Here is a 109599-nt window from a genome sequence, read left to right as displayed (position 1 = left end):
GACCTGTACATTTTGATTTTCTTTCTATGTAGATGTAATGTTTTTTTAACTTGTTAAAAAGACTGTTAATCATATCTCCGCCGATCTTCCTTTGAACAATAGTAGAGCCATGCTGCACCTGCACTAAGTAAAAGGGTGCGGGGGGCAGACATTGCTCTGTTGAGATGGAAAATAAGGAAAGTCTGCCAGGAAAAAGATGAAGATGAGAAAAATGAAGGATAACCATCCCCACCAATATTTTTCTCTCTCTGAAGTTCAAACTTCTGCCCTCATTGACATTTTTCTCCAACACCTAATTGCATTTGTCAGTATATTTTACTGTTTTGTTTTCTAATGATTTTATAGTCACCTGAATCTAAAGGAAATTCTCACTGAAGCTTTGATGTCCCATGGATACTATAAGAGAGAATGCTGTTTAGGGAGAGAAGAGTGCCTGCCAGCCACGTGGGGCTCAAGAGGGCGTGACTTTGTTTCTCCAAGCACCCTACCCACTGCTGACAAAGGAGCAGAGCAGTCAGGTCACAAATAGATTATCCTGTATTCTCAGAAACAAATCTATTATCGCCCTCTCCCCTGGATGGCCCAAACTGAGGAGAACCAGTTACGAAGGAAAAGGAGGTGCTCAGGGAATGGCTTAGCCAGCACGAGTCAACACAAACTATTTGAAGATCAGTCTAATGCATAAAAAATAAATAAGTAAAAAGGCAGTATGCGGCTTTCCAAAATGTCAGCTGAAATGACTCACATTTTCAGCTAATAAAAATAAATTTGTTGGATAAGTTAAACATTAAGTGTATTGTAAGCATTGTTCTCAAGGCTTTTCCAGTGGTGGAAAAATAACAGACTTTAAGTTGGGGATAAAGAGGAAATATATTGGGGCTGTTCTCAGGTCTGTGCGTTGTTTTTCAAAGCTTTGGTGTTTTGCCAGATTTTTTTTCTATCACAGAATTAAGGCTTCTATTTTTGGATCATGTTGTAAAGCATTGTGTCCTTCAGTTTCAACAGTTCCTTATACAATGTTTTGCTGGATATTCCTATGCTTCTTTAATCTACATGGCTTAGAGTCTGATCATTATTTTTTCTCCATAAAGTTTCTGGTGCTTTGTGCTGGGTAAGCACACAGTAATGACACCTCTCGTGATTTTAACTAATACAGTCACTCAATACTTAACAGCATATAATTCGGAATGCTTATGAGCGAAGAGAAAAGGGTGAGTTCTAGGTGACATGTTATGTGATGTGGTTCTGAACAATGGAAAAAAGGATTCAATAATTCAGATTCCTAAATAGGTGACATTCAGATTTCCTTTTAATTTACAAGTTAGCTGAAAGTTTAGTCACATGAAAAAAGACATTATTAAGAATCCAACTGCAGCAGCTCAGGTCACTGCAGAAGGGCTGGTTTGATACCTGGCCCAGTTAAATGGGTTAAAAGCATCCGGCATTGCTATAGCCGATGTACAATTTGAAGCTGCGGCTCAGATTCAACCCCTGGCCTGGGATCCTCCATATGCCACAGGTGCAGCCATTAAAAAAAGTTATTATTGAATATTAAAAGTATCACTTTCTGAAGTTACTCTTCTGTACCAAATTCCTTTAAATATTTATCCTGCCATCACAATTTATAAACAAACAAAAAATGCAGTCACACACATGCATATACATCTATATATGTTCAAGCATTTTATATATATAATTATATATTATATATGTATGTGTATATATATATATATATAATGCTTGAACTCTGTAAGTAAATGGAAATAAATTAAAAGGGAATTTAAAATGGTGTTTCATATTTATAATAATTAGCAGTTTTAAGGTAATCAATTCATCATCTATATTTACACTGGAATATGTGTGATTAAGTAAAAATATGTTCTATTTCTGAGAAACGCTTATGGAAACCATATTCATCTATTATGTTATACTTCTGCTGCTAAACTGATTAAAATAGAAACTAATTCATCTTAGCTTGGCCACAGTCCACATTTACAGACCTTTTTATAAGAGTAGAGCTATTATGCATATGTCAAAGATTCATCTCTTTGAACTCTGAAAGGTATTTCAAAGGCCGTTTAGTAAAAACCTTATTTTTCTATATCAGGAAGCCTCTACACACTTTGCTTTGTTGGGGGAACAATGAAAATTTAAATATCTTAGCCGAGAAGTAGTAATTAGCAAAGTGATGAATTATTGTCCTCAGAAACCCTGGAAGATTTTAACTTTCCTGTGAAGCCAGAGTAAATGTATTTTCCTCCAGTCTCACCAGCAGAAGTTGGAATCCAGCACTTGAGCTCCAAGTGTCTGCCCAAAACAGTCCACAGCTCCTAAGAGCCTGTCGATACTTAAAGGAATCACTCTTTTCTAGTCTGTGAGGCATTACATTCTGAGTATGGCTGATACAGAAGAAAAGAGGGGAGAATGAGAGCCTCACAGGTAATTGTTGGAATGTTTTTTTATCTATTCTTGATTGAAAAAGCAAAGAACAAAGTCAGCGATGGGGATGATAGAGTGTTATAGTTAATTATACACATTCTCTTGTCAGACTGCCCAGTTTTCACAATTTAGTAGAGGAGTAACATTGAACGAGTCACTTAATTTTTTTGAATTACAGTTTTCTCATATATCAAATGGGAAAAATAACTGATCAATACACTCCAGGGTTAAGAAGACTAAAAGTATTACCTACCTGACAGTTTTACTCTGAACAGCAAATGGTTTGATGCAAGCGTTGTGCTCCAAGCAGTGAAAGGCATGTATTAAGTACTCAGAAACTGTAAGCTGATAGTGTTTTTTTTTAATTAAAGTATAGTTGATTTACAGTGTTGTATCAATTTCTGCTATGCAGCAAAGTGACCCAGTCATACTATATATATATTCTTTTTCTCATACTATCTTCCATCAAGATCTATCCCAAGAGACAGGATATGGTTCCCTGTGCTGTACAGTAAGATCTCATTGCTAATCCATTCTAAATATAATAGTTTGTGCCTACTTACCCCAAACTCCCAGTCCATCCCACTCCCTCCCCCTCCCCCTTCCCCTTGGCCACAACAAGTCTGTTCTCCGTCTATGAGTGTTTCTGTTTTGTTGATAGGTTCATTTGTTTTTGAGGTTGTTGCTGTTATTGCTGTGTTTAGACTCAACAGACTCAACAACTAACATGATGAAGCTCCTTATGTCCCCCTTGTGGAGATGTGATATATCCTCTGGCTGTGAATGCACAATGAAAAGAGTTGAAAGCTGGCAATTTCACAATCTGGATCAGCCTTGTCAGTTTCTTGCTTGGTAAATTAACTAGAGTCTCTAATCCCCCATTTTATAATTGTGAAAACAGCAACTGGTCCACTTTCCTCAACTAAGCAACTAGGAGGATAAAGTGAGAGATATCTGAAAGCTTCTCACACACTTTAAAGAGCTGCCCAGCTCTGTTCCTTATTGTCTGGAGCCAGTGAGTGAATAAACTGAGGATTTACGTAAGTACTGGTGACAAGTGACAATCTAACAGTATATCCGTTGCATCTAACTTTCCTCTTCAGGATCCTGTTCTTTTTTTGTGGAAAATCAAATCAAAACCTAAGTGATACAACCATATTATGCATTTTCTAACAAACATGTGTTAAAACTAGTGAAAAGGAAGCAAATCGTCCAGTCAACACATTTGCATAGAGCATGAGCTTTTTCTTTTGCTGAATGGGTGCTTTATTAGTGACATGAAAAGTTGAAACTCTCCTGTGCTGATGTGATGAGATCTTCCTCATTTTCATTGACATTTGAAGCCAAAAAAAAAGAAAATGCATTGAATGTACCCACTAGTTTGTTTATCAAACATGTATTTACTAAAGTGTCATTTAGAATGCATTAGAAGGATCTTTATCTCAGTGTGGTCTTCCTTCACAGGACAAAGAACATCAAAATGAAATACAGAAACAAAAACCCTACCCTAACCTGGTTTAACCAGATTCAAAGAGCCTTAAGGATGCTTCACTTGAGAAGCACCAATACCTTATTGAAAAGATTAGAGTATGAAACAATATTTGTTTCACTGGAATGAGTCTATACTCTTTTGTTTTTTGGTTGGTTTTTGCTTTTTACCTGCAGCATATGGAAGTTCCCAGGCTAGGGGACCAATCAGAGCTATGGCTGCCAGCCTACACCACAGCCACAGAAATGCCAGATCCAAACTGCATCTATGAACTACACCACAGCTCATGGCAACACTGGATCCTTAACCCACTGAGCGAGGCCACAGATTGAACCTGTGTCTTCATGGATGCTAGCTGGGATCATTACTACCGAGCCATGACAAAACTTCCTTAGTCTATGCTTTTTAGTTTAAAAAAAAAAAAAACATGTCTTGGAGTTTGCCTGTGGTTCAGCTGGTTAAGGATCTAGCATTGTCACTGCTGTGGCTCTAATTACAGCTGTGGCACATGTTTCATCCCTGGCCCAGGAAATTCCACATGCACCAGATGCGGCCAAAAAAAAAAAGTCTTACCTCTGAATAATCTTTGCAGTGTACTAAGTACGTTCACCCAGGTTATTTCCTGTACTTGATCTCATTGTCTATGCAGGAGATATTGTTTGGCTCATTTTTGGATGTGAGGATCTTAGGCTATGGGAGAGACAGGATCACAAGATGATAAGGGGCATCCCTCAACTTTCCATGCATTGACCCCATTGAAAATCCTGTTCCCAAACCTATAGCTCTTTCCTTATGATGTAATTCTTTTCCTTTATGTGTCTGTAGAATCAACCATTGGTTCATTTGTTTGATTGTTTATTTAGTTGTTAAAATGCTAATAGAGTAAATAGAAATCAAAGGAGAAGTTATATACAGCTTAGGAATTCTGCACACTAGGGGAAAAGTGATTGCCCTTCAATTTGCTTGTCTGTAAAACAAGGACATTATAAATAGTAACATTTACACCTTCTGTAGAGTTTTGATAAGAATCAAATGAGTTAACATATAGCAATGCATTTCATATGCAGTACAATTTAATGTGTATTGGATTTGCTATCTTTATTACATCATTCTCCATTTGAATTAAAAAAAAAATTTGAACCTTCTTCATGTAAGAAAATAACATGAAGGGGATAAGAGAAGGGGAGTTATAAGACTTCTGGCCTTTGGCCCTACTGTGGACAAGTTACTAAACCTGTGATAGGAAGGCAGTCATGGAGTCAAAATGTGAAAATATACATAAAGGACATCTTATAGTGCTTGACACCTGGCAAATACTCATCAAATATAAACCTTACAGTTAAGAAATATGTTTCTAAAAATATAAACAGTTCATTTTCACATGTGCTGTGTGTGAGATAATTCTTAAATCCCATGTGGGCGTTATAGAAAGTGTCAGCCATGGTTTCCGATCCCTCCTTTATTATCAACCCAGCCACAGGGATAGGAGCCAAAGTCAGCGGAATGAAGCAGCTCTAGATTGGTTCCATTCTATTATCCTAAGTCAATGAAATTCAAGCCACCCTGGGGTATGTTTTTATGTTCTAGCCACCAAAATAATGGGCATTCACTTTATTGAACTGCTCTCATTTCTTTCTTTTTGGACTCTGTTGCTTTCATTTTCATTCCTGCCAAGAAACCAATAAAAAAAAACCACAAATAATTGGCCATACTTTATAAGGCTGCCCAGACCTACTTTTTTGGCCTGCTACGGACATCTGCGGCTTTTCTAGACTCACCCAGGTAAAGGTGGTTTTAGGGAAACCAAGAATTTTCTCACATGAAGAAGAATGGTGGAGTCAGAAAGTTGTGGGATCCTGAGCTGTGATATGGATCCCCTCACATCTATAGCATCAGCTGCACCATGGCGACCAGAACACTGCCCTCCCCTCTCCACCTTCACTCACCGCCTCAAGATGCCTGTGTTCTCATCTCCATAGCCTGAAAATATGTCAGCTTATGTGACCAATGGGAGTTGGCAATGTAGTTAAGTCAAGAATATTGATCTGGGGAGAGTACTTGGGTTTTCTGAGCAGGCCCAGTATCATCATGAAGGTCCTTATAAGAGAGAGGCAGGGATGTCAAAGCCAGGAGAGATGTGATGGTAGGAGCAGAGGTCAGACAAACGTCATGTGGCATCATTTATAGGTGGAATCTAAAAAAAAAAGGACTAAATGAATTTATTTGCAGAATAGAAACAGACTCACAGACTTTGAAAAACTTATGGTTATCAAATAGGATGGGAGGGGGTGGACCAGGTGTCTGGGATTGGCATATGCACACCAAGGCATATGGAATGATTTGTCAGTGGGGACCTGCTGTCTAGTGCAGACAACTCTACCCAATATTCTGTGGTAATCTATTTGAAAAAAGAGTCTGAAAGATAATGGATATGTGTACATATATAACTGAATCACTTTGTTGTACAGCAGAAATTATTTCAACCTTGTAAATTAATTATACTTCAATAAATCTTTTAAAAATGGAAAAAAAAGAGAAATGTCAATCACCGTGGAAAGTCTCCCACTCTATTCCACATGTCCTATTACTAAGTGCATCTGTCTCTTTTCCTCCTGTTGGCTCTGCTGTTTAACACATATATCACACTGATTTACCTTATATAGAATGTAGTACTCCCTTCTCCAATGGATGGCCACATCCTTCTTTGAAAGAAGAATTTTTTCCCAGGACTAATTGTCTTGGAAATTGATGTTCTCTTGATCTCAGTTCTGCACTGCAAGCAGACGAAACTAGCTGTAGTGGACTTAAACAGAAAAGAAATAGGAATACCCAATAACTCACAAAATCTTGAGAAAGACTAGGAGAATCTTGGGAAAAGCATAAATTATGTATAATTCTACTTATTTTCTCCATGAAAAGTGACCTAAAAGAGTCGCTTGTGTTGCACATATTACATAAGTATGTGGATTTGGAGGGGGTGACTTTTTACCAGGAGTAACATTATTTAATAGTTTGGACATGGGGAGCTCTTGGTGCTGGTAGGTGCATTACAGGGTCTCACGCATTTTCCCATCTACCTTTTCACAGTTAGAAACCCTCCTTCCACCATATTGCATTTGGAGTTTATAAACAATTAGATCCTGCTGTATAGCACAGGGAACTGTATCTAGTCACTTGTGATGGAACATAATGGAGAATATTGTGAAAAAAAGAATATATATATATATGTATGACTAGGTCACTCTGCTGTACAGAAGAAAGTGATAGAACACTGTAAATCGACTATAATGACATTTTAAAAAAAAAATCTTTGGCCTGTTTCCCAACGCTAACTAATTTTTTCAGGCTTTTTTCATCACATCTGAACATCAGGAATATGTAAAAGGAGATGGTTCCCACCGAGAGAGTAGAGAATGTGGTTTGAGGAAGAGCCAGCAGGGAAGCTAGAAGGCTGGGAACAAGAAGGGGAGCAGCAGATGAAACTCTTCATCTTAGGGGCAGAGAAAAACCCAGAGGAAGTGAGTCACATTTCAGGGATGAGCTTGTGAATACAAATCAGAACATGGGCTGCACTGAAGGTACAGAGTTTACAAATGAGAACAAATGCAAAAAGCCCCTGTGGGCCAACTGGTTGGCATTTCTAGATCCTGATTCTATTTCCTCTTTGGTCTTATTGCTTCATGACCACCCTTGGCACAGATTTTTAGTGACTGTCATTTTCTCTTAGTCCCAGATGTAAAGGATGGTGTATGGTCTAGCATGTCCTGGCTGGCTATTGTTTCTGCTCTAGACTCAGAGTACCAGACCTGGCATAACATCCCTCTAATCTACAGAGCCTGGGAGAGGAATGTGTATGAGGCAGCTAGATGTTCCTCTGCCTTTATGAATGTGGCTGTGATCCAGGAAGTAGGAAACCGTGGGTTGAAATGCTTACCTCATAATCCACGTGATTGGAGAGGTATTTGGAGTCAGCAGACCTTGCCATTTAGTGGGTAAACACAGTTACCCAACCCTTTGAGAGGGACAGCAGTAGTCTTCTAAAATTGAAAATTCTGATTAAAAACAAAACATGTCTTGAGGCATTTGTTTAAAATGTAGATTCCTGGGCCCTGATGCTGCCATTCTAATTGATAGGTCTTTGATTGTTCCCAGGAACCTGCAACGTTAATAAGCACTCCCTTCCTACAGAGATTCTAAAGCAGGTCATACATATTTAGGGACCCCCACCACTACCGCCCAGTCCGATTCCCAGGGTAAGTCTCATGCATAGTTCTCCTGGCCTCCTCTCCTTTGATGCCAAGGTGGGAAAATGAATAGCAGGAACTCCCCGTGGAAAATTGAAAGAGGTTCTCAAACAGGTGTTATCAGCTATAAGAAAGTTCTATGCGGATTACATGCAGCCCTGGAAGTAATGAGCTTTGGTTATTGCACATTTGGCAAGGCTCCTGTTCTTAACACAAAACTCATCCTTAGTGTGTGGTTGGCCAGGTGGGAGACAGCCAGCCTGCAAAAACTGACTATCCAGAGCATGTGGTTAAGAGGGAATAAACACCTCCAGCGTCACTTTTCAGCCTGTACTGCATCCAGAGAGATGTGACAGCCCTCATCCACAGTCCAGAGCCTGTCAGAGGCACTTTCCTGCCTTTTCCAGGTTATGATAGGCTCTTTGTTTGGCTGTGTCCTCTCAGGGATGCCCTCCCTCACCCCCAACCTGGGAACCACCAGATTTATAATAGATGTGCTTCATCTCTCTATGGAGATAAGGCTTCCATACTCTGGTCCAAAAGATGGACCAGATGATGGGCATGGTTCAGAGAGTACTCTCCAAGGTTGCCCTGACTTGGGGGAGGACGGGGTACCTCACATTCTATGGAGAATTATGAGGGTTGCCACATTAAGATTCTCCCTTCATTGTCACCTACACTCAGCTTCTGGCAGCACAAATGACAGGCTTGATCTGGCCAAAATCATTCAGTATCCTGAATCTATGGAAATTTCGTGTAACCTGTGTCAAGGTGTTTAGATACTGGCTGGTATTGATCAAGGCTGCCAAAAAACACTTGGGCCAGAGCTAGAGATGATCAGTCAAATGAATCCCTTTCTCCTTAATCTCCCTTGCAGTGAGGCTGGCCATGTCCTATAGTTCAAGCCAATGCAGGGGCATGTTTACTTCCAGGCCTGGGTATATGTACTTTCACATATTCTTTCCCATCTGCCCAATGAGATGGGTGTCTGTGCCCAGAGAGACACTGCAGCTGATGGAGTTCTGTTGGTCCAGGCCTTGAATGACTGGTTGTGTGAGAAATAAACTGCTCGTGTGGGCACCAAAATTTGTGGGTTTTTGTGTTTGAGGATTAGCCTATCTTAATAAACACAGTACTGGCTGACAGCCTTGCAGACTGAAGATTGCTTACCCTGGTAATGCTGTTAGCACAAGTCCATGTGCCCAATGCACAGTGAGGCCAAACAAACTGAAATGTTGGAGTTTGTAGCAGAACAATGTTGCTTGTTGGGGCCATGCAAGGAGATGGGTAGCTCGTGCCCACAAAATATCCTGAAATCCCTGAAATGAATTGCAAAGCAATTTTATTTTATTTTACTTTATTTTATTTATTTTATTTTATTTTTAAGGTGGCACCTGTGGGATATGAGTGTTCCTGGGCTGGGGTCAAATCAGAACTATAGCTGCCAGCTATGCCACCGCCACAGAAATACCAGATCCAAGCCATATCTGCAAACTACACTGCAGCTTGTGGCAACTCCAGATCCTTAACACAGTGAGCCAGGCCAGGGAATATATGTCAGGTTCTTAACCCTCTGAGCCACAATGGGAACACCACAAAGCATTCTTAAAGGCAAGGTGAGGGAGGGCCATGGTTGATTGTTGTAAATTTCTTGATGCAGAAATCCTTTGTTCTTGAAAGCTGTCCATAAAGGGCAGGTCATGATGTTCCTATAACCTCCAAAAAGACATGTGTTATACTTCAGAGAGAAGTTAAGGAAGATGATATGGGGGAAGGGCCTACCCCTGGAAAGCCCCATAGGGTCAGGCTCAGTTACAGTGCCACTGTATTCTGCATCACACATAGCCTTCCAAGGGCAGGAAGCTGAAGAAATTATTTTCTCCAAATGCTGTCCATCCACACTGTGGTGGACCTATGCTTGCCCTTGTGTTGGGAATCCAGATTCCAGCCAAGAGGGCTACTCTTTCATAAACAGGAAGCAAAGGTGTGATCTAGGACTTTATCTGGTCTCAGAATCATCAGGCAGAGGGCTCATAATGGGTCACGGTAATTGAGCTATTAATACAAGGACCCTCTGTGGGTAGAACACAGAGCTGTTAAAGTCTGGACTTCAGGCAGCCCAACCAACACTGTGTCATGTACAAAAGATATGCACATGGCATCTCCTATCAGAACTATGGCAGAATTATCTTAAAGCAAACATCACTTTACAGAACTTGTATTCTTGACAACTACATATTGTTCTTAAGACCATGGATCAAGTCACATTTAGATGTGCTAAGGGAAGTAATTTAATGCAATCCTAATATGATTATAGACTATGAGGGTCCATAAAGGAAGACTCTTTTGACACAGTGAACAATCCTTTGTGTCATAAATTTTTTTTTTGTCTTTTTTCTATTTCTTTGGGCTGCTCCTGCAGCATATGGAGGTTCCCAGGCTAGGGGTCTAATCAGAGCTGTAGCTGCCAGTCTACACCAGAGCCACAGCAACGTGGGATCCGAGCCGCGTCTGCAACCTACACCACAGCTCACGGCAATGCCGGATTGTTAACCCACTGAGCAAGGTCAGGGACCGAACCCGCAACCTCATGGTTCCTAGTAGGATTTGTTAACCACTGCGCCATGATGGGAACTCCTGAGTCATAGTTTTTATAGAGCAAGTTTTGCTATACTAGGAACATATGCAAGAACCATAGCTCTAAATGGAAAATGACTCAGTTTGGCTAAGTTTATTATCAAGTCCACACTTGTACTGTTTGCTACACAACAGGACAATAAATAAGAGATGAGTCGTTGGGGCAAGGAATAGAAACTTTATTTGGAAAGACAACTGACCAAGAAGATGGTGGACTAGTGTCCCAAAGAAACATCTTACCAGAGTTAGAATTCTGGCTTCTTTTATGCTAAAGGAGAGGGGATGTGGTTGGCTGATGCAAACTGCTTGATGTCAGAAATCCTTTGCTCTTGCATCTATCCAGTAGGTCAGGTCACTATGTTCCTGTAAGCCTTCAACAAGACAAATGTTATTCTCTGTTCTGCAACTTTTTATCTCTATATGAGTGGAAAAGTGTCATACTCTTAAAAGGCAGAGCCTTGAGAATGGGCAATTCTGTATATTTCAAGTTATAGGCAAAATTCTTAACTTGAAGCAAAAGCAATAAAATACCAAGATTAAAGAAAAAGAAACAGATCCAGTATGGAGTCAGATTTGTTCTTTCCTACTACAGGTCTAAGACAAAAGGGAATTTTGGTGAATGCAGTGAATTGATGAAGATTTACCAGCCCAAATGAGGCAGCTGTGACTCAGGAACAGCCATGCCCTGATAGGACAGTGAAGACAAATGTACTGAAATTCCCTAATGAGGTCTGTCATCTGGATTTTTAAATGTTGGCATCCTGTCCTGACCATATCTCACTTGCAAAAAACAAGGTAGCCTGATGCTTTTTCACAGAGCCTGGCAGAAGACACAAGACTCCTGGGATATTCACCAGGGACTTTATCCCTCACAGCAACAGCATTAGATAGTGGCTAGTTTCCCAAGTCTCAGTTCCCACAGGGTGATGCACAGAGGGCCAGATGACAGCTGTGCCTACAGTGGGCTGTATTATGGGATAGGACCCTGAGCTTAGGGAGACTCCTAAGATTCACTTTCATACTGAACAGTAAGCATGCCTATCTTTGCTCTGGAGGTAGATACGGTTTTTATTTCAAGGCAATTAACTGTACCAACGTCCTTGAAAAGATGGTGTGGACCAAAGGCAATCAGAACCTCTGGTCATAAGACACGCATAAATCTACCCCTAGTTTCTACACCATCTTGGCATTTGGTGAATTCTACGAGTACAGCACTTTGATTAATTTGATTGAAAGAGCTGGGCCTAAATCTGTTCCTTGGCTCATCCAGCATTTAAATACAACTACAGTCAGCAGGACTGCAAGCATCAGGAGGCCACCCTGCAGGACTGAACCTAGTCCACCCTGCCCCCATGGCTCTGGACCCAGCCAGCCCGACAAGTGCCATTGACCTCCAAGCCTATGGTACAAGCCAGGCTTTCTCCTCAAGGTTCTTCACTGCCCCCTCCACCTGGTTGTGTTAGTGATCACACAGACCCTACCTTGACCTCAGGGGGAAAGCCCAGGATAATGTTATCATCTTTTGGAAGGACGCTGCCCAGTGGGTTGATATTGAGTGAAATGCCTGCAAGACCTGGGTAGTGTCTCCAACTGAAAGAAAAATTTCATAATGCCATTCCCATCATGGGATAACACCCTGCACAGTGGATACATAAATAATGAGTCAGTTACCCCTCCAGGAAGCTTCCCTGAGTAACCAGGGGTGGCTTCACTCTGGAGAGATTGGTCACCATCCCCAGGTCTCACCATCTTCTTGGGGTGCTGCATTGAAGATCTCCTATTTCTTCCTTATTCCTATCTCCCTACCAGGCAGGCTGGCAGACATCAGGGTTCCCAGTTTAGTCTGAATGAATGAACCTGATCTTTGCTAGTGGAGACTGTGCCTGAGTGCAGCTGGTCCAAGGGGAGCTATAGATTCACACAGCAACTGCAGGCATTCATTAGGGCTTGGAATGAGTGAGCAGCAGGTAGAAGGGGACCCTGATGTCTGCCAGCTTTCAGGCATTCATTAGGGCCTGAAATGAGTGAATAGCAACTAGGAGGGGGTGGGAAAGACAGGCAGCTTGTGAAGGAGCTGCAGGAACTGGACCCATGTCCTGCTGTGCCTGATAGAATCAGTCAGGTTGAAGGAAACAGTAATTAAATCATGTTCAGACTTGTCTGGCAGGAAATGGCAGGTCTAGGAGTCAGTACAATTTGAGGCATTTAGAGCAGTATGGGGAGCCATACTGAGGCATTTTCCTTTGATAGGCATTGTACTTATATAGGCTCCAGGGGTGGCTCTAGATGATAAAGATCATGAATATTCTTTCTCCTGCCATATCTCCTGGGGTTCAAGGTGCTTCCTCCCTCCCCAGGTGCCAGGATTTTTCTCCTTCTCCACAACAGCAAATCTGTGCCCCTATTTCAGCAGAAATGACTAGCTTCTCCCTCCCCCAATTTTCCCCTAATTTAAAAAAATTATTGCAGTATAGTTGATTTACAGTGTTGAGTCAACTTCTACTATAGAGCATAGTGACCATCCCAGTCATACATACATACGAATTTTTTTTCTAATATTATCTTCCATCATGTTCACCCCAAGAGATTGGATATAGTTCCCTGTGCTGTACAGTAAAACCTCACTGCTTATACATTCTAAATATAATAGTTTGCATCTTTCAATCCCAAACTCCCAGTCCATCCCACTTCCTCCTCCCTCCACCTTGGCAACCTCAAGTCTTCTTTATGTCTGTGAGTCTGTTTCTCTTTTGTAGATAGGTTCATCTGTGCCATATTTTCAATTCCACATATAAGTGATATCATAAGGTATTTGTCTTTATCTCCAAATGAATAGATTAAGGAGATGTGGTGCATGCATACTATAGAATACTACTCAGCCATTAAAAAAGGGCATAATAATGCCATTTGCAGGCACATGGATGCAACTAGAGATTCTCCCCTAGTTTTGCCCAGATCATTATCTGGAAAAACCAGGTACATGAAAGACAATGGCATTTTTAAATAAAATTTAGAGACACTGATTATATTTCCCACTTGAGCCTAAGTGGCCACTGTATGGCAACTCAAGAAAGAGATACTCAACCAAGAGGTATTCATCCCTATGATCTAGATTGATGTCACTCCAACAAGGGAGCCCAGGTGGCTGAACTAGAACTAAGTCTGAACTTTCTAGTCTCATTGTATCTGGGCCGCCAAACCCATCGGCCTGGGGTTTCTACTGGGAAACAGAAGCATCATGTGCAGAAAAGTTTAGAGCAAAATTCAAAATTTTCAAATTAGGCCTATTTACCCCATTATCCTTTTTTAAAAATTGAAGTATGGTTCATTTACCATGTTTTGTTAGTTTAAGGTCTACAGCAAATAGATAATTTTTCAGATTCTTTTCCCTTGTAGATTTTTACAAAATATTAAGCATAATTCCCTGTGCTATATAGTAGGACTTTGTTGGTTATCTATTTTATATATAGCAATGTGTACTTGTTAATCACAACCTCCTAATTTATCCATCCCCCGACCTTTCCCCTCAATAACCGTAAGTTTATTTTCTATGTCTACAGTCTATTTCTATTTTGTACATAAGTTCATTTATATCAATTTTGTTTTATATTCAACATATAAGTGATATCATGTGATACTTATCTTTCTCCATCTGGCTCACTTCACATAGTATGATAATATCTAAGTCTATCCATGCTGCTGCAAATGGCATTATTTTATTCTTTTTTATGACTGAGTAATATTCCATTGCATATATACATCACACCTTATTTATCTATTGCTTTGTTGATGGAGATCTAGGTTGTTTCACTGTCTTGACTACTGTAAATAATGCTGCAATGAACACTGGGGTGCATGTATCTTGTTGAATTATAGTTTTCTACAGATATATGCCCAGGAGTGGGATTGCTGGGTCATATGGTAGCTCTATTTTTATCTATCCTTTTCATCCTGTTCATTACTCAGGAAGAAACCCAGGGGAGGTGATTCCTTTCTTAAGACACCTGTATTCAGTAACAAACTTCCTTGCTATGGCGTGGAAATTGAGAGGTGATGAGGGTGTAACCAAAACATTTTAGTCAATTTTGAGAAGTCCCTTCTAGAAGTCAGCTGGACCTTTTGCTGATGGGTGACCTGAAGAGCTGTCAACACTGGTGGTGCAGCCCAATACCCTCAAGAGGGGTTGAATGAAGTTCTGGTGTGGTCTGTCTGCCAGGACTGGGAAGCGAATGCTCCAACCATTTGGCCACTCTCACCATGAGACAAATGGGTCAAATTTGGGTGGTGGTAATCTCAGCATCTGAACAATATCAGCGCCTGGAGTGTGATGGTGAATCTGTTATGTTCGGTACCGTGACGGATCCAGGTAGTAATAGTAGGAATCTGAGTGGTGAAGACTCATTTAGCCCCAGGATTCCAGTCAGTATCTTTGGAGAACAGGCCTTTGTCATAGGCATTTACATGAGTGATGCAAAGAGCATCAGCAATTGTGATTTGTTCCCACATTTCGTGACACCAAGTGGGGAGCCTTTATTCTGCTAATGTATAGTTTTTGAAGGATCTGGAACCTTAACAACAACCCAAGAAAAAGTGAAAATATAGCAGAACCCTGGGGTTCAGTGAATCTCGTCCAGAAATGCTGGAAATCTCAGTGAACCAAGGACTCCATTGAGCCCACAGTGGTGGGGGTGAGGGGAGATAAAGCTTCCCCAAAATTGACAGTGGCCAGTTTTTTCCTGTAGAGCTGAGTTGCTGATGGGGCCAAGCAAGCTGCATTTTTTAATGTACCATTCCCATTTATAAGGGAGGCTATGTGCCCTTCCTACCTTGTTAATCACTGAGTCCAAATCAAATAACCCCAAACAAAAATACTTGAGAGTCACAAGGCCATCTTAGGTCACGCATTCAGCTTTGACAAAAGCCTATTAGCAGATGGATGGGGCTGGACTCTAAGAGTTGATTAGTAGCTGTGTCAAGGAGGTGATAAGTCTAAACTTCAAGGAAAACTTTACCAGGGGATCTAATCACCAATTATCAGACCAGAGTCCTGCAGCTCCAAGATTTTCAGGTCCTGAGAGTTGTTGGGTCCTTCTCTGATTGGGTGTCTACACAAGGGAAAAGGAGCACATAACAGGTCAACCCCAAATATACATTCAGATATAGAGGTAACCACAGTACAATACACTAAGTTAGCTTAGAAGGCCCCAAGCACAAGGTAGGCTTACTTCCCTTTTCCACTCATTCTTCTCTAAATCCCGTTAATTTAATCCCACCAAGGAACCAGGTGGGGCAGTGACTTAGAAAGCAATAGTCGTAATATTTCAATTACCTTCCCTCTTCCTTCCCAACCTCTCCCCCGAATATTCAGATGGGTGCTTATGACCTGTGATAACCTTTGGTGGCAGGGAGAACTCGACCTCACCCCTGCCTTTCTCCTGAAAGCAGCTGAGGTCAGAGTGGGACAGGCCAAGGAGTACAGAGGGAGAAGGTGGCCCAACCCACTAAGTCATGGCTCAGCAAAATGAACATCCAAGTTCATCAGGCTGCCCAGCACTTTAGAGCAGGAGGCAGGGTATTCATCACTGACACCATCTATTTCAGCTTGGGGACCCTTGCCTCAGCAGCTACAGCAATGCTGAATTCCAAGTGAGGGCATGGGGCTTGCTCACTTCAGCTGACAAGGGAATGACTTGCATAGCACAAATTCTTTTTAAGGAGATCATCACTTTAATCTGGGGTGTGAGTTGCCCCATTACCAAGAAAGCATCCTTAAATTCTCGACCAATGTGCATTCAAGGTCTGTGGTATTTTCTAGGGCTGGTAGATCTGACTTTGATAATTTGTCTGTGTCTATCTCTCATTCTCTGGTGAGCCACTTTAATCATATTGTAAATCCAATTTAGGGCATTAAGTGTCCAAATATAGGTCAATTCCTACATTAGTTTGCAGAGTTGCCAAAACAAAGTATCCAGGTGATTAAGCAGTTGACATTTACTGACTCCCAGACTAGAAGTCCAGGATCAAGATTTCGGCAGTGTTGGTTACTTCTGCATGTTGTGAGAAATATATGTTCAATGCCTCTCATGCAGCTTCTGGTTGATTCTGGGGATAATTAATATTCTTGGACTTGTAGAAGCATCACCTTGATCTCTGCCTTCATCTTCACATGGGCCTCTCCCTCCATGTCTCTGTGTCCAAATTTCCCCTTTTTATAGGGACACCATTCATATTGGATTAAGGGTATAGTCTATCTACTCTGTATGACTGGTTCTTTCATATTTACATCTGCTATGACCCTATTCCCAAATAAGGACACATCCTGAGACTAAGAATTCAACATATGGATCTTGGGGTAACACAATTCAACCTACAGCAATACCTTATTGGTGTTTTCCATAGGAGTTTGTCTGTCTCCAGGGAATCTTCACAAAAGAACCAAACTCTTCATGGTATCCAGGACTACTGACAAAACTCCAAGCCCTCCTACTGTCATCTCTGCAGATACCTAAGTTTGGCATGAAGGTCTATAGGAAGAGCGAAGCCTAAGACTTCCAAGAAGTTGCTATCCTTCCCTGATAAGCATTATGGACCTAGCACGCTCACCTCCCATAAGTGAAGTAGACAAAGTTTTAGGATTCACCCAGTTCCTGTTCATAGGGCACATGGATTGTCTTTCTTTGCATTGAGTATAAACTTGCATTTCCTTAACTATGGTCTAGAGAGGGCCAGAAACTTCCTCAAGTCCAGGACTGTTCTCTCTCCTTCTCTCTTTCTATACTTAGGGCCACAACTGCAGCATAAAGAAGTTCCCAGGCTAGGGGTCGAATTGGAGCTGAGGCTGCCAGCCTACGTCATAGCCACAGCAACACGGAATCCAGGCTGCATGTGCAACCTACACCACAGCTCATGGCAATGCCAGATACTTAACCCACTGAATGAGACCAGGGATCGAACCCACATCCTCATGGATACTAGAAGGTTTTGTTACCACTCACACACAATGGGAACTCACAGGACTGTTCTTTGTACTAGTTATGAGAGGACATAGATTTGAGGCTGGCAGCCTGACCCAGGAGAAAGTCTTCTCACCCAGAGGACTGTTAGCAATAACCAAGCTACTGTACAGACTGCTGAATTTGAACCTCCTACCTGGAACTTGACATGAAACTCTCCCTAACCTTTCCTCACTAGCAGACAATAAAACTGAAGACCATCTATCACCTTGTTGAATGTATAACTTGGTCATCATCTTTGTTACCAATTCCAATGGACTCTTCTTTCAAGTTCTCCTGATCAGCCCACAAGACCTTTGTCCATTCTATCCCAGGAAGACATTTCTCTGTCAGCATCCCATTCTCATTGCCAAGCTGTCAATAAACTATGAAAAGTGAGTTTTACTCTACTTGCAAATTAACAGGTTAAACTGCCATGGTTTTACGAATGATGGCAGAAAACCGAGACCCCTGGGTTAGAGACAGAAGACTTCATTACTTACAAGTATGCCAGCAGACACAGAGAATGAGCCTTACCTTGCCTTGACTTTCTGGAACCCAGTTTCCACAGGACAATGTGATCTCTGCCTACACAGTGTGTTGCATCATGGGACAGAAGCCCTGAGCTTAGGAACACAAATCTTTTATAATGGGCAGTAAATATGCCTGCCCTTCTGCCCTGTAGAAAGCATTATCTTTATTTTCTAAGGCTGTACAAACATTCTTTATTTTTTATGGCCACACCAGTTACATGTAGAAGTTTCCTAGCTAGTGGTTTAATTAGAGCTTCAACTTCTGGCCTATGCCACAGCCATGGCAACACAGGATCTGAGCCTCATCTATGACCTACTCAGCAACTTGCAGCAATGTCAGATCTTTAACCCACTGAGCAAGTCCAGGGATCACACCCACATCCTCACAGAGAAAATGTGGGTCCTTAACCCGCTGAACCACAATGTGAGCTCCCTATACAAACATTCTTGAAAAGATCATGTAGAATAAAGACAGTCAGTACTCCTGTTTCTCTACAAAATGCAAAGGATTGATAGAAACATGTGTCCTAGCAGCATGTAGCCAGAACAAATTGACCCCAGAGCTTGTACTATTAACCGTTATACTTGGATAAACTGAGTACAGTTTTATTCTTAAATTTAGGTTTTTAAATTTTTAATTTTTGTGATTTGAAAAAGCTGAATATGAATATTGTTGAAAACAGGAGTTTTACATACCCAAAGAAATGTATTTTGATTACGTTAGTAGCATATTTAACAATAAGTTTTTGCAAAAGGATTTTAGACATATTGACCTGTACACAGCAAAAGCCTGAGCTGTAGTCTTGGTCCTGTTTCTCCCCAGTGTGGTGTTGAAAGTTTCTTCTTAAACAGAAAGACATAGAGAAGAACAATTTCATTAAATAGTATTTTTACTTGTTTCAACTGTTCATTTTCTTTTAAACAGAACTCATTTTAAATGTTAAGATTTTTATTTAACTTCCATTACAATATTTATGTGGCAGCAATATCTAACAAACTTCTGAGACTCAGGATAAATTTTTGATAGATTTTGCAACTCGCAGAAGCAGAACTCAAAATAAATGTGTTATTTAAAGCAACAGGGAAAGTAATAATAAAAGAAGTGTTGTTAACATCAAGAAGATTTTCAATGCAAAGTTCAACAACTATTCTATTTTACATGGAGGAAAAATGAAAAGTATTTAAACCAGAAAAAAAATTGTGATACCTAGAACAATGCACATTTACCAAAAGCTTGAGGAACTATATTGAGAGATATGTTAAATATTCATTGAAAAGAAAATTTTAGTTGCCCACATGTGAAACCCCATGTAACATTCTATAGAACAAGACCAAAAGAACAAATTCCTTTTACTCCTCAGAAATCAAAAATAGTCACATGTAAACCAAAATTCACAGACATCTTCTAGTTATCCATTCTCTTCTCATTTCAAATATGATTTGCTGTTTTTTTCCCTTCAGGGAATAAATTCTTAATGTGAGGGTCACTGTGACATCACTGGGGTGGCCTAGGAGTTGGTTTCAGAGAACCCCAAACCTCTGGAAATGCACATCTGTCCTGGCATGTAGAGGCGTGTGCACATGTTTAGAAGCGTGGTGGTCTATGTCCCTTATCTTTATCCAGTTCTCAAAGTGATATGACCCACTGGCCTTTTGTAAGAATTTCCAGAGTATAATACAAAGATGATTCACTAGAGTGAGTGAAGAAAATATTAGAATTTCTATTTATATTCATGCTCATTTACAAATCCACTTTACTATTATGTCGTAGCATACATATCAGATTGACAGCAGTATGTTCTATTTATTAATCATAAATATTAATAATACTTACATGATCAAATTTATTTTTATGTATTTATAATAGATTGCCAGTGTACTAAGTATTTTACTAATGGTGTACAGAATCCAAAAGGTTGGAGAATAGTCTCGAGATTAATGATTATCAAGCTGTGTCATAAGATGTTGCAGAGCATCTTTGATTTACATGTGTTGGGAGGTGAAGGAACAGTACATTCTCAAATACTAAAATATTTTTATCCACTTCAATTTTCCAAGGTACAATTTATTTGGGGAGAAGGCAGCTCACTGTGATTGAACAGCGTCCGAATGCTGCTTTGTTGGCCATCACTTTTTCCAAAGGCACAGAATTCTGTAAGCACTGTCACTGGAACTTTCCAAAAGCCTTCAGCTTTACCCTTCATATTCTGGGCATGTAATACATTGAATTTCCAACTTCTGGAAGAGCCTTTTTGTTTTGCTTTGTGTTGTTTTAGTTTTCTTTGGGACAACCTCAAAGTTCTTTCCTCAACACAGATGGGTTTGGCAATCTTTCAGACTAAACAAACATCTTAGCTGATACTTGGGCATTATGGGCAATCATTTTCTGCCAGGTCATTTTCTTCCCAATCTATAAGGTTTGATGGCAATTTAGTGTTTTGACATCAAATACTAAAACAAAAATAAACAGCAGTACCACCTTCTCTAAAATCTTCTACCAAAATATCTGAGATCAAGTCCTAGGTCTGGAATTTAAATTTGGTCCTGATTTCTATTCCAACATTTAAATCTTAAATATTAACACTCTCCTGAAACTAAGTTTATTATGATGGAAAAGAGTTTTCACTAAAAATAAAAGAAGCCTAGCTTAGAGAATGTCATTTTCCTCCCTTTTTGCTTAGTTTTTTTAAAAAATTGGAATCTCTGCATTTTTTGAATCTATGCACTTAAAAATTCAGAATCTGTGCATTTATGAAATATATATATATGTATATATATATATATATACATATATATATATATATATTGCAGGCAATGACTGCAGGAAGGATTGGCATAGGCAGAGGAATTGTTTTAGAGGTAAAAGTGTTCGGATTGTGTGAGCTAGTCAAAACAGATGCAGGTGTGACAGATCAAGGACAAAGCTGCTTCAGGAGAAATATAGGTGGCTAAGTGTAAAATGTTTGATGTGGCTTAAAGTCAGAACATCAAGTGACTGCACATCGTCAACATCATAAAAGAAGCATTTAAAGGGAGCCACACTTTATCTGCAATCTGGAAGTAAACCAGCAAAGAGCAGAAGGAAACTGAAGGCTACCAGGACTAATCACTTCCAGAAGCTCCAAGCTCTTGGAATAGGAAGGATTCTTCCCCTTCTCACGAGAGAATTTCAGAGATTTCCCAGGATTTGAGAAGAATTACAGCAGAGGACATACACGGATGGCAACACTGTAAACTTTGGTTGACATTTACATTTTTGTATTCTCTGCCTAATAAAGCAAGCTGTCCCTGCTCTTAGCCTGTGTTTAGACAAGGGGACTGCACTTTTCTATAGTCTGGAGCAAAGAGGTTTGGTGTTGCAGGAGATGCTAAGTCCTTCTTTACCAGCATTACAACACCTCTGCCCACCCCGACTGCCCCACCACCTTCCAGTGTGTCTCACTTCACTTAACTTTCCAAGCACAGCCATCTATAGAGGGAAATAGCACCAAAGCCCACAGTCAGCTAAATCCAGCTCTTTATGTTTTATTTTTTGGTGAAGGGCAGCGTTCTATCATGCCAACCCAAGAAATACACATCCTTTCCACTGTTGAATAAAAACATATCCTGGTAAAACCTATGGACTTACAACCACAATAATCTATTAACATATTCTCTTTGGGACTGTTTCCTGTTACTTTACCAGGGACGTGACTGTGGCTTTTAGGCTTTACACAGCCCTAGACCTCTTTGGGGCTCTTCATCTAGAGCTCTCAGAGGGATGTGTCTGTCTCCCAGCCATTCGCCCCTTGGCATCATTCCTCTTTCCCTTGCTAGGCGCCCCCCAAGTCCCCACAGAACTGCCTGCTCTGTCTCTGCAACTGCTCCTAACCACACCACACAACAGGCAGGACAGGATCTGCTTCAGGGTAACTGGCAATGTCAGGGAGAAGTAATTTGGAAGAAAGGTTAGTGAAGCATTGAAGCAATTCTTCTATCCTTCCCACTGAAGGATCTGAAAGACAAATGGCTCTAAGAGCAACATGAAAATCCCAGGCCAGGCATCCCAGCATTTTATCTATACTTGTGGTAAAATATTCAGGATATAGCATGAATCATTTTCTTCTGAGTTATAGATGGATGTTCATTTAGTCATCTGTGCTAGTAAATATCCACCCTCTCTCATGCTATTTCTGACAGTGCCTTTCACAAATGCAAGTCTAATCATCCCATTTCTTCATTTAGCACTTGACATCTCCTTTCCTGGGCAGTTTTTTTTTTTTTCTTTTTTGCCTACTCTGCTGTATATGAAAGTCTCCTGGCCAGGGATCAGATCCCAGCTGCAGTTATGACCTACATCCTTTGACCCACTGTGCTGGGCCAGAGATTGAATCTGTGTCCTGGAGCTGCAGAGATGCTGTTGATCCCACTGCACCAGGGTGGGAGCTCCTCCAGAGCAGTTTTAAAACTGTTGGGAAAGGAGGCAGAAGCCAATGGTCTGCTTATTCTGCTTCTTTTTTTCCTTTTTAAGGCATTTTGAACAAAGGGCTCCATGGAAATGAATAATAAGAAAAATGAGGATTAGTAATAATGGTAGTCACACGCTGACAAATGATCTTTCTGTCCTTATTCTTTTCATCCCCAACTCACGCCAGGCATCTGCTGTTCATAACACTCTGCATGCCCAAGGCTCCACTTCCCTGTGTGCACTTGTGTGTTTGTCTGGACCATGTCTTTCCCCCTTAGCCTGATGAGCTCCTCTAAGAACCAGGCACTTCTGCCGGGACCAAGTCTCCTACTTTGTGGTCCCACAGCATTTTGCAATTACTTTTATGTTTACCTTTCAATTTTCTTTCTTGATAGAACGGGCCATGCTTTGAATTCCCAAAACAGCATTCTTCCTAGCATACAGTAGTCATTCAAAAAACCGTAAATAAATAAATGAAAATACATAAATGAATCTCTCTGGTTCTAGGTTCAAACTGCATTTTCTTACAAAGTCCAGTAGGAAATAGAAAGATAAGGCAAAATGGGAAGAGACATTTGAACTCCATACATTTCTCTTTGCTTCCTGATGCAAATATCTTTAGATGTTGATGGAAGTCTATCCTTGCTTCAGAAGTGTATATGACAAGTGAATTTATTTTGCGTACTAGACACAAAAATAATGGAACAAGAAGCATTGGAAACAAAATAACCAGAAGAGGAGAGCAGCTCCTGGAATTCTTGGGAGAGACAGGCTGATAGGGAAGCAGTCTTGGGATCCCATATTATATTTTAGGACAGTTAAACTAGAAATAATATTCAGAAGTCCTGGCCCCAAACTCTGCAATAGACCTTCTCTGTCTGATCTTTTCTCCATCCTCAGTTCCACTGCCAACCTCAAGCCCCTGTATTGGTCCTTCATTGACCTTGTGAACTTACCCCCAGGCTCTCTGTCCCCAGCTACCTTCAGTGGTCTGGACCTGAATATGTCAGTGTCATTTTCACCCTCCAAAGTGTATAAGACAGAGATAGAAAAGGGATTCCTGAAAGCTTTTAGCATCCCAGTTGTGCATTCTGAGTGCATTCCATCATGGAAATGCTGAATGTTCATCTTGCTTGAGGTCTAAGCAGTATTCCACAGTTAATGAGCCTTCACAGCCTAGCCTGGGGAATCTATCACACATGATTGAATGTCTTCAGGAAAATACATTTTGGGGTAACTTTTTATTTAGATAAAATGTCAAACTTATACAAAGATTGCAGGACGAGTATGAGGAATCCCCATGTAATCTGTTCCCATTTCCCTCCATTGGTTTTGTGTGTGTGTGTTTATATAGACACAGACAAAGATAATATTTTTTTGCATTATAATTAATTTAGAACTTTTGTAACATTTAATTATTACCAAATTTGGGTCTGTTTAAACATGTGATAAATAACACATTTTATTTTATGCTTTTTTAATTGCCCTTAATTCCTAATATTTTCCCTGTAATAAGGGTTCGTTTCCAGAAAGAAAAATGTATTTAAGTCTTTATCCTTCTTTTAAATACTTTTATTAACTTCACATAACTGTGAGACTGTAACTATATTTTCCCAAGGCCTACAGTACTCTCCAACAGTAGGATTAGTATTTAATGAGATACATTCAGTACTTCAAGACATTGGTGTATCATTTAGTTAATGGTAGCTATGGTAATATTTACAGTAGTACACCAGAGATACTAGAGTCCAATCAGTAATGACTTTTTATTCCTGAGGTCACCATGGACTAGCCTGGGGTCTAAAAGAGATAATTAAAAATTTTTAAACTGAGTTGCTTCTCAGAACCCCAACTAAGTGTTCAGCATATCTATAGCCCTCCTGTTCTTCAGTCCTCTGCAATCCCAATGTGCTCCAAGGAGTCAAATCCCAAATACTAACAACACAGTATATATGTATATTTTAATATATCATGTTAAAAATATAATGTTCATCTTTCTCTCGCTTTGAAATTGAGTTCTTTTTAATATCAGATCCTTACCTGATATTATTTGGTTTACCAGGGATCTTAAGACTAACATCATTTAAAAAAGTTCAAGCTTAGCAAAATGTTTCAAAATTTCCATAATGAAATCACAGCATCATTTTCTTCATCAATACTAACCTCTCCTTTTAAAAAAATCATAGAGTTATTTCAACTAGAATTTAAAAATTCACAGATATGTATTTAAGACAAAAAAACTTGATGATTCTTAGGACATATATACACACCAGTGTTTACCACAAATACTTAAGAATAAGCTATCTGCTTAATGAACAAGTCTTATCTGTCAATTATGAACTTAGATTTTCTTTTTTTCTTTTTTTTAATTTTAATTTTTTCTTATCAAGTAGTCTTAATTGTAATCAATTGTTATTTCTCCAATACACATTTTTTTCTAATATACAGCATGGTGACCCAGTTACACATACATGTACATATTCCTTTTCCTCACGTTATCATGCTTACTGGAACTTTCTATGGCTCAGCATAGCAATATCTGCTGAAATAAGTCCAAATTACTCCCACATGTGTGTGTATATGTATGTCAATGTTTTGCTTTTGTACTTCATGGTGTGTTCCCTGAATGCTTCCTTTCCTCCATGTAGTTTCTGGTTAAATTATACTGTGTTTTAATACAGACTGTAAGCCTCTTTTATCTTGAAGATTATGACACAAAAATGAATTAATAGAAATGAAATTGCTCCTATGAATTAAAATAGCCTTTACCATGTGTAGAATTTTTTAAATGTCAAAAAAGGACATATTTATTATTATGACACATGTGTAGAATATTTTTATAAAATAATCCTTGATATTTACAGAAGAACTACTTTAAACTGATATTGCATCTAACCCATAATGGCTTATTTTCTCAAAAAAGAAAAAAAAAGATGCAACAGAAAAAAGAACTTAATCTACTTTGTTATACATGCTAACAGTTAAATGAGGAAATGTAATAAAATACAGAGTTGAAAGGTTCAAGGAGCTTCAGGTATCAAAGACTATCATTTCTATTGGAAGAGCTTTTTTAAGGCAACACTAACACAAGCACGAAGCCAAGGCATTCTTCCATGGCAGGAGACTGCAGGCAACTCCACCAGGTACTACAATTACCTGACATATGTACAATGTGCTGAGTACAGGAAATAAGTGTTATGTAACAGAGCTATTCTCCCAAAGTCACTTTTTGAGGTTTCTTCCTTTGTTGTTGGTTTTTTTTCCACTGAAGAGTTGAAGTACTGAAGTGAATACATTTTTTTGTCATGTTAAGTGGAAGAAAAAGTAGATCACTATGTTGTTCCTGAAATGTTAAAACTATTCTTCAGCCCTCTGCAATCCCAATGTGTTTTCAGAGGTTCACATACACTCCAAGGAGTCAAACCCCGAAGACTTACAACCGGGTATACATTTTGCTAATCTATTCCCGATGCCTTGCCTAGAAAATTGGCATTGCCTTCTTCCACATCTTTCTTTTGGAACCACGGTTTTGAAGTTGTTCCTTGCTGATAAGCTTCCAGAAAGTGACAGATTCCAGGAATATCACTAGGAAAGTTTGGTGGGAGTTCCTCCCTTGATCGAGGTGTAAACACAAAACCAGGACAGTCTTTGAGCAATCTAGAAAAAAATAAAATCCAAATATTTATAATCAAATCTAATACTGACATAACAGTCTATTCAAGAAAAGGAAACAAAACTAAATGAATAGTCCCATCAATGTTAATAAACCAGCCATCTTCAGTGTGATTGACAGAAAAATCCTAATGATGTTTACAAACATCTTCAGCGAACAGTGAAAAATCAATTCACAATAACAGAATGTTCTACCAAATACAAATAATGTATTTCATATTAGGAAAATAACTATAAAATATTTTTGTAAAGATAAAATCTCTAATCTATCTAACAGTACAATTCATAGTAGCAGGAAAACAACCCAAACAATACAAAAGTATGATAACAGCAAAAAACAAACAAACAAAAAAATGAAGATAATGTTATAGAATTGAAGGAGTTGAAAGAGATAAGACATTGTCTTTCATTCATTCATTTTATAAATATTACTGAGAAGTAATCATGGAAAAGAAGTTGTGAAAGAAAAGTCCTATATATATAAGATACATCATACATAAAAATCTGTGAGAATTAGTTTTGGATCTCTCGATAGAATTTTTATGAGTTCTAGGTTAGTAGGTCTAAAGTGAAATTTGGTTTATTGACACTATCTGATATTTGCAATACTTTTTCTTTTTAAATTCTTAATTAAATTTATTCTTAAATGCAAATGTTCTACTGACTTTAACCATTTGCTACAGTTGTCCATCATGATAAATTCGTTTTAAATTCTAAGCATACTGATTAAGTTACTGGCTCCTCTTCCCATTAGCTTCCCTAGGTTTCTGTCAAATGCAAATTTAATAAGCATCTCTTTAACCTATTATTCAGGCCATAGATGGAAATAGGCTCTAAATCAGCTAATACAGAAAATCATTCATGTCTTCCTTCCCACTCGCAGTCTGCAATGTCATGTTGAAGTGGAATAGAGTGATGCTGTGAGTTTGATACCGTGATACCCTCCTGTGTACTGAGGAAACTGCTGGGTACAAATGCAGGTCTCAAGAATTACAGACCTTGAGTAGAACACCAGTGAGTGTTCAGTTAACTAATTTTTATCAGAATGTCAATAAATATGTAATATGCAAAATAATAAAATTAATGAAATGATGTTTTAGTCATAGGTTTATAAATATCTTGAGTATCTATTATTTATAAGGCATAGTATTTAGTAATATATAGTGAAAAATTACAGAATTCTACAGAATTGAAAGTATAACGTCAAAGTCTGGTAGATCTAAGTTTGAACAATAGCAAAGATGCCAGTTTTCTAGCCTTTTGAAGGGGGATAATAATAACGTATGTCTCTTAGGACAGTAATGAAAATTAAACAAAGCAAAAAGCCCAAGATTTATTAAGTATAATTTAGGCATCACATTAACACTCATCATACTGATAACAATTAATAATTCTGATAATATCAGCTTTGGGAAATAGAAGCCTTCAGACAGTGTGGAATATAGATTGGTAAAATCAATTGGAACAGCTAATTAATGTTTAGTAAAGCTGAAACCGGGTATAGCCCATGATCTGGAAATACCATTTATGGGTATATTAACTAGAGGCATATGTATAAAATTGTTTACCAAATCACATTTGATAATAATGAGAAACTGGCTCCCTTCTAATTAACCATGGATAGAAGACAGACTGGTTTACTTATACTTTAGAATACATATTACATGACACGCACCCATACTAGGTTTGCTGGCTTGTGAGAACAACTGTTAAACACTCTGGAATTCTGCAAGCCAGTTAAACCATTGATAGCCTGAAATATGCCACAGCAATAGTATTTACACCTTAAAAACTGGAAAATGCTAGTACACTGATGCATTAGGAATAGGGTGTTTTTTGTTTTTGTTTTTGTTTTTTGCTGTGTCTATGGCATGCAGAAGTTCCCAGGCCAGGGATCGAACCCATGCACAGCAGTAACCTGAACCACAATAGCGACAAAGCTGCATCTTTTAACCTGTAAGTCACCAAGAAACTCCAGGACTACTGTAAATAAATGAACTAGATTTATAGGAACTAGATTTACTTTTCATCTAGAAAAAAATCTTGAAAACAATGTTGAACAATTTCAGGGCAAGTTGTAAAAGGATATGTACAGTTTGCATGGGAATCTATTTTTTCTCTAGTCTTATTTTTCTATCTGGATCATTTACAAGTGGCTTTAAAGCATATTTTTTGAATTTATTAAGTGCCTTGCTCAAGATCACACATCTGGTAAGCCCTGTACTTGGGGCTGTAGGACCTGTCTTCTGACTATAAATACCATGCTTTTTAAAGAAACTTACAGATAAACACAATTAGAGTGCCATGGAGTTAGAAACATTCATTAAATCATCTTTTTTAAAAGATCCAAATTTATAAGAAAAACAGCTGGGAAAAATAAAACCATTTGGATAAAAGCTTGATGGTGGTGAGATCCAAGAATAGCAGCAATAATCCCAGGGCAGATGCTCACAGGTGGAGGGAGGTTTTTCTTCACTCCCTCCTGACTGGACACCATTTCCTCCAAATTGCTGCATCAACTCTGCTAAGTCTGTCTGTCATCTCTCCCATTTTCCCTTTATTGTTCTTGTTCTTTCCCTTAGGGAATTTAAGTCCTACTTCTGTGTCATTATAGCCGTTCCTAGGTCAACTTACCCCCACCAACTGCCCACACTGGGCAGTGCTCATTTATAACCTCATCTGTCATTATTGTCTTTAATGATTCCTGGGTCACCACATAAACCACTCTCATTACCCCCTGACCTGAAACTCATCAAACAGTACTGAACCTAGTCTCTGTTAGTTCTCTGCACTTCAGTAAAAAATAAATAGAAAAGCAGACAACTGTCCCCTAGAAAAGAAATCCTCATGACATTTCAAAGAAAGGGATGTTTAATTGTCATTATATTGCTACATTCTCAATGGTTGATTAGAATTTGGACATGGAAGTTGGAAAGTAATGGCTATTTGGGGGTGTGGGTATGTATGATGTGTCCTAAATGATATTGATATTGGTACAGCTTCTCATAGAATCTATTGCTCGTCCTTAACTTAAGAAACCATTCCAGACATAGGAATAATGTGAGAAGATGAGGGTGACATGTGAGTAGAGGTGTCCCTTCAGCCAGGGAAGCTGAGGAATGTCTCTTTAAAGAGGCAGCATCTTACTTAAGGCCTAATTCTGAGAAGAAGGAAGATAGGGGATGACCAGGGAGAGAAATGGAAAACAGGCATCTTCAACTTAGGAATTAGTTGAGCAAGTCTGATGAATAAAAATAAGGCTGGGGTTTCAGAAGATCAGTGAAATAAGGGGAAAGTGGGAGAAAATGAGGGGGCAAGGGTTAGCAAGACATTGATCAGAGAGGAGAATGTGGTACAAGCTTAGCTTTTGTTTTTCTTTTTATAGTAGCATGTACGGTTTATGGAAGTTCCCAAGCTAGGGGTCAAATCAGAGTTGCAGCTGCAAGCCTACCCCACAGCCATGGCAACACCGGATCCATGCCATATCTGCAATTTACACTGCAGCTTTCAGCAATGCTGGATCCTTAACCCACTGAGCAAGACCAGGGATCAAACCCACACCCTCACAGATACTATATCAAGTTTATAAACTGCTGAGCCACAATGGGAACTCCTACAAGCTTAGTTTTACTCTTGTCTCAATGCGAAGCCATTGGAGGGCTTTTAATGGAGGGCTTTTAATGCAGAGATGACAAGATCTAACTTATGCTTTAGGAAGATAACCTTGTTGTTGTGTGCAAAATGAACTTGGGGTGGAGGCACACAGGAAATTGAGTGGACAGAAGGGTGAGGGTGTCACTGGACTGTTCAGGTGCAACATCCAGTGGGCTTAGATTGTAGCAGAGAAGTGGGTGAAAAAGTTGTGTGTAGAACATCACTGCAGGTGGAGTTGGGGGACCCTGAGTAGGAGAAAGAAAGAGCAGTCGAGGTTCGTGGACTGAGCAACTAGCAGATGGTGATGCCCTTTCCAGGAGACTGCCCGAGCTTGACTGGGTGAGGTGGATTTCACTGGGAGTGGGGGTGTTGGGAAATAATTTGTTCTAATATGATCACGTTAATTGTAATTTGTCAATTTGTCATCCAAGTAGAAATAGGAAACAGCATCAAAGAGTCTGTGGTTCAGGGGAGAATTACGGAACTGGCTGGAGATAAAAATGGTGGATAATAAAACTTTGGGCACAGATGAGAACAGGGGCAGAGCTCTGGGCAGGACATCCTTCCAAGGTTTTGTGGGGAGAGATGGCCCCAAGAAAAGATAACGAGGTATAGCCACTGGGGTGAAAAGAAATCCAGGAAGTCCGAAGAGGAAAATATTTAAAGGAGGAAACACCCAAGTCATTCAATGAACTCCAAAATGTTGAAACAGATAAGGAGACAAAACCAACCCTCATTTTAGCAAGGAATGCTATCCACCTCGACCAGGACCACTGAGCAGCATGAGAGGGAAGAACACTGACCAGAGTTTGCAGAAGAGCAAATGGGAGGTGAGAAAGTGGAGCCACTGAGTGCATGTAGTCAAAAGAAGGAGATGGCTGAGACAAGAGACAAAGAAGATGTTACCTTTAAGGACGTTCAATAATAAAATGTGTCTACATTTTGATGGGAATAATCATTTCACTGAAGAAACTGATACCAAGGAAAGGAATATTTTGGGGAGAAAAGTTTTTGAGAAGGTAAGAGGAAAAGGCACTCAGAGTAAAACTGGAGGGGGTGATCTCAAACAGGGGCAGGGCCGCTGGCCCACTGGAATGGGAGCCACGACCCAAGTCACAGGTGTGGGGACCTATGTCCATGAAACCTGAAGCATGAAGGTGGCATAGCTCTTAGCAGGTTGCCTTGTTTCCTGCTGTGAAATACAAAGCAAGGTTATCAGCTCAGAGTCAGAGCTGGACAGGAAAGGTTGGAGTTTTAAGGAGACAGGAGATGCTACAAAAAGTCATTTCTGAGAATGGAATCCCTAGTTTGCTTGGGCTAAGCTACCATATGGATCTGGAACACTTTTGTGTTCTTTAAGGATTTCCATTGTAATTGGAGTTTTTTTTTAAAAAAAGATACAATTGATACACAGTTGACGCCTGATTGAAGGGTATTCTTGGGGACCATGCCCTTTAACTTGTGGGTTATGTGCCAGCTCTGGGTAGTTGGTGAAAGAGCTGAACTATGGGACACTGGATAGTGTCAGAATACCTGTCCAAGTACTGTGGGAAGGAAAACACACCTTGCAACAAATAATAATGGGGAAGACAGGATAGGTGTCAAAGATGACAGCTACGTAGCCAATTTCTCAGAAAGGTTGTTCCCCTGAAGCTAATGAGTAGTTTCAAAAAAGTTAAAGTGAGGATGATAAAAGTTATCATACTTCTTTTCCTTTAAGGTTATCTAAGCAAGAAAAAGTTGCGAAGACCGAAAAAAGCCAATGGGCAAAAATGACAACTATATATAAATAAAAATAATAGATTTCAGGTGCTGGATGCAAATGGTACCTGTATGTGGTCGGGCTGACGTTGATTTTCCGTGGTACACTGCAGGACTCAAATTTGTTAGCCAGGGTGACATTGTTTCCAAAAAGGCAATAACGGGGCATTTTAACTCCAACAACTCCAGCAAAAACAGACCCGGAATGCAGTCCAATTCTCATCTGAAAGGGAAAAGTAACGCAATGTTCCAGGTCACTGGTAAAACACTCCCACTTGTCTCCTATTTGAATGCCCTGTCTAAATTATTGTACTATTTGCTCTCACCACACCTTCCCCCCTTCCTCAAAACCTCCAGCCAACTTCCTTTGACTCTTCACTTTCAATTAAAAATCACTTGTGCAGCATGGGTCACAGCTCTTAACTCTTCTTCATGGATGCACTTCAGTTTATTACACAGATCATCTTTATTTCAACTGTCTTCAGTATTTGAATCAATGTCCCACATATGTACCTATCACAGTTAACACAGAAACAAGACAGAGTGTCTGTGGACTGTTAATGTGAACTGCCCTGTCCATTAAGAAAGAGAGCTGAGAAGTTGTTTCCCAAAACATTATTGGGGGTGGGGGGCAAAGAAGCCAGTTCCTAGGATATAAACGTGGGTTTTTAGTTATTTTGCTTTAACAGAACTTTGTGCCAAACACTACTCACTAATCAAATGACTAACAAGTAGGGAAAGAAAATTACAATATTTAAGCAGAAAATGGCAGAAGAGGCAGAAATCTGGAGTCACTGAGGCATGGATCACAGCAACCATATATGCTTTGGTCAAAAACATCTGGATCTATGGAAAACCAGAAGGATACCATATCTGGATATAAGAAGCAGTCTGGGATATGTTGACGTTAAGAATTTAGGAATTCTGAAAGTTATCAACAATTTGAGAACAACAGTTAGACAATATTTTAAACTGGGATCTTCTAGAAGATCTGAATACTTCCTAATCTTAGAGGGTGCCTACATTTTTTTTTTTTGCTTTAAAAGAATTTTTAAATTATAGTTGCTTTACAATGTTCTGCCAATTTCTGCTGTATAGCAAAGTGACCCAATTATACATAAATACATATACTTTCCTTTTATTGCATTATTTTTACTGCTATAACAAAGCAAGTTAAAGTGGGGATATTGTAAATGACAATCAGACACTATCTTCCTTATTTTCAAGTTCTATGTTCAATTGAGCATTTAGAAAAAGTTTTACCAGATTTGTGTACTTTAAACAAAGCCCAAGTACTCAGAAACCTGTATGTAATTTAGAATCCAGAAGACTCCAGATCTCTCTAGTTTTACAGCTAATTTCAGATCTGTTCCAGAAACTTTTGAGAATCATTTATTTCCTTATAAAATATCAAATCACGAAAATGATCCAGTTATACATATATATTTATACATTTCTTTTTCTCATACCATCTTCCATCAGCTTCTATTCTAAGAGCTTGGATATATTTCTCTGTGTGGTACAGTAGGATCTTTTCATGGCAGCCCCTCATCACAGGTGTTTTGGACAAGGATCTTTCCAGAGCGAGTTCCAAGGTCACATCATACTTTCTGACTCCCCTGATCCTGACTGCCTGGTTACTGGTCCCTCTCATAAGACAGAGTCCATCGATGGTTTTCTTTTCTTCTTTTTAAGTTTTTTATTATTGTTGATTTACAATGTTCTTTCAATTTCTGCTGTACAGCAAAGTGACCAAGCTATACAGAAAAATATACATTCTTTTTCTTACATCATTCTCCATCATGTTCTATCACAAGTGATTGGATATTAGCTCCCTGTTCTGTACAGCAGGACCTCATTGCTTCTAAGCCTCAGTGAGTGGACATTAGTGAGGAAATCACTAGGAATTTCCTAGTAGGAATAAGTGAGCAGATGATTTATCTATAAGACATGCTGGAGGAAAACACAGAGTTTGAAAAGAAAAAAAAAAAAAGGAAATATTTCCTATTCTTTCACTTTGATTCCATCCCAGGGGGCAGGAGGGTAAAACGTGGTAAAAGCCTGGGCTATGCAGCCAGAAACACATGACTCCAAATCCAGCTGCTTGAGAGACCTGACTACTCTTGTTCATTGATGAATTGTGGATTCCTCTTTATAATGCTGTTATAAGGACTTTATTTTTTTTTTATTTTAATGGAGCACAGGTTGACTTACAATGTTGTCTTAGTTTCAGGTGTACAGCAAAGTGAATCAGTTATAGATATATACATGTATCCACTCTTTATTCCCATATAGGTTATTCCAGAGTATTGAGTAGATTTCCCTGTGCTATACAGTAGGTCTTTGTTTTTACTTTTTCTTTTTTTTTTCTTTTTATGGCCACACCTGAAGCATACTGGAAGTTCTTGGGTTAGGGGTCGAATTGGAGCTGCAGCTCAGGCCTAGGCCACAGCCAGGACAACATTCACCTTTTAATTACAAAAGCCACATCTGTGGAAATCACTTGTGTTATTGTTGATCTAGACACTTTAGGCATCTACTTTGATGCTATGAGTTTCCTCACCAAAACAAACAAAAAACCCCCATAATTCTCCTGTTAAAAATATAGAAATTAAGCATCTGGAAAATGTGGTGGTGTGATGCTTTTAAAATACTGTGGGGAATTATTTCATACTCTTCCTATTGAGACATGGGGTCTCAGTCTTCTCCCTCTGGGCAGGCTTAGGGTTGCCTTGACTACTAAAATAAAATGGGCATGTCCCTATATATCTCCAAAGGCTTGGTCAGAAAAGGCCATGCAGCCTATACAAGTCTTGTTCACAGGGACAGAATTCTCACCTCCCATCCCCAAGAAGTGTGATGGCTCTGAGGTTGCGCAGCAGGAACCCCACATGTAAGGACCTGAGCTGACAGTCCCAGCGGAGCCTCTCCCCCAGCTATCTCCAACCGTGGCACCAGGTAAGTGAGTGAAGCAGCATCTTGAAATTGGTCCTCCACTTCAAGCGGGGGTAATTCCAGCTATTCTACTCACCCTCAAACACTGCGAATCCCCAGCTGATGTACCAGATAGTATGAGGAACGACAAGGTGCTACTGCCAAGCCTCATCCAAATTTGGATGCACAGAATCAACACATAATAAAAGCTCTGTGGCTGTATACCATTCAATTTAAGGAAGCGAGTCACATATCAGTATAACTGGGACAAGAGTGGATTAGAAAATAGTTCTGAAGGCTTACACATGTGGCTTCTATTAACATGGGAGAGGGCCTAGGCTAAAGTTCTAAATTTTTTCCCCCTCTTTTCTTTACATTTTATAGCATGGCAGCTAGGAGTCTGTATTATTTCAAAGGCCTGTTTCTAAAGGTCATTGGTTGTTTTACAAAAATTAAGTGGTAGATTCCCTACACGTGGGACAAATAAAGATATTCTGCTCATGTGTTATCTATTAAGCCGATGCCTAGCACGTTTAATTCTATTTTCTCATCTGCAATAAGATGTTATTATTCTTGGATCTGGCTCATCTACACATTTTGGAATTTTATGTGTTCTGGAAAGCACTGGCGAATGAGCAGTCCACATTTATTCTAGTCTAATTTCCCCCCTGCAAGTAAACATGACATTTTCCAAACTCCCTTGAAGTTTCTAGCTGTATTCAGGCTGGGTGAATCAAATACCCTTGCATGAGTTTTGGTAGTCTGGATTCCTGCCTGCACTTCCTCTGCCCACACGTGTGAGCATAGCTGGGAAAGCCTTGGTGCTTCCCATCACATGCTCAGCAGGGAGCCCAGTTTCCAGTCCCTCATTTTCTGAGAGTCATGATGCAGGATTTCCACGTTGCTGATTGAAATCACTGTAGGTGAAATTCTGTTCTGCAGCCAGTCCAGAGACAGCGGCTTTCTCAACACCATGGTTTAATCACTGACTGTGGCTGTAAAGTTCTGCAGCCAGCTTCCAGCTCGAGAAGGAAGCTCTGGTTCTGAAGTGTGGTTTGGGGAGCCATTCTTTGAAAGCTCAACTCACAGATGGCTTATTTGGTCCTGTTAGTGAACATTTAATACCATGTACTAGAGTTCTCACTGCGGCTCAGCGGATTAAAGACCAGACATTGTCTTCCTAAGGATGCGGGGTATGAACCCTGACCTCGTTCAGTGGGTTAAGGATCAGGTGTTGCCATGGCTGTGGCACTGGCTTCAGAACCGCCATATGTTGCAGATGTGGCCATAAAAACAAACCAACCAACCAACAAAAAACAAAAAACAAAAACCCATGTGATAAATTTCCTCCTGTTTATACAAGCTGGAAGTTGCTGTCTGAATAAACCCTGACTGTTGCACCATTCTTTTGATAAATAAGAAACCAGCATCTACTCTCAGGACAGCTCCTGGACAGCATGTGATCTGCCTCACCTTGATGGGTTCTCCGTGGGGGGACATGACTTCATCTGAGAGCTCCATCATCTTCAGGGCCATCAGTGCGATTTGAAACGCGTGGGTGTCACTCTCTTTGTGTAAGCCCCCGGCCACACAGTATGCATCACCGATGGTCTCCACCTGCACACAACAGATTTTTCATTTCAAATAGAAGCCGAGGAAGCATCATGGTATATATCATAGAGTAGAAATTAAAAGTCAGACAGCAGAGATCTCAGCATTAGGCAATGGAATATCAGTAAATCACAGACTCTTAGAAACAGCTTTCCTTTCCAGGAGATCCACAAGGTTTCTATGCTGAGAGGCATCACTGCCCTTGAACACAACATCAGGAGGGGTTTCTGCTCCCCGGCTTGCCAGTGGCCCCTCACACTCGATCCCCTTTTTTCTCTACCATGTAAAGGGGCTTTGTAGAAGCGAATGATAAATTTTGAATTTAAAATAAGCTGTTTAAGGATTTCCTGTTAACTGCTCAGCAGTTAACAAATGTGACTAGCAACCATGAGGATGCAGGTTCAATCCCTGACCTTGCTGAGTGGATTAAGGATCCGGCGTTGCCGTGAGCTGTGGTGTTGGTCGCAGATGTGGCTCTGCTCCTGTGTTGCTGTGGCTGTGGAGTAGCCCAGCAGCTACAGCTAGATTTGACCCCTAGCCTGGGAACCTCCACATGCTGTGGGTGCAGCCCTAAAAAGCAAAAAAAATAAAATAAAATAAAATAAAAATAAAATAATAAAATAAGCTGTTTAAGATACTGGATGCTTTTATATCCTCTCAGCATGAAGCAGTGTTTCAAACAAAGTCACTACTGAATCAATGTCCTATGAACTTAGTAAGGATGTGCCAGGTTAAAACTGATATTTGAGATTTTCAAAAGAACTTTGTTTTTTTTCTCCTCTGCAGCTTATGGAGCTCCAAGGCCAGGGATCAGATCTGAGACACAGCCTCAAACTAAGTTGAGGCTGCAGCAATGCCAGATACTTAACTCACTGTGCTGGGCTGGGGATCGAACCTATGTCCCAGCGCTCTCAAGATGCTGCCAAGCTTGTTGTGCCACAGTGGGAGCTCCTTCAAGAGAACTTTTGGGGTTCTCCTGGCAACAATAATCCATCTGCATGAATATTAATCATGGATATAGAAACCAAGATATCAACCAGGAAGCAGAAACAACTGTGTCAGGAAGCTATTGGAAATTAAAGAATTATATAAATGTCATGTACAATTATTATCACTGTTGTGATTGTTGTTGTTATGAGTGATTTTTATCTGTCTGGCACACTGAGTACAGAAAGCTAATGGTTAAGTTAAATCCATAAATAAGCCGCCCAATTGCAATGGGTGCATTTTTCTTCTCCTCTAAATATTTACTGTAACTTATTGGATCAAATCATCATTCTTATCCAAAGCCTCCAATCTGGAGGGAGGAGGAGAGGGAGGGACGGAGAAAGGGGGATATCCTTCAGTGATATTTCACTCAGAATAAATCCTGGGGCCCTTAAAAGGCCCCTGAAGCTCCTTCCTTGCCTTCCTACTGCTCTCTGATTCTATCTCCTAATCCTCCTCCTCACTCACTTTGTCCCTGTGTCACTGGCCTCCTGTTTCCCCTTAAGCATACCAAACACGCTCCCATTTGCTATTGCTCTGCCTGGAACAATCCCCCTGCTGATAACCACTTGGCTTGTCCCTGGTTTCATCAGGCCCTGTGAAAGCTCACCTCGCTAGAAAGGCCTGTTGGGGGCTGGCCTGTGTGAAATGCCCCCTCCTCTCTCCCCCTTCACCTGCTCTGTAATCCTTCCAGAATAGCACGGCAACCAGAGTGTGTAAATCTGCACATACACTTGTCGTCCTCCTTTCTCTCAGTGGAATGCAAGCTCTTGGTGTTTGCCTGTCTTATTGACTCCTACATCACTGGGGCCCACAACATTCATGGGTGGGTGAACCCAGCAGCAAGGCTTCCCAGGAGCAATGAGAGACATGCTCAGTGCAGGGTAACACGTCCTAGAGGCTGAGTAAGTGTTACTAGGAGAAGGGGTACCATCACCTCTGCTAGGTGTTTGGTGCTGCTCTCTGTGCTGCTATGGCCCCTACACAGGTGAGAATGGACTCACACCTGTCATGTCATAGGGAATCTGTCCTGTGCATTGGTCAATGTGTCCCTCCTCTGCCCACGACCACTGGACTCTTCTCAGAGGGACTGTACCCACTCACAGTGGCAAATGCTGGAGGACCAGCAAATACTAGCTAAAACAATCAATAAATAGATACTGGGAATTTGAGGTTGGTATATACAAACTATTACAGTGAGATGGATAAAAAACAAGGTCCTACTGTAAAGCATAGGGAACTACATCCAATCTCTTAGGATAGATTGCGATGGAGAATGATATAAAAAGAATGTATGGTATGTTCAGGAAATGGTGCTGGGAAAACTGGACAGCTGCATGTAAATCAGTAAAGTTAGAACACACCTTCACACCATGCATAAAAATAAACTCAAAATGGCTTTAAGACTTAAGACACCATAAAACTCCTAGAAAAGACATTAGGCAAAACATTCTCTTACATCAATCTTACAGATGTTTTCTTAGGCCAGTCTCCCAAGGCAATAGAAATAAAAGCAAAAATAAACAAATTAGACCTAATAAAACTTAGAAGTTTTTGCACAGTAAAGGAAACCATAAACAAAAAGACAACCTACAGAATGGGAAAAACAGTTGCAAAGGATTCAACCAACAAAGGTTTAATCTCCAAAATATACAAACAACTCATATAGTTCAACAAAAACAAAAAACAAATAACCCAATCAAAACATGGTCAGAGGACCTAAATAGACATTTCTCCGAAGAAGACATATGGATGGCCTGCAGGCACATGAAAAAATGCTCCACGTAATTTGCTCCACAAATGCAAATCAAAACTATAGCGAGGTACCACTATAAAGTTTCTGCACAGCAAAGGAAACCCTAAACAAAAGGAAAAGACAACCCACAGAATGGGAGAAAATCTTTGCAAATGAATCGACTGACAAGGGATTAATCTCCAAAATTTATAAACACCTTCTACAGCTCAATACCAAAAAAAAAAAAAAAACCATCAAAAAATGGGCAGAAGATCTAAACAGACAGTTCTCCAAAGAAGACATATGGATGGCCAAAAAACACATGAAAAGATGTTTAACATCACTCATCATTAGAGAAATGCAAATCAAAACCACTATGAGGTACCACCTTATACCAGCCAGAATGACCATCATCCAAAAGTCTACAAACAATAAGTACTAGAGAGGGTGTGGAGAAAAAAGAACCCTAGTACACTGTTGGGGGGATTGTAAATTGGTGCAACCACTGCGGAAAACAGGATGGACATTCCTCAGAAAACTAAAAATAGAACTACCACTTGATCCAGCAATCCCACTCCTGGGCATCGACTCAGAGAAAATCATGACTCGAAAAGACACATGTACTCCAATGTTCATTGCAGCACTATTTGCAATAGCCAAGACATGGAAACAACCTAAATGTCCATGGATAGAGGAGTGGATCCAGAAGATGTGGTACATATACACAATGGGATATTACTCAGCCATTAAAAGGAACAAAATACTGGCATTTTTAGCAACATGGATGGACCTAGAAATTATCATGTTAAGTGAAGTCAGTCAGACAATGAGACACCAACATCAAATGCTTTCACTGACACGTGGAATCTGAAAAAAGGATAGACTGAACTTCTTTGCAGAACAGATACTGACTCACAGACTTTGAAAAACTTATGGTTTCCAAAGCAGACAGTGCAGGAGGTGGGGGGATGCGCTGGGGTTGTGGGATGGAAATCCTGTAAAATTGGATTGTGATGATCATTGTACAACTATAAATGTAATAAATTCATTGAGTAATAAAAAACATAATAAAAAAGATGCATGTCCCTGCATATTCACAGCAGCACTATTCACAATAGAAAAAAAACATGGAAACAACCTAAATGTCCATAGACAGATGAATGGATTAAGAAGATGCAGCACATATGTATAATGGAAAACTACTCAGCCATAAAAAGGATGAAATAATGCCATTCGCAGCAACATGGATGCAACTAGAGATTATCACGCTAAGTGGAGTAAGTCAGAAAGAGAAAGATAAATACCATATGATATCACTTATACGTGGAATCTAAAATATGACACAAATGATCCTATCTACAAAACAGAAACAGATTCACAGACACAGAAGGCAGACTTGTGGTTGCCAAGGGGGGAGGGAGTGGGATGGATGGGGAGTTTGGTGTTGGTAGATGCAAACTATTACATTTAGAATGGATAGACAACAAGGTCCTACTATATATCACAGGGAACTATGTCCAATCTCCTTGGATGGACCATGACGGAAGATAATATTAAACAAAAGAATGTACATGTCACCTTGCTGTACCGCATAAACTGGCACGACATTGAAAATCAATTATAATTTAAATTTAAAAAATAAGTAAATACTAAAATAAGCAGAAACGACTGACTGAGGCAAAGAAAACAAAACTGAGTAAAGTCCTGGTACAATCAGGGCCTGGAATGAACAAGCCTGGCTATGCACTGGAAGTTGAAGCATGCACAGGTCAGCCCATGATTAACATTCTCTGTATCTTAAGTTTATTCCATGGTGAGCATCCTTCCTTGTGTATTCACAGCATCTCCAGGTTTTTTCATGCTTTCTTCATGAAATGAGGATTCAGACCTACTCAGTGGAGTGGCAGTTGGGTCACCCAGGGTACCTGTGTGCTCCCAGCCTTGTAATGAGAAGCAGAGATTCTGAGCACTTGAGAAGAATAACTCAATGTTTCAGTTTCAACACAGTGAAACTTGTGGAAGTGAGCTGCCTCTGCCAGCAGTCACAGCAGTTTGGAAAAAAGAGAGTGAAGATTCCTTCTCACAATTATGAGGGAGGAGACATCTCAAGATGTAAACTGTCTACAAATAAATAGAGTGAATTCCACAAGAGGCCATCCAGCTTAACCTAACTGAAGCCAATTATTTTATCTGTAATTATACATGAACCTCTTCCCACCCCTCCCCCCACAAGGGAATCATAGCTCTGTCTGGAATTTCCTGTTAGAGATTTTTAAAAAGGAAAGTTTTACTTTGAGCATCTAGATTGGAACCAAGCAGGGGTTTATGTATTCCCATAAATAATTTTTGTTTCCCTTTCAATAATTTATTCATGTCATATCAGGTTAGGCTCTGAAATGTTAGATCTTTATGTGGCAAATTAAAAGATGATTCAAGCCACATAAATAAGAAGCATGCTTTATTCCTAATGCCAATACGTGGGACAATGCAAAATATATCAGTAAAAAAATGTACTTCTAAAGAAACAGGCGAACACAAAATCTCTTCATTAGTTCTCCTATTAACAAGTTACATTAAAAAATAATGTACTTTAGGAGTTCCCGTCGTGGCGCAGTGGTTAACGAATCTGACTAGGAACCATGAAGTTGTGGGTTCGGTCCCTGCCCTTGCTCAGTGGGTTAACGATCCGGCGTTGCCGTGAGCTGTGGTGTAGGTTGCAGACGTGGCTCGGATCCCACGTTGCTGTGGCTCTGGCGTAGGCCTGTGGCTACAGCTCCGATTCAACCCCTAGCCTGGGAACCTCCATATGCCGCGGGAGCGGCCCAAGAAATAGCAACAACAACAACAGCAACAAAAAAGACAAAAAGACAAAAAAAAATGTACTTTAAAAAAATATGTTATTACCTTTCAGGGACAATTTCTGCATCCCCGGTGATTAAAATGATGCCTGGTACATTGTAGGGACTCAGTAAATCCTGCCACTGCTGAATGACAGATATTATTTACCATAATCTTTATAACAGTGCTGTTTATGGAGATTATGGTTTATAATACATGTTATTCATGCAGATAAATTCTGTGGGTAGATATTCTAGTATCTTTTTTATTGTTATTTTTTTAGCTGTACCCATGGTATGCAGAAGTTCCCGGGCCAGAGATTGAACCTGTACCGTAGCTATAACCAGAGCCACAGCAGTGACAATGCTGGATCCTTAACCTGCTGAGCCACCAGAGCACTCCTATTTTCTCAGTTTTACAAGTGAGAAGTTAACTTCCTTTCCTTAGTGAGCTGGAAGGCAGAAAACAAAATTTGAAGACCAGCTTCCTTCTGTCCTTGGCCTCTGTACAACAACCTCTTAAGCGGGTGGTTTGGATTTGTTACCTGGCCATGAAAAGTGTCACATTACTCTGTACTTAATTAATCTGCTTAAAGGCAATGTGTATAACCCTCACACTTCTGCACTTTTGCAGACAGAAAGGCTATACATCTTTCCTGTCTAAGTCAGACTTGGAACAGTTTCAAGTTTAGTAACACAACTCAGCGTTCGGTCACGTGAGGTTTACTGACTTTTAAACTTCAGCTTCCCACGGGTCTCACTCTGTCACCGCCCACCCCCCTCCATTCTGTGCTTACTTTTTGGGAAGACTAAGTGGCAGTCCTTTCATGGAACAATCATATCCGTCTCTGGGCAGATTCAGAGTGACTTCTGGCCGGAGAACACTCGCATGATTAGTGCATGATGCCTGCTCCCAGCATGGGGCTTAAGGGCCTGTACAGGGACACTGCCCTGCCCCCTACCTTGTAGACGTCCAGCTCCCCACACTGCCGGTCAAAGCGGGTGTAGAGTGCGTTGAGCATGGTGATGACCTGCAGCGGCGAGCACTGGGAGCAGATGGCCGTGAAACCCACGATGTCTGAGAAGAGCATAGTGACATTCCTGAACTTCTTGGCCTGCACGACCTGGCCCTGCCACAGCTGCTGGGCCACTTCGCTGGGGAAGATGGAGCACAGCAGGTCCACTGTCTTCTTCTTCTCCTCCTCCAGCGCTTGGTGGGCCTGCTCCAGTGTGGCCTTCAGCTTGCCAAGCCTCTTCTTCAGGCCGTCCTGAGCCCTGGCCTGCTCTCCAATCAGGACCACATCCCTCAGCGCGTTGTGGATGGGGATGTCAGAGAGGTAGAGCCCTCGGCCCGTGAAGTCTTCCAGTCTGTCCACACAGGGCGACCCCAAGAACAAGATCGCGCTGGATTCAATGATGTAGATCATCTGGCCTTTGAGGTCCATCACCTGTGTAGCCAAGCAGAACCAACTGTTGTGGCTTATTCAAGTTTCCAATGTCTTTCTGAGACAGTGAGGAAGTAGATACAGTGATAACCCTTTTATTTTTAAACTTGATTTTTTTTTCTACTTGTCAACAAAAAAGCAATATGCTTCCTTATAGTTCGAATTTACTATGAGTTTTAAAATGGGGAGTTCCTATTGTGGTTCCGTGGGTTAAGAATCTGATGTAGTCTCCATGAGGATGCAGCTTTGATCCCTGGTAGGTTAAGGATCTGGCATTGCCACACTTGCAGCATAAGTTACAGATACAGCTCATAGCTGGTGTTGCTATGGCTGTGGCATAGGCCTGCAGCTGCAGCTCCAATTCAACAACTGGCCTGGAAACTTCCATATGCCACAGGTGCAGCCATAAAAAGTAAAAAATAAAATTAAAATAAAATAAAATAAAATGCATGCAGACATTTGAAGAATATATTGGAATATACACTACATAGAAATCATGATTTTTGATCAACGATGCAAAAAATTCCTGCTTCAAAGCTTTTTAACTGTGTGGCACACTGACGCTTCTCATAATACATTCTTTTGTCAGCAACAATAGCAGAAAGGACTGTACCAAGGAGCCCAGAGGAAGGGGAAGCTTCATGTGACCATCCTGGATCACAAGGTCTACTCGTGTGAGTGGAACAAATGTGTATATGTGTGTTTACTTCAGCAGAGAGTCAAAAGCAGGCCAGATAACCCTTCAGTAGTGAAAGGTTAAATAAAGTACAGAACAACCATACAATGGGATACTACACAGCCTTTGAAAAAGTGAACCAGGTCTATCTGATGACATAGAAGGATGCCCAAATATGTTGTTCATGGATTAAAAAAAGAAGTCATAAATAGCATTTTTTGTCTTAAATGAAAATGTATAAAATTAAAGTTTTTGATTTTGCAATGAAGACCTTTAAGGGTTCCCTGTTTTTTAAACATCTAATTGTATTTTTTTCAATAAAAAAGTAACAAAACAGTGTCTCTGCTGGGTTACGTGTGTCTAAAAGTTAGATGTGTTATTAAGCCTCTCTCTGAGCTCTGCTTGTACTATTGACTATGATTTTGCAAACTTTCTAATTAATTACCATGGTACTCTATTTTAAGATGAGAGCATAACATTTTCCCCATATTTTCTAAGAGTTAGTCAAACAAGTTATTGATTTTTTCTATGTCTATTAAATATTGACTACAAAAATCCATTTAGTTGCCTCCTATAAGAAACAAGACATTCTTGTTTGCTGTAAAACTCCTCCTATTATTCCAAATTAAGTCAGCTATTTCCTGATGATTGAAACCCTATTTTTATAAAGATTTTTTTTTTCTGATTCAGTTACCAAATACTCCATAAGGATTTTTTTTTTTCTTTTTAGGGGTCCACCTGCAGCATATGGAAATTCCCGGGCCAGGAGTGGAATCAGAGCTGCAGCTGCCAGGCTACGCCTCAGCCACAGCAACACTGGATCCAAGCTGCATCTGGAACTTGCACTGCAGCTCAGGGCAATGTCGGATCCTTAATCCACTGAGCAATTGAACCTGCATCCTCATGGATACTAGTGAGGTTCTTAACACACTGAGCCACAACAGGGACTCCTCCACAAGGATTTTAAAAGGTAGACTGTATTCAACAAATATTTGTGGGAGTAATGGGTTAAGTAAGCAATGAGTACAAAAAGAATCATGTTTTAAATTTATTCCAGCCTTAAAAGTATTTTAGAGTTGTTTTAAACTGAAACGTCTTATTAAAACATTTGAAGCGATACATACAGTTTGAGCTTTTTTACTTCTAGTCTTTAAATATGAAATCATTTATTCCATATTATTCAAAACAGTTTTCTGTTTCTCTTACCCTTGATGATTTCTTCACAGAGTTGTCCCATCTCCTCACCCGAACAACAAACTGCATGTTCAACATGGTCATGATTCCGCTAAAGGTCTGGCTGATTTTTGGAGTCAGGATCTCGAAGTATTCTTCAAAGTTAGGCTTTCCTTGAAAGTCTCTCCTGTTCATGAGTCTTCGGATGCCATTGCCGAACTGCAGGATTGTCATGTCTTTGTCAAACATGAAATGGAAGGGGAATGTCTTACAGAAGAGCGAGGCAGGGATCACCAGTGAAGACTGGGCCCCCCCGGGGGATGGGGACGGTCTGGTGCTTTTGATGTGAACAGAGTATAGCAGACAGGGCTGATTCACAAACTCGCTGCAGTCGTGATGGAAGCAGGGGGGCATGGAGGACACCTCCACTTCAGTTTCGTACAGTATGTGAGCAGCTGCCTTAATGATGCCCGGCAGAATCAGGGAAGTGATTTTCTTAGGGAAGAAATAATAAACATTTAAGAAGTCGTGATCTTTATCCAGGCAGAGGATGGACGCATCCTCGAACTGGCCCTTCTTTTCTGCTTCTTGGCAGTGACTGCTCTGCTTCAGAAGGGTGCCAAAGCTATTTAAAAAATCTTTGAGGGTTCCTCCAACCACACCGAGGATGTATTCATCTTCCTCATAACATATTTTAAAAAGCTCTTCACCAAGAGATTCTTTGATGATCTCCACTGGAACTCCTGAAAGTATATAGTACATTTTCTGCCATATCAAATGCGTCATTTTGGAAGGGCTGTGCTGTTAACTACTAGTTTTAATATTGTTTTATCTGATGATTTAATTTGCCTTCTATCTGCTAATAAGAATTTGAACCAAAATTAACCACCTATATTCAAATGATCTCCTGAATTAATTTCTAAAATTCTGATAAGTCCGAATAGAAATCCCAAATCAGTTATTTATGAAAGAATGATCACTTGGAGATAGTATATGACTTTTTATCTCCCTGAAACTTTATGAAACAATTGGAATTATAGGACCAAGTCCATTTCAGAAAAAGCTCTCCTATCTTGTTAACAACAAAATTAGTAGTGCATGTTGGTGAAGAGGTACTGGCCCCCTTGGAGAACTTCCAGGTGTATAAGCATCAGACACAGGAATTAATTTGAAATCACTGGAAGTGAAACTTAATTTTGTATTTTTCCTTAGCGATGGTATAAAGCAATTTTTCTCAAGTAAAATAGCATACTTATTGATCAGCGCTACCTGAAAGAACATGTGTTTGGAATACATTATTTTCTTTCTACGATTTCCCCTCACCTAGTCTCCTTTATTTTTTAATAGTTTTTATCTAAAAAATTTTTACTTCTATCCTTTATTTTTTAAACTGTGTGTACCATACCCTTCTCATCTGTGACTCATGAAGATCAAGAGTGCCTTCTTCACAGCACTGCTGTGGTTCCTGGGGTCTACCTGTAGAATCGTGCCCAGCCCAGAGGAAGGGCTCAGTATAAGTCAGCCATCATCATCATTATCAAATTCTTAATATTTTGTACTTTTAGAAAAATTTAACCTCTCAAAATCAAACTTTGAAAAAGACAGTAGGAAAAAGTCACTCATCTGCTTGTTTCCCCGAAACTAATTATTAATATGAGAGCACTGCTCACCCTTTTTCCCTACAAATGCTTCTAACCTATTAAAATTTACTTATTTTACTTTGTCTCATAGGATTTTTCAGGCATAAATGAGGGACATTTAGTTAAGTTCAAGACCAAAGCATGTGAATGTCTATGAGTCAGCCTCCGAGTCAGTTTTATCTACTTCTCAGCAAATAAACATTATAGGAAGAGGAAATGTTTTAGGGGAAACAAAGGTATATACTATGAAAGAGAGTTATTCTTTACATTACATTAACACAAAACATGATATTTAATAATTCTCATTGGAAGTTACCAACAAGTAAATATGAATATTATAGAAGAAAATATTAGTTCTACAGGCAAATATTTTACAGGAATAGAAAAATCTTAGTTTAAGGGTAAAATGTTAGATCTACAAGTATAATTATTTCCTAATCACATGCATTTAACTCTATTACCTGCTGCAGTTGCTTGCTCTGCAATTATTTTTTCAAAGTCTTCTCTTTCCAAAGATTTCCTGAAATTATTTCAATATCTCAAATTATAAACTGACAAGTGAATGCTAAAATTTTATATTATAACATATAGAAATGATGACAGAACATAATTTAAATTACCTTTTCTGTAGAGGCAAATTTTGAGTGTCAAGTTCACAGGAAAGGGAGCAGTGACAGTACGAACCCAAAATAATGTTGGGAAACCCCCAAATACACCTGATATAGATTCCTTTATCAATATTTATAAAGTAGGGGAATTCCCGTCGTAGCTCAGTGGTTAACAAATCTGACTAGGAACCATGAGGTTGTGGGTTTGATCCCTGGCCTTGCTCATTGTGTTAAGGATCTGGTGTTGTCGGAAGCTATGGTGTAGGTTGCAGATGTGGCTCGGATCCCGGGTTGCTGTGACTCTGGCATAGGCTGGCGGCTATAGCTCCGATTAGACCTCTAGCCTGGGAACCTCCATGTGCCGTGGGTACAGCCCTAGAAAAGACAAAAAACAAAAAAATTTATAAAGTATATTTACCTTTTAAGCTAACTTTACATAGGCTAAAGGTAGAAGAAGTTTGCACTGGCAGAAAACCAGGGGTATGAAATGGCCTAAAAAAGGATGGTAATAAGACATCCTAGGGTTTTCTGATTACCCAGCCATGCAGAAGCATCACTGTATTGATGGATTCACTTTTAAGTATGTTTATTTATTTTCTAAACCAAATACATAGTATATACTGCTTTTGAGTTTCAGGTTCTATATATTTAATTCTCAGACATCATTACCTTAAACTTTTACTCTTGATCTTATATAAAAACTAGTAACTAATGAAATCTATTCCTCATTCAATTACTGCACTGCTTTATGTAGTATAGAAGTTGACAGTATATTATTATACACTTTGATTGATAGAAGGTTTTAGTAATTTCATCTGGACAATTTGATTCACATTTGCCTAATTGTTTTTTGATGATTACTTTCTTTTTTTTAACATGAAAAGATGCCAGAAATCATTAATTATTAAAGAAATGCAAATCAAAATTACAACGAAGTACTACCTCATACTGGTCACATAGCCATCATCAGAAAGTCTACAAATAATAAATGCTGGAGAGGGTATGGAGAAAAGGGAACCCTCCTACAATGTTGGTAGACATGTAAATTGGCGCAGCCACTATGGAAGACAGTATGGAGTTCCTCAAAAAGTTAAAAATAGAGTTGCCATATGTTCCAGCAATCCTACTCCTGGGCATATATCTGGACAAAACTATAATTCAAAAAGACACTTGATGATTTCTGATGGTGATAACTGATTATGACCAAATTTGCCAAACTACTAAAGCATATTGAAAGACATCAAGTTCTATTTGTGGTTCAGCTTGCTATTAGACAAGCTAAGATTACAAATAAGCATAAATTTAAAATATTAAACAGATTACAGTACGATACATTTAGAGAAGTTTCAAAAGGAAACATTGATGAGAAGGAAAATTGCTCTGTTGGCTACTTAACACATAAAAGTATATTGCTGGAGTTCCCGTAGTGGCGCAGTGGTTAACGAATCCGACTAGGAACCATGAGGTTGCGGGTTCGATCCCTGCCCTTGCTCAGTGGGTTAACGATCCGGCGTTGCCGTGAGCTGTGGTGCAGGTCTCAGACGCGGCTCGGATCCCGCGTTGCTGTGGCTCTGGCATAGACTGGCAGCTACAGCTCCGATTACACCCCTAGCCTTGGAACCTCCATATGCCATGGGAGCGGTCCAAGATATGGCAAAAAGACAAAAAAAAAGTATATTTCTTATAATTATTATTTTTTTAATTTAGTTGTAGTTGATTTACAATGTTGTATTAATTTCTTCTGTACAGCAAAGCAGTTCTTTTTTATATTATGTATGCATGTATATGTATATATACACACACATACATATATATATATATACACATTATATATATTTGTATTCATATTCTTTTCCATTATGGTTCATCACAGGATATTGAATATATTTCCCTGTGCTATATGGTAGGATCTTGCTGCTTATCCATCCTATATACAGTTTTTATATTAATTGACATCTCTTTTTTTTTTTTGATTTTTTAATAATGATCATAACAATCTGATTTCACAGGATTTCCATCCCACAGCCCAAGCACATCCCCCAACCCCCCATATCCATCCTATATATTAAAATAGCATGCCTCTTCTAATCCCTAACTACCAAACTTCCTCTCCCATACCTCCTTCCACTCTGGAAATCACTACTCTGTTCTCTATATCTGTGAGTTTCTTTTTGTTTTGTAGATATGTTAATTTGTATTGTATTTTAGATTCCACATAAGTGATATCATATGGTATTTTTCTCTTTCTTACTTATTTTGCTTAGTATGATAATCTCTAGGCCCATCCATGTTGCTTCAAATTACATTATTTCATTTTTTATGGCTGAGTAATATTCCATTGTATGTATGTACCGCATATTTATGCATTCATCTGTCAATGGACATTTTTTTCCATGTTTTGGCTACTGTTAATAGAGCTGCTATGAACATAAGGGTCCATGTATCTTTTCAAATTATAGTTTTGTCTGGGTATGTGCCCAGGAGTGGGATTGTTGGATAAAATACTAGTTAAAATGTATCCTTATCTAAATAGGTTGAGGATTATGATATGGTGTTACGTCTAGTTTGAATCTAGTTATCCCAAAACCCCTCATTATGTATTATATTAGTTAGTCTTTAGATTTGCTTCTTTTTCTCATTTCAGTAACTTCGATTTTTTTCCTAAAGACTGAGAGCAAATCTGCTTAGAGAACTGTTTTGCCAATTCCCAGGAAAGCTTTGTTAATCCTATTGCCTTTCAAAATAAGTTCCCTATCTCTACCTTCAAATTTTTTCTCAAAAGGAGAAGGTGTAAGCCTGTCTATCCACCAGCAAATGTGTGGTGTGTTGTGCACCACACATACCAGACATGAGTTCATACATGATGTTGTGATATGACCAAAAGGTCCTAAAAACAGAAGAAAAGCAAAAGCTCTCTGTGTAACCAACCCACAGAAGTATCACCACAACTGTACTAAAACTCACTCACTTAGAAAAGGTGGTGTGGGGGAGTTCCCTTGTGATGCAGTGGGTTAAGGATATGGTGCTGTCACTGCAGAGGCTCAGGTCACTGCTGTGATTCACGTGGGTTTGATCCCTGGCCCATGAACTTGCACATATTGTGGGTGTGGCCAAAAAAACGGGTGGGGGGGGGAAGGGGGAAGGTCTCCAGTCCTTCGTTAGGGGCAGTTTATTGTTTAACATATTGGCTTTTTTGCTTGTTAAGTCATGTAAAATAATAAGCAGTGTAGAAAAAGGAATAAAGTATATTCAGCTTTTGGCAAACTAACAGGAGGAGAAATTTCAGACAACCTGCCAAAAGGATGGGGAAAAAAAGCCCAATATAACCAAGAACTAGAGAAAAAAAACAGAGAAGCCCTTTAGCACATCAGCAGAATGTTTTCTTTTTATAAGAAAAAAGATGCCTCCTCTTACTTCAACAGTGGAATCATCATTAGGGTAATTTCAAAGTATGATCAATTCTTTAAGGAATCAGGAAGGTGACAAAATCTTTTCCAAGATTTCCAATTATTTTTGAGTTTTGAGGTTTTTGGTTTTTTTTTTTCTTTTTTTTTTTTTTAAGAGCTACATCTCTGGGAACACACCCTAATTGAATATCTGCATCTAGCTTAGGAACGTTTTCAGGACACAAATCCCTGAGAATGAATTTTGGGTAAACTGTCTGCCAAGGACTTAAGGCAGACAGACCCAGTAGCAGAGCTGCAGGACCCGTTGGCTATCTTATCAGACTGACTGAGAATTAAGGTCAGAGGCGTTTTGGAATGCTTTCCAGATCACTCTGTAAACAAAGCTTCTGTCAGACACATAGATTCACACTCTCTCCTTCTGGCCCTGTCTGTGACCCCTTCTTAGCTTGCCTGCTGCCTAAAGTCTGGGACCAGTTAGTCAGCAAGCAAAATTAAACACAGATAATCCAGAGAGCAGATTATCCACTCCTGAGTAGTAGACAGATGAATGAATTTATACAATATTCCCAACAATGGTACTAGTCTGCAAAGCTTCAAAGTTTAATTCTGAACATTGGAACTCAAGTAGTTATTGTTTGCAAATGAAATAATCCTTTGATTTCAGAAAAACAAAAATGAGGGCAAATCAAGTTATCCACCAGCAGTAAATGTGCTATACACACACACACACACACACACACATACAGAGATAGACGAATGTGTATATATATATATATATATATATATATACACAAATACATATACATACAAGTATATGTACATATACAAATATATATATACAAATGCATGTATATATACAAATGTGTATATATAAATATACATATATACACATAAATGTATGTATACATACAAATTATATATATAGTTTTGGTTTTACTGGCTGCACCATGGCATGTGGAAATTACTTCCTAGGCCAGGGATCAAACCCGAGCCACAGTTGCAACCTGTGCCACAGCTGCAGCAACACCAGGTCCTTAACCTGCTGCACCACATAGGAACTTGCAATTAAAAAAAAATAATTACAGGAGTTCCTGTCGTGCAGTGGAAACGAATCTGACTAGGAACCATGAGGTTGCGGGTTCGATCCCTGGCCTCGCTCAGTGGGCTAAGGATCCGGCGTTGCCATGAGCTGAGATATAGGTCACAGACACAGCTCAGATCTGGTGTTCCTGTGGCTGCGGCGTAGGCGGGCGGCTACAGCTCCGATAAGACCCCTAGCCTGGGAACCTCCACATGCTGTGGGTGCAGTCCTAGAAAAGGCAAAAGGACCAAAAAAAAAAAAAAAGTTATCAGGCTTTACAAAAAATCACCTTATATATGATGCCTCTACAGAAAGCTTTCTTAAAGAAAATTTCAAAGACAGAGTAGAAAGAAAAAGTATTAATGGAACTGATATTCAGCCAGTGCAACCAGTATAACCAGACTAGTTAGGAAAACAGTGAAACACCTCCCTAAGGACTGATAACAGCTGCTGCCCAATCTCCCTGAACTGCCCTCCTCCTGTTTTCCCCACCCTTGCCCTTCTCCTGATCCAGCAGCTAAAAGTTTAACCTATGGTTGAGGTGAGAGGGTTGCCGGGAGGCTGGAGGGGAACAGGAGGATGAAGGTAGCCCTGAGACCCGGCCCCAATCTCTTGGCAGTGCTCTTCAATCGAGGAGTCTGTTCTGATCCATACCTTACCTTTGTTAAATATTTCAGAAATGACCCCTTAGTGGGAAAGAATAGGCCATCTGGGAGCTGACTAAAAAGCAGCAGCACAGGGCAATATAGTTAAAATCATGGGCTCTGAAAAATCCAGGCTTGACACTCAGTTCTGCCTTTTCCTAAACAGCTATATGATCCCAGACATTTTATAGAACCATGGGTTTATTGATATATAAAATGTAAAAAGTAAATTCACCTGCTTTCAGACTAGTGGCAGCTAAAACACTTAGGCTAGTTCCTGGTACACCAAAGTGATTCAAATTACACTGATACATCATTAAGCACTGGTTATCAGTAGCTGTGCCAGCTATTGTAACAGGAGAGTCACACAACTGAAGTGATTCAATTTACCTGCTTTCCTTTATTTTGTGTTTCGCCAGTGTTCTCTGAAGGGCAAGGTTCAGCCGCTCAAACTGCAAATCGAAAAGAAAAGTTTTATATGTTCCCTTAAATCATTATTTTCTTGAAGATTCATAACTTTATAAAAATTTGTCCTGCACCCTTCTTATAAGGAAGCAGAAGTGTTATTACTTTAATGGTAAGTGTAGAGGCTTGACACTATGGAGAAGGGAATTGACTTTCTCTAGGATTTTCCTGCTCGGGGAGAAGCAAAGAGCTCAGACTAACTTGGGTGGGGATGTGGGATGTGTGGCTAACAGGCTTGGCCCTTGCAGGGGCGGGCTCGCTGAACAACAAAACAGAATCAAGCTGAGCTGGAGCCCAAATAGGAGACTCTGTTTGGTAAAGTCACGTTTTCTGTGGACAGATTGTGGGCATCATATCCTCAGGGTCAGGAAATCCCTTGGATGCACTGCCAAGTACTTCAGTCTCAGCAGGGCTCTAGCCAAGTGACTCCAAATCCTTCCACAGAGCTTCCACCAGCCACCCCAGCGACAGGCCACCCAACCCCTAAGTGCACACTTACCTCTCACGTACCATTCACGCTTGCTTTAGAAATCTCCCAAGTATCTGTCTTTCCCTTCTTTTATCCCTTAAATCCAATCTGTCACCAAGGTCCGCTGATCACTGATTTGAAATGAATCCTGGATTTCCCCAAACTTGTACTAATTTCCTTTCTTGGAACTAATAGTCTTCGCCCAATACTTACGGTGTTCTTCTCTCTGATTGATTTGTGAGTATTTCATGAATTTTCCTAGATTGCAAAATAGTTGTATGTCAGCCTGCATAGTTTCAAATACTGGTTGACCATTAATCTCTCTAACCAGTTGATAAGTGGAAAGTAAACTGTCAGTAAAGCAGTGCTGCCAATTTCTTTGCATTCCATGAAAAAAAATCATATGCATCTATGCGTATATACAGCCACTGATTCTTTCTGTAGTTTACCCAGAGGACAGTGGAGAATTCTCTGGCTCTGTCCCAAGTTGTGAAATTCCTTTTTCCTTAAGAACTATTTATATCTCTCTTGGAGTTTCCAACCGGTCAAGTGAGACAGTAGAGTTAAGCAAAATAGACTAGGCTCCTGTTTTAATAAAATGAGTTATGAAAGAACTTTTGATTTTTAAAGTGCATTGGAGCTTAGAAAAGAAATGTGAAATTTCTTGAAAGTGCAAGAGCCAAAAAGAAGAGAACGTTCTTTGAGCACATAGAACAATTTTTCTGACAGTTCAGATAAGGATGGTACCTTCCCTGGTGGTCTTGTGGTTAGAATTCAGATAAGGATGGGGAGGATACATCTGCCTCAGGATGCAAAAAAAAAAAAAAAAGGTTGGCAGGAGGCTGGGCCAGTGGGCAGATTCTGAGCAAGGGCCCTGGGGATGTGTGCAATGACAAAGAGCCAGATGCCTGGCAGGTGGGGATCATGTTGGGAAGGGAAACGCTGGCCTGTTTCTCAGCAGTCTTTTATATCAGGGGAAGAGGAAGAGAACATTAAACTGGAGACCATAAAGGAGGCAGATCGGCCTGGGGTGCACTTAAGAAGCTTCAATTGCTCAAGGGCCTTTTATTTTGTATAAAGTTACTCTGCCTTTACTAACACCAGCAAGTCAGTGTAGATTAAAACCCATGAAACCCTGGATTTCTGGGCCATCTGTATTTCTGTAAAACATACTCATGCAGTAGAGGGATCAGCAATGAAGTGAGAATTACTGCCTCTGCACGAGCTCTCAGATGTCTTTCAAGCATTTGCTACTAGATTCTTTTTCTTACTGTCTTCTCCACTAGAATAGAGGCTCCAAAAGGGCAGGGGATACCTGTTTTGCTCACCACTACATGTTTGGGACCTCGACAGTACCTGGCCACAGGAGATGCTCACAACATACTGATGGAATGAAGGAGTGAATGAATGAATAGCTGTGTGGATAAGCATTGCTTGCCCCCTAATCCCCATCATCTATCTTAAGTCTTGAAGGCTTGGTCTATAACAGTTATATCAGTGAAGCAATACAGCCCAGTACAGAGGTGTTAACTCTCTCAGATTGCTCACAAATACATTTAGATTGTTTCCAATTGTTCCTGGCCAGGAACTTTTGCTGAGCAATGAGGAAAGAAAATCCATCCAGTTCTGCCACTAAAGATATTTTCCTTCCTTACCCTTAGCACCAGTAGAGACCACTGTTCTCTTGACCTTTTGGTTAAAGCACCAGGTAAACACTTTCACTTAATTATCTTTTCACTTGATAGAGACAGATATATATTCCTTGCTAAAACAAGCACTGTCACACAAATATACCATTTATTAATCCTTCAGGACTAACTGCTATTGTACAAAATATTGCTGTGAACACTCTGAATGGGATTTCTTTGGTATGGCTTATGTGTAAGTGATTTCTTTTGATTTTTCACTTTTCTACAGTTTTGCTTTCTTTTCCTTTTCATTTTTTTTTCTTTTTATGGCTGACTTTCTACATATGAAAGTTCCCAATCTGGAGATCAAATCAGAACTGTAGCTGCTAGCCTACACCACAGCTCATGGCAATGCCGGATCCCCAAGCCACAGAGAGAGGCCAGGGATGGAACTCACATCCTCATGTATACTAGTAGGATTTGTTTCCACTGAGCCACAATGGGAACTCCCTTTTCTACAGTTTTTATTGTTTTTCTATAACAAGGGTATTTCAGTTCATAAGGATATTGTAACACTGCTTCTTTTGTTCTTTTTGCAGTCCAGTATTTTGCAGCATTTAGAGACTCCTGGAGTCCTCTCAGATCTTCTTAGTGTCACAAGATCTGATTTGGGATAATCTCCTCTATAGAAGCATATCTGACTCCATTCAATTCAGTAAGTGGGTTCTGATTTGCTACAACTGTGGCTAATATCATACTGTGATTTCTTTAAGGACACTGTGCCTGAAGAGCTTACAGGATTATTGGAGAGAATCCATGAAAAATGAGCTAACATTATAACAAAAAGAGTGATGGGTTATCAATGAGCTGCAGAGACCTTTGCAGCACTCCAGTTATCTCTTACTTAAAGCAAGTGGCCTTTTACATGCCTCAAAACAATGAAAAGTTGGCATTAGATGAGCAAAAAGGCCTCTGTAACCTACTATTCCATGACACTGTAATGACATCTCCCACTCCATATTTGCTAAAAATAATGAATAATACTTGGGCCCCATAAAACATAACTGGGGAGTTAAGTCTGATTATCTAAAATAAGAACTATGGGAATTCCCACTGTGGCACAATGGATTGGCAGTGTCTCTGCAGTGCCAGGATGCAGGTTCAATCCCCCAGCATGGCACAGCGGGTTAAAGGATCTGATGTTGGTGCAGCTGCAGCATAGGTCACAACTGCAGCTTAGATCTTATCCCCGGCCCAGGAACACCACGAGCCGCAAGGCAGCCAAAAAAGAAAAAAACAAAAAACAAACAAACAAACAAACAAAAAAAGAATTCTATTTGGAGTCTCTTCCTTTGAGTTAATGAACAGTAGGTGAAGAATGAAATATGACCACTTAAAAAGATTCAGTTAAAAAAGAAAAAGCCCTATTTAATCAAAGACACAGATGTATGGGCTGCTGATGAAGTAATCTATGTTGCTAGAGATGTCATTCCACTGCCCAAATGTATCCAGCACTGGGATATTTACTGTTCTAGTGTAAATGGCCTCAGCCATGGGAAAGAGTCCTCATCCATCAACTATACCCCTTCTACCTCCCAAAATTCCCATAGCCTCGCCTTCCCTACCATGTGACACTTCAAATCTTAACGATTATTCCTGTGAGTTCACCAACAAACAATATGGGTTATAAATAAAAGAAAAAAGGGGGAAAATTCCAGTATTCAGAATTTTTTTTAAAGAGATTCCGACATGTGTACAACTTGTATTGTAGGCACCCAACATTTATCAAACTGCATGATGAAGCCACCATGGTAATGACAGGACTCAGGGAAAGCCTGGGTGCTCTCCAGCTTCCCCATCCCCACCATCTGTTCATCCTGTGCACCTTGCTCTGCCCTTGGAAATGAGAGGACCATCTGCTTCCCAGACTGGGATGCCAACCCATGGCCTGAGAAGAGCTGCATCCCTCATGCCAGCAAAGCTGGCTGGTGAGTGACTAGAGTAGGAAGAAAATAATTAAATAGTTCCATCTCAAAACCCATTAACCAAAGTACTACTGGGTGCTAATATATTTGCATTAAAGTCCCTCACCTGCTATTTCTAAGTTACCAACCCTTCAAGTTTCAATTCAAGCCTCTTTTTTCCTCACTTGAGCCTTTATTGTTGACACACTAACCGCCCAGTCCTTCAAAAGCTCTGTGACTTTGGTCAAGTCACTTAACCTCTCTAGTCCTTCTTGAGAGTGAAACAAGATTACCTCTAATGTTCCTTCCAGTCCCTGGTTCTTCAGTGCATCACACCAGGGAGAGGGCTGGCGTTGGGACAGTTAAAAATCATCAGTGAATTATAACAGCTGGAGTCTGATTCTATCAATGCCCCATCTCTTAGATTAAGTGACTTTATATGAAACTGTGAATACTGACAAAGGAAGACACACCATGAACATTTTCATTGGCTTTTTTATTTTAGCCGCACGGGGAGAGGAGTGCCCCACCTGCTGCGTCTATTCCAAAGATATTTAACTGAATTAGGTTTATGCTCTCTTCCCAGAGTTCTCTTTTTCCCTTTTTTTTCCCACTTTTATTGGGAGAAAGTTGACATACATCACAGTATGTTTACAAGGGAGGGAGTGGGACAGACTGAGGTTAGTGGACTCAACCATTCCATTTAGAATGGATAAACAATGAGGTCCTACTGTACAGCACAGGGAAGTATATCCAATCTCCTGGGATAGAACATGAGGGAAGACAGTAGGAGAAAAAGAGTGTGTGTGTGTGTTTATGACTAGGTTACTTTTCTGTACAGCAGAAATTGACAGAACATTGTAAATCAAACATAATTTTAGGAGTTCCTGTCATGGTGCAGCAGAAACAAATCTCACTATGAATCATGGGGTTGAAGGTTCGATCCCTGGCCTCACTCAGTGGGTTAAGGATCTGGCATTGCCATGAGCTGTGCTGTAGGTTGCAGATGTGGCTCAGATCTGGCGTTGCTGTGGCTGTGATTTAGGCCGGCAGCAACAGCTCCAATTAGACCCCTAGCCTGGGAACCTCCATATGCTGCAGGTGTGGCCCTAAAAAGACAAAAGGCAAAAGACAAAAACAAAACAAAACAAAACAAAACAATTTTGAAAAAGAAAAAAGTTCACAGGGTATAGCATGATGGTTTGATTTACATATAATTACCATGATAAGTTTAGCTAACATCTGTCTTTAGATACAATAAAAGAAAAAAAGTTTACAGGGTATAACATGATGGTTTGATTTACATATAATTTACATGATAGGTTTAGCTAACATCTGATACGGATAAAAGGAAAAAAGGAAAAAGAAAAAAAAAATGTCTTCTTGTGATGAGGACTCAGGATTTACTTAACATTTTCCTCCACATCATAGAGCAGTGTTGGTTGCAATCATCATGTTGTATATTACACCCCTAGTGCTCCTTTACCATGGACCTGCAAGTTTGTACCTTCTGATCACTCTTGACTACCTTCTTCACCTTGAATTCCCTTCCCACACCCTCTTCCTGTAGGAGCCACAAGCATGACATCTTTTTCTTTTCCTTTCCCTTTTCTTTTCTTCTTTTTATGGCTGCATCTGTGACATATGTAAGTTCCTGGGCTAGGGGTCGAATCTGAACTGCAGCTGCAGGCCTACACCACAGCCACAGCAACACCAGATCCGAGCCACCTCCATGACCTACATCATAGCTTGTGGCAACACCAGATACTTAATGCACTGAGAAAGGCCAAGGATCAAACCTGCATCCACATGGACACTACGACAGTTTCTTAACCCACTGAGCCACAACAGAAATTCGATTATCTATTGTTCTTCCTTCTTTCCTTTCCTTCTTCCTTTCCTTCTTCCTTTCCTTCCTCCTTCCTTCCTTCCTTCCTTTCTTTCTTTCTCTCTTTCTTTCTCTCACTCATCTCTCTCTCCCTTCCTTCCTTCTTTCCTTCTCCACCCATGGCATGCGGAAGTTCCTGGGCCACTGCAGTGACAATGCTGGATGCTTAACTCCTGATCTCTTTTTCTCTGATTTTTTTGTTTTAAGATTCCACATATATGTGAGATCATACAGGATTTGCCTTTCCAGAGTTCTTGTAAAGGTGGTGCTCCAGATCTCCAAAGGACATTAGGATGTGCTGCTGGCAGAACTCTCTCCAGATGTGACCCAGCTCACCACATGTAGGTGTCATGGGCAAGCACTGGCCCATGACCCTGTATCTGGGAAACAGCTCAAGCCTGGTGTGAGCGGAGATGTCAGATTCAAAGCCAGCAGGACAAGGGGGGATTTCCCACCTTAACAAATTGGCAGGGAATATATGATGTTCTTTGGAATTAGAAGAGGAAAACCCAGCAGAAAATAGTTACTCTTCAAGGTATTTAGTTCTAAAAAAAATTAGCCAACAGCGAAGGGGTACTTAAAGTTGGCTACAACTACAAATTATTTCACTGAATGCATGTTCAAGCTCTAGGGCGTAGGTGTTGTGATTTTTTTTTTTTTCCCATTTTTCAGGTAAGGATGCCAAGACTAAGAGGGGTTAAGTCATAAAGTCATAAAGCTCATCAGACTTCAGGATGCTTTGGGAAAGAATGCAAGATCTTAAGCATTTTAAGATTCAACACAATTGAAGAATATGATTGCTTTAAAGAATTTTTTTATGGAGTTCCCCTGAGGACTTAGGAGTGGGTTAAGGATCCAGCGTCATCACCCCCAGGAGTTTGGGTGGCTGCTGCAGCACATGTTTGATCCCGCATTTCCTAATGCTGCGGGTGCAGCCCAAAAGAAAAGAACATGTTTTTAAATGTTTCCAGAAAATATTATATATCTACTATAGCCTGGAAAGTGAGAAAGCAAGTGTTCACATGTTCCTTAAGAAAATATTCTTTCACCATTTTCAAAATATCAGTACAATCGTGAAAGGGCAGGCACTTACCTCTGGGAAAATCAGTTTGCAAATACTCTCTGCCAAAGTGTGAAGATAGACCCGGCTGCGGCTGGTCTTCCTCTGAGGAAGACGTCCTCGTGGGTTCTTCTCTGGGACACTCTGACCCAGAGGCAGGGCTGTGGTCTGGGAGCTCCCTGCTACCTCCTCTGCTGGCTCTTGAGGGACCTGCCCTGGGGCCAGGAGGGAGAAGGGGCAGTCCCCTGTGATATGCAGGTCCTTCAGCTTCGCACAGAACATGGTGATCGCCTCCCAGGGGCTGTTCTTCGTACAGGGACGGACGGACAGAAACTACTATGGGATCAGGGGCACTGTGACTGGGGCATCCAGAGGCAGTGGAAAGTCAGAACAGAAAGAGGAGTGACTCTGTCCGCCTATGAAAACAGAAAAAGACAGGTGTGAAAAAGCCAAGGCCATAGAGTCCTATGTCATTTTCAAGTTAAAGAAAAATTCTGTTGGAAATGCCCAATGCAAACTATTACATTTAGAATGGATAAGCAATGAGACCCTGCTGTACAGCACAGGGAACTGTGTCCAATCAATCTCTTGGGACAGAACATGATGGAAGACAGTATGAGAAAAGGAATCTGTGTATATGTGTGACTGGGTCACTATGCTGTGCAACAGAGACTGACACAACATTATAAATCAACTAAACTCTAATAAAAAAAATTAAATTTAAAAAGGGAAAAAATGCACGGGGCCTTTAGTAAAGATCTTTATCTAATATATGTATTCTAGAATACTAGTGAGATACTTACTTTGAGTATTTTAATAGTTTTCAAATGGAATGTCTGATTTTCTTCAAAATGATTTTAGCACAAACTACTGATTCCCACTTTTTTTTTTCTTTTTTACCCCATTTGGTCTAATTTGATTCCGCAAGAGTGGAACACTATGGTCTTACGACAGAAGCCAGTTTCAGCCTATGTCATATCACTGCTATCATTACTCCTTTCTCCTCAGAATCTTTGTCTTTTCTGAACAATCAGAATAGCCCAACCAATGTCTCCTAAACATACTGAAAGAAAAAACATACATATGTGTATGTACATATGTATGTATATATGTATACATAATGTATATTTCTAAGAAAATGCCATCTGATTCCTAAGAAGATGTCATCAGAACCCAGACAACCCTGGAGGAGACCAGGAAGGCCCCCCTTCCTAGAGGTCTCCTAAAGTCACACGCCTGGCCATTCTGGCTCACCTTCCCTGGTACTTTTGTTTTTGTTGATGTTGTGATTCCCTCACAGTTCACAGCCCCTATCTCATTAGTTACTTTCAGTGGTGGTTGTAACTCCAGCCTATCACCAATACAATCATCTTAATTAACAGCATCCACCAACTTTTTCCATACTGGTAAAATAAAAAAGCATAGAAAAAAGGAGGAGAAAGAACCCACATTTACTTATCCCCTACCAAGCGCCTGGTATAGTGCTTTAAGCTCTGTGTGTACATTTAAGGCTCATAGCAACCTTTTGAAATAGGTATTATTATCTCTAATAGGCTCAAAGTTTAGGTCATTTTCTTTCCTTTGAAATGCTAGAAAGTGACAGAACTAGGGTTTGAATCCATCTGAATCACGTGTGAATCACAGCCAATGTGCTTCTATTAACCCAAACACATATAAGCTAGTTAGACTAGTTTCTAAATCATCAGGCTCAGCTTATACACTAGGATTAGTTTTTTCTTAAAGATATGGTTAAGTTTATATTAGAAAGAATGAGTTCCCGTCATGGTGCAGTGGAAATAAATCCAACTAGGAACCATGAGGTTATAGGTTCGATCCCTGGCCTTGCTCAGTGGGTTAAGGATCCGGTATTGCCATGAGCTGTGGTGCAGGTCACAGATGCAGCTCGGATCTGGCATTGCTGTGGCTGTGGCACAGGCTGACAGCTGTAGCTCTGATTAGAATCCTGGCCTGGGAACCTCCACATGCCTCAGGCGTGGCCTTAAAAAGATAAAAGACAAAAAGAAAAAAAAAAAGAAAGTGAACAAGAACATGTAACTCTCCTGCTCATTGGCTGGTGGCACTTGAATCACTTAGGATAAAGACTTGTATTTCAGTCTTTGGAACTCTCCTGCTCATTGGCTGGTGGCACTTGAATCACTTAGGATAAAGACTTGTATTTCAGTCTTTGGAGTTGGAGTTCAATTATGTCTTTTTTCTTCTCTATGCACATCAATACTCTCAATATGCTCCTACCACATAAAGGTAACAGCCTGTAATTTATTCCAGATCCATTACTAATAAGTTTAGAACAATGGTCAATTCATCAAACTGGGACAAACAAGGAAGCTAAATTTGCCTCTGACAGTCCCTGGGAAGTTCCTGGTTATTAGGTTTGGGGAAGATGATGGATGCCAAGACCCTCTTTGACTTAATGTCAAACCCCAAATCTGTGATCACAAGTAATTTATGAATCTTTAGGAAGGTACTAAGGAAGATTCTATGCACTCATGAGCAAAACACATATTCTGCCAGGATAGAATACGATGCTGTCTCTTGCAGCAGACTACTGACCAGTCCAGAGGTAATGTGGTGATGGAGGAATGGTTACTTGGATTCCAAAAGACCTAGAAATCCAAGGATCTCAACCAGGATTCAGTTAAGATTCAATTCTACCAATGTCTGTTTCTCAGTCGTGATGTCTCTCAACATAACTACTACTATTTATGAATCCCTGTCCTCATCCATGGCTTAGATCCGTGGTCAGGAAACCCTCCTGTAAAGGACCAGAGTGGAGGTCACACCAGCTTTGCAGTCCAAGACACGGCTCTGCCACTGCAGCAGGAAAGCAGCCATGGCTGACACACAAAGGAACAGCCATGGACGTGTTCCCAAAAAAACTGCCTGAATTGGGCCCACAGGCCATGGTGTGCTGACTCCAGTTTGTAAAAAGCAGAGCAAATTAAAGGAAGCATTTTAATCCAAACATAATTTCAACAATTGTTGTGGGAGTTACTTCTTGATCTCCTCTACCCACCTCATCCCCAAATACAGAGCCTCTGTGCATTCAGGTCTGTACAACTTGAAAGTAATCAAGGAAAGCACAATAGATAATATTAAGTAAATATTTATAAAAACTATAGTACTATTATTTTATATAAATTTTAAGAACTATATTAATTAAATGCCATGATTTCAGTGACATAAAAATATAATAACTAGGAAAGAGGGCACTCCAAAAAAAAGGAAAGCATTACAAAAATAGAAGTTTATATGTTGGAGTTGATGAAGGCCTGGAACTTTTTCCTAAAATAAACTATTCTGATATAATCACAGATCAATTAATAATACACACACACACACATATATATATATACATATATATATATATATATATATATATATATATATATATATATATATTTAGGGCTGTACCTGAGGCATATGGAAATTCCCAGGCTAGAGATTGAATCAGAGCTGCAGCTGTGAGCAACCATGGCAAAATCAGATTGGGGCCACAGACTATTATGCGGCTTGTGGCAATGCCAGAGCCTTAACCCACTGAACAAGTCCAGGGATTGAACCTACATCCTCACGGACACTATGTCAGGTTCTTAACCCACCAAGCCACAAAGTGAACTCCATACATATTATAATTTTAGTCTTGAACTTAGAAGATTGGCATAATGTAGCTTATGAAAATTCTTCCATGATGTTTAATCTTCTCATTTAAATTGAATTTCAACCCTTGTTCCCAAACCCAATATTTTAATTTACATCTTCCTCTTGAATCTCCCTAGAGCAGCATAGATACAACTTGCCAGTCAATCTTCCCTGAAATTCTTTCTTCTTTTAGATTGCACAGTGCTTGAATTTCCAGACAATGTGCCTACCATTTTTTTTTAATTAAAGTAAAAACAGCAACAGGAAACAAGTTGTGCTTACTTCAAGATCAGTTAAGTGTTTAGTCTCATTAAATCACATATGTATAAACAAACTAATTAGCAGTCTTCATCTGTTCAGCTGATGAAATTACACTATGAACAGATGCACCCAGTGCCGATACCTTGGAAACTTGCATTTGTCATGGGTTTGCCTGCCAGGAAGACAGAATACGTCCTTCAACTGAATGAGTGATGATTTTTAGGTGTAACATTAGCAGTAACTTCAGAAATGGTTTGGTCAGTTCCTGAATCCAGTACAGGGCTGAGTGGAGAAATGGTAGTAAGGAAAAAACAAATTAATTAAAGTGATAAATTTGGTGACAAAGCCTTGGCAGGCAGTAGGCTTTATATTCTCAGAAACTCGGGATGTATTTGTCATCCCCAAGGTTGATGATTAAACAGCCTCCAAATATACTGAATGCTCTCTCCCTTTTACTGGTAAGAGATTAACTCCTCAATGGTGAGAATAAGGAGTCATCCACCGGCCTCATATTAATAACCAGGATGCACTGCTATTCAGGTAATGAACACTAAGAGAGAATTAGGCACAAAATCCTTGTTCTCCACATGTAAAAAAATCCTGAGGCAACACGCACCCTGAGGTACTCTCTAACAGAGAAAGCTATTTTACACCAGCTGTTTATACACCAGATCTAGCACCCATCCATGCTGAAATCTGTGATTCAAAGAACTGTGTTTTCCAATTAAAATCCCAAGTCCAGATTTTGAAGAGCAGCTGAAAGAAAAGAGAACTTCAGAACACACTGTAGGATAAAGTGTGTATATTCCAGCCCAAAACAGAGCAACTATTTTCATAAACAAATGTCAAGAAGACAGTTTCATTTTCAGGTAGTCTGAAAATCAAACATTTTCATTCCTCAAAAGTGAAAAAAACATTAAATGGAGCATGATAATGTGAGAAAAAAGAATATATACATGTATGTATAACTGAGTCACCACGCTGTACAGTAGAAAAAAAAATTGCATTGGGGAAATAACAATAAAAAATTAAAAAAAAACAACAAACTTCATACGTCAGCCCTTTAAAATGTGTTTCTTTTCCCTTGGCAGTAAGAAATGTTCATCACACTTCCCCCTTTTGGGAAAGCAGGACAAAGTAGGAGGAAAACTGGTGAGAACATGAAGTCTCTCCATCACCAGAGTGGAGGAAAAATGTGGGCAAAGGTCACACTCCTTCATCTGTCACTCCTCTCAGCTTCACTGGGCTCTGCAACCCCTCCTAGTCACAGGCCCCATGTTCTGCATTCACTCCCTTAGACAATAGTTATTCCTACACCTACAAGGCCCTGGCTTTTGGTTCCAATGTGTCACCCAAACCTCCTGGCTGAATTCAACCATGAGCTCTTCAAAGTTCAGTCTCTTAACACACCTGACTTCCCCATGCCGTTTGCATTTTTTAACCTCCACTCCCCTAGATTCTCTGATACGCTGGATTGCTTCCTGCTTCATTCAGTCATCCCTCCACTTGTTAACTCACAATGATCTATGGATGTACTACTACTTGTATGACATTCTTCCAGACACAAGGGCAGAAATGCATAAAGGATCGTGTAAAGCTTACCATCCAGCAAGAAAACAACTTCTGACATGATAGTTCCAAGTGTGACATACTATCCAGAGTGCTCCAGGTATGCATATCAAAGATCTAAACCTAGTCCCAGGAGGAAGAAACATCCAAGCTGAACAATGACTGGGAGCCTGGTGAAGAGTGATCCTGGAGAACAAGAGGCATGCAGCATGCTTGGAGGCCCGGACAGACCCAGTCACGTTCTAGGAACTGAAATAACCCCCGCCTGGCTGCAGGTTGTGGTCAGGGAGAGCCAGAGAAAGGTAGCAGAGGTGAGACAGGCTGAGGTCAGGATGTTACAGACAGAAGGGTTCTGTAAAACATGCTAAATAAGCTAAAACGATCTTTGAAGCCAATCAACTAAATGACTAAGAAATGAGAATGTGATTGCATTTTTGAAAGATGATTTGGAAGGCAGAATGAGAGATGGGTCAGAGAGGGACAGGAGGCTGATCTGGGTTGGAATTAAACAGTGATCCTGGAGGTCCTATTGTGGCTCAGAGGGTTAAGAACCTGACATAGCGTTCCTAAGGATGAGGGTTTTAATCCCTGGCCTCAGTGAGTTAAGGATCCAGCCTTGCCACAAGCTGTAGTGTGGGTCACAGATGTGGCTCAGATCTGGAATTGCTGTAGCTGTGGCATAGGCCTGAGCTGTAGCTCCAGTTCAACCCCTAGCCCGGGAACTTGCATATGCTGTAGGTGTGGCCATAAAAAAAATAAAATAAAATAAAAGTGACCCTGAGGATAAAAAGTGGATCAATCCCCAAAGCATCTCAGAGAGAGAATCTGCAGGCTTTCACTATATGAGGACGTGAGGCTGAAGGAAAGGGCCTCGCATGGCCCCAGACTCTCCTTCTTAAGAGACAAGAGAACACACTAGGGACACGGAAGACAACCAAAATAGCCCACAGTACATTTCCCAGGACTTTGGTTATCCAGTCATAACTAAGCCCAGATGTGGGGTTTTCAATATTACATAACACCTTGTGGGAGCTGGAAAACGTCAATCCTCCTAGTGAAACCTCTTCTGGGGAAGCAATTCTTCCCTCTTCTAAAGCTCAGATACGGGAGAGCTAAGTCTGATTTAGATTATAGACAGGAGCATTCACATTCCCAAAAGACCGCTGGTGCACATCAGTCCCCAGCTCTCATCAAGAGTGGAGAGTGCTTACCTTAAGATCCCATACTGACCCTGTACTGTTCACCCTCCCCAAACAAAGAGGTCAGCTCTGAAGGCCATGGCAACCCAGCTCTAGGAATACCAGGAAACCCTCCTAATAACAGCTGCCTCACTAAAGCTACAGTACTGGACAAAAATTGTTTACTACACTACATTAATTCTTCTTCTTCTTCTTCTTTTTTTTTTTTTTTTTTTTTTTTTGACAGCACCCATGGCATATGGAAGTTCCCAGGTCAGGGATCAAACCTGCACCTCAGCAGTGACCTGAGCCACAAACCCACTGCACCACATTGGGAACCCCATTAATTCTTTCTTAAAGAAAAGATGTGATTCATACTTTTCTTATTGGGTTTAGGGGACAATTCAGTGACAACTTTGAAGCAATAGAAAGGTTTTAGTAGGGAGTTTTAATTCTTTTTTTTAATTATTTATTTATTTATTTATTTTGTCTTTTTGCTATTTCTTTGGGCTGCTCCCACGGCATATGGAGGTTCCCAGACTAGGGGTCCAATCGGAGCTGTAGCCACTGGCCTAAGCCAGAGCCACCGCAACGCGGGATCCAAGCCGCATCTGCAACCTACACCACAGCTCACGGCAACGCCGGATCGTTAACCCACTGAGCAAGGGCAGGGACTGAACCCGCAACCTCATGGTTCCTAGTCAGATTCGTTAACCACTGCGCCACGACGGGAACTCGGGAATTTTAATTCTAAGAATTATCTTTTTTGGCCACTGGTGGCATGCAGAAGTTCCCAGGCCAGAGATCAAGCCCACATCCTCAGGGACAATATGTTGGGTCCTTAACCCGCTGAGCCACAGTAGTGACCTGAGCCACAGCAATTACAACGCTGGATCCTTAACAGTAGGCCACTAGGGAACTCCAGAATTACCGTATTTTGATTCCTTTTTTTTGTCTTTCATTTTTTTCAGGGCCACACCCACAGCATATGGAGGTTCCCAGGCTAGGGCGTCTAATCAGAGCTATAGCTGTTGGCCTATGCCAGAGCCATAGCAATGCCAGATCCGAGCCACGTCTGCAACCTACACCACAGCTCACGGCAATGCCGGAACCTTAACCCACTGATCAAGGCCAGGGATCGAACCCGCAACCTCATGGTTCTGAGTTGGATTCATTTCTGCTGAGTCATGATGGGAACTCCTGATTATTTTTTGCAACAAAATATTTATAGAGTATTTTATAACTCATTAAGGACCAAAACCTTTGGGATTATAAATCCTAAATATCTATGTTTTTAAAGCTCTTTAGAATGATGATCACTGAAATCTGAATATATACAGTTAGTATCTTTTTAAATTCAGTATCACTACCACTTACGGTAGGTCATGCAGGTCATGAGGAAATCAGATAAACTTTTTAATATTTTATTTCTGAAATATATGAAATTACTTTTCAGCTATTCTTATAATTCCCATCCTAGTTATACTGCTCAAATGGTTTCTTGCTGACACTTAATCATAATACATCTACTGAAAATGTACTAATTATTATGAAAAGGATTAAGGGGGGAAGATAATTCCTTTTTACTCTATAAAAAGCCATTTTGGCCTTGGAGTTTGGGGTTAATAGATGCAAACTATTTATTATATTTAGAATAGGTAGACAACAAGGTCCTACTGTACAGCAAAAGGAACTATATCCAATCTCCTCGAATAGACCATAATAGAAAATAATATTTTAAAAAAGAGTGATTATGTATGTGCATACATATGAGTATATATATATATACACACACAGACATTCCTTTTAAAAATATATTATTTTCAACAAACCATCATACATATGACTGAGTCACTTTGCTGTAGAGCAGGAATTGGCACAACACTGTAAATCAACTACACTCTAATTAAAAAAGGAGAAAAAAGGCCATTTTGTTTTTATTTGCAGGTAAATACCGCACGTTTCTTTAATGTGACTTGGTTTGTACTCAGTTATCAATGGGGGAATAATGTCAATGTAAATCGGCATTCACACAGACCTTCATCCACTCCCTGTCCTTCCTCTCAGCTCAGTTTGAACATATATCCTGTCTTGGAAGAGCCTGCTATCCAGTTTTCTTTTATGTGCTGTCTCTGTAACTCTGCAAGCTCTGCACTTTCCTATAACTTCCCTATAATCCTTCCAAATGAGCTACCTTTTCCCTCTTACATCAGTTTTATAATTACAGTAGTGTAGTATTCATCAGAATTCAGCCTGTCTTCTTAACTGAGCTTATATATTTGTTAGGATTATTACAGCTTTTGTTAGTGGTCATAAGTGTTGATTGGTTGCACCCCAACATATTTTCTTCCCATAAGTCCTTTTATTTTTAGTGCATAGTTTTGTGGTATAGAAGATTTTTTAGGAACACTTGTATCTTGTTGTATCAGAAATGCCTGTATTCTCAAAAATGTCTTGATTTACAAGAAAGTTGAAAAGGCTAATTAAACATCTGGGAAAGACACCCAATGAGATCACTTTCTCTAAGACTCTACAGATTTCATTATGACTTAGGTCTTAATATACCCTGCTGGAATTTTCAAACGAAAACAAATCCATGATGATCAAACAAGTAGACTGAGAGATAAATTTCATTAAGTGGCAAGATAAAGTAATGACTAATGACATCACAACCTTTGCATGTTCTCTCTTCTTTTGCATTTTAGCCCACCAGGAAATCCTGGAAGCACATCTTTGACTTCATATGGATGCATACACACATCCGCATTTATTTGTCCTGTTCTGTAATGATGGTCTTTTAAGTATCTGATACATATGTGTGTGTGGATAGATAGATTGATTAGATTGATTGATTTCTGCAGATGACGATTAGTACAGTATGAGAGAGACTTCATGACTTGGAGAGATCAGCTTGCATAAATGCAGTTGTTCTCTGAAGTAGTTAGCACAACACGGCAGAGCTTAGTCAGGCTCCAGGACAGAATGTAAAGAGCTGAGTCAGGCTCTAGGACAAAAGGCTGTGTGTTTGCCTTGTGCCTCTACCATTTACCAGCTCTGTGACTTAAGTCAAATTCTGAGTCTAACTTTACCTCAACTATCTCCACCTGGAAATAGGGATTCTAACAACAACTATTTCTTACAGGTGTTGTGAAAGTAAACATCGATAAATAGCACTTAGGAGAGCACCTGGCACAGGATGTGATGAATAAATGCCAACCATCAAATTACTTCTCAGCAGGGGTGAGACACTAAACAAGTTTTCTAACTTCATCGAGCTTCTGTTACCCATAAAATGGTAAAATGGTGATGAAACAGGGATACATGGAGGATTAGAGACAATATGTGCATGCAAAGGCATCCTGTAAGACATTCATGCTCATAGCAGGTCACTGAATAAATGACTGACAAATGTATCCTATCTTCTCAGAAAGATCTGGTCATGTTTTAAATCTCTGACACTTTTTCTCATTACTTTTCAAAGACAAGGGAACTCTGATTTATAGCAGGTGTTTGGTGCCCCACAAATACAAAAAACTTTCTGCACTTGAAGAACATGACTTCATACCAAGAAAGTAGTATCTATGCCAATAGTTAGGGTTTCTTTTATTGAATTACAAAATAATAGAGTTTACAGCACAGCCCAGAGCACTAAGATTCTATTTTGGTCTCGTCTTATGTAATTCTATTAACAAATAAGTTGCATGCCAAATTTCTTTAATAAAATATTAGAATAAACACTGAAGAACTACGATAGATTTTAAATTTCTTTTTCCACTCATTAAACCAAACTCCTCACATCAGTCAAGCAGTTTGTATGTCATTGGAGTACACACTATTTTCTATAAATCCACATTATTCCCAATGTGGAAAAAATTTTAAACATAATAAACTCATAACCACTAAGCTGAAATAAAATTCCATGGCATCTGATTTTCTTTTCCTGGAATGCTAGATTGACACATGATTAAGTGTTTGTTATACAAGGGATCTTATCTCAAGTCACTGCTTTTATAGGTTATCTATTATTCTCAAAGTTGATTCAATGTTAACCCTTTTATCTACTTACCTTCTCAAACTTTCCTTATTTTGTAGAAAGGTTTGGGTGGTGAGGGAGATGTGAGACACCCACTGCAATGTTAATTAACATTTTGAACAATAAAGAGATAATCAAGGTGGCTTCTATTTGATGGGAAGAAAGGGGTGACCTTGTGAACACAGAATTCATTCTATGGTAGAGGAAAGTCAAATTATCTGGGCTCTGTTCTGTCATATTTGCGAGGAAGACTCTGGAAGAAGACACGATAGTGGCCCTCTATTCTTCTAATCCAGCTCTTGGAACTTTTCCCAAGATCCTTGAGAAAAAGACCACACACTAAGAGTCACGAAAACTTGAGACTGGTAAGTTGTGCTGGAGATGGAACCTTATCCACCCTAACCAAGAACAAATTAATCAAGACTTGTAGGCCTGGCCACTCAGGAAACAACAGAGAGAAAACCCAGGAGAATAGGCAGAAATGCACCAATGCATCAGTGGTGAAGGTGTGGGCAGTGGAGGAGATGCTGGCATTGGGCCAACCAGGAGGGTCAGCTAAGCTAAACCACCTCTGAGGAGGACTCTGGGCACTCGAGACACGTTAAGGCAGGGGCTAGCAAACAATGACCCATGGGTCAAATCCAGCCCATTTTTGTCCAGCCCTTGTGCTAAGAATATTTTTTACATTATGAAGTGAAGGAAAATTAAAAAAAAAAAAAAGTTTCATGATACAAATACACTGTATGAAATTCAAATTTCAGTGTCCATAAATAAACTTTCACTGGAACACAGCCATATTGTGCCATAATAAGAAAGATATATTTGGTCCCTGCCCACACTCTCCCTTTTCTGTTTCCTGGCACACAGCTCCCCAAACCCTGGGGATCTCCAAGGTGATGGTCTTTTTATGTGCTGATGAGGCAACAGGTGGCTTCGGACTCCTGAATAGCCTGGGATGGGGCCTCCTTGCCAGGGGAACCAACGTGGGATTAGAGGGTTGGAACTTCGCCTCCTACCCAGATTTTTGCGGGGTGGTGGTTGGAGGGTAAGTTAATCACTAACGGCTGATGATTTAATCAACCATGCATATACCATGAAGCCTCCGTAGAGAACCCTAACCTAAGGGGTTGTGGAGAGCTCTTGGGGTGGTGAATGCAAGGTGGTGTTAGGAGGGTGGCACTCCCAGAGAGGGCTTGGAAGTTCTATATCCTTTAATTTATGCCTGTCCCTATGTGTCTCGTCTATCTGGCTATTCTCACGGATGATAGAGTAAGTAAGCTGCTTTCCCGAATCCTGTGTGAATTCTGAACTCTAGTCTATTATTGAACCCAAGGAGGAGGTCGTAGGAACCTTCCATTTATAGCTGGTTGGTTAGAAGGACCAGGGGTGTGGACTTGTGATTAGGATCAGAGGTGGGAGCAGTCTTGTGGGACTGAGTCCTTAATCCATGGGATCAGACAGTAATTCTAGGTGTGGGGTCTCAGAACTGAATTAAATTGTAGGACACCCAGATGGTGCTTTGGATTGCTTGATGAGGAAAATACACATTTGGTGTCAGCAGTGAAGGCCTGAGAGTAGATGGAAAACAGGAGTTCTTAGGTTCTACAAACTCATTCATTTGCCTGTGGCTGAAGGCTGCTGCTTTGGAACAGCAATGGCAGAGCTGAGTAATTGTCACAGAGACCCCAAGGTGCAGCAAAGCCTAAAATATTACTGTCTTTACTTTATGATCTCATAAGACATACATTATTTTGTTTAATCTTCACAACCATCCTATGGGGAGTGAGAGTGTGTATTTTTTACAGAAGACTCTAAAACACAGATTAAGTAACTCATCCTTGGTCATTTCAGAAATAGGAAGTAAACCCAGGAGCCCGTCTGATAATAAGGCCAACATTCTAGTGACTTTGAAATATGGGGGCTGTTTATATACTATAAGGATTATTATGCCAATTCCTCTACCAATAAATTTAATCTGGGAAAACAAGGATTAAATTTATCTGCTAAAATAGAAGGTCAGATTATTGTTCCTATGGACTGAGGGAATGAACCTAGATATTTCAGAAGGGCAGGTGCTAGAGGCCCTTTCGGGATCCCAGTGAGCTCCTTTCTTTTCTTTTCTTTTCATTTTCATTTTCCTTTTTTTTTTTTTTTTGGTCTTTTTGTCTTTTCTAGGGCTGCACCCATGGCATATGGAGGTTCCCAGGCTAGGGGTCTAATTGGAGCTGTAGCCACCAGCCACAGCCACAGCCACAGCAAGGCCAGATCCAAGCCACGTCTGCAACCTATAGCACAGCTCATGGCAACGCCAGATCCTCAACCCACTGTGCAAGGCGAGGGATTGAACCTGCAACCTCATGGTTCCTAGTTGGATTCGTTAACCATCTTTTTTTTTTTTTTTTTTTTTAATGTATGGCCATACCTGCTAGATGCTAGGGGTCGAATTGAAGCTACAGCTGCAGCCTACATCACAGCCACAGCAACACCAGATCTGAGCCTCATCTGCCACCTACACTGCAGCTTGTGGCAACACCAGATCCTTAACCCACTGAACAAGGCCAAGGGTTGAACCACATCCTCAAGGATACTAGTCAAGTTCTTAACCCACTGAGATACAACGGGAACTCCCCCTGAACTCTTAAGGAGATCCCCTTTTACAAAATTTTACTTTAAGCCTCTCTGGTTTTAGGAATCAAAGAAGAAAACTAGAAAGACTGTGGGTGTTTGTGACATATTTAAAAGGAGGGTTATGGTAGAGGAATACATTATGGGAAAGTATACATTTTTTTTTTCAGCCACACCTGCAGCATATGAAAGTTCCTGGGCCAAAGACTGAATCCAAGCTGCAGCTGCAACCTACGCCACACCAGATCCTTAACCTACTGTGTCAGGCAGGGGACTGAACATCAAGCTACAGCAAAGATACCACCAGCTCCTTAACCTGTGCACCACAGTGGGAATTCTGGGAAAGAATATTTTTCTGAGAAATTTTCCTTTAAAATCCTAGGGAAAAGGCTAATAAAAGTGAAAAGAAGAGCTGGATTAGAATAACACTTACCCAGAAGAGAGTTACATCTTGAGTAAGACCTCTCTCTTCTACAATTCACTCAGTGCTTCAACAGGAGACCCAGGAGAAGAAGTTTCTCAGTAGCTCAAGGGGGAAGGAGACTCTGATTGGTTAGAGGCTAACCAGTCTACAGGCTAACCAGTCAGGATCCTTCTTGAGTTTTCAACAGTACAGCTCTTTCTGATCCCTTTTTTTCTTTTCTTTTCTTTCTGATTCTTGAGACAGAATCAGAAATGTATTTTGTGGCTGACATAGACAGATCCTTGAAGCCTCTACTGGAACTAGGCCAGCAAAAGAAATGCCACAAATTCAGATACAAATTCAATTCACTCTGAATTTTTATATGGTGATTAGTTCAGAAGAAATCATTACCAGCAATGCCATTTTGGCTTCTGAACATAGACATTGCAGGAACATATATTTGGATACTCACAACATACATGCTGAGAAGGCTGAGTTCTTTCCCATTAACTCTGAAACCACAACCATAGTGTTTTACTGGCTTCTCCTCTCTGACTTAAAATACAGAGCTTTCAAAGAAACTTCCCTGCTCAGAGAAAACCCAAATAATATTTCTTCCTTGTTTCAGTACCTCTTACATCAAAGTCAACATGGAGACATGGGCATTGACATAACAGAAGTTTCAAACTCTAAGAGACATTAGAGACTGTTTATTGCCAGCCTTCCCATTGGCAGATGGCATAACATAAATCTTATGATTTGGCCCAAACTGCAAGGCTCCTGAGGTACAGGGGTCAGACAGAAACTGAGGCAATTAATTTGACCTTGAGTTCAGAGTTCACTCCCATATTCTCAATCGCCTCCTCAACAGAGATGCAGAGACGCCCTCCCTTCTGTGGACCCCCCTCCCCACAATTGCTGCAACTTCTTTGATAAAAATTTTACCCTTTGTAATTTAAAGTTCCATCCTTGATCATTCAAGAGTTATCAAACATGCTCTATTTTAGTCCAACTGGAGACTTAGTATTCATGGACATGTTATACTAATATTAATATGCCCAATAACATGGTTTTGGCCATCCACGGTTTTTAAAACATTTCCCCAGGCTCTTTTTCATGATTTTATCATCATCTTTTGCACTTTCTCAAGAAGCTATCTTTAGTCCTTTTTAAATTCTCTAAACATATTTTTTAAATACCCATCCTCATTACCCTGTCTTTGCCACTTAAATGAAAGTTAAGTATGTTTCCAGCCTTAATCTATCTACCCAATGCAGATCACAATTTATCCAACTTTAGACTTGCAGTATGTTAATTTATACTGAAATTGAAAGACAGGACTACCAGCTTGAAGCCATCTGGTATAAACATGGATGGGATAGAGATATATTAAGTTTTTACTATACAGTTCACTTTTCCGTTATTTCCCCTGGATCTTCTGTATGTGTAGTACAAATGCACTTATGGAGATAACACACAACTTGAGAAGAAATAATTTCCAAAAGATTTTCCTCTATATTTTCCTTTTCTATTTTATCATTTTGAATTAAGCTGTTCTATTGATTTTTATTATTTTTATTGATTATTTTATTTTCCTCTTTATCATTTTCATTACTTTATTATTTATTTATTTATTTATTTACCTTTTGGGGGCAGAGAAAAATCTCACTATTCACAGAAATGGGTGAATTCACTGAGGTCATTTGACAATGAAGAGAAATTGAATACACAAGTCATGAACAGAAGGGCATGGCATGGGGAAGACCAGTGTAAGTGAGTGTGAGGGATGCAAGAAGTTGTGGGAAGGGCAGGAAAGGATGGTGCTAGAGATAATTACAAAATTAGAGCTGGCATCAGTGGTGACTGACTAGGTCTGAGGACGAGGATGACTTTGAGGTTCCATCTGGAAGGACGATGTGCTATTAATAGAAAGAGGCAGCAGAAGGAAGTTAATTTTGAGAAAAGGGACGGGGAACTGTGCTTTGTATACACAGATCCTGAATTGTTAGTGGGACATCTAGGTAGTGATGTATCTGAAAATTGTATTATTTAATTAAGGAGCAAAGAACAGGTTAGCAGGAAGAATCTGTGGTCCTCCACACAAAGCAAGCCATTAAAATCAATTTAATTCAAACTGTTTAATGTCAAAAGGCTGTAAAAGAGAGAAGATGGTCATATTGATTACTCTGGGGGATGTTTACATTTAAAAATTGAAGAGAGATGCTATGACTCAGGTGAAAAAGCAGGAATCAGAAAGATATGATGAAAATGAAAAAGAAGAAGACACATGTTCAAAAAGAGGTGTGTTTTGGGAGCCTGAAGAGGGTAAGGGGGTTGTTAGTCAGTTAGGGCTGCCATAAAAGTACCATAAACTAGGTAACTAGGTTCCCTATACAATAGAAACTCATTTTCTTGCAGTTCTGGAGTCTGGAAGTCCAATGTCAGGGAGTTAGCATGGTTGAGTTTTGGTGAAAGCTGTCTTTCTGGCTTGCAGATGCTACCTTCTCAAAGTATCCTCACATGGTATTGAGGAGGGAGGGGCACTAGTTCTCAGTGTCTCTTCTTATAAGGGCACTAATCCCATCATGAGGTCTTGTAACAGGGAAGAATAAATCTGACTCCATATTGTATCTGCTTCTTTGGCTCTAACTTTTGTATTCTACTGCTTTTGCTAAAAGTTAATCACTAAATGGATGTTGCCTATAACTGAAAATACGCATAATGGCCCATCTCTGGGAACCCTGCCTCACATGCCTGAGCATTAAGCCAGAATTGCTTTGCTTAGCACACAGGAAACCTCCTGACCAGGCCTACCTATGACTCGCTGCAGAAAGAACAAATGAGCACATCCCCACTCAAAGTCTGGCAGTAACTAGGAAATAGTGCAACATCTTTTTTTACTTTATCTGCTCACCTCCCCCTCTTTGTTTTATAGAAGAAAATATCCTCCAAACTCTGGCAAGATGGTTCTTTGGGACACAAGTCCATCATCTTCTGGGTCTGCTGGCTTTCTTAATAAAGTCAATATTCCTTATCCCAACAACTTCTCTCTCAATTTACTGGCCTGTTCTGTGGTGAGCAGTATGACTATGGACTTGATAATAGTCCTGCCCTCATCACCTCATCTAAACTTAATACTAGCCAATGAACATTTCTTTAATTTCAATAATATTAGTCATGACATAAAATCTCATCAGAATGTCAAAAATTTAAAGGTCTGACAATGCCAAGGCTTGACCATGGGGAATAAACGGAATTTTTCATAAACTGCTGGTGGGAATGTAAAAAGTAAAAAAGACTTTGGAAAGCAGTTTGGTGGTATCTTAAAATGTTTAACATATCCTACCATACCACCTAGCTATTCTAAGTATTTACTCATAAGAAATGTAAATATAAATTCAAACAAAGATTTTCACACAAACATCTATGAAGCAGCTTTACTTGTAATAAGCAAAAACTGGAAAAAATTTAAATGTATTTGATTAAGTGAATGAATGAAAAAGATGTTATATAGCCATACATGCAAAGAACTGTTGCCAGCAGACACATGCAACAGAGAAAGTAACTCTCAAAATCATTATCTGAGTGAATGAGGCTACACATATAAGAGTCTACACTGTGATATTACTTTGCATAAAATCTAGATACTGCAAGCAAACCTATATGTAAAGAAAGCCGATCAACAACTGCTTGGGGATAGAATGGAGGCACTAACTGGAAAGGGATAGAGAAAACTTTTAGAGTAATAGAAATGATTTTTATCTTGATTGTGGTGGTGGTTTCATAGGTGTATACATCTGTAAAATCTTTTCCAATTATATATATATTTTTTTGTATTTGGAGGACTAAAAGAACCAAAATGAAATAAATTCCAAAATACATAAATAATAAGCCCATGGAGAAATGAGACCCAGACTTTTTCATCCAAGATGAAGGGGTAGAAGGTAACAGAATCCGGGGGTCAAGAGCAGCTGGTAAACATTTATCAGACTTTTAGATGTTGCATGACAGATTAGAACATTGAAGAGCCCCACAGCTAGGACTGACTTTTCTTTCACACCTAATGTATAAATAAAACACACGCACATCTGATAGACGACACATGAAGAGGAAGAAAAAACTGACCTACAGTCAAGAAAAAATAGTCAACAGAAACAGACCAAGAAATGGCCCAGATGTTGTTAACAGACGGGAACTTTAAAACGATCATGATAAATATATGAAAGAATCCAGTGGCATGGTTGAATAGTATGCATAAATAGGAGTTTCTATTAAGAAATTGAATGTAAAGAAAAAAAAAACAATTGGAAATGCTAAAAATGAAAAATGCAACAACAATAATAAAGAATTCCATTTAACATGACAGGAAAGGATCCATGAACATGAAGTCAGGTTAATGGAAATAACCCCAATGAAAACACAAAGAATAAAGAGTGATAAAATAGGAGTGCATGTGAAATCTGTTAACAATATCAAAAGGTCTAACATACATGTATTTAGAGTCCAGGAAAAAAAAGAGAAAGAGAGGAAAAGGAAGCAGAAAAATATCTGCACAAATAATGGCTGGGAATATTCCATATTTGAGGATAGGATCACACACAGATCCAAGAAGCTAATTAAACCCTACATGTGATAAATACAAAGAAAACTACATCTAGGTATATTGTTATCAAACCACTGAAATTCAAAGATAAAAAGAAAACTTTTAAAAAACATCGGGGGGGGGGGAGAAAATAAAGAGAAAGAAAATGATATGATTTTTACTTACTGTTCATCAAAACAATAGAGCTAGCAGATAATGGAACAAAAATGTACGGGCTGAAAGAAGAAAAAACAAACCTCTTTACCTTACATATCCAACAAAACATTCTTCATGAGTTAATACAAACAAAAAGTAAAAAAAAAAAAGAAGAAAAGAAATTCCTTAAACATTACATTCATAACAACTTTAGACTGGTGGAGAATTTTAAAATACTTTATTTTAATTTAACTAAATTAGTATTAAATGTATTATTTTTTCTTATTTTTTGTTTGTTTTAAATTACATGGCCATACCCATGCTATATGGAAGTTCCCTGGCCAGGGATCAACTCTGCATCCTCATAAACACTAGTCAGATTCTTGACCCACTGCTGAGCCACAACAGTTCTGAAACTCCCAGGAACTACTTTTTCTTGTTTTATGTATTTTATTTGGAGGTTCACAGACCATTTGAAGCAAACCTTAAAATATTGTGCTAGAGTCTCATCTGACTATTGTAAAAACAAATGCTATTGATCGTATACAAAACTGTTTATAAACCATCAGAAAAATTTGTAGATAACCAGTTAAAGTGATAAGGCATAGTTTCATAGAGGATTAACTCTACCTGGCTAAAATAGTGTTTCTGCCACCAATGCAATATATGACATTTAGGCAAATTACTTTTTCTTGACTTTGTTTCCTCATCTTTAAATTAAATAATAAATGTAAAACACTTCTAGAGGGGTTCAATAAAGGTAATTAGGTTTTAACAATGCTTGGAATATAGTATTTACTTAATGAATGTTATCATTACCTGAAATTGAGTGTAAATTCTTCTAGCACCTTGATGTTGCTCTGTCCAAGCCTGATTAACTCTGAAGCAGTAGTTGTCAACTTGTGCAAAGCACTGCACGCTCTTGGCTTGGGGTATGCTCCGAGACTCTTTCACAGGATGTGCAAGGTAAGAACTATTTTCATAACAGCACTCAGATATTATGGGCCCTTTCCATGCTCATTCTCAAAGTCTACAGTTCAGCCTTGCAGAAGTTCTACACTGTCTTCATCCAACAGCCAATGTAATGTGTGCACAGGTAGAATTTTCTAAGGCAATAAGTTTAGGGTCTAAATGTATGTATTTTCAGGGACTAACTCAACTTGTTCTCAAAACTTTTACTGTGCTCCGCTTATCTATCATTGGTTATATTTGCTATGATCTCTGTAACTTTGTTATTGTCCAATAAATCACCATTTTGAATTTTCAAGTTTTTCTTATACTATACCTACTTGTAAACACGAGAAATAACTACACTTGGTGTTTTGTTTTGCAGTAATATTAAATGATAGTAACTCTTCTAAATTTTAAATTTTCACTTCAGCAGTTATGATTTTAAAATTGAACAATATACATTTTACTTCAAAGAAAAATTTATTTATATTTCCCTTATATTTAAGAACAGATTTTTGGCTTAAAAAGAGAGAACTGGAAAACTTGCTCAATCCATAGTGACACCATCTACATCTACCATGATAGTTTGACAGCTTTCTAATACTCAAAGGTTTCTTGATGAGAGTAGTGATGATATTAATTAATGTGATTATTTTAATACCATATAATACAGTACAAAATTTGTCAACATTTGGAAGATCTGCAAAACAAGCTGAGCCTGTATCTTCTAATGAACATGGCATCACAAATTCATGTGCAGATAAAGGATCCATTCACAAAACAATGGATTTTTGTTGTTGTCTTTTTAGGGTCACACCTGGAGCATATGGAAGGTCCCCAGGCTAAGGGTCGAATCAGAGCTGTAGCTTCTGGCCTGCACCACAGCCACAGCAGCACAGGACCTGAGCTGTGTCTGCAACATATAGCACAGCTCACGGCAATGCCAGATCCTTTAACCATTTAGTGAAGCCAAGGATCAAACCCATGTCCTCATGGATACCAGTCGGGTTTGTTACCAATGAGCCACAACAGGAACTCCAGAACAATGGATTTTAATGGTTTCAGATCCCGTATGGCAAGTAACCTTTATAAAATGGGCACTTATCAAATTTTGAAATTTTTGTACCAAAAGAATATCTACAGCTGTCTTGAAACATATTAAGCCACTCCTACCTGTTTGCTGTAAGGCTGAGTTTTTTCATATGCTTCAACCAAGATAAACTGAATGTGTTAAATATTGAAAACATGTTATGTTTTATTTCAAACAATTATATATTTTTCTAGGAATTAAAAACAAAGATAAACAAAAACAAGCCAACATTGGACCCTAAAAGACTGTCTCATATAGGGGTTGGTGAGTAGAGAGAATAAAAATGCACAAATTCAAGTTAAGGATCTAGCATTGCTGTGAGCTGTACTATAGGTCACAGGTGCAGCTCAGATCCTGTGTTGCTGGGGCTGTAGAATAGAACAGAAGCCACAGCTCTGAATCGATCCCTAGCCTGGGAACCTCCATATGCCTTGTGTGTGGCCCTAAAAAAAAAAAGAAAAAAAAAGCACAAATTAAGTGAACTGTGATCTATCATGGCATGCAATGGTGACATAAAAAATCTGCATCTAACCTTGACATGGTACAGTGGTATTGCTTCCTGAAATAAATGACACTAAGCTGAGCCCTACTGAATAAGTAGGAAATAATAAGGTAAAGAAAAGAAGAAAGGGTATTCCAAGGGGCAGAAAAATATGTGCAAAAAGAAAGACAAAACAAGAATTTGGTGGCAAATTGCAGCAAAGACAAATGGCAATAACACAGAATTCAAGTAGGAAAATAACAGACATTGGGAGCAAATTAGACAGTAAAGTAGGGCTGTCAGATTACCCCCCTGAAGTTGTGAACACTTAAAATGGTGTGTGACACAGCAGGTAGCAAAAATTCATGGTACGCATGCAACGACCAGTGATCATTTATCAAGGCCAGCTAATGTTTACATAGCCAAATACCACTTCATTATGTATAAAATAGACTAACAGCACAGAGCTCCCAACATCCACTAACCATTGAGACAGCCAATATTAAGAATAACTACACAGACATTACTCCAGTTTTTCTGAGATAGACAATCAGACCTGAGCTGCACCTGTGACCTACACCATGGCTTACAGCAATGCAGGATCCTTAACCCACTGAGCAAGGCCGAGGATTGAATCTGCACTCTCACAGAGAGTAGGTTGGGTTCTTGACTTGCTGAGCCATAATGGGAACTCCAGTAAAGATATTTCTTCAACACCAATGAGGAAAAATAAGAGGGAACCAAAAGTGTGAGCAAATAGCTCTTTTCAGGACTTTCTCTCCTTCCTGTTGAACTCCTCCTTCCTGTTTGAGTGCCATGTTGTTAACCCAAAGTGCTTTACCTTTCTTATCAAAGCCCCACATGCTAGGGTTTCCCGTAAAACCATGCTCTTGATTGAAGGCAGACAGCAATATAATAAAAGTGAATTTTTCTCTTGGACACACAAGATTGTGTTACTCTTCTGGGTAAAAGAGTTATCCTGTGACCTCCTAGAGGTACCCTCCAAAGGACTGTGTCAATACACAAATGTTGGGCAGGTCCAATGGGAGGGAAATTTGGGTGGAGTATGCATGGCCTTATGATACCCATGATATTCAATCTTCTTGTTCTTGGACAAGCCGATAGGTGTGTGTAAGTGATAATACAGCCTAAAGTCAGGATAAACCCTTACAGCCTCAAAGGGGAAGCTAGAGGGAAAGAGGAAGGGGAGAAGAAGAGCAAAATCAGTTAGGATGACCTGCTATTCAACAGACTGTCAAATATCACAGCTCTCTCACATACCACTATGAAAACTTTTTAGTGTAAGATGACACAGCAAGAGCTTAGGAATATTACTCTAAACAGTCCCCACAGAAAAGAACCCAAAACAGGTGCAACGGCATATTAAATTGTTATCTGAAGTAAGATGAATAAAGAAGAATGTTAATTATAATGAGTGACTGCAAATATTTTAAGACATTGAAAAAATGAAATTTTATCCTGAATTTTCAATGGGAGGACTGCCTTTTGTTAATCACATTTGTAAATGTCCAGTGCTGACCCAGCATAAGAATCTCTTGCTTTGAATCTTGACATAAGAAGTCTTGAATGGATTTACAATGAGATCCTGCTGTGTAGCACTGAGAACTATGTCTAGATACTTACATCTCAACACAACAATGGGAGGAAAAAGTATATATACAAGTATGTGTAACTTGGTCCTCATGCTGTACAATGGAAAATAAATAAATTAATTAATTTTTTAAAAAAAGAAGTCTCGACACCATTAGCACATTCATCTTAACATCCTCCATGTTACATCTGTAATCCTCTAAATTCTTCACCCACAGGAAGAATTGACCTATACTGGATGAAGTTTTATATTCACAACTATACAACTTAAAAGTTCATATTATACTAATGAAACACTGAAATTTTTGGTCTATGTTTAACTAACTTAACAATATGAACCACCTGTCATTTAACTACTTATAATAGAGCAACTGAAGCTGCAGAATGATTGAAAATTAAGAATAAGCAACTAACAATTTCAGTGTATACATATAAAATGAGATTAGTAACATAACAAAAGTCTTCTGGTAAAAACACACTATATTAAAGGGTTTGTCAGCTCTGTGGATGGAAACACATTATGCAAGGTGAGGAACAAAACAATTTCCATGTTAAGCCTAGAAATACATATTTTATAATAACCTATAAAGGAAAAGAATATGAAACATATACCTGAATCACATTGTTTCACACCTGAAAGTAACACAACACTGTAAATCAACTATACTTTGATAAAAAAGAAATAATGATAGAAAATATTGGCAAAGTCTAGAAATGCATATCAAACTCTGAATAGCTGGAAGTGATTTATGAAGGTCTAATTAAAAGTAATGAATACGCAATACATCCTTTCCCCTAAACTCAAAAGAACAAAATGGTTCCACATTTCCTAATAAATAAAGGCACTGTTTACAATAGCCAAGACATGAAAACAACCTAAATGTCCACTGAGATATGAATGGATTAAGAAGATGTCATACATACAAACAGTGGAATACTACTTAGCCATAAAAACAAAGAATTCCATTTGCAGCAAGATGGATGCAACTAGAGATTTTCATACTGGAGGTCAGAAAGAGAAAGACAAATATCATACGATATTACTTGTATGTGGAATCTAAAATATGGCACAAATTAACTCAATTACAAAAGAGAAATAGACTCACACAGACTTGTGGTTGCCAGGTGAGGGGGCAGAGAGTGGGTGGAGTTTGGGGTTAGTAGATGCAAACTACTACATTTAAAATGGATAAGCAAGGAGGTTGTCCTGTACAGCAAAGGGAACTATATCCAGTCTGTTGGGACAGACCATGATGGAAGATAGTATGAGAAAAAGAATGTGTATATATGTATGACTGGGTCACTATGCTGTATAGCAGAAATTGATACAACACTGAAATCAACTATACTTTAATAAAAATAAAATAAAATTTTAAAAAATAAGAAAGGTTCAGGTGACATCATGGCCTTGTTACCTAACCCCTTTTTACCTTAAATCTTTTTATAAATATTCTCCAGCACAGCCTCACTGCTCTGAGCAGCCCAAGTCATAGCACACATTTTTTACCAGAGTTTCATGATGCATGGAACACTTCTATTACATGTCTGTGAAAGGGATGGGAACTAAACAGAAATGGCATCTCTTCCCGTTGGGGAAAGCGGACAACTCAGCAAGTAATTATAGCAGAGATAAGACAGAGAAAGACAAATATCACCGGCTATGGCTTGTATGTGGAATCTAAAAAAAAAAAAAAAAAGATACAAATGAACTTAATTGCAAAAGAGAAACAGATTCGGAGACATAGAAAACAAACTGGTTACCAAAGGAGAAGGGGGGTAATAAATTAAAAGTTTGAAATTAACATATACACACTTTATGTATCTATAACGTAGATAAACAACAAAGACCTACTGTATACTGTACAGGGAACTAGACTCAATATTTTATAATAACCTCTGAGGGAAAAAGACTCCGAAAAAGAATAGAGATATATATGTATAACTGAATCACTTTGCTGTACACCTGAAACTAACATGATATTATAAATTAACTTATACTTAATTTAAAAAAAATCTCTTGGGGTAGAACATGATGGAAGATGATATGAGGAAAAGAATGTATGTGTATATATATACACACACACACATATATGTATGACTGGGTCATTTTTATAGTGATACAACACTATAAATCGACTATACTCTAATAACCACATTTTTTAACTTACAGCATAGGATGATAATGGGATAGATGCCCAAAGGAAGTTAGTTGCAGGAAAACAAGACAAGGCCCTCGATTCAGACTTAAAGAGCAGAGAAGTTTTCTGAGAAGGAGAGCCTAGTTTGAGACTTAAAGGCTGAGTAGGTTCAGGCTCCTCAAAGATGGAGCTGGGGCAAGGGAATCTAGAAAGGCAGGGGGTTCTGTTACCCAGGAAGGAATGCTGCAGAGGTGGGGGGGTGAGAAGGGATAGCCTTGCCAGCTCCCCCTCAGTAGGTTGGTCTCACTCACACACACTCACAGGCTTCCTGAACCACCCTCTTCCTTTCCTCCATCTAGGACACTCTCCATTCTTCTCTGTGGTTGTTAAATCCCAAGGTCCTGCAAATCCATCATCCTTGTGCTATTTGAAAATCTTGGCTAAATGCCAGACAGTCCCTAGAAAGCCTGCCTCCATAGTTCCCTTCTGTGCAACTCTGGTCTTTCAAGTTCTTGAAAACTTATCAAAATGGCACCACAAATATTGCACTCAAGGTTAAGTGTTAACATATATAATTCTGAGACTGTTTCTGGGTTCTGTTACCTCTATACACAGACTTTAAACTCCCTCGAGTTAGGAAATGTCATAAACTGTATGTCTTCCTCAGTGATGAGCACAATCCGTACCAAAGTTCGTTGTGAGAAGGACAAAGAAATGACCAGCCTCTGAGGAGTATCAAAAAATATAAAGTAAGCTGAGGCTTTCAAAGATCACAAATGCAAAAAAAAAAGTATTCTTTTAATTCTTGTTATTATTTCCAGATACAGTGGTGATAACAGCATTTATTGGCTATAGGAAAAAACCACTGGTTGCTGGGGATGAAGAAATTCAAATTCAAGCACCTGACTAGACATGCAGAACTATTTTATTCTGGCTTGGCTTAATCTCAGTTCCTCAAGAAAATATTATTAGATCAGCAAAAGCAAGACAAAAATAGAAATAACAAATTCAAGGCCCAAGGTACAGTATGATGGTAAGTATTATTCTAAATGAATTTAAGTCCATTAATTTGGAGACATTTCGTTACAAAGCACTTAAAGCATCTGCAGATGTGCTAAGAAAATAGTCAAAATCATTCTTTTAAAATATTCTGATAAAGAGTTGATAGAGAGCAAAGGATCCAGTCCTGGTCTTAATTTTCAAAACAGAAAAGGTGGGTTCCAACAACTTTTACCTAGAGAGCTTAACACTGACTCCAGGCACAATTCCTAAAAGATTCTTAAAATTGCAGTATGTAAGCATTCAAAATGTGAAGTGTGTGAAGTGTTGTTACCTACCAGCTAGCAAGAGGTCACAAGGACCTTATCATTACAAACTAACCTACAGCATAGGATGATAATGGGATAGATGCCCAAGGGGAGTTAGTTGCAGGAAAACAAGACAAGGCCCTCGATTCAGACTTAAAGAGCAGAGAAGTTTTCTGAGAAGGAGAGCCTAGTTTGAGACTTAAAGGCTGAGTAGGTTCAGGCTCCTCAAAGATGGAGCTGGGGCAAGGGAATCTAGAAAGGGGGATTGTTTGCTTTTATTTCTACAGGGTTACTTGACAGCTATTCTGCAGAAAGTGGAAGTGCATTCCAGCAAGGAATCTGACCAAGTCTGTCACAATACACGCCTGGGCCACACAAAGGAATATAAACTCTGAGGAAAGAGAGCTCTTTGACTAAAAGCTTCTTGAACAGCCTTACAAAGACGACTAATTCATGGGCTCCTGTAAAGCAGGGATCATGCCAAACAGCCTTCCTGTTCACCATTTTGCACAGTTACTGGATGAGAATATTACCTGTACTGTGATCTGATCTGTTCATGCCTCTAAAGTGGGAAGAATGGTTACTCTGTATCATAGAATCAGAATCCAAAAATATCTTGACCTTCTAGAACAAGAGGCTAACTGAAGGTAAAGATTAAGTTCAATTGCAGTAGGTACTTTATTGTTTTATTTTTATTTTTTGCTTTTTAGGGATGTACTGAGGCATATGGAAGATCCAAGGCTAGGGATCGAATCAGAGCTACATCATAGCCACAGCACCGCGAGATCCGAGCCACATCTGTGACTTACACCACAACTCAAGGCAACTCCAGTTCCTTAATCCACTGAACGAGGCCAGGGATCGAACCTGCATCCTCATGGATACTAGTCAGATTCATTTTCACCACACCACAAAGGGAACTCCTGCAGAAGGTATTTTAAAAAGTCCCAAATCTAGTGGCCAAATGGACAAATTGAGAAGAAGCATATCTGCAAAAGAGTATGCAAAAAGATGCATAATTAAAGTGTAGCATAGATGCAAAAAAAAAAAAATGAGATGAGGACAGGTTAGATTTTAGGATGATTTACCATTTGCTACCCAGAGGAGAAAACTGGGTATAACCAAAAGTGGTAGGATACTCTTTTTTGTTCAGCTCTTTGGACCATACTTTCAGAAAAACAGGAGTGCAGCCAGAGGAGAAATTTACTGATGCTAATAACCTTCTCAAACTATGCCAATTAAGGATGAGTTGAAGGAACTGAAGATTACCATTGACATCATATTCATATTATATCTCAGCTGTCATCTATAAAAGCTTTCTGTATAAGTACTCAAAGAGGCAAAAGTTGGGATATGAATATTATTGAGGCAAATAGCAGAGGTCAATATAAGAAAAGAGTTCTTATGCTCAGAACAAGTCAAATAGAGGAATGGCTCCCATGTTCCCGATTAATCTTTTTTAAATTATAGTTGATTTACCGTGTTATGCCAATTTCTGCTGTAGAGCATAGTGACCAGTCATACATACACACACCTTCTTTCTCTCATACTATCTTCCATCATGTTCTATCCCAAGAGATTGCATATAGTTCCCTGTGCTAGCTTTCTAAATTGATCTTAATATTTTCCTTGAATTTAGAAACAAGGTCATCTACTAAGAATGGAAAAATAAAAATAATTTTGAGTGGATAACCTTGGAAACTCTGGAACATGTATTATGGAAAATTTGATAGGAATTGTCCAAGAAAGAATAAAGGAATTGCCTAGTGCTGTTAACCACCCCTGCAGCTGAAGAGTTAGAATGAATCAGATTCTAGCAGGTCAAGAGGCAAGAGATCTGAGGGTTGGAGCAGGGCTGCCACTGCTATCCAAAGTAAGTGTGGTGAGTAAAGAGAGAGCAGCAAGAGAAATGTGGGAATGGCTGAGGAGCAGTCGCAGGAGAGGAGGGTGGTGAGGGGGGGAACTTACTGGAAGGCCAGGAGGTGGTGGTCAGAAAGACAGTCTAAAATTCTCAGCTTCTTCAGCTGGGCAGTTCTAAATGATGTGAAGGCCGAGGTGGGTGAATACCCATGGATTCCCAGAGGGAAACAGCATAGGCTAAGGTTCTGTGGATCTAATGTGTAGATGTTGAGTGACCTTCTAAGCAATGATGGCTGATCAAAGTGTAGAAAGAAAACCCTCTGTTAATTTAGATTCCCAAGGGAAGCAGAATATTCAGGAGGTCAATAAGCACTGGTCCCAGGGAGAGGGTGACACTAGTGAAGGGTATAAATGTAGAAAGGTAAATGGTAGTTAGGCCATGGTGAAAGGAATAAGTTACAAGCAGTTCTGAACAGGCTGCAGGCCAGGGAGTGTGCATAGGACCAAGATCATGAGAGCTCACGTAGGCTTCTTGCAAAACAAATACTGATGCCAAGATGATATGCTTGAACAGAATAACCTACAGCACCAAGACATCAAAAACTGAATTCAATAATTACAAACACAATTAAGCTTATTAGACACCCACTCTGTGCCAGACAAGGATAAATATCTTGAAACAGAGTTTGATAGTGATATAGACATCTGAACAAGTTTTTTTTTAATTGATTAGTATTGTTTTTCATCTTTTCAATTTTATTGAAGTGTAGTTAATTTACAATATTTTGAAAATTTCTACTGTACAAAGTGATTCAGTTATGCATATACACACAACCATTCTTTTTCAGATTCTTTTCCCATATAGATTATCAGAGAATATTGGGTAGAGTTCCCTGTGCTATATACAGCAGGTCTTTTTAATGTAAGGTGGCATAGAGAAAGAGGACGTGAAGTTATGTTAGGCCTGGAAAACAATTCAGGATTAAGAGGCTTTCCCTAGACTACCCAGATCCCTTTGCCTGGGTGTCCAGCCAACTGTCTCCTGTTGGCTTCTTGCTAATTGCCACTTTGATGAGAAGGAGTTAGTTATATGAGAGTGAATTAACTTGACTTGCCTTTGAGTTTCTGAAAGGGAGGGTTCATCTTAATAAAAAGATTATTGTTGGCCAGAAAGGATTTCAGGTAAGCAACTACAAGCAGCTGAGAATTAGATTTTTGTGGCAGGGTGGGTGGGGGTGGATTATGTCCCAGAGCCCCTCCAGTTTTATAAGGTAGTCACTCTCTCCTGTTGCTGCCAAGCGAGTTTGGCTTAAAGTTCTTCACTCCTGACAAATAATAATCCTATTCAGATTCCGCAAGCCTCGAGGCTATAGGAAGAAAAAGCCTGTTGGCTTGCACTCAGAGGACAGAAAAATAGATGAACTAGGTCAGACACTTCCAAACTTTTTGAAAGAAACAAAAGAAACAAATGTGATTTAGGATGAACAAAAAAATGCCAATGCCAAATAAGTCAACTAATCTAAGAGCAACTACATTTGTTCAACTAAATAACTACAAATTACCAAAAGTTTTCTTGTATCAAGAGGGAGATACTCAACTAAAAGTATTTGTACAGACACCAAACAAATATTTACTGAACATATCTAGGTGGCTAGAAACTAAAAACCATTGAAATCATTGGTATTTTGGAAGGAAAAATAGCTTTCTACAAATATGCAGAAAATTAATAAACAGTAATGTTTAAGAAAAGTTTTGGGTAATTATTTATAATTAAGTGGTATAAAAATCAATGACATAAAAGTTATATATCCTCACAAACATAAAAGAAAACTAAGCTACTTCCTGGCAAATCTGACAGTCATAATGGAAATAACAATTTATCATTTTCTTCTTTACTTTTTAGTACAATATTAATGCCAAAAGGTTTTTCAAAATAGTACCTTAAAAGAAGATTATTTAATAAACGATAGTTATAAGAGATAGGAGGACCAAACTTTGTGAAGCTACATTTCCTTCGGCATGCTCATAAATGACAGAAAACTATCTAGGACATGTTATTTTATACCTGGATATCTCGTAGCAGGAACTCTAAGAGGCTTTTTGTATGCATACACTAGGAAACACCACACCAAGCATAAGTATTTGTATTAGATTTTAAAGAGAAAAATAAAATTCTTACTTTCTCTGTCATACACTAGAAAAAAAAGATCTTACAGCACAAGGAGAAAAAGAGGGTACTATTCTATTCATTACAAATTTCTATCAAATAAACTTCAGCCACTTAAGTTTCCTGATACATTTAAAAACATGTAAGTGGGGAGTTCCCACTGTACAGCAGCGGGTTAACGATCTGGTGTTTCTGTGGCCACAAGGGTTCCATCTCTGGCCCAGGGTGCAGGAAAAAAAATACAAGTGGATCTTTTACATATGAGATGTTTAATTACTGTAACAATATTTTCATTATTCTAAATTTTCATACTATTTTATGTCTACAGGCTTTATAGAGAGAGCCTACTTTTTTGACATGAGAAAGTATAGCTTACATATTTTAACGCTGTGATTCTTATTTTCTTATTGAGTCAAGGATCTCTCTGGATATCTGAGAACTCTGGATTATCTCCCTAAAAATGCAGTGACTCAAATGTTCAAATAAAAGTTTAGGGACTCTAGGACTCCTTGAAGCAATCCACAGACGGAGCTGTTTAATAATTGCTCAGATAGAGAGTACAGTCAACAGGGGCAACCTCCAACTGAAAGCGTAATAAAGTTTATGCAGCTTTTTGACAAATTAAGGTTCACTTTGAAATTTTAGACATTGATATTTTTGTTATATTGTTACTATTATTGATTTTTACCACTCTTTATAATATAGTGCCTGGAATAACAACTCCTGAAAGAAAAAAAAATAGCCATTTTAGGAAAAGCAGCAGATCACTTCTACACTACAAACCAAAAATTTCTACCCATCACTGAACGCTCCAGCGTTTATCTATGTGTCATCAGATGGTTAACGACGTTCCTATTAAGTCCAGTTCTAATAAGTAGGTAAATATTTAATGAAATCACCATCATCACCAATTTTCAGACCCTGAAAATTCCCCTCTGATATGTTATACATGAAGCTTTAATGTAAAAATACACATAGACGTGTTCTATTTAAAATTCAGAGGGCTTTTCAGTATGTTGGAAGCCAAGATGCCTCGGTCATAATTAAGCGACACTTTCAACCTTCTGGTTTACTTTAGAAGACAAAAACTGTTTATCAAGTGCACGGGTGAAGAATGCAGGAACAACCCTGTGAAATGAGTGAGCAAAAGAATGATACACAAAAATTCAGAGCCTGAAATCACATGACCGCATGGCAGCTCAGCCCCCAAACAAATGCCCAGGCGAGGCTGCTCAGCCCACCAAGCACAATCTCCCCGCACAGCCCCTACGCACAGAGATGGTGGTGCCCCCTCTGCTCGCCGTTCTCCAAAGTGTTGCAGTCACAATGAGAAATCAGACCGCCAAGCAGAAATTCACACGCGCGCTCATACGCGCTCAGATACATACACACAGGGACACACTCTCACACCTGGGGAGCCCAAGCAGCCCCACTGGAAGTTTGCAGGCTGCCTTCCTTGCCTAAGTGACCCCGCGATCACAGTCCTCTGCTCTCCAGGAGCGAGATGCGCTCGCTCACCAGCGCAGGTCTGCAGGACGAAGCTGCGGCGACGCCGGGTGCGGCCTCAGTCCCCACGGGTTCTGAGTTCCGGGCGGCCCTCAGCGGCCCCGGCTCCCTGAGGCCTCAGCGCCCCGGCCGTGGGAGAAGAGAGTCCCGGCTCCCAACGTTCTCACGCCCGGGCCCCGCAAGCGCAGCCGCCAACACGGCGCTGCTGGGCGCCCAGCCCCGGCCAGCCCTCCGCCCTCAGCCGCCACGGGTCCCCCGGGCCCTGAGCTGCCCCCGGCGTCGTCTCCTTTGCTCCCTCGCCCTTCCCCGGCGTGGGAACCGGGCCCGGCCCCCGGGCTGGGCGACTGGGAGCATAGGAAGGCTTCCCGGGGGAAAGGGGGGCATGCTCCGGCCGGGCTTCCGCGGCGTGGGTCGCTCCTCCGGGAAGCCCCGACCCTCGTGGGTACGCGGCGACTGCTTACCCTGTGGCTTCCCCGACCTTGGGCTTCGTTCCTGAACCGCCAGCAGCTCCAGGACGCACCCCGCAAATCCGCACTGAGAACGCAGGAAGAGTGGGCGGCAAGGGAAGGAGGTGGTGGGCGGGAAAGGGGACCCTGCGGTGGCACCTGCCAGTCTCTGTGCCAGTGCCCCCACTGCCCGTGCGGCGTTGGCGCTCACTCCGGTCTCCCGGCTCAACAGGCGGGGCGCGACACGACGTGCAGCAAACCCGGTTCCCGCGCTGCGCCCCAGGCTCAATCAGCTCTGGCCCTGGTCTCTCCCTCTCCTCTCTCTCCGTCCGTTCCTCCCTCTCTCTTGCACTGCCCCAAGGATCCCCCACAGAGACTCTCCCAGCTGCCTTTGACTTCTATTGGGAACCCCTCCCCTTCCCAGCACCGAAAGACTGAAAAAGAAAGTAGCGGCTGAGACACACCACGGCGAGGTCACTCTGGACACAGTCCCCTGCCCCCTCGTGGCTCGCCCTTCCCCGCAGGTGTTGATGGCCTGGTATGGCTCCCGCGGCGACTCCCTGCTTTTTGCCTAAAGTCTAGGGCAACCAAAGAGCAGGAAAACTGCATGAAACCTACTCGTGGAAAACCAGCTCGATGCTGAGTCCCACCCACCGCGACCAGACTAGGGCAGGGGCATTGAACTTTCCAGCCGCCTAGTTGCCTTCTCAGCAGTTTCTGTGTGGAGAAAGAGACCAGGAGACAGGGACACTGGAAAAGAAAGGAAAAGGAGGGAGGGGACTCAAGGGAAATTTAGCCGATTTAATTTTTTTTTTTTTTTTTTCCCACTGTGCACTGGTCCGGAAAAACTGTGGTTTACTGTAGTTAGAAACTCCGACATTCCTGCTGGGAAATTGATGTCTGCATGGATGGTTTTCTTGTCCTGGTTTTCGGGTTAAAACCAATCTACTCCTTTTGCAAATGCAATTCTATGGTTGCAGATCATTTTCATCTCTCCAGTAAGGTCCTGCTTCTGCTTGCTTCAGAACTTTTGGTTCTGTTTTTTGGGTGAGCAGGGTGTGTGTGTGTGTGTGTGTGTGTGTGTGTATCCTAGCACAGAAAAATGAGTTCGTATATAAATGTTTTAAGTCACCTTTCTGACTTAAAAAAAAAAAAACTCCATTATGTTGTTTCATTGTGAATTCATAATTAATCCTGAGATTATTGTGGTATTTTTTCACACCCAGAAACTTACAAATTGTTCACATTATCTCCAGTTCTTATCTTTCTCCCCAAACCTATCCATGTAATCTGTTCCATTTCCACTCACTTCCCAGCCTTGACAACTGTGGTCTCCTCATTGCAAACATCAGTCAGAATAAGCAGGAAAAAATAAAATCTAAATAAGAAAAAAAAAAGGTTATCCAACTAAACTTTGCCTTAGTATCAGGCAAAAGTCTGGAGCTATAAGTTTGCATTTTTTGGTTCTGCCATCTCTGAAACCTGTTTCTCTATTCTCTGTGCATGATCATCTCTTAGGTCAAAAGGGCTTTTGTCCTCAGAGTACTTAGAATTTAAGACCTAGAGGAGAAAATAAAAAGGAATATCCAGTAATGCATATTTGAAAGAGGATCTCGTACCATTTTAAGAAAGATGAAGTTAATGATTTGAAAGCTCAAAGAAGAAATCGCTCCAACAGAGGAAATGCTTCATAAGGGAGCATCATTAGCGTTAGGCCTTCAAAGGTAGATACTATTTGGGAAAAGAAAAAACAGAGGAAGTTTTTGTCCTTGGTTTTGTGTTTTTCAGGAAGAGGCAAACTTGCAAGCAAAGGCCAAGAGGTGGGAAGGCATGATCCAGATCGTCAAGAAGGGCATAGAATCATTTTCAAAGTAAATTAAAAAAAAAAAAAAAGTACAGGCAGATGAGTGGAAATATACGCTGAGGCCACATGGCCTCATTTGCATATCCTCTAATTTTCATGCATTGTAAGCTTATATAAAGCCAGTCTGCTTTTGTTTTCGTTTTTCTTTACTGGCATTACTCTCCTCAACATGCCTTTCATCCTGGATCATGATTTACTTTACCCATTCATTCCTGCCTCTACCATCCTCAAATTCTAAGCACACCAAACACCTTGGTCAGGACTGCATTTAAGCTCAGTAACTTCTACAGGACCTACTCAGTTTACCAAACGTAGCTCTTGGCTAGAGGATGTATGCATTCCTTAATGACACTGTAGGCAACATTCCAGACCACCAAAATAAAGCAAATATTGCAATGAATTGACTCACAAATGTTTCGTTCCCAGTGCATGTAGAAGTTATCTTACAATATACTAGGTGTGCAATAGCATTTTGTCTAAAAAAAAAAATCAATGAATATACTTGAACTAAAAATACTTTGTTGGAGTTCCTGTTGTGGCGCAGTGGAAAGGAATCCAGCTTCTAACCATAAGGATGTGGGTTCGATCCCTGGCCTCACTCAGTGGGTCTGGGATGCAGCATGAGCTATGGTCTAAGTCGCAGACATGGCTTGGATCTGGCGTTGCTGTGGCTGTGGCTGTGTTATTGGCCAGCACCTGTAGCTCCAATTCAGCCCCTAGCCTGGGAACTTCCATATGCCACAGGTGTGGTCCTCAAAAACAAAAACCAAAAAAAAAGGAAAAAGAAAAAGCTTTGTTGCCAAAAATCCTAACCATCATGTGAACCCTCAGTGAGTCTTAGTAGAAACATCAAAGATCACTGATCACAGTCACCATAACACATATAATAATAATGGAAAAGTTTGAAATATTGTAAGAATTACCAAAATGTGACACAAAGACATGAAGTGAGCAAATTCTGTTGGGGAAAAATGGGGCTGATAGGCTTGCTTCCTGCAAGGTAGTCACAAATCTTCATTTTGTAAAAATGCAATAAAGGGAAGTGTAATAAAAAGAGGTCTGCCTGTGTTCCTTTCCTGGATTTTTTGGGGAATATCATGCAATGAGTTATGCCTGTATTTCGCATTTTCTGTGGGGTGTGCGGAAAAGCAACCAACCTAGTGTGCTGGAACCACCACAGAGTGATTGTGAAAGACATTCTCTAATCTGGATGATTGATATGCCCTGAAAAGTCACTGAGAGTTCCTTGATGTTAGGGAAGTAATTTTTCCAGCCTAAGTGCCTTTAGATCACAGTAGGAATTCCCATAAAATGACCATTGAGCGGATAAATGAGCCCTTCAATCTTTCACCATATCTGTGGTCTGTTCTGTCTTATAGAAGATAGGTAGGTTAAAACCTGCTTGCCTCCTCTTTATTGAGAAAAGGAAAGTTGTCATGACAACTTCATCAAAATGTTAACAAGGACAAGTATTCAGTTTAAAGTAGTCTTTAAATTGCCTCTTCCTCAGGAAAGCTCAAGTTTTTCTTCTCAAGAGGCTTTGTTTTTCCTGTATGCACAATTGGCAAGGGCACAAAAGCATTCAAAAGTGTATTCTAGTCCCACTTGCATATGACAATGGCAATTAGCAGAGTGTGGTACTTGGTACTCAGAGTGTGGAACTTGGTACTCAGTCTGTCTATCAGCAGCAAAGTCATGACCTGTAACCTTGTCAGAAACAGAACCCCAGGCCTTACCCCAGACCTACTGAATCAGAATTGTCATTTAAAAAAATCACAGTTAACTCATATTTTGGAAACACTTGTTTCCAGCCAGTGCATTAAATAACTACACCTGGGAAATGGGTTTTATGAATTTATTTAAGCATGGGGATCTTTAAAACCAGCTTCTTTCTCTTTTTCTGGGGTATTATTACCTTGTCAGTGAAAACAAATTAATGGGACTAATGGATTCATCACTTTGGCTTCTTTCTAGTCTACAGACCAAAATCACAAATTCCCAAACCAAGGGGAATTTATTTATTTATTTATTTATTTATTTTCTCACTTCATTTGTTTTTTTTTAATTTTTTTTATAATTTTTTTTATTTTCCCACTGTACAGCAAGGGGGTCAGATTATCCTTACATGTATATATTACAATTACATTTTTCCCCCACCCTTTCTTCTGTTGCAACATGAGTATCTAGACAAAGTTCTCAATGCTATTCAGCAGGATCTCCCAAGGGGAATTTAGAAAGAAAGGGGGAAGTGGCAATATAACAGGAGGGAAGAAACGTGAGGGACACTGTACCTACTGTATAGGTACTTTTTAAATAAATGTCAGAGACAGAACTTCACTTTTTTAGCAAAACACTGACTGTACTGTTTATCAAATAAAGGCCACATGTCAAACACAAGAAAGATATGATAAAGTTCATTATCTTTTTTCTCTTTTTTATCCTTTTTTCCTCCTTTAAGATCATTACTTTAAGTTTGCTTGAAACACATCTAGTTAGCTATATTTTACACTGGTAACATGTGATCATTGGGACCATGTTAGCATTTCACTTCTCTTGTGCAATGTGAAGTTTTAATTAAGGAAAAGCAGAATGTGTGAGGGTGGAGTCCCTAAATTTCTGGTCTTGATATAGACAGTCAACTTGGGCTTTAAGAGATTCTAACAGTGACAGAAATATTGTTCATTATATTTTCTCCAAACAGATGGTGTTTGTTTGTCAGTGTTAAAGAGAAGGCTGGCAGAATAAGACCTATCCCCCCTCCCCTGGCCCAAAGATGTCCTTGTTCTTACCCCTGAAATCGGTGAGTAGGTTATGTTACATGGCACGTGGCATTGGGGAATTAAGGTTGAAGGAAGTATTAGGATTGTAACCACCTGACCTTGAGATGGGACAGTTATCCCAGATTACCTGTGTGGGCACAGTGTAATCACAAGGGTCCTCGTAAAGGAAAAGATGGAGGCAAGAGAGTTGGAGAGACGCAGGGTGATGCGGTGTAAGAAAGACCTGAGGAGCAATTGCTGGCTTTGAAGATGGAACAAGATTAGCAGCCAAGAGATTAGTAGCCAAGATTAGTGCAGCTCTGTACGAGGATGAAGCTAGAAAGCCTGTTCTCCCTGAGATCCTCCAAGAAAGAAGCAGTTATATGAACACTTTGATTCTAGCCCAGTGAGACTCACTTCAGACTTCACTTCCAGAAATGTGAGGTAATCCACTTGGGTCATTATTTGTTTGTTTTTGTTTTGTTTTTTGTCCTTTTTTAGGGCCACACTTGAGGCTTATAGAGGTTCCCAGGCTAGGGGTCAAATTGGAGCTGTAGCTGCTGGCCTATGCCACAGCCACAGCAATGCCAGATCTAAGCTGCCTCTGCATCCTACACCGCAGCTCCTGGCAATGCTGCATCCTTAACCCACTGAGCAAGGCCAAGGATTGAACCAGAGTCCTCATAGATACTAGTCAGGTTGGTTAACTGCTGAGCCATGACTGGAACTCCCAGGTACATTGTTTTAAGTAACTAGATTTGGAGTTATTTGTTACAGCAGTAATGGGAAACTAATACAATTTTGGTCCCAGGAGGTGGGGTGTGGCTATAAGTACCTAACAATGTGAAAGTAACTTTGGAGTGGAGCAAAACTGAAAGAATTTTATGGAGCATGATTTAAAAAAAAAAAAAAAAAGCTTAAATTGCTTTGAATGAACAATTAGTAAATTCATGGTTGTTAACTCTGCTAGTGAGGATTCAGAAGCATGGTAGAGAAAAACCTATATCATCTAGAGAATTCTTAATATGTCATGAATGTTAAGAAATATGGCAGAAATATGGATGTTAAAGCGGCTGCCAGGGAAAGCACAGATGGAAATGAAGAAACTGTTACTGGAAAATGAAGGAAAGGAGATTCTTACATAATGGCAGAGACAGCAGAATTGCAGTCTGCACAGGTATGTGGAAATAATGAATTTCGATATTTAGCCAAGGAAATTTCTAAGCAACATGTTGAAGGCACAGGATAATATTTTCTTTCTGCTTTTGTAAAACAGGAGAGGAAATAAATAGGTTGACAGAAGAACCACTAAGCAAAAAAGGAGCCAGGACTTGATATGTGGGAAAGCCTCAGCTTTCCTGGGCTCTCATAGTGTCAGTCTTTCTGGATAAACATTTTGTCCTGGTACTTTGACAACCCTGAGTGGTTTTGTTAATTCTTATATTTTAGAAATCTGCTAAATATATTGATACCCTGTATTTTAATTTTCCTTATATGGATTCTTTTATCCCTGATATCATTACATAATACTGGTGCCCATAAATTGTTTGTGCTTCAAAAGGAGGCCAAAATGGTATCCTATAGATCTCAATATACTTAATGCTTCTTTTAAAATGCTCTCTCATAGGAATAACTTATAACTGCACTGACCTCAGAAAATTGAAAAGAAAATAAGGTGGAAAAGTTGACATAAAAAAATCCCTAAAATGAATGGGTTTATGGATATTGCAAAATAAAATTTGACAAGCTACCTTAAAGGTATTTATTGAGTGTACCTATGTTTACTCTAGCCATTAAAAGTTATATTTCACATGAGTAAAAGGGGACAAGTTTGAAAAGAACAGTTCATCCATGCAAAGATACATTGTCTGTAAAGAAAAAAAGGGGTCCACAGCTAAGGTTAAGTTCTCCTTCTAATGTAGTTAAAAACACACTTGGTTTTCAGTATTGCTTTTTGTTCCCCAGCTTAGTCCCCTACTTCCACTCTACTCTTATAAGACTTCAAGACTTTCTTAAATAACTCCTCATATAAAGACAGATTCTTTTGTCTGAGTCCTTGACTTTGTTCTTTCTTAAATAGAAAGCTGCCAACAAAGAAGCTATTTGAGTGATTTATAATAACCGTAAACTGGAAACCACTCAAATGCCCAGCAACAGAGGAATGGATGAACAAACTATGGTACATCCATATAATGAAATAGCACTCAGCAATAGAAAAGAAGAACCTGCTAATTCACACAGCAACACAGATGGGTCTCAGAAATATTATGCTGAGGGAGAAAACATAAAAGACACAAAAGCATACATACAGCATGTTTCCAGTAATATAAAATTCTAGAAAAGACAAAATAATCTGTAGTGACAGAGTGCAGATCCCTGGTTGCCTGGATCCAGCATGGGGAATTACCAGTAAAGGGGCCCAGGAGACTTTCTTGGTGATGCAAATGTTCTGCATCATGATTGTAGTGCTGGTGAGAGGAGTGTGTGCATCTATCAAATCTCATTAAACTATGCATTTAAAATGGGTATATTTTATTATATGAAGCTTATCTCAATAGAGCTGCTTTAAAATGAGAACCAAGGGAGGTTCCTGGTGGTGCAGCAGGCGTTGTCACTGCTGTGGCATGGGTTCAATCCCTGGCCTGGGACCTTAAGCATGCCACGGGTTACAGCCAAAACAATTATAAAAATTAAAAATTAAAAAATTAAGAATAAATAAAACAATAGCTGAGAACAACATCAGCAACAACCAAAGTTAAAACAAGCATGAGTGAATTTGTTAATTCTCAGGAAAGAATCATAATAGCATCATAGGATGTTATGTGTCAGCCACTAATCTAAACACCATATGCCTTAGATCACTTGCTTCCTTCAGTAATCCTTTTTCATCTTCTTCTTTTTATGGCTGCATCTGCAGTATATGGAAGTTCCTGGACCAGGGGTCAAATCAGAGCTAAAGCTGCAGACCCATACCACAGCCACAGCAATTCCGTATCTGAGCCGGTCTGCAACCTACAGCACAGCTTGGAGAAATGCTGTATTCTTCACTCACTGAGTTACAAACTATGGTACATCCATATAATGAAATAGACAAGGATCAAGCCTGCATCCTCACTGACACTAGGTCGGGTTCTTAACCAACTTAAGCTACAACAGGAACTCCCTCTCATAATCCTTTGATGTGAACATTGTTGCTCTATCTACTTTATACAAGGAAACAGGTATAGGGAAATGAAGCAACTTTCCCCAAATCACATAGCTAGCAAGTGGCAAAAGCAGGGCTCTAACTCAGGTGATCTGGCTCAAAACACTGGGTGTGAATTCCTTTGGTCTTCCTAGAGGATTTTGCTTGTTAATTATGCATAATCAAGAGCCCCAGCTCTGACTGACTAAGGGTACCCGGAGGTCCCAGGAGTCTACACTTTAACAAACGTCTGTTCATTCTGGAGGATCACAGTCAGAAACACTAAATACATCACAGTAGTAAAGTTGTCTTATTGAAGAAGTCCCTGGGTGGGTAGTCATTCTTTTTATTTTAATTTTAATTTTTTTTTGGTCTTTTTTAGGGCTGCACCATGGCATATGGAGATTCCCAGGCTAGGGGTCGAATCGGTGCTGCAGCTGCCAGCCTGCACCACAGCCTGGCCATGTCCATCCGAGCCGTGTCTGCGACTTACACCACAGCTCATGGTAATACCAGATCTTTAACCCACTGAACAAGGCCAAAGATAGAACCTGCATCATCTAGTAAGATTCATGTCTGCTGAACCATGACAGGAACTCCCCAGGTACACATTCTTGACACCATTGTGTAATAGGGTTATCAACACTTGCACTTTAAATTGTTTATATATTCTCCTAATTTCCTTGTTTGACATTAGTTTAAGCTACACACGAGCAGTGGTGAACATGAGTTTTAACAGCTGTATTTCCTAATGGGATGGTTAAGCAAACGGGGGTACTATGTACCTATTTACTTATACATTTATAGAAAGAAGAGAGGGAGAGACTGGCACAGAAATGAGAGAGGAAGGGAAGAAAGGAAAAAAGGAGGGTAGGAGAGAGGAAGAGAAAGAAGGAGGAAGGGAAGGAAAATTTCTGAAGCAGGTAGGAAAAGCATTGGCAGTATATTAATATAGCTGCTGATAATAGAAGATATTAAGGAAAACACACCCAGGTAACTTTATCCCAATTCTTCAAATGTCATAAAGCTTGACTTTTTCCTACTTCCTTTCATGACAGGGCATATTTAAAAAATAAGCATCAATTACATGTATCCCTTTTACAAAGTGTTGAAAGTTCCTTAGGATTCTCCATGTCTAGACTTGGAAACTCAAGAGCTTCTGTAAGTGAAGCTCCCAAGCACCTTCTTCACCAGGATGACAGGGGGGCCTGGAGAGCTGAATTGAAATAGAGTTAAAAATTCACGGCCTTGGAGTTCCCCATGTGGCTCAGCAATAACAAACTAATGTCCATAAGGATGAGGGTTGGAACCCTGGCCTCACTCAGTGAGTTAATGGTACAGCATTGCCATGAGCTGTGATGGAAGTCAGAGATACACCTTGGATCTGGCATTGCTGTTGTTGTGGCCTGCAGCTATAGCTCCTATTCCACCCCTTGCCTGGGAACTTCCATATGCTGTGGGAATGGCCCTAAAAAGACAAAAAAAAAAAAAATTCACAGCCTTCAACGATCACTTTTAGATGAATGCATTGAATCCAAATGAGATGAGTTTTTACAAGTGAATACAGATATGGGAAAATCTATGAGCCCTTAAGTTTCTGTTGTTTGTTTGCTTTGTTTATAAGGCCAAATCTATGGCATATGAAAGTTCCCAGGCTAGGGGTTGAATCAGAGCTACAGCTGCAGGCCTACACCACAGCCACAGCAACGCCTGATCTGAGCTGCATCTGTGACCTATGCTGCAGCTTGAAGCAAATCCAGATCCTTAAACCAGGGATGACATTCTCATCCTCATGAACCCCATGTCCAGTTTTTAACCCACTGAGCCACAACAGGAACTCCTGAGCACTTGAGTTTTAAGAGAAACATTCCAAAGCAACATGACCTACTGATCTACAAAGAAGAGAGCTATCTGTGTAGAAAGACATGTTTGTAACTTTTCAAATACTGGTAAAAGGAAGGAAAAGTATACTTTAGTCTGTAAAATGTCTTCTCTCCTTTTAAATATTGTAGCAGATAAAATTTTTGCTACTTCCTATATCACATTTTATAGTTTAAAGCTGCAAAGTATGGTATGAGAAAAATAATATGCCTCCTACTGATGGGTGATGGGATGAAGGCCTAATAATTTTCATTATTCTAGCACAGGACGCTCACTGTGATGATGGGTTGTGCTAGTGATGCAGACACCTTATACACCTAAAAGAAAAGTTATATTCCTTATGCTTCTTTTAAAATTGAATAGATTAGAGTCTCTCCTTGTGCTTCTCCCTGGCTTAATTTTACCCTAAATACCATCACCCATGAGCTACGAATTAAGCACCCTGAGCACAATTCCTGCAGGTCAAAGATTATAAGCACATGATGTTTTGGGGGGAACTTTCCTAGATTGCCCTAATTTTTGATCAATATGCCCTTTTCACAAGTATTTTTATTTTAGGAAAAATCCAGATACAACACGCAGAAGACCACCAGGATCACACTGAGGTCTCATGATACCACTCTTCTTGATGAGTAAGATTCCCCCAAAGCAAAAAGAATGCATGTTTGCCCTCAATCCTGATTCTTTTCCAGAATCCTATTTTTCTCATTTTTACCAATGGAGGGCAGTCTTTAAGGCATTAGCCTGCTGTGGCCTCCTTTGCCTGGCAAAGCAATAAAAGCTTTTTTTTTTTTTTCCTCCTTCACTCAAAACTGTCTCTGAGTTTCTATTTGGCACCAATGGACAGAAGCCGAGCTTTAGCAACACCAGGGAGATGACGAGTCTGTGCCAGAAACATCTAAGGAATTGGATACCAGTTTTGCTTTGGGTTTTCACTTCACTTCGAAGACAAGATGGTTTGAACATCTTCAACATCTTGAAAGACAAGATGTTTTGAACACTTACTCATAAGTGTTCCTGGTATATTTCTCCTTCAAGGAAGCATAAAACTATAAGAGGCAGCCAAGGAGACTGAGATGCTCTTAAGTGACAATCTCACCAGACAGGGCCAAAAGGCATATACTGAGAACTGGTGCAAAACAAGAAACTGATTCAAGATTTCAAGGAAAGAGGACTCTGTTTTGACATAAAGAAAAGGCAAATTATACAGAGGCAGTTTTGTTGAAATCTTACGTTATGGAAATAACAGTTATAGCTGCTGCCCTTATTTTTATAAAATACTGTGTTTAAACAGTTGACTGAGATTACCTAGGCGAAGTAGTGTCTTACCAAACTCTTTTTACTTTCCAGAAGATTTCTATTTCGGTCTTATTATAAAAGTCATGCAAGCAATGAAACGGGCCTTCTGTTTTCAACACCGCGGAGGAAACATCTCCCATTAGAGACCCCCTGACAAGGCTGGATACAATTTAGATATGATTTTAAAGCTTAATTAGGCCAAATGTCCAGAAAAGTTAATAAGATGAAAATAGGGATAATGGGAAAAAAAGAGTTTCATTGGGAAGCAAGCATAGTAGCTGGTAATTCCTTAGAGGTCAAACCTGTAACTGGTGGGCAGAGACCTGGGGCAGTGAGGAACATATGCTAGGGAGACAGAACCAACACAAACAGGAAACGACCACACAATAGAAATCTTAGAGGAGGAATTTTCACACAAGGTACTTTTTCTCTCTTATTGACTCAGAATGGGGAGCAAAAAATCTCTCCTAGGCATTCCTGATCTGAAGCCTACACTTCTAGACTTTTGGCTCAGAAATTCATCCAAAATCAGTGGCTTAAAAATCTACAGGAAGAACCTTTATTTTAAAGTGGTCATTTTTGGGAAATGCTGCAGGAAACAGGCAGACACAAACATAAATTTTCACCAGAAAAAAAAGCATAAAACAAAAACAAACATTCTCTGATTCATTCATTCATTAAAATATTTGTATTAAATAACAATCACCCACTAGACACACTATTCTAGAAACTGGGGACTTAGCCCTGTGATGAAACAAACATCTTTGCTGTCATGGTGGACAATTAAAAATATTAACAAAGGGAGTACCTGTTGTGGCACAGGGGAAATGAATCCGACTAGTATCCATGAGGATGCAGGTTCAATCCCTGGCCCCACTCATTTGGTTAAGGATCTGGCATTGCCATGAGCTGTGGTGTAGGTTGAGGACATGGCTTGGATCCCATGTTGCTGTGGCTGTGGTGTAGGCTAGCAGCTACAGCTCCGATTTGACCCCTAGCCTGGGAACTTCCATATGCCACAAGTGCAGCCCTAAAAAGAAAAAAAAAAGAAAAGGAAAAAGAAGTTATCTAACTATAGTCCTGGAGTTCACAAGGTATAGGTAGAAAGGACATTTAAAAGTAATTGAAAAACAGAGATCCAAATGATGTAATAGGTCTGCTCCAAGGATGCTTTAGGAACCCATGAAGGTTCATGAGTAATTTCAGGGAGTTAATGATGTTTGATTTGAGAATTCAGGGTTGTCTAGTAATTTTCTAAGCGGAAGTGTAAATTATTATTCTAATATTTCAGACTAGGAAGTCGAAGCTCAGGGAAGCTGAGTAACCCTGTGAAGTCATGTAGTGCCTAGCACAGTGCCTGACCCAGAACAGGGGTTCATTGTCCTGATATTTGTTGACTAGGTGAGAGAGTGAGAGGTGATCTGGTGCCTAGAGAAGTGGGGATAAGGATAGTATTGCATTTACTGGAGTTTTATGAGGTCCCTATTTTCAAATTTCAGGGGAAAAAGTGCTTAGCGCTTGCGTCAGATTCTTTTTTGACTCATGATATATTAAAAAAAAAAAGAAATAAAATTCTTAACTGTGATAATAACCTACCAAACAATGCCAATACTGAAACACACATACAGAAATTGCCTAAAGGGCCACACATAATTGTCAGATCATTATAACAAAGGCAAAAAAGAGGCCAAGGAAAAAGCTTATAAGAAAATTCATAACGATATTCATACATTTTAGATATTAGTTTACATTGTCTTTAATAACTTAACAAATACTATTAAGAATACCCAAATACTTTGCATCAGCTTTTATCACATATTTATAATTTAATTTAGAGATCAAAATATGTAAGAGCTGTCTGAGACAGACGGATTTTGCATAATAATAATTTTAGCCTAGACACTATGGAAAGCAAATAGCCAATGTCCAGGAACTTTTTATAAGTTATAAAGTCAGGTTAATTTCTTTCATCATAGTGGAGCAGCTAGAACATTGCTATGGTTACCTATGTGCTTTTTCTCTTTCTTTTTACAAATAAAGATTGTATTCTTTGGGGAATTAAATGGGTACATTAAAGTAACTGGAAAGGTGGTATGTTAAAGAAGAATTGTGGCTGGATGGCAAAATGTAATAGTGGTTAATTTGCTATGTCTTAGTTTTCCCTTTTTCATGCAAAGTGATATTGGTGCATTGATTAGAATTATTTTAAAGACTTTAAAAACCATCTCCCAAATTATGGAAGTATCTACAATTAAAAATAATTTAGATATTTGCTAATAAACTTTAATAACCTGTATTTTAGTATAGAAAAGGAGTAAAACAAGGCAATAAATCTTGGCTATACTAACTTATTCAAAAACTTGGAACTGGTGACTGATCCTAGGGTGACAGGATGACTTATTGTCTAAACTGAGTCATTTATGAGAATGAAGAGGGTATGAAAAATAACTATTTTTGCATAGCAGACAAAGAACAAGAATTTTTTCTGGTAAATCATCTCTGGCTATCTCCTTCCCCCCTCAATACTCATCCTCCTGGACTCCCCCTCCCTGAACACAAGATATGTTTCAGTCAAGAGGACACACTTTATTGAATACAAAGCTTCTGCTCACCTCATCCACATGCTCCTCTACGCACATCGGATGCTGCAAATTTGTAATCTTTTCTTAGTTTGTTATATCCCCAGTCTTCCCTTCATCTCTGTTTATAGTGTAAGGATTTTGATATACAATTAGTCATATTGAGACAGTGTAGGACCTGGGACAAGGGACCTGGGCCTCTTTGCTGGAAATGTCTCCTCAAGCCACAAAATACAAAGAAAAGATAAGGTACTAAAAATAACTGTGTGCCTGTGCAGTTGGGGCAAGTTACAGACAACAAGATACAAAAAAGACTGAAAACCCAACTTCAACTCCTAAAGAGCCCAGAGCAAAAGCAGGGTACTACTTATGCCACCTGCACAGGACACTATCGAAGGTGTCTCAGGTAAAGCCACTAAGTCTGTTGCTGACCAGGGTTCTTGGCCTTCCTTAATCAATAGAAATTGATAAGAATCCAGGCAATAAATTCAGGCAAGGCTTTATTGGGGCTTACGCTGCAGCAGTGGGTAGTGAAAACAAATAAACACTTTCCCTTGCTCTCCTGGGGGGTGTCTAACTTGTTCCTTATATGAGATAATGGTAGGTGTGGGGCCAGGAGTTGAGCCAGAGGAATGACTGGGATGGTCTGCCCACCACTTTGGTGTTATCTTGTGCAGGGGGCATGCTCAGGACCTTGCTTTTGCTCTTTCCCCTCAGGAGCAGCAGGTGGGTTTTTTGGTCTTTTGTGTCTTGTACATCACTTGCTCCAACTGCACCTGCACATGTAGTTATTATTAGACCCTTAGGTTTCTTGGTATTTTATGGCTCCAGGAGACATTTATCCAGGTGTAAGTACTGCAGGAAAACGACCCAGGTCCCATCTTCTCTAAACATTATTCTCACCTCTGGTTTCTGTTGCCAAGTGACAGCTAGATGTCCTATCTGAATGTAGGCCATAGAGATGTGTGGCTTGGGGTACCCAGGTCTGAGCAAAGGGAAAATGGGGAACGGGGAAAAATAGTCTTTGAAAAACAGGTTTTCTGTATTTGAGGAGAGAGAGAGAGAAACTAAAAGGATATTGGATTTTTCCTCTAATATTAAGGAAGTAAAGATTTCAATACTAGTCATTTCTATAGATACCAAATAATCAATTACTGAGAACAATGAACAGCTGATATAGCCTCGTGTTCGTGGAATAGCAGATAAGAACCTGGTGAATCATGATGCAGTAATTTAACTGTTAACCTGTCATTAATGTTTCAAGTTTACATATTTTATTTGATCATAATTTGTTGTCATTGTTGTTGTTTTAGGGCCACACCTATGGCATATGTCCCCAAGCTCCCAGGCTAGGGGTCTAATCAGAGTTGTAGCTGCCAGCCTATGCCACAGCCACAGCAACGTGGGATCAGAGCCACATCTGAGATCTACGCCACAGCTCACAGCAATGCTGGATCCTTAACCTACTGAGCGAGCCCTGGGATCAAACCTGCAAACTCATGGATACTAGAAAAAAAGAGTGATTGATGCTAGTTCTTTGAGAATAGGTGAAGAAGGCACTGAATAAACATTGCCTTTGTTGAGGCTAGAAACTATTTATATACCTGTATGCATATAATAAGTTTTTATTTATTCTGTATTTTATGTCAAAAAACTCTTTTATTTTCATTATATTTCCTAAAAGAGGCACAAAAATTCCTATTATTGGAATTATTTTCTTCAATATTTTCAAGGTTTTTGTAATACCAGCCAGCTATTTATGACTTATGTCTTAGCTGCTAGAAGGTAAAGAAGAAGTTTTTTTCTGTTGTTTTCAGGAAAAGCCATAGTCCAGGTTTTCCAATGTTTTCTTTTGAATTTCAGGTTCTCTGCAAGTTTCCCCTTCCTATAGTCAGAACTTTATTGGTAAAAATATAAAAGTATCTACATTTATGCATATGTTTATTGTGGAAGATTTGGGTACATTATCAGAGTGCTTTAACTCTTTTTTCTTTTTTTTTTTAGTCCATCAGATTTCATCGTAACAAGAGGTCGAATTCACTCAAAGTTAACAAAGGAAGAGATATAAAAATTATCCAAAGGTTTGTGCTATCCAGAGAACAAAACCCAATCACTCAGATCTCCTTATTTGTCTCCATCAAATTTAACAAAATAAGCATTAGCCTAGAGATAAGTGGAAATCTCCTTTAGAACATCCTCTTGTTTTTAGGTATTCAAAAGGAGAAAAACCTAAGTTTAAGCACGCTCCTTCTTAGAAAATGACTGTTCAGCCTCACCCATCCATGCTGCCTACAGATAGGTGCTGTTAAGTCCTTATATCTGTAGTCCATTGATTCTTTCATCCATCTATTGAGAATCACAATATAGATGAGTCTCTCAGGGCTGCTGTGACAATTTGTCACAAACTTGGTGGATTACAGCAGACATGTCTTCTGTCCCAGTTCAGCAGGCCAAGAAGTCTAGCTGTTGGCAGGGTTGGTTCTTTGTGGGTTTCTGAGGGGAAATGCATCCTAACCTCTCTACTGGCTTCTCCTTCTCTAGCCACATGTAGTCCTCCTTGGATTGTGGCTGCATCATTTCAGTTTCTGCCTCCATCTTCCTGGCCTTCCCCTCAATGTCTCCGTCTGTCCTGCTCCCTATGTCTCTTATAAAGCCACTTGTTCTTGGATTTAGGGCCCACCCTCCTTCTGGATAACCTCCTCCCAAGATTCACACCTATTATATCTACAAATACCCTTATTCTTAAAAGGATCACATTCTGAGATTACAGGTAGCTCTATCTCTTGGGGGCCACAACTCCACCCACTACACTGTAGTTCCTAACAAGTGGACATTTTTATGTAAATTGTATTCTGTATGAAGTTTCAGTGAAGGCTTTCAGGATTGTCTTGTTACAAACACATTGACTATTATGCAATTTGCAATACTGATGCTCTTAGGAAATTATCCCTTCATTTTGTGCTGACGATGGAAATAAAACAGACAATGGAAATAAAAACAATTATTTGTCTTTTCCTTCTCCATGAACTTAGTTTGTCTTTCCATTGAAAATTACAGTGTCTTCTCAAGAAGTATAATCACACAGACTATGACAATTTTAAAGGAACCAAGGCAGAATAATAACTCAGGTAGCCGGTGTAGGAGCATGGGCTTCAACGCATTCTTTGATTTGGCTATTGATTAACGTTTCTGGTTTAAGGGCTCCAGAGAGTAATATCCCCACAGGCCTTGTTTACTGTAGAAAGTGTACCTACACCCACATGGACTTTAATCTCTAACCCACTCCTCAATTGATAAAAAAGGAATAAGAGGAATGGTGACTCAGTCTAAGGGAAGAGAAAGGCAAAGAAATCATAAAATTTATGGGACATTTCCACCCCTAAAACCCCTACTGGACATGGACTGATACAGGTAACTTGGCAAGGCCAACGGTAGAAAATCATCTCTTTCTGGCCCCCGTGTTTGTACCTCCCCCATCTTTTGGGGATAAAAATCCCTATAGGACAATAGAGAGTGGAGGTTCTTCTCCACCTGCCTCCAAGCAGCCCTGGGAGCTATTTGCTCTTCTGTAATAAAGACTTTGCTTGCTTGCTACCTGTGTGTTTTCAGAGTTCATTCTTTGGCTACGTGAAGAAGAACCTGGATTCTGGTAACATCTTTCTGGCATCAAAATGAATCAACTTCAGAGGGAGACAGAATTACAATGGTGGATTAGAAGGACTGGCGCTCACCTTCCCTCATAAAAACAACAAATACAATCAACTGCTAAACAACCTTCAACCAAATGGACTACAAACTTTCAAAAAAGATATCTTACTCCAGAAGACAAGGAGGAGGCCACATCAAGATGGTAGGAGTGGTGATACATGACATTAGCAACCCCATACCC

General features: G+C 39.7%; 1 protein-coding gene across 3 annotated transcripts; it reads right to left on the bottom strand.

Moving 5' to 3' along the window:
- Nucleotides 1-24003: 24003 nt before the first annotated feature.
- On the bottom strand, nt 24004-92877 carry GUCY1A1 (guanylate cyclase 1 soluble subunit alpha 1). 3 transcript variants are annotated; one of them, XM_047798438.1, is made up of 9 exons: nt 92763-92877; nt 60154-60536; nt 53037-53098; nt 47368-47426; nt 45300-46009; nt 42935-43420; nt 36276-36419; nt 31937-32091; nt 24004-26438 (listed from the first exon to the last, which is right to left on the bottom strand). In XM_047798438.1, the coding sequence occupies exons 2-9, from the start codon at nt 60400-60402 to the stop codon at nt 26237-26239; spliced, it is 2067 nt and encodes a 688-aa protein (XP_047654394.1). In that variant the 5' UTR covers nt 60403-60536; nt 92763-92877; the 3' UTR covers nt 24004-26236. The 3 variants fall into 3 exon arrangements, with proteins under 3 accessions (XP_047654394.1, XP_047654391.1, XP_047654393.1); XM_047798435.1 differs by lacking the exon at nt 92763-92877 and adding an exon at nt 92160-92749; XM_047798437.1 differs by lacking the exon at nt 92763-92877 and adding an exon at nt 91711-91819.
- Nucleotides 92878-109599: the final 16722 nt, after the last annotated feature.

The sequence above is a fragment of the Phacochoerus africanus genome, chromosome 10, assembly GCF_016906955.1.
Source record: "Phacochoerus africanus isolate WHEZ1 chromosome 10, ROS_Pafr_v1, whole genome shotgun sequence".
NCBI lineage: Eukaryota > Metazoa > Chordata > Mammalia > Artiodactyla > Suidae > Phacochoerus > Phacochoerus africanus.
Note: the sequence above shows the minus strand (reverse complement) of the source record. Positions and strands in the feature narration are given on the sequence as shown.

Coding starts and splice junctions, on each gene's coding strand:
- GUCY1A1 (XM_047798438.1), bottom strand. CDS start 60,402: ATGTTCTGTGCGAAGCTGAAGGACCTGCATATCACAGGGGACTGCCCC. Junction 36,420..42,934: donor GGGAGCTGGACGTCTACAAG/GTAGGGGGCAGG, acceptor TGTTGTGTGCAG/GTGGAGACCATCGGTGATGC. Junction 32,092..36,275: donor CCCACGGAGAACCCATCAAG/GTGAGGCAGATC, acceptor TTTCCCTTTCAG/ATGAGAATTGGACTGCATTC.